The sequence below is a fragment of the Pyrus communis genome, chromosome 8 (genome assembly GCF_963583255.1).
Source record: "Pyrus communis chromosome 8, drPyrComm1.1, whole genome shotgun sequence".
In the NCBI taxonomy this organism is placed as follows: Eukaryota; Viridiplantae; Streptophyta; class Magnoliopsida; order Rosales; family Rosaceae; genus Pyrus; species Pyrus communis.
Genome location: NC_084810.1, coordinates 2,002,136 through 2,141,767, shown reverse-complemented (window position 1 = coordinate 2,141,767; position 139,632 = coordinate 2,002,136). Strand labels below are relative to the sequence as shown.

The 139,632-nt window shown below is 36.3% G+C and overlaps 20 protein-coding genes and 2 non-coding genes across 26 annotated transcripts; 15 read left to right on the top strand and 7 right to left on the bottom strand.

The window, feature by feature from the left end:
- Positions 1-9,324: 9,324 nt before the first annotated feature.
- On the bottom strand, positions 9,325-10,609 carry LOC137743929 (non-specific lipid transfer protein GPI-anchored 16-like). Its single transcript, XM_068483860.1, has 4 exons — positions 10,224-10,609; positions 10,086-10,112; positions 9,744-9,806; positions 9,325-9,635 (listed from the first exon to the last, which is right to left on the bottom strand). The coding sequence occupies exons 1-4, from the start codon at positions 10,558-10,560 to the stop codon at positions 9,421-9,423; spliced, it is 642 nt and encodes a 213-aa protein (XP_068339961.1). The 5' UTR covers positions 10,561-10,609; the 3' UTR covers positions 9,325-9,420.
- A 907-nt stretch (positions 10,610-11,516) lies between these two features.
- Positions 11,517-12,973, top strand: LOC137743851 (non-specific lipid transfer protein GPI-anchored 15-like). Of its 2 annotated transcripts, none has more exons than XM_068483785.1 (3): positions 11,517-11,909; positions 12,268-12,405; positions 12,539-12,973. In XM_068483785.1, exons 1-3 carry the CDS (start codon positions 11,594-11,596, stop codon positions 12,667-12,669), a joined length of 585 nt encoding a protein of 194 aa, XP_068339886.1. In that variant the 5' UTR covers positions 11,517-11,593; the 3' UTR covers positions 12,670-12,973. The 2 variants fall into 2 exon arrangements, with proteins under 2 accessions (XP_068339886.1, XP_068339885.1); XM_068483784.1 differs by having other exon boundaries at positions 12,241-12,405.
- A 2,164-nt stretch (positions 12,974-15,137) lies between these two features.
- Positions 15,138-16,556, top strand: LOC137741499 (non-specific lipid transfer protein GPI-anchored 5-like). The gene is made up of 2 exons (XM_068481203.1): positions 15,138-16,018; positions 16,308-16,556. Exons 1-2 carry the CDS (start codon positions 15,682-15,684, stop codon positions 16,448-16,450), a joined length of 480 nt encoding a protein of 159 aa, XP_068337304.1. The 5' UTR covers positions 15,138-15,681; the 3' UTR covers positions 16,451-16,556.
- Positions 16,557-18,889: 2,333 nt separating this feature from the next.
- Positions 18,890-22,170, top strand: LOC137742731 (F-box/kelch-repeat protein SKIP30-like). The gene is made up of 3 exons (XM_068482672.1): positions 18,890-19,153; positions 19,936-19,986; positions 20,699-22,170. Exon 3 carries the CDS (start codon positions 20,776-20,778, stop codon positions 21,811-21,813), a length of 1,038 nt encoding a protein of 345 aa, XP_068338773.1. The 5' UTR covers positions 18,890-19,153; positions 19,936-19,986; positions 20,699-20,775; the 3' UTR covers positions 21,814-22,170.
- Positions 22,171-22,971: 801 nt separating this feature from the next.
- On the top strand, positions 22,972-26,115 carry LOC137742404 (uncharacterized). The gene is made up of 10 exons (XM_068482262.1): positions 22,972-23,150; positions 23,482-23,646; positions 23,749-23,929; positions 24,077-24,133; positions 24,211-24,281; positions 24,552-24,630; positions 24,720-24,779; positions 24,924-25,024; positions 25,119-25,179; positions 25,488-26,115. The coding sequence occupies exons 1-10, from the start codon at positions 23,017-23,019 to the stop codon at positions 25,875-25,877; spliced, it is 1,299 nt and encodes a 432-aa protein (XP_068338363.1). The 5' UTR covers positions 22,972-23,016; the 3' UTR covers positions 25,878-26,115.
- A 9,969-nt stretch (positions 26,116-36,084) lies between these two features.
- Positions 36,085-38,709, top strand: LOC137742459 (protein MARD1-like). 4 transcript variants are annotated; one of them, XM_068482332.1, is made up of 4 exons: positions 36,085-36,701; positions 36,799-36,840; positions 36,948-37,681; positions 38,353-38,709. In XM_068482332.1, the coding sequence occupies exons 3-4, from the start codon at positions 36,957-36,959 to the stop codon at positions 38,453-38,455; spliced, it is 828 nt and encodes a 275-aa protein (XP_068338433.1). In that variant the 5' UTR covers positions 36,085-36,701; positions 36,799-36,840; positions 36,948-36,956; the 3' UTR covers positions 38,456-38,709. The 4 variants fall into 4 exon arrangements, with proteins under 4 accessions (XP_068338433.1, XP_068338434.1, XP_068338431.1 ...); XM_068482333.1 differs by having other exon boundaries at positions 36,934-37,681; XM_068482330.1 differs by having other exon boundaries at positions 36,922-37,681.
- A 2,920-nt stretch (positions 38,710-41,629) lies between these two features.
- On the bottom strand, positions 41,630-44,424 carry LOC137741642 (uncharacterized). Its single transcript, XM_068481333.1, has 3 exons — positions 44,276-44,424; positions 42,097-44,126; positions 41,630-41,994 (listed from the first exon to the last, which is right to left on the bottom strand). Exon 2 carries the CDS (start codon positions 43,941-43,943, stop codon positions 43,308-43,310), a length of 636 nt encoding a protein of 211 aa, XP_068337434.1. The 5' UTR covers positions 43,944-44,126; positions 44,276-44,424; the 3' UTR covers positions 41,630-41,994; positions 42,097-43,307.
- A 2,011-nt stretch (positions 44,425-46,435) lies between these two features.
- TRNAA-AGC (transfer RNA alanine (anticodon AGC)) lies at positions 46,436-46,508 on the top strand. The gene has a single exon. It is a non-coding gene; the product is annotated as a tRNA-Ala (tRNA).
- A 4,886-nt stretch (positions 46,509-51,394) lies between these two features.
- On the top strand, positions 51,395-51,467 carry TRNAA-AGC (transfer RNA alanine (anticodon AGC)). The gene has a single exon. It is a non-coding gene; the product is annotated as a tRNA-Ala (tRNA).
- A 3,316-nt stretch (positions 51,468-54,783) lies between these two features.
- LOC137741841 (uncharacterized) lies at positions 54,784-55,314 on the top strand. The gene has a single exon (XM_068481547.1). It carries the CDS (start codon positions 54,784-54,786, stop codon positions 55,312-55,314), a length of 531 nt encoding a protein of 176 aa, XP_068337648.1.
- Positions 55,315-60,024: 4,710 nt separating this feature from the next.
- On the top strand, positions 60,025-67,042 carry LOC137741534 (late embryogenesis abundant protein D-34-like). Its single transcript, XM_068481232.1, has 3 exons — positions 60,025-60,366; positions 66,496-66,774; positions 66,881-67,042. The coding sequence occupies exons 1-3, from the start codon at positions 60,025-60,027 to the stop codon at positions 67,040-67,042; spliced, it is 783 nt and encodes a 260-aa protein (XP_068337333.1).
- A 6,949-nt stretch (positions 67,043-73,991) lies between these two features.
- LOC137741288 (transcription repressor OFP12-like) lies at positions 73,992-75,138 on the top strand. The gene has a single exon (XM_068481009.1). The coding sequence runs from the start codon at positions 74,078-74,080 to the stop codon at positions 74,822-74,824; it is 747 nt and encodes a 248-aa protein (XP_068337110.1). The 5' UTR covers positions 73,992-74,077; the 3' UTR covers positions 74,825-75,138.
- A 5,044-nt stretch (positions 75,139-80,182) lies between these two features.
- Positions 80,183-82,101, bottom strand: LOC137743317 (small ribosomal subunit protein uS13z/uS13y/uS13x-like). The gene is made up of 4 exons (XM_068483184.1): positions 81,973-82,101; positions 81,702-81,862; positions 80,709-80,897; positions 80,183-80,522 (listed from the first exon to the last, which is right to left on the bottom strand). Exons 1-4 carry the CDS (start codon positions 81,973-81,975, stop codon positions 80,417-80,419), a joined length of 459 nt encoding a protein of 152 aa, XP_068339285.1. The 5' UTR covers positions 81,976-82,101; the 3' UTR covers positions 80,183-80,416.
- A 1,101-nt stretch (positions 82,102-83,202) lies between these two features.
- LOC137741839 (uncharacterized) lies at positions 83,203-90,380 on the bottom strand. The gene is made up of 8 exons (XM_068481544.1): positions 88,026-90,380; positions 87,609-87,762; positions 87,389-87,471; positions 86,699-86,955; positions 86,163-86,249; positions 85,368-85,467; positions 85,003-85,213; positions 83,203-84,899 (listed from the first exon to the last, which is right to left on the bottom strand). The coding sequence occupies exons 1-8, from the start codon at positions 90,378-90,380 to the stop codon at positions 83,710-83,712; spliced, it is 4,437 nt and encodes a 1,478-aa protein (XP_068337645.1). The 3' UTR covers positions 83,203-83,709.
- A 2,444-nt stretch (positions 90,381-92,824) lies between these two features.
- Positions 92,825-94,973, bottom strand: LOC137742414 (small ribosomal subunit protein eS24z-like). Its single transcript, XM_068482274.1, has 5 exons — positions 94,823-94,973; positions 94,657-94,698; positions 94,132-94,302; positions 93,257-93,343; positions 92,825-93,057 (listed from the first exon to the last, which is right to left on the bottom strand). Exons 1-5 carry the CDS (start codon positions 94,895-94,897, stop codon positions 93,019-93,021), a joined length of 414 nt encoding a protein of 137 aa, XP_068338375.1. The 5' UTR covers positions 94,898-94,973; the 3' UTR covers positions 92,825-93,018.
- A 1,423-nt stretch (positions 94,974-96,396) lies between these two features.
- On the top strand, positions 96,397-100,091 carry LOC137742179 (uncharacterized). Its single transcript, XM_068481966.1, has 2 exons — positions 96,397-98,043; positions 99,755-100,091. The coding sequence occupies exon 1, from the start codon at positions 96,439-96,441 to the stop codon at positions 98,035-98,037; it is 1,599 nt and encodes a 532-aa protein (XP_068338067.1). The 5' UTR covers positions 96,397-96,438; the 3' UTR covers positions 98,038-98,043; positions 99,755-100,091.
- Positions 100,092-102,994: 2,903 nt separating this feature from the next.
- Positions 102,995-104,720, top strand: LOC137741527 (uncharacterized). Its single transcript, XM_068481229.1, has 3 exons — positions 102,995-103,109; positions 103,399-104,167; positions 104,342-104,720. Exons 2-3 carry the CDS (start codon positions 103,493-103,495, stop codon positions 104,636-104,638), a joined length of 972 nt encoding a protein of 323 aa, XP_068337330.1. The 5' UTR covers positions 102,995-103,109; positions 103,399-103,492; the 3' UTR covers positions 104,639-104,720.
- Positions 104,721-107,031: 2,311 nt separating this feature from the next.
- On the top strand, positions 107,032-111,370 carry LOC137742581 (F-box protein SKIP17-like). Its single transcript, XM_068482490.1, has 13 exons — positions 107,032-107,404; positions 108,084-108,259; positions 108,470-108,664; positions 108,747-108,857; positions 108,936-109,021; positions 109,096-109,217; positions 109,428-109,492; positions 109,569-109,641; positions 109,759-109,821; positions 109,920-109,984; positions 110,109-110,183; positions 110,327-110,592; positions 110,979-111,370. The coding sequence occupies exons 1-12, from the start codon at positions 107,108-107,110 to the stop codon at positions 110,538-110,540; spliced, it is 1,542 nt and encodes a 513-aa protein (XP_068338591.1). The 5' UTR covers positions 107,032-107,107; the 3' UTR covers positions 110,541-110,592; positions 110,979-111,370.
- Positions 111,371-112,966: 1,596 nt separating this feature from the next.
- Positions 112,967-114,080, top strand: LOC137742401 (uncharacterized). Its single transcript, XM_068482260.1, has 3 exons — positions 112,967-113,256; positions 113,638-113,779; positions 113,907-114,080. The coding sequence occupies exons 1-3, from the start codon at positions 112,967-112,969 to the stop codon at positions 113,988-113,990; spliced, it is 516 nt and encodes a 171-aa protein (XP_068338361.1). The 3' UTR covers positions 113,991-114,080.
- Positions 114,070-115,887, bottom strand: LOC137742400 (uncharacterized). The gene is made up of 2 exons (XM_068482259.1): positions 114,942-115,887; positions 114,070-114,606 (listed from the first exon to the last, which is right to left on the bottom strand). The coding sequence occupies exons 1-2, from the start codon at positions 115,779-115,781 to the stop codon at positions 114,196-114,198; spliced, it is 1,251 nt and encodes a 416-aa protein (XP_068338360.1). The 5' UTR covers positions 115,782-115,887; the 3' UTR covers positions 114,070-114,195.
- A 1,617-nt stretch (positions 115,888-117,504) lies between these two features.
- LOC137743428 (N-terminal acetyltransferase B complex catalytic subunit NAA20) lies at positions 117,505-119,871 on the top strand. The gene is made up of 6 exons (XM_068483316.1): positions 117,505-117,661; positions 117,739-117,829; positions 118,513-118,645; positions 119,035-119,104; positions 119,446-119,506; positions 119,597-119,871. Exons 1-6 carry the CDS (start codon positions 117,584-117,586, stop codon positions 119,686-119,688), a joined length of 525 nt encoding a protein of 174 aa, XP_068339417.1. The 5' UTR covers positions 117,505-117,583; the 3' UTR covers positions 119,689-119,871.
- Positions 119,872-122,641: 2,770 nt separating this feature from the next.
- Positions 122,642-127,997, bottom strand: LOC137741387 (ent-copalyl diphosphate synthase 1-like). The gene is made up of 15 exons (XM_068481106.1): positions 127,870-127,997; positions 127,718-127,795; positions 127,495-127,583; positions 127,084-127,390; positions 126,776-126,959; positions 126,384-126,598; positions 126,106-126,226; positions 125,879-125,991; positions 125,518-125,744; positions 124,771-124,886; positions 124,334-124,432; positions 124,011-124,226; positions 123,435-123,558; positions 123,066-123,269; positions 122,642-122,962 (listed from the first exon to the last, which is right to left on the bottom strand). Exons 1-15 carry the CDS (start codon positions 127,952-127,954, stop codon positions 122,741-122,743), a joined length of 2,400 nt encoding a protein of 799 aa, XP_068337207.1. The 5' UTR covers positions 127,955-127,997; the 3' UTR covers positions 122,642-122,740.
- Between the last annotated feature and the right edge of the window lie 11,635 nt (positions 127,998-139,632).

The following is a 139,632-nucleotide window of genomic DNA, read 5'->3' as shown; positions in this document are numbered from 1 at the left end:
TCCTTCACGGAATATCAATGAGGAGAAATAAAATAATAAATAGGAGATGCTTTGGATAATATGAGAAATAATATCCATCTTTCATCTCCGTTTTTGCTATTTCTGATTTTATTCTTCGAGCGTTTAGATTATTTCTTTGAATTTTTATTACAAGCGATAAAACTATTTTGAATTATAGTACTAAGTGGTTGAAAAAAAATTTATTAACCAAGATACAATCCACTTTCCACATATCTCCTTGATTTATTCATGAAGAAATTTGATTAATGGAGAACATAATTATACCAGGGTTCCATTACAATTTACAAGTGGGCATGTATGTATGGAGAAAATAATCATTAATAATTAAGGAAAATTAATGAAAATGGTTTGAAAAGTTTTAGTTTTAATATAAAAAAACCATGTTATAAGTTTTGTTTAATGATTAGTACAAGGCCCATATTAAATCCAACTAAAAATAACCTAACTATAATAAATTATGATTTGTCGATTTTACCCCTAACTTTTTTAGGTTGAGTTCCAGATTTTTGTTGTTAATGGAGTTCATCGTTGTTTTGCAGACCTTCTTCTTTTTCTTTGAAACAAAAATATAGATCCTCATGCTATTTAATTTATATTTTGTATTATTTCGTTGAAACGTGATCCTCGTTATTATTCATAAAGTATTCGAGGTATTGTTTTTCAATTTTTCTTCGTTAGTGGAGTTCATCATTTGTTTCTCCAGAAAATAAATTTGAGATCTGCATGTTATTCAATAATAGCAACGGGTCACTATTTCTGGACTGTAAAAATAAACTGTTTCTGGATTTTAAGTAACACTGTTTCTAGATTTTAAGTAACACTGTTTTTGGAATCTAAGTCACTATTTCTGGAATCTAAGTTATTGTTTCTAGAATCTAAGTCACTGTTTCTTGATCCAAATGAAATAGACATATTGTTTCTTAAATGTAAGCTAGAAAAGAAATAGTGAAATTTGGATTCAAAGCAAAATAAGCATCATGTTTCTTAAATATAATCAACTGATGCATGAAATAAAGAAACAATCAAAGGTTAAAACATAGACTGTTTTTAAAATCTAAGTCACTATTTTTGGAATCTAAGTCACTGTTTTTGGAATTTAAGCCACTGTTTCTGGATTTTGGTTATTTTCTTTCCAGATACAGTGTTTATTTGTGCATAGAAAAAACAAACATTGTATCTGATTTTTTATTTTTTTTCCATAAACAGTGTTATTTTTGGGTTCTCCAGAAACGGTTTTATGTTTTGTTTCTTTTTTTTTTTTTTCCTATTTACAGACACCTAATATGTACATACATCACTGGGACTGTAGGTCCTTATTGGATTTTATTGGAATAAAATACTAACACTATAAATTGTTCGTGGTGCAGATAAGAGGATTAGGATGAGGACGATGACGAGGAAGATGAGGATAAGAGCACGAAAAAGGTCGACAATTGTTTTGGATAGTTTTTTTATTAAACTTTGAGCCCTTTTGGTTAAATAACATTTTAGGATGATTTTTTGTTAAATATTTGTTGACCCAAGCCCTTTTCATTAAAGCTCCCTAATAATTATAATTGGATTACATTTTTACCCCTACATTTAATGGCCAGACATTAATTTAAAGAAAAAAATCATTAATAGAGAAAAAAATTCACCAAATTACTTCACACAAGATAATGGATTCGCCATTGTACGTAGTATTTGATTAGCTATCACATAGACAATCACTAGCCACAAATAGTTAAACATAAAATGAACGAAGCTAACAATGTTTATCAAGCTTATATCACCCCAATCAAGACGTTATAAATTAATGATCTTATAACAGTCTTCTTACTAGATGTGCATTTGATAAACCATACAGAAAGCATATGCTAGAGAGGTATTAGTAGAACTTGAAAACCATAATTCCCAAAACTATCTGTAGGAAAGATGGTGGGGAAACATAAGATAAACAAGATGCTGATGGGTTCAGCTATGGTCGTCCCGTTCTTTGGGTACTTTTTGTTGGAGCTTCTGATTCATCTGACGGAGATGCTGGCTGCAGACCATCAGATGTTCCAGATTCTGGTGCAGGACCTGGTGCGACCCCCTTTCAAGCTGCCCATCAATTCCAATATATTAACATTCGTATTAGCCTTCAGATAAAAAAAGACTAAAAACTTTTGTTGAAATTTAAAAGAAAAATTAGGTAGTAATCAATAATTATTACCTCTTGGTGTGTCGTAATATATTTCCTTGCTTGGCCTAGCATCGTAATTAATTAAAACTTGTAATATAAATAGAATTAGCATGAAATTGCATGACTGTATAGAACGTTGAGGCCTTCAATCCTCTTGGGGCCTTGCGTGAAATTTCCGAATCCTACTTAAAATTTTCATTTCAGAAAAATCAGTTTGTTATTCATGTGGTTTCAAAAGTCCAATTTTATTTTGATCACTGACTTTTCATTGTGCTTTAACTAGAAATCAATTACGCGTTAGTTTCGTGCCACTTCTACTCAAAGAGGAAATCTATTGGACTATAAGTATGAGATAGAGAAGTTTTAGGGACCGGCTATAGGTTTAATAGTAAAGTCTTATTAATAAGAGGAATGCTAGTCCTTACTAAAGGAAGGTTTTTGCACAGCAATGAGATCAGTTTCTTATGGAACAAGGAAACAAGATTTTTAGTTTCCTATATGGATTTTAATGGAATCCTATCTGATTTGGTAAAGACTATATATGTATATTTAGTGGCCTCTCCCCTCACAGAACACACGCTCATCTTCGGACTTAATCTCTACTTACACGTGTGGAGAAAGGAGGATAACAGAGAGAGAAACGCCTAACCCTAACTCCTGCATTTTCTTTGTCTCGCTCTCCCTATCTTTCTCCTGTATCCTCTTTCTCAAACAAAGCCATGTTGGAATTCCGATATCCTATCGGATCAGGATCAGGATCCGGATCCGTCAAGGGGTGGCATGCGGTGGAACTGGCGAAGTTCAAACCGTTCGACGACCGTGAGGACAACGACCACGATATCCAGAATACTAAGGGTATGCATTTTTTTAATTTTGTCTTAGGGTTTATCTGTGATGGGGAAGGGGATCTGGAATTTGCAATTGGCTATTTCAGCCTTGAAATTCTATTCAATTGCTTCTAGATCATTTTTATTTTTTCCCTGGACTGGATTATTTGCTATACTGAGAAAATAACAAAGTTATAATTGAATTAAATTGAATTGAATCGATTCGAATTCAATTGATTGAGTTGAATTAATCGAATCAATTTGAATCGAATCGAAGGAGAAATAAGATCGAAAATAGACAAGGAATAATGACAGAAGATATAAACATCCTAACAGATTATTCTTGAACTTGAAGTAGTGCTTTTTCTGTTGCAATGCTTCGAATTAGAGAACGAAAAGTAAAGGGGCCTTTAGTTTTATGTTTGCTTACGCATTCTACTAGGAATTTGTCGTCTCAGCAGCGCTGTGTAAGTGCCTTACAGCGCTTCTATGGCCCATAAAAACATTTAAATTTTACAGCGCTTCTATGGCCAAATTAATATTCAACCATGTATACATCACTATCAGATGCAGTTTGATTGTGATCAGAGACCGTCAAACAGCAACTAGAAATTAGACATACAGAAGACATACCATCATTATGCTAGTTTATGGCACATCGATGCTCTCTTATCATTAACCTCATGGTTTGCGAGTATTCTGACTGTTGAACTTCAAATAAATTAACAGACAAAGAGGAATATATCTAAAGAGAAACAAACAAAGAGGAGGAAGATTTACAAAAAGGTGTTCGAGACTCAATGACTCGACCGACTCAACTGGAACTCAATGACAAAGAAGAAGAAGAAGAAGAAGAAGAAGAAGAAGAAGAAGAAGAAGAAGAAGAAGAAGAAGGATTCAAAGGATTTTATGTTGGCTCTGAAATTTGCTGTACAGAAGGTAACCACATGGCACTGGTAATTGTCCGTACTGGGATTTGTTCCAGCGGGCGTTACTGTGAGCAGCAAATATGATATAGGTTGTAAGTTCTGTGGTCATCTTGCTGGTTAGCACGGGGGTGAGTACGGAAAGGACTATAAAGCTCGTGTTGTTACGAAAGAATGCTACTGATGTTGGAAGCAAGGGCATTGGGATGAAGAATGCGCGGGATATATCAAGTCAGAACGCGGCGATTGGTTTTTAAAGCTGTTGGCAAAGAGATGTTCTATTCGGTTGGCAAATGTGCAGTAATAAAACATGTGAAGCGCAAATGCAAGGCAGAGTTTTTGTCTATGGGACCGGACGTGCCTCATAAAGATCAGTGGTTGAGGGATGTAGTGTCATTACTTTGACAGCCCTTCCTTTTTGTTTTTGTATATTTAATTTTGAGAAGATTACAAATTTTAACTCCATGCGGTTGTGAGACCTGGTTATTTGGAAACACTTGTTTGAGGAACTAATTCTTTCGGTCAAGTAGTAATTTTGAAGTCATAAGATGAAAGGACATGCATGTCGCTACGAGTTTGTGGCAAATTTCATGCTTTATTTTGGGAGCTCGGATGTGTCTAGCGAATCCTATCTTAGCATACATGACCATTGAATAGGGACATTGCAAATTTGATATAAACTAATTTCAAAAGCTGAACCTTAAGAGGAAAATGTCACTGAATACTATAATTCGGCGTTGTTCATCTTCATTTAGGAAAAGGTCTTATGCACAACTTTCGTGGATGACCAAGAATTCTGCTTTCCCATTTACACCCGACAAAGGGAGAGATCTGCTGCTCGTCCTAAATCATCCCCCAATATACTCACTAGCACTTGAGTCTTGGTTGTCATCAAGATAAGATGCTTATGTTGTCATAAGACTGAGTCTAGACAATTATCAAATTGTTCCTCACTTGAACGTGTAATCTGAATTCATGATTTGACGATATAAACATTATCTGACAACCTAACACGCTACCCCACATGATAATATGTTCCTATAACTTTTAAACTTACCAACACTCTCTTTGTTTCCACATTAGGTGTCACACCTAATCTCACAGAGAGTGACCGCTGGCGCTATCCGTCTCACATTCCTTCAAACAGTTGCCGAACCACTCCTTGTATTTCTTGAATTCATCGTCATAAGCCTCGGTCTTGAAAAGATGGAGTGCTGCAAGAACAACCTGTTAGGATGCCAGATGGCATCATCTATGATTAACAAATGTATGGTAGATATAAGCAATTAGTACTCGGTCAAGATAGTTAGGATTGAGATTTGTTACATATAGTAGCTTGTACAAGAAGAAAGACAGTTTATGAATGATATGAGTTTTATATGAGTATTCTCTGTGCAATCTGTGAAGACGTAGAGTAGGGTTCTAACATTGGTATCCGCCAGTTCGTTCCTCTCAATCCTTCGCTATTGTATGACACGACAAGCTTCGCTTAAAAATATGGAGTCCAGGGTTTCGAGCTTGGAAACTAAGATCGAGGAGTTCAAGATTTCGCAAGATGAGGTGAAAGCGACTCAGGAGCTGATCTTGGTGCAGTTGCAGAACCTTTTGGAGCAAGGAAATGGGGGTTCTTTGGGCGAATCATTAGAAGCAACGCTGGGTGACAATCCTTGCCCATTTCGCATGAACAATACCTACAATCACCATGATTTTGGTCCCAATTTCAATCAGTAATCACAATCTCCATTCTTGAAGTTAGAATTTTCAAGATTCAATGAAGAAGATGATCCATTAGGTTAGATATATAATGCAAAACACTATTTTGAGTTCTTTAACATTGAAGACTCCAAGAAGGTGAAATTAGCTTCCTTTCACATAGAAAGTTAAGCTTTGCAGTGGTTTCAGTGGGTGAGGTGTTTGACAAAGTACCCCAATTAGGATTATTTCACTACAATATTATGTCAAGTATTTGGTCCTTCGGAGTTGGAAGATTTTGCAAAAAGCTTGGTGAAATTGAGCTAAGTGGGTACCCTCAAAGACTATGTGTTTGAATTCAGAAAATTGACAGATCGTATAAAAGACATCAGTTCTGCATTGCTCAAATCATGCTTCGTGGGAGGGTTACGCCCTGAATTGCGACATGATGTGAAGTTGTTGAAGCCAAAAGATGTCATGGAAGCTTCTGCATTTGCTCATCAGTTGGATGTCAAAATTGTTGATCTTAAGATGAAATCTAACACTAAACCTCCCTATGTTCAATCCAATGTGCGATTTCCTTTACAGAATGTTAATTCCAATTTTGGGTTAGAGACCAAACAACATTAGGAGGTTAGCACCTAAAGAAGTGGATTATTGTAGAAAAAAATTGGGTTATGCTTTCATTGTAAAGAAAAATTTGTTAAGGGTAAAAATTTGTTAAGGGTCACATTTGTGAGAGGAAACAGCTACTGTTAATCGATGTCCAAGAAACTAAATTGTGTATTACTGAGGAAGAAGAGATTGAAGAACTTGAAATCACAGCTTGTGCATTATTTGGTACACTTGCACCTTCATCAATTCAAACAATGAAGGTTACATGCTATGTTAGGAATTGTCCTGTTACTATTGTGATCAATTCTGGAAGCTCCCATAATTTCATAGATGTGGGGCTGGTGAAAAGATTGAAAGAATGATTGGATACTAATCATGTGTTTAATGTAAAGATAGCAGATAGAGGAAAAGTTGCTGCTCAAGGCACTCTATATTAGGCTCCCATCAAACTTCAAGATTTCAAGTGTGTGTTTCATATTTATATGCTATGGCTTTGGGAGGGTGTGATGTGGTTCTTGGAGTACAATGGTTGAGAACTTTGGGTCCTATATTGTGGGATTTTGACAAATTATACATGCAGTTCACAAGCAACTCTCAGACTTATTACATTACTAGCCTAAGGTTGCCTAAAGAACAATTGCAAGACATTTCTGCTTTACAAATGCAAAAATTATTTTCACAAGATACAACAATTGGTGAATAGTAGTAAGGATGTTCAAAATATCACTGAGTTGCAACAACAACAGTTACTTACCTTGCTGCATAATTATGAAATGGTGCTTCTTATCCCATAGTCATTACCTCCTCATAGAAGTCATGACCACATAATTCCACTCATTCATGGCAGTACACCTCCAAACAGTAGACCTTATAGATATGGTCATATTCAAAAGGCTAAGATTGAGAAATGTGTTGCAGAATTGTTACAAGCTGGGTTTATAAAGATGAGCAACAGTCCATGGTCTTCTCCAGTGATATTGGTGAGAAAAAAGGAAGGTACTTGGCCCATGTGTACGGATTACAGAGGCCTCAATCAGATTACTATCAAAGATAAGTTTCCTATCCCTTTGATAGATGAATTATTTGGTGCTCAATTTTTCTCCAAGTTAGATTTAAGGGCAGGGTACCACCAAATACGTATGCATCCAAATGATGTTGAAAATACTGTATTTCGTACTCATGGTGGACATTATGAATTTTTAGTGATGCTATTTGGATTGACAAATGCCCTTGCCACTTTTCAATGCCTTATGCCATTTGGTTTTCTTATGAATCTTTAGTCATGTTGCACAGTGTAGAATGAAGGTTCAAGCAGATAAAAAGAGGTCTTAAAGAGTTTTTGAAGTTGGTGATATGGTTTATCTCATATTGGTTCCATATCAACACATGCCATTAGCTACTCACCCTTTCCATAAGCTACAACCTCAATTTTATGGTCAATTTCTTGTGCTAGCTAAAGTGGGGCCTATAGCTTATAAATTGAAGACGCATGATCACTCAAAGTTGCATCTTGTCTTCCATGTATCTTGTTTAAAGAAGCAATTAGGTGCAACAATTCAAAGTACAGTACAATTGCCTGTAATTACAAATGCAGGTATCCTCCAAGATGTACCAGTTGCCATTTTGGATCACAGAATGGTCAAAAAGAATAATTTAGTAATCACTGAAGTGTTGGTGCAATGGCAGAATCATTCTACAAATGATGCAACTTGGGAAGTTTTTCAGGATCTCAAACACAAATTTCCAGAAGTGTGAATTTTTGAAGTGGTGGCATTAGTTATCGGTTTGAATTCAAATTTTACTTGTGTATTATTTTCCTTGTAATCGTTATTAATGTTTTGTTCTGATGAACCTGTGTTTTATGGGGGGTATTGTTAGGATGCCAGATGGCATCATCTGTGATTGATAAATGTATGGTAGATATAAGCAATTAGTAGTCGATCAAGGTAGTAAGGATTAGGAGTTTGTGACATATAGTAGCTTGTACAAGAAGAAAGACAGTTTATGAATGATATGAGTTTTATATGAATATTCTATGTGCAATCTGTGAAGGTGTAGAGTAAGGTTCTAACACAACCACGAACATGAGAAACACCGCAACAAGCTTCTTGGTCATCATCTTTAATTTGTCATTATGATGCTTTCTGTTTTAATTTCCTCGATGTTTACACGTTTCTTCATGACTTGGTTGGGTAGATGGAGGAGGAGATGGATGAGAAAATAAATTGATAAGGAATTTGAGAGCTTATTTTAGACAATAACATACAAGTGATTGATATTGTTCTTGTTATGAGCACAAAGTTCCTCATCAGTGAGGGACCAAACCATGCAAAGGCTTATAAGGACTTAAGCTACTCCCCATATTGCCAATTGGTTTTATGGTGAAACCTCAACTTTCTTCATGGTATCAGAGCCAGTTTGTCCCTTGTTTGAAAACCCAAGGGCTACAGGTGCTCACACTTGTCCCTGTGTGAAAGTCTAAGGGTCACACGTGCTCACACGTGACCTAATTTGTTGTTCATGTATCGACTTGAAAATTGATCATACGTGCAAGGGCATGTTGAGAGTTGATGATGTGAGGACAGTTTGTCTCATATCCTCACACTTTCATGGGATTAGGAGTGGTGTCCGAATGCCTTATACAAAATTCACCAAGAAAACCCCTCTTAATTTCTTTGCACTCTAGTTTTTTCTCCTCCATTTTTAAATGCGGATTGACATCAACTTTTCAGGAAAATTAATATAAAAGAATACGTGGTATTGTATGGAATATTTAAGACAATTGATTATACACGAGGGCTTGATACTTGGTTGGGCGAGTTTTTGCAGTTGTCCACCTCACCACTGTTGAACATGAAATTGTCTAATTTTCCTTTTATGTTCTCCTTTAAGCATGGAACGGCAAGGTGATTGAAAAAATGCCTCAAATGTCATGCGAACTTCGTCTTAATCCCAAGAGGAAGATATACTGGATTCGCCATTGTACGTATCGTTTGACTAGCTACCACACATGATCGCTCGCCCCAAATAGTTAAACATAATATGAGCCAAGCTAACAATGTTTATCAAGTTTACACCATTCCAATCAAGACGGTATAAATTAATGATCTTATAACAATCCTCTTATTAGTTGTGGATGTGATAAACCATACAAAAAGCATGTGCTAGAGAGGTATTAGTAGGACTTGAAAACCATAATTCCCAAAATTATCAGTAGGAAAGATGGTGGGGGAACATCGGTTAAACTAGATGCTGATGGGGTCAGCTGTGGTCTTCCGACTCCTTTGGTACTTTGTGTTGGAGCTTCTGGTTCATCTGATGAAGATGCTGGCTGCAGATCATCAGATGTTCCAGATTCTGGTGCAGGACCCGCTGTAACCGCCATAGAAGCTGCCCATCAATTCCAAAAGATTAACGTTAGTATTAGCCTTCAGAAAGAGACCTAAAACTTTCTTTGCAATTTGAAAGAAAAATTAGCTAGTAATCAATAATTATTACCTCCTGGACTTAGATCAGGTGAAGAAGCTGTTGGTGCGGGTGTTGGCACTAGTAACCCAGAACCTGCCAGTTCAAGTACTAGTTAACACATTGGCACATTGCAAAATGACCCGTTTGGTGGCCGGGATTGGACTATAGAGTCTCACCCGATCCAGATGAGATGTGTTAGTCACAAATGTCGGACTGTTGCCGAATTTAATAAGTCCAGTCTTAACATGTACAAGTTAACCAAACAAAGGACACGACAAATAGGTCATTTTAATTGATTAGTCGTGTCTTGTCTCAACCACCTAACAAGGCCTAAATTTTTACGTTCTTAGAATAACATGAATTCTAACATACCTGGAGCAGGTAAAGGACTGCCAGAGGCTGCAAATTAAGAAGAAATATCGCAAAATTAGATTTCTTATACAAGTCAATTTGTCACTTAAAGTATATAACACATTATTAGAAAAATCTTAAAATTATGTGAGTACGTACCCTTGCATTGCAGTGGGACGGCTCCGATCCCACAAACTCGAGGAAGAGAAAGCGCAAGGGTTTGGTTAATGGGCAGTTGGAAAGGGACACCGCCGGTTATAAGAAGACAAGCGCAGTCCATGCCGGTGCCCATTATTGACTTTAACGAATTGCAGCATCCGGCTGTCTGTGGTGAGCCGCTGCTTGTACTCCCGGTGATGAAATTTACGCATGGAGTGATGCTGCTTATCATTGAGGCTGTGCATGGTGTACTAATCTGCCCATTAACCCATCTTAGTGAAATGATAAGGAGGGTAATTGGGATTAGACTCAATCGAAAATCCTTGAATGAGTCCATGAGTTTGTCTTCAATGAAAGGCTTTGGGAATTGAAATACGGGGATTTAGAACTTAGTTGGGTTTGGCTCAAGTTGAGGAGATAGTTTATATATAGCTGACGAAATAGAGAGGTTTTGAGTGAAAAAACAAAAAGGAGTGGTTTTGAAATGGGTTTTGGAGTTCAACAACTTTAACTAATTTGTTCATATACTTGGCGAATCCTTTAATTATAGCATAGTTCTACATAGTGAGAAGTAGTGTGTGTGACTAGGTATAAGGTTAGGTGAGACCAAAATATAAATGGATTTTACAACATTGTAAAAGACGTTTAATAAATGACGTGATCGAAAACCCCTATTGGAGTTTTTGTAGTTAACTTTTGACTTGGTTACTTAATGTAAATCCATTAACACAGTGAGGATAGAGAACCTTGGGTGCAATGGTACACTAATTTAACAGCTTGAGCTGCTTTGAGTGTAGGAATTAGTACTTTTAACAACTCAAGTTACAAGCCATTTGCCAAATGTTTGATGCTCTGCTTACATAAATTTGATTCACTTATAAGTAGGATTATGCTATTTACATACTTATTTTTACTTCTCACACACACCTCTTAATTTTCGGGCATTGGATCGAATGAATTGAAGATCAATACACAAAAATTAACAAGAGTATGTGGAAGGTAATAAAAGGGTGTGTGAATATCATTACCCCAATTATATAGGGTGACACACAAGTTACTGGGCGGGTCCAAAATCTAAAGTAGGTAATCTGATTTTAGAGCATAATTGGTTCAAATAATGACAGTTTCTTATCTTAATTTATTGAAAAGCTCTTTTTAGATGCCAACAACACCAAGTCAGTTGAAGTTTGGCCACCCAAATACACCAATCTTATTGTCTCTACAAAAAGAAAGTTCCCTATATAAATCCCATATCATCCCTTATCTTTCCTCACTCAAACCCCAAATCACAAATATACAAATTACACATCTTTTGAAAGTTTAATCACCAAGTCCATCTCCTCATTATTTTCAAACAAGTCCACTTGACCATGGCATTCAAAGGAATTGAGATGGTTCTAGCCCTGGTCCTTGGGTCCATGCTATTGAGTGGAGCCATGGCTCAGTTAAGCTGCACCAGCACAATCACAAGCCTGGCTCCATGCCTCAACTTCGTTACTGGAAGCTCAGCAAACCCTTCATCTTCTTGCTGCTCACAGCTCTCTAATGTTGTCCAGTCATCACCTCAGTGCCTTTGCTCTTTGGTCAACGGTGCAAGCTCATTGGGCATCACCATAAACCAAACACTTGCTTTGTCATTGCCCGGTGCTTGCAAAGTGCAAACTCCTCCCCCTAGCCGATGTCAAGGTAAGTTGAAATTATCATAGAGTAGTGATTTTCGCAGTTTCAGTTTATCTCATTGCAGTCGACAATGAATCTAGATAATAAATAAATATAAAATATTCAAATTGAAGTGTTAGAAGTTAAACCATGAGTGCCAAAATAGCTTATATTATTCAGGTATTGATGAACAAAGCTGAGGTTCTATCATAAATCAATTGGTAATTGAAGAGTACGATCAATTACTTATAAGCACATGCAATGGCTCTCCTCCCATAAATGTGTGTTCATTCTCAACAATTGACCCTACAATAAGGTATTTTATAGTAATAAGTTGGAACTGATTTGATTAAAGCAGGTGCCAATGGACCTTCAACTTCATCAGGTGCCAATGGACCTTCAACTTCATCATCAACTCCTCCAGCAAGTTCGCCAGCAGCTTCCTCCAATGAAACACCTTCAGAAGCTTCTACTCCTGAAGCATCCATTTCGCCATCAGCCTCGGACATTCCTTCATCTTCAGGTATAAGATATTATTCCATATCAACTACAGTGACATGCATCGTGAAATGTTGTCTTCTCAAATAGTCTAACATGTTATATTGTCACATTGTCAACTTAGACCCGAAATACTAACATGACATGTATTAATGCAGGAGGAGGTTCAAAAACAGTCCCATCCTCAAACGGTAACACATCCGACGGAAGCACCAGCAGAACACCTCTTCACTTTGTGCTCTTCCTCGTTTTTGTTATGTCATGTGCTTCTTCTCTCTCCAAATTTTGAGTCTTCTTCTCTGCAGAGGTTTGGAGCATGCGATCTAGTTCTCCAATGTTTCACTACATTTTCTTTTCATTTCATTTCATTCACTCTTCTAAAAATCCCTACCTAGGTGCTAAACGGTTGATCACCACTTCGATTAATGCCTATGTGTTTGAAAATTAAGAAAATACGCCTAGACCTGTTGAGGTGCCCGTTTAGATTGCAATTCACTTAGACAGAAAATAGATAACTTTCATTTTGCATTTTATTTTTTTCAATAAATTGTAAAAGACTTGTTGAATACTTAAATAAATACACATTATATACATGTTCCCCATGTTTTCATTATATTCCAATACTTCATAATATATATGGTATTCTATTTTGTAGTTTATAAGAAAATTATATATATTTTAACAGACACTTATTTACACGAAATATAATAGATTTACTTAAACCTGCCTAGGCGCCCGCCTAGCCACCTAGGCGCTAGGCCCCAGCTCGCCGTCTGACTAGCGCCTAGCATTTTTTAGAAACTTGATTTCATTTTATTAGTGCTCTTCTTAGAGACAAGCATTTTAATTTTTCTCTCTTGAATCTTAGACCATCTCCAATGGTGACCTAAAACCTAAAAATATTTAGCCCATAAAATTTAGGTTTTAGCCCAGTAACAGTTTTTCTGCTCCAACCATTCTGACCTAAAATTTTAGCCCGAGATTATCAAAGAATCAATTAAGGCTAATTTTTTTTTAATTAACTTTTAAAAAAAAAAATTATGTAGACTATCCTAAATTAATTATATGAACATTTTAACCTCAAAATATTTAAATTCTGATAAATTTTGAAAAATCACTAAATCAATACATGAAAATCATGATAAACCACATAAACTTAATACAAACAACATTTAATAAACCACATAAACTTAATACAAATAACAATTAATAAACCGCATAAACTTAAAAAAAAAAAAAAAAAAAAAAAAAGACAATTAATGAACCACATAAATTTAATACAATCGAAAACTCATAAACGTAATAATGATATCCACCATCTTGACTTGGTGATAAACTTGGGTGACAGTCTTGAGATGAATTGTCATCTCGAAGATGGTCTGAGAGAAGGAGATCCCTATTCGTACTTGTAGTGTGTGTTTCTCTTTATATCATTTGTTTGTACTTTTAACATTTGATAATGAATTTTTTATTTGAAGATTGCAAATAAAGGCTACAAAATTACGTTCTACATAGACCAGAATAATTTAGAATACATTTTTGTAGTAAAAAAACTGAAAAATGAAAAATGAAAATACGAAATTAAAAAGTGTAACCACACACAAAGTATTGGATCACTAATAATGTTAGATAACTAGTTGATTTAACGCTACTCAATTTGAATTTGTTGAACTTCGATTCTCTACGCAATAAATCCCAACCCTCTTCAGGGACCAAAGCTTTGATTTTGGTCACCCATTTGGGCCATTTAAAATGATATGATGTTCTAGAAGATAACTATTTATGTGCGGATTCAACAAAGTCTTATGTTTTCTCAATCAAATAATATATAAGATGCTATTCCCTTGGTCCAGTTAGCATCTGCACAGGTTCTTTGCTTTCATGGAAAATGAAATCCATTGGCTTTTTTTGCCTCCTCTCATTTCATCAAACAACGATGTGCAGGTTTAAATGTGAGTTTTCTAAACTTTCGAATATCCCATGAGAAGTAGTTTTTCGCCACAACCGCCCCTCCTTTTCTTATTCTTCTTGCCGTCGTCGACTTTGAGCTTCAGGAGGCCACATAATCCCAGAGCACACCAAACTTAATCAGGGAGGTTGGCCTGCCTTCACTGGACGGTCGCATTAACCATCATACACATGGGTTATCCAGAGACACATTTTTTATACACTTTTTTATGAGACTTACTATATAATGTATTTTAATGATCTAATCGTCTATTTATTAGGTATTCTCTCAAATATGACCTCTACCAAAATCACTTAAATCCGAAGCCGTATGTTCATTGGACTAAATTCATTGTTTTTGTGTAAAATCGTACTGGTCTATTTTTTTCACTAAACATGAATGGTTTAATGATCTTAGATTTGTTTAGATTTTTTTTTACAATAATTATCTATGAAAGATGAATTAAAATATAAACGGTTCAGATCGTTGAACCACATTACAAAACAAACCCTACAAAATGTGTGTAAAAGACGTGTGTCCCATCGTCCTTACCCCCACATACATATAGTCAAAGAAAGAAAAAAAAGCTAAGCAACGTACACGAATGATCTGATAAAAGAGTTCGGATTTTTGCCGGATTCTCTTTGTGAGGATCCCAGGGATTCATAAATCATGTTCATTCATCGTATATCGTACAGTTAAAAATCATTTTAAATATTTTTATTTAAAAATAAACATAAACAGTACTTGACAAAAACTAACCGTACGATGTACGATGAACGGACAAGATTCACGGATTCTAAGGATCCTCTGTTGGCTGATAAAATAATTAGACATGCTTTAAAATATTATAAAAGCTAAATCAAACTGGTGAAAAGAAACATTGGACTAGGTAACTCTATTAATTAAATTATCATAGTCCCAATCTTAAATTTTTTTTATTTGTTTTAAACAATGATATATATACACGAACGAAGTTGATATTTACACTTATTTTGGGCTATGGAAGTTAAGTCACACAATATGCTAGTCAATAAATTGATAACGAGTTCATCATTTGCGACAGTTGAACTTAAAGCCTCTCACTTATGGAGAAAAATAATACTACTATAGACCGGAGTTATAAATAACCCCTCCTAAATTTTTAGGTTAACTAATAATAAAACCTGTTACAAAGTAGGAAAGTTGGTGACCAAAGAAAACCCAGCTGCCTCTCTTTACTTCACAATCTCCCCCTTTATACATACAAATCCCAAAACCCCCTTCTTACACTAAACCCAGATAAACTCACCATCGAAACCCCTCTTTATTTTCTCAAATTTCACAGAAATATTTACTTAATTTCACTTGCAAATGGCATTTAGGAGGAGGGTTAATGAATTAATGGTGCTAACTTTGATCTTTTTTATGGCTTTGTGGGAAGGAGGCAGAGTTGTTGCTCAATCTTCAAGTTGCACCAATGTGATAATTAGCATGTCCCCATGCCTTGATTATGTAACAGGAAACTCATCATCCCCATCTTCCTCATGTTGCTCACAGTTTGCCAATGTAGTCAGCTCTCAGCCACAGTGCCTCTGTGAGGTTCTCAATGGAGGTGCTTCTTCACTTGGTGTGACCATCAATCAGACTCAGGCCTTGGCTCTCCCCTCTGCCTGCAATGTCCAAACTCCGCCGGTTAGCCGCTGCAACGGTATATAGAATGAAGTGTTATTGTCGATAGAAGAAAAAAATTCATTTTGCACTCCTTTGAATGTCATTTTTCTTTTGAGTACTTCAATTTAGACACACAAAACCGGCCACATTCCTCGTATGGTTCTATTAAAAAAAATGTGTCAGCAGTGTTTTCACTTTCATGCATCTAAATAACATTATTATTCTGGTTTATGTTTCTATAACACAGGAGTGCAAGATGATAAATCTTCGTACTTGTCCAGGGTTTAGGAAACTTTATTGGTTGACTTTTAATCATGAGTTTGCAGGGTCTTCCGCTCCAGCAGCTTCTCCTTCGCCATCAACAGACGTGGGGTCTTCAGATGCAAATACTAACAAGTTGGCATTTTCTCTGCTGTTCTTCTTGCTCTTCGTTGCATCATATGCCTCAACATCCACAGCCAATTTCTAAGCTCTTATGCCATGGATGTATCTAGCTAGATTACTCCTTGAACTATAGGGTGCCATATTGCTGTTCCAATTTTTGCATATTGTAAGCTTTTGGTGTTCCTTTAGGGTTACGACACATTATTATATACAACGGGATATATCCTCGATTAAGAGTACTTCTCGAGAGTTAAGGATGGGATTGGCTATCTTCATATTATAGTGACAAGTATGATAACGTGATTTCTGGTTGTGTATTGCCTTATGTCTCTCTCTTTTGTCTTAAGCTATTCCGGTTGGTAATTGACTTGGGCTTTGTAAAACTAAAATCTAATCAAATGACTGAGGAATAGAATTGGCCAGAATAATGGTATTGATATTAGTCTACTAACTTTATACAGAGAGTTCCCTATAAACAAGCAACTGATCCTGCAATACTACTATACAGGAAAGGAAGGAAATATATAAATATTAATAACTGATTACATGCCTATTCTAGGCCCTTAATTTATGATAGGGATCCTGATTGCTTTCTAACAGGCTTCGCCGTTTGGCTTGATGGCCTGTTTTGTAATCGTTTCCTTTTGGTTTTTTGAATGAAGTTCTAATACCGTTTCTGTCAAAAATTGCGGTTGTATAATTTATTGCTTCTTGTCCGAAATGATTGATTATCTTGAAGAAAGTTGAGATTCTATCATGCAAGAACTTATAAGAGGTTATGCTCCATTTTATAGTGCCAATTGGTTTATGGTGTAACCCCCAACTTTCTTGGTGGTATTAGAACAGGTTGCCCTACATGTGAAGCCTAATAGCCACACGTGTTCCACGTCATTCAATTTGTGTTGTCCACGTGTAAAGTTTGAAAATTCGCCACACGTGAACCATGCATGGTTTGGTCCCTCACCAATGTGGGACCCCTTAATTGTAGGCCCTTGCATGGTTTGGTCCCTCATCGATGTGGGACTTTGTCCTCACATTTTCACATACCCACATCACGTGTAATGAATTTTCAAGCCTACATAAACAGGTGACGTAAAGCACATGTAGCCTTTAAGCTTCACACGTGGCAAACTTGCTCTGATACCATAAAAAAAGTTGAGATTTTATTATAAAATCATTTGACAAAATAAAAAATAACTAACCTCTTATAAATCCTTACATGATTTGTTACTTCACTCACATATTATCTCCTTATTGAATTGAAATAAAACAGCCACCGAGTTTGCTACGTTTCCATGGACAATACAAACCAAGTACTGAAATAATTGCTTGTACCAAAACAACAAACAGATTAATTAACTTTGTCACCACTAAAACGGTGGTACTCCGAAGAAGCCTTGAAATGAAGTCAAATCTCGATTTCAACAATATGAACATATATAATTATGTACGATGAAGCTGAAAGAACAACCCTATCAACAACAAAATCATGAGCTTTGACCAATAAAACCGTGTTCCTTAAGTAAATTAATCAAAAATCAATATATAAAAATGTTCTTGTATAAAAGAACTTTTCGTAAAAGCACTTTTGTAGGTCTGTCAAATTGCTTCATTTACACGCAGCACACAGACCGCCACCGTGCCCCCTATGCCAAGGAAGGACGGCTCTATCTGGAGTCAAAACATCAATGCATCTAACCTTCCACACGGCAAGGTATATTGCTATTAGGTACCATTTTTTCTAATTAATATATTGGAAGAAAAGTCCTACAAATTACTCATTCTGCAGAATGTACGGAATATGCCCTCCACAAAAGATCACATAAAATTCGGAAATATTTTGGAAAGGACAGAAAAAGATGATAAATCTCAATTCAAAACAATGGACATGCCAACTAAAATATATGAAGATATATCATATTTTGTTTATTAAAAATATAACTACAATGTAACACAAATTCTTCAATATAAAAATACATAATGATAAAAAAAACTAAACTGTAAGTCATATACGATGTATTACCCGTTTAGTGTTTTTGAATTTTATGGCTATATTAAAATATGTGACCGATTTATTAGTGTATATTCGTCTTCTTTTTTAAAATGATATTTAACTTTAAAGTGATATATTTGACCCTAGTACTCTTATTTGTACATAGATATTAGCCTTTTTTTAGATATATAAAATGAACTGAAGTAGTTCTCACATTTAGTGAAATCATCATAGAGTTGAGTGGACCGACATGAAGTTCGGAGAAAACAAAAATACAAGAAACCTCATACTTTTGGACAAAGCTTGGCCCGAATAACGTAGTTATATGTCATTACCTAAATTTTTCTCATTTCGATGAGATTTTGCAAGAGTGTGTCATACACATGTCAGCCTAAGATGAACCAAAAATAACAAAAATGCCATGGCAAAGCGCGAAGGAAATCAGGAGGAGAGGAGAAGCAAAGAGGAACTAGGAATTTAAGAATATCCACAAATGTTTATTTTATTAAGTTATTAGGGTTAAGTGAAAGAGGAAAATCCCAAGAAGTTCCCCAATTTTCCAATCCGTCGCTGTAACGATCGAATTATCTCGCGTTACCTTACAAGCAAACAGCACGCACAAATAACATTGGACTTTGTAAGTCGGCGTTTTCCCTGAGCTCTTAAAAGTCATCCTCTCAGCCTAGAAAACCAAACGCTACCCTCTTTCTCTCTCTCTCTCTCTCTCTCTCTCACTAGGAATTTGAGCAGCAAAGCACAAATCTTTGTGTTCTTCACCCGGTCCCCGTATTACAGGTACATCCACTCTCTCTCTCTCTCTCTCTATCTTTCTCCCTCTCTCTCATGGGCAAGGAAAAACAAATTTTGATATGTGATTAGAGTTGTTTCAGTTGTAATTCGAAATTTTTACCATAATTTTTGGTGAATTGTGATAGATGTTTAGTTGGAGTTGAAATTATTGATTGCCCAGTTTTTGTTATGTGGAATTGGAGGTGGGTTTCGTGTTAAAGGTCAAGAATTTTAGTGTAATAGTAGGGATTGAGTTTCAAAGTCGTGTGCTTTGTGTATCAATTGGTGAACGAATTTGATTGGTTCTGTTTTTTGGGTTGAAAGTTGAAACAAAAGTTTCATGCTTTTGTTGCATAGGTATTAGCATGTGAGTTCATACCAATTTTGTTGCATGAGGCCTGGATCATGCTTAAATGGTGGAGTCTGTTGGATTTTTTTAATTACCTATTGCCTCATTTCTTGTTTGAGCATTTTAGTTTCTCATTTGGAATTGATAACAAAGGTCTCTTACAAAGTTAATGGGTTTTGAACCGATGCCTTTTCGTTTAGTGTGTCAATCCACCTTAATCCAAATAGTTATGCCATAGCTGACAGTGGTGTATGCTTGAATGCTCAAGAATTTTCGGACCGACAACTAGTTTAGTTGAAAGCTAATGTGTTAGAATGTGAGTAGTCTTGTACTGTGAGATATCTTTTATTACTTGTTAGATTTCTTGTTTTGAACATCGTTTATACAAGCTGTTATATCTCAAAGTTCAAATTTTTTAACTTTCTCTTTGTTTTTGTAGGAATTTCTGCATAGAGAAGAGAATTGTTTTGCTTACGTCGCGCTAAAACTGGTAAGTAACAGAGAGCAGTCATACTCTCATGTAGCTATTTTTTGCTATATCACAATATCAGCACGGTAACAAATCTCAGTGGCTAAGATTTCTGATGTTGGCATTCGTTTTCTTATCATGATTTGTGCAGAATTTGTTTTACCTTATATTATTTTGTTTTTCCATATCTACAACATTTAATTTACATGATAGCGTGCGTTTGAATGAAGTACATTATGTTTCGACATTTGGAAACTTAACAAACGTTTTATGGTCTTCATGCTGTCATTTATGCACTGCAGGATACAAATGTAAAGGTCCTTGAGGATGTTTTAGCAGTATCATGAGGATGATAGATGCTTTTAGTAAATGATGACATTTTTTTTTCTTTTATTTTGGGGCTCGATGATAACGTTGGTGATTGAAAATCAAACCCATTTCACTTTTGAGATTATGTTACACTGTTATTGTCTTTCGTAGCTGTACATGCACATAAGGGCGTTGAAATTTGCAACACAATTGACAAGGTGATATTCATTTTGAGGTTTTGTTAGAAGTTTTTGTTGCAATTTGTGGCATTTATTTGCGGATTACTTATGAAGTTTGATAGAAAATACAGTGACCTTTATCGTGCACCTTCTTTGATCTTAATACACTGTCATTGAAACTTTGATTTTGAAAATTCGAAATCAATATTCTCTTCTCGGCATAACCTCATATTTTGATGTTTCAGGTTGTTTTGCGGTGCTGCCCTATCGTGGCAACAGTCAGCAGTGAAGGATCAACTGAAACAGATGAACTGTGATTATTATGTCTGAACAACTGATAGAAGGTCTCCCTGACGCTGTTGCCCTTAGGTGCCTTGCATGGGTTCCCTTCTATCTCCATCCCAAGTTGGAGCTTGTTTCTCGTTCCTGGCAAGCTGCCATTCATAGCACTGAACTTTTTAGAGTTCGACAGGAAGTTGGCTCATGTGAGGATCTATTATGTGTGTCTGCTAATGAACCAGATAATCTATGGCAACTATATGACCCTCGTCGAGACCTTTGGATTACGCTTCCTGTTCTCCCCTCTAAAATAAAAAACCTTTCCAACTTCGGCACTGTCTTTACTGCTGGAAAGCTGTTTGTTCTTGGTGGTGGCAGTGATGCTGTTGACCCACAGACTGGTGACCATGGTACCTTTTCAACCAGTGAGGTTTGGTCATACGATCCTGTAGCTAGGCAATGGGCCCCACGTGCATCTATGCTTGTTCCTCGTGCAATGTTTGCATGCTGTGTTTTAGGTGGAAAGATTGTTGTTGCAGGGGGCTTAACCAGCTGCCGGAAATCAATCTCTCTAGCAGAAATGTATGACCCTAACAAAGATTTGTGGGCTCCAATTCCTGATCTGCATTTATCTCATAATTCAGTCTGCTCGGGGATAGTGATTGGAGAAAAGATGTATGTCTTGCACAGGGGTTTATCAACGGTGCAAGTCTTCGACAATGTTGGGCTTCATTGGACGGTAGAGGATTATGGTTGGCCACAGGGTCCAATGACAGTCATTATGGATGCACTCTATGTGATGAGCCATGGAGTAATCTCCAGGCAAGACAGAGAATCATCAAAGGTATTGGTTTCGGCTTCTGAGTTCGGTGGCAGAGTTGGGTTTGCAATGGCTGGACTAGGAGATGAAATTTATGTGATTGGTGGGGTGATTCTCTCTGAACATGGGACCTCGGAAATCAAGCAAATATCAGACGTTGATGTTCTCACGATCGGAGGTGAAAGGCCAACTTGGCGCCAGGCTGCTCCGATGACACGGTGCAAAGGAAGCGTTTATGGTTGTGCGCAGTTGAGAATTTAGGTTTCATTTGTTCTGGTCGCCGTTTGTTGTTGTGTTTTCGTTCCTGCTAGAAGGAATTGGTGTAATGCCAGCTGCCTTTTTGTTGTTTCATTCCTGCTAGAAGGAATTGGCCTTATGCCTGCTGCCCTTATGTTATCGTCGGTCGGCCTTGTGTCACGTTACGATCATCGGCTTGTGCTCCCCTCGGAACTCTTATATCCGAAGTTAGGCCGAAGCGCCGGCAGAAGAGGCAACAGTTCAGTGGTTCAAGAATTATATGAACGAACGATCTCATGGACCAAGCACTTGTTTTCTTCTTCCTTTAGAATCTTCTTGTATGTCTCTGCTTCTTATATAAATTTCTTTCATTCATGTTTATTTGATGGGGAAACCTATGTTGTTCAACAAGTCATTTATAGAATGTGATCTATATATTCGAAAAAAAAATCAAATCAATCCAATTTCCCAGTTTGTTTGATTATATAATTATGATACGCTGATCCAATGTGATGCCAATCGAATCAAGGATGTTAAGTTGTACTACAAAAACGAGAAAAATAGGGGTAGAGATACTTTAACCGCTTCATTAGTAGACCACCTCTTACATAAGCACGAAGGGATTGTAATTATAGGCTTGTCTGACTCCACATTGATCTCGCTTCATGTCAGGAGAGACTTTTCAGTGTATTGGGAACACAGCTTGGTATACCAAGTGTAATAATACAATTAGTTGAAAACTTGAAAAAAAAAAAGTTTTTAACCAATTGTATTTGATACTAAGTGTACTAAGGGCCGTGTTTCTGGCATACTAAAAATTTCTTCCACACCAGAGCAGTTGTCCAACTAAAGTTTCTTTTGTTGCTTTTATTATTAAAAATGTGAACATAATCAATCAAAACTTCATTTGCTTCTCTAAAACCGCTTATTAGAAATACTTTTGGTTATTAGAAAACACTTTTAACCTTTCAGAAATTATCTAATTGTGACCGTTTATTGGAATTACTTTTGGTTATTAGAAAACACTTTCAACCTTTTAGAAATAATGTAATTGTAACAAATTCATAGTTTCAATCACTACTTCAAACCCTTTATTTTAATGGGCCATTGGGCCCAAATACAGTTAGATGGGCTTTCTACAAACCCAAAAGATAAACCCCAATTTTGGTGTCAAAACTCAAAACCCTGAAGAGGACGAGCGCCAACCAGAGCCGTCTCTGAGCAACAATGGAGGACACGCCGATGGAAAACGGTGAGACCAACAAGGATTCTGAGGTGGCCCCAGCCTTAATTGCCGTCCACCCCACCCAGAGCTCCGTCGCAGTCGCAGTCGGGTCGGACCTCCGTGTCTTCGACCTCCTGTAAGCTATTTCCCCTTGTCTCTGTGCATTGTTCCGTTGGATTCTAAAAATTGGCCCCATTGAAATGCAATACGATTCAACTGTGAGCCCCTGAAGATTGAAACGGCGTTGGTCTCTTTGTATTTTCAATTGTACATGTAGAACAGAGTGTCAGTTTTGGTCAAGTTTTGAACTTTATGCTCTGTTTGGATTTGAGTAATTTGTCAGGAAAATTGGATGTTGTAAATTCAGTTTCCCGTTGTAATTTAATACTTAATTAGCTGTTTTTATGTGATTTTATGAGGAAATTAATCAATTTTAGCAAAATAACTGCTTGATGTTTGTGTGACAGTGGGGGTTGTGCGGTTTCTTTGGTAGATGATTCTGGTAGTTCCCTTCATAAGGATTCGATAAGAGCCATTCGCTACGGAGCAGACGGGAAGCTATTTGTGTCGGCTGGTGATGATAAAACCGTCAAGATATGGTCGACTGAATCTTGGCGCTGCATTACCACTGTGTAAGTTATTGAAACTCCCGTGATATTGGTACTCTTATGAGTCATTTTGAGGATCATATCATCGAAATCATTCGATATTATTTCCACTTATCTTCGATATAGGTGCTCGGAGAAAAGAGTGAGTGCAGTTGCCATAAGCAGTGACGGTTCCTATGTTTGTTTTGCTGACAAGTTTGGGGTTGTTTGGGTTGTGGATGTGGATGTGTCTGATGGAAATCAAGCTTCCGTTAATAAGAAGGCAGCACCACTGCTTTCTCACTATTGTAGCATCATAACAAGCCTGGTGATTTATTTTCTGCTGCTCGGGATTTATTTGTTTCTTACTCTCGCGTAAATACTAATGGTTCTTCTTATATTGTAGGTGGACATTGTTTCTATGACCACCAGATATTCATGAGATGAGTAGTAATTAACATTGTAATTTTGACAGGAATTTTCACCAGATGGACGGTTTTTTGTTAGTGCTGACCGGGATTTCAAAATTCGAGTAATCCAGCATTACAACCCTTTCAGTAATCTGATAGCTACATTTGCAAATAGTTTACATGATTTTTCTTCTGGCAGGTTACAGTGTTTCCCAAGAAGCCTTTAGATGGAGCTCACGAGATACAAAGTTTCTCCCTTGGTCATACAGAGTGGGTGGCTATTTATTCTGTTATAAGACAGCAGACAAACTATATAGATAATGAAGAAGCTTTATGCAAACAATTGTACTTGCTATGTTCTTAGTCAGGGATTTCCTTTTAACCTCAACGCGATATGCACAAAACCTGCGGTGAACTCAAATTTAAATAGACAGGCCTTGGTGTTTCTTATTAAGTTAGCAATTCGACATAAAACATGTTTTGGAAATCTTCTTGCAACTAAATGTTCACTTATCTTCACTTTTGTGCATCTATTGGCAGGTTTGTTTCATGCCTTGCCTTTGTTTGCACTCAGGAATGCCTCCAGGGGTTTCTTGTCTCTGGAAGTGGTGATTCGACAGTAAGTAATCATAGTAACACTTGGTCTTTGAATTTCTTCTGCATGCATCTTGTGTACAGTAGAGTAATTGATCCACGTTGAGTTTTCAGGTTCGTCTATGGGATATTTCTTCGGGATCTCTCCTAAACACTCGTGATATTAGGGAAAAGGTACTTCAATAGTTCTAAGTTTCCGGGATTCCCATTTTCCTCTTTGTTCTAAAATTTTCCTATTTCTCTAGCTGATACTTACCAGCAGTACGATAGTTCTGTAATTTTCTGTTGGCATGCTATTTACCTGATTTCATTCTGAAGGCAGGACTTTCAGAATCCAAAGGAATAGAAGAGTGCTATGGGGCCGTTACCAATTTGTGCACCATCCCAGATAGCACCCTTGTTGCAGTGGCTGTTCAAAGGCAAGTTCCTATCTGTTGGATTTTGTCTCTTTTTTCGTTGTGCGGTTGTCTGTTTATTTCATTGTCTTGATCCTCATTTGGTATTCCATTGTAGTTTGCAAGGAATAATATTGTTGAGCTGTGATCTTTCTGCCCAAACCCTCCATGTGGCCAAGGTAAGGACCTCGATTAGTCAAGTAATTTGAACTGTAAGAATGCATCCGTATAAAACTACACGTTGACCTCTTATCAAGCAGCTGTAGTTGAATTCATTCACAAAAATTTGTCTTCTTTAGACGCTTTTCGTCTTGCCTAACATTACCATTGATTTTGATCATTTGTCCTTCCTGTTAACCCCTTTATCCTAAGTCTTAATTACCTAATTAATTAGCATGAAATATAGCTCCTTGGAGCTAAATTGCTGAACATCTATATCAAGACACGCACATAAAGTAGACATTTGTATTTGGTGTGATTCGAACAGGTGGTTTCTATCGAGGGAGATGCCTTTATTCCTACAAGTTTGGGAACTAGCTCATCGTCAGGATTATTGTGGATGGTAACCGGTGCCTCTAACTTGCATGATTCTCAATACCCTTGTGTGGCCCGTGTCAAGGTTATCTCCGGCTTCAAGGAAAGCACTCCTGATTCAGTTGAGCACGGATCAATTGTTTTGAAAGACAATGAGATCCCCGGAGGTGAGAAATTGCTCGAGAAGTTGCAGGGAAGAGTGTTCTTTGACGAAAACTTTTTCTTGACAGCTGCTGAGGCTTTGAAAACATCCATGAGCAATTTGTTAATAAAAAAGCAGTACTCAACGGAGAAACGAGAGTTTAGAAAGAGAACCAGAAATGATAAGAAACTCAAGCAGTGATGGGATTCCTAAAACGTCAAAAGCTCCTCCGGAAACCGGTTTTGAGAAGCCCTAATGTGAACTACTCGTATTACTCTTTAGCTTGTAACCCTAGTGATTGTTTTTCCGTATCTTTGTAAGAAAATGATTGTTTTGTTTTGAGATATTAGAAAATCTGTACCTTTGCAAGTTGCAATCAACTTGAGTAGACAATAATTTTGAGTAGGTTTGTATTCAAGTGATTGCTTTTGCACCTTCAGGAATTGTTACTTGGTCGTGTTTTAAAGAGAATTTTCGGTAGGCTGCATTTACTCCATTTGAAACCAATGTGGATCGTAGAAACCGAACACGGGGGTTTTGTGAAAGTAAACTCACACATGATGTGATTGGGGACCCCAAAGTTTTCTTGAACAGTTCCTATGCCTTAAATTTTGTCTGCAGTACAGTAGATCCGGTGGTACAGCCTACTACCTGCAAAATACTAGAATATGGACCAACGTCAGGAAATGAACGAATTATTATCTTCATGTGTGACCTGCACGTTTCTTTACGGAAACATCATGATTTTGCACCACTACGGGGTGTCCCTTTCAAGTCTGTGTTCCACAAGGCATCTCTTGTATTTGATTCATGACGCTGGTGAATCACATGATAATGGTCAGGGAATGCTAAAATGTCTCTATGAGCCTTATCCGCCTCCAGAAAGATGGGCTAGCTTTGCGAAGGCATAAGCTGATTCTCTTTTGCAAAAAATAAAAATTTATTTTGAAGGTGATTACGATGCAAAAGAAATTAACTTTTCCGTTACGAAGTGGTGTCATAACCCTTGTATATGTCTCTATTTTGTGCGTGACATGCAAGTTTCTCTTTATAACTAGCAATTAGGTTAGTGATTATCTCTTCGGATTAGGAAATAGTCTCTTATCCTTAGACGGTTTAGTTAAGTGGTGGTGCATTTCGACACCTAATTAGGTCTTCACAATCATAATACAGAGACAAATCCGTACGGGAAATGTCTGCTTGTATCCACCGGGTGTTATGAACATTTTGTAATTATCATCTTAATAAACCCCACAAGCATATCCTTACGCAGAAAGTTGATTATCTTAATTAATCAAGGGTGATTATCCTAATGCATAACGCCATTAAAAGACAAATTTATCTTCATGTGTGACCTGCACGTTTCTTTACATAAACATCATGATTTTGCACCACTACCGGCGCCGGGGGGGGGGGGGGGGGGGGGGGTGGTTGTCCCTTTCAAGTCTGTGTTCCACAAGACATCTCTTGTATTTGATTCATGACGCTGGTAAATCACATGATAATGGTCAGGGAATGCTAAAATGCCTCTGTGAGCCTTATCCGCCTCCAGAAAGATGGGCTAGCTTTGCGAAGGCATAAGCTGATTCTCTTTTGCAAAAAATAAAAATTTATTTTGAAGGTGATTACAATGCAAAAGAAATTAACTTTTCCGTTACGAAATGGTGTCATAGCCCTTGTATATGCCTCTATTTTATGTGTGACATGCAAGTTTCTCTTTATAACTAGCAATTAGGTTAGTGATTATCTCTTCGGATTAGGAAATAGTCTCTTATCCTTAGACGGTTTAGTTAAGTGGTGGTGCATTTCGACACCTAATTAGGTCTTCACAATCATAATACAGAGACAAATCCGTACGGGAAATGTCTGCTTGTATCCACCGGGTGTTATGAACATTTTGTAATTATCATCTTAATAAACCCCACAAGCATATCCTTACGCAGAAAGTTGATTATCTTAATTAATCAAGGGTGATTATCCTAATGCATAACGCCATTAAAAGACAAATGTCACATCCCAATCTACATAGTAAGATATTGTCCGCTTTGGCCACGCCCTCACGGATTTGTTTTTGGATTTCCACCCAAAACGCATCTTACTATAAGGAGTTGGGCATGTACATATAAAGCACATCATTTCTTCTCTCCCGAACGATGTGGAATCTTACAACAAATTTGTACCCCGTTTTTCCACTTCATTGCCCTCCGTCATTTCTCACCTTCCACATGGTAACGACAAATCATCACCTAAAAACAAATGGAAGACACCAGAAGGGATCACATAATCATGTCTTAGTAAATTAATTATCTACTTAATCCAACAACTTTTTTTTTCTTTTTGCGTAACTATATTGTCCTCCTTTTAAGTTTATCAAGGTTTTAATTTTCTAGCACTGCACCGTCAGATTTTAAAATCACTCACTTCATGTCATTTGATTGTTTGATTGTCTGGTCATCGATAAATTGATACAATTCATAAATTAAAGTAATTTACATAAACGGGTTGTACATCTGTCACGTTAACAATCTCACATATGATCATACAATCAAATTATAAAAGGCAGAAATTGAAATAATTTTATAAATGCAACGATGCAATATACGAAATCTGAAACTCCATAAATTAGCTAAAGAGGTGTATTCAATTGAGATTTTGAAGGATTTTAATTCTTTTAATGAATTTAGGACTATTCAATTAGGATTTTAAAATAGTTTATTAAAATCTTTAGAAATTTGGGTGTATTCAATTAAGAATTTAAAGAAATTTATAAGATTCCAAGTGTATTCAATTATAATTTGATTTTAGAGAATTTGAAAAAGTTGAGGAATTAGAGGGAATTAGAGAGATTTCGTAGTGTAATTTAAGCATCCACAAATCTCACATCTCCTCATGAGATTTCGAGAGAATGAAATCAAAATTTTACATGAAATCGCTACAAATCAGTTAAACTCTTTAAAAATCCATGAATTTATTAATTAATTGAAATCCCTCATATTCTGAATTGAATAAGCGTGTAAAATATAATATAATATAATTGAAATCCCTCATATTCTGAATTGAAATCCCTCATATCCTTGGTGCCGACAATACAATCCTATCTTACTCAGGAAAAGAATATCATTGCCTTGAGGAATTGAGCAAAGTCAATAGATCAATTATGTATTGCATTTTTCTTTCTTTCTTTCTCTCTCTGGAACTGAGGGTTACCAAAAAAAATAAGCACCCGACTTCTCTGTCCTCCCAATTCCTATAAATTCTTATTTCCTCCTATTTTGTGCGATCACGGTTAAGTCACGTCAACATTTTATATTGATTTTTTTATAGAGATAATAAGACAAAAGGCAATAGTAATATTTAATGTTGACATGACTTAACTGTGACCGTATAAATAGGAGAGGATGAGAATGTATGAGAATTGAAAGGGCTGAGAAGCCATGTCCAAAAGATAATTGACTGACAACGTCATCTTGTTTGAAGACATGTTAGTGGGGCTTGGCAATGGTGAAAGTGACTTAAACTTGTTTGATAGCAATCGTTGTGGGATCATCTCTTCTCTCTCAAGTTTTACCCCCATCGATCAAGACATCTCAATCGGTTCGTTATCCATCACTACATTTTGGACGACGCCTCGCGTGTGCTACATTTACGTATTGCTACCTACTCCTTCCATATCATTGAACGATGGGAGTTATGCTTGGGGGAAAAAATCTATGTCAACATCTCTCATCAATTACAATCGTGTTTGAAACAATCACTATAAGCGAAAAGCAAGATTTATAGGCAAGGGCGGATGTTTGGTACGGGTTTTTTCTGTGCTTATCAAGTGTTTGATGTAATGTATACTAGTCATATTTTGATAGGTTTCATAGGCATTACTCGACAAGTTCTCTCTATATTATTCAATAGATTGCTTCAGTATATATCAATATCAGTTGACATATATGCAACATGATTTGATTGACAACAATGAGCCCACCAAGTGTTCGCCAAAATGCCTCTGTTAATAAACTGGATTAAAAAATTTGTGCACTTCGTGTTCTATTTCTATCTAAAAACTTGTATTTAACCTTGAGACACTCCAAGATTCAAATCCTAAATCCACCATTGTTTATAAGTATATATAGTTAATGACACTAGAAAAACCTTTCGTGTTTGAAGTAATCGTAGACTAAAGAGTGCTAATTCCTAACTGTTGATCTGATGTGAGACCAAAGCATTATCAACCTTATGTTTCATAAAGATGACATCTGCTTTAGAATTTTAGTAAGAAATGTGTTAACGATAAGATCTACTTTGATGCTAAGTTTTATGTCACATTTTGTAGACTAACTTATATGATGAGTCGATTATGAGACCAAAGCATTGCCAACCTTATGTTCCGTAAAGATCACATCTACTTCAAATTGTGGTAAGAGATGTGTTACACGATAAAATCTACTTTGATATTAAGTTTTACATCACGTTTTGTCAACTGACTCATACGATGGGTACTACAAACAAAAAAGATAAATAATTTCAATGATACAGTAGATTATCTCGTTTACATTTTATTCAAAAGCTATGCAATCAACAGGCAATAGGGTGACCAAGATTAACACCCGTTACTAAATATTACCTCGAGGATAAAGATGTGATGTAGTAAATAGTAAGATAGGGTAACTTTTTTGGGCATAAAGAGCATTTTCTTTGCTTTCTTATTTGTTGTGTCAACTCGGAAAAGATGTAAGCTGTTAAGAAAAGCAAAATATTAAAATCCACTCATACAAAGAATGATGATTTTGTTTCCCATTTCTTTCTTGGATATTTCATCGCTGTGGAGCCCACTTTTTTACTAAAGCCTAAAAGTTAGGCCTGAATGTTGGACCCGGCTCCAAAGTGGGGCCCACGATTTACCTGAGTGTTTTTTTTTTTTTTTTTTTTTAGTGAAATGTAGATCTTACGTCGTCTCGTATTATAATCTAACGATATTCTTAGATAATCATATACGACAATATGATCACATCCGACAAGTTTGTCTATTGCATTTATACCACTAATAAGGATGACAACGGTAACGATGCAATAGTACGGTCTAACGATATTCTTACATAATCTTCTACGACTATATGATCACATCCAACAAGTTTGCCCATTACATTTCTACCACTGATGAGAATGCAGTAGAGATGCAAATATGCGATGAGATGATTACCTCCGACCACTTTGATGCCATGATATGATAACTTCCGACAAGTTCACCTCTTCATCGCCGATGAGGATAACGGCAAGCTGAAGATTGATGAGAACGTTAGTTGGAGAGCAAGTACATAGTACAATCATTTTCACTTGTAAGCAGTAAATTTTAAATTTAACTACTATTAAAAATTATGAAATCGATACATAATTATGATTGACCTGTAGTGTGACATAGTTATTCTTGTACCGAGAACAATTGAAATTAAAAAAAAGAAAAAAATAAAGCACGACCCCACATCTTATCTTCAGTCGAAGGCCCACACAGGTTTAACGTTTACCTAACCAACGGCAAAGGAGTTAGTAGCGGTTGTACGTCGTCTCTGGTAGAACGTGCAACAGTGAAAGAAAGAATCCAAAAATTTCTTGCTACCCGTTACTCTCAGTGGGCCCCACCCACTAACTATAGCCACGTCCGTTTTTTATTTTGTTAGGCCCCACTATTCACTTATTCGAGGGCTAACAAACAAGCAAACCCCACAAGGCCTAATCACATAATTGGGCCAAACCCAAACCCCCACCCCCCCCTTTCAAATTGACGGATCGTTTTCTCTTACAAGTGATTGGCTGTGCAGATATTATGCTACACGTACGATATGTGGATTATAATTAAAGATTTTGACCATATGACTATTTCATTACATTGTTGATAACGACCTTCAAACGATTTGTCGTCGTTGAAAATATTATTTATATATGAGAAATTTTATTTAAACGCATCTAATCACTTTCTACACCCAACTTAAATTTTAAATGTTAATTTTCTATTTTACCCTATTGCATAATTACTATTAAGTACAAAATCGAATTAATAATAAAAATTAAATTTATCAATAGATCCACATACTATAATTAAGCCCTAGCATCACCCTTTGTTTATCCTATGTTCATTCCGACTAAAACCCTAATAGCTCTGATAGAGAAAAATAAGTTTTTCTATTGATGGATGGTGATTTTGAAGTTTTTAATCCTCCAACTAATGTATGACTCGATTTATGGATATTTTATTTATTTGCTTCTTCTTTGGATTAAATTTCATACTTTTATATTATATTATATTTATTTTTCTCTGTCGTCTGTATGTGCCCCAAAACACCAATGCAAAGACTTTTGATTAGTCCTTTATATATTTAGCGACTATTTCTAAATAATTATTTTGTAACAAAAAAATTTAGTTTATTTGAGAGAACTGATATGTTTACGTGGTTGTGAGCTTTGAAAAAAAAAAAGGTAAAATTATTTTGTGTTTATTTACGATATTGCCTATAACTTTTATTTTGATTATTTCTCTTTAGTTTTGTTGATAGGGTTGATTTAATTTGTTTATCTCTTTTAAAGAAGGTTTTGTTAATAGATAATTTAAGTAATAATAAAAAAATTAGTTTTCCGCAATCTAAACCTTCGTCTAATTAGTATTATCATTTAGTTGTGTTTATTTTCAATTGTAAATAAGAGTTCTTATAAATGACGAGCAGTAATTACAATACTTGATTATTATAGTTATTATATTATATCGCTTAGCCGAAATTTCCTTTTAGAGAATAACAACGTTGTTTCTTTATCTCCCACGTTAAAGAAAAAGTGCGTTAACTAAATGAGGCTAAGTAATTTATGGCCCGTCATAACTATTCAGTTTTCAACTTTGGATTTGTATTTTTTATTTGTTTAAGATTTGAGAAACTCAGAAAAGTACATAGAAAAAAAAAAGGATAGGTGAAGAAGCTAATAGGAGAAACAAAAAGAAACAAAGATGAATCAATGAAAATAAAATTTTATTTAAAATTTTCATTTTGATTTTAATTTTAATTTTGTTTTCTTCCTTATATGATTCTTCTATAGCTCCCTCATAATTCTTCATTTAAGCTTCTTCATCCATCATTTCTCTCTGTATTTCTCATCTATCGTCACGTAAAAACTAAAAACAAGATGATTATAAAACATACGCTTCTAACTTTTATTTTTTTTTAAATATTGTATTAAGAAATAGAGTGTGAAATGTAGTAAAAACAAAGTCAAGAACGTTCCAAAACTTTCATCTATAGCCTAACTAGTCATGTGGGATAGATGTACCATGTTAATTCTGGACTGACCTTTAATGTTGCGAAGACAGAAGCTCAGGCCACATGGTATGTTAGAAGTAAAAATGAGTATGTGAATATCATTATCCTTATCGAATAAAGCATACAACTGATTACATTTAAGTAGTACTGGATTTTGCATTGGTGAGGTAAAACAAGGCATTTTAGACTAAACTCAAAAGTCAAAATCCGCTAAAAATTGGATTAGTATTTCTAATCACCACATGCCATATGAGGGGTTATGAGCTATTGTTTGCAAAAAGCGAGTGCCTCGTGTTTGCAATGAGCACGCATTTAACAAACGTGTGCTACACAAATAATGTAGCAATGTGGTAAAGCTCGTTTCATCGAATGTTTAAAACAACTTCTGCTGGAAGTGTTTTAACTTTTGTTTCATGAAATGTTGGTACTCTTCCAAATTTTAACCTAATCTAGGTTAATCAAGGGGCTGAGTCGCGGAAGAGATTTTATCATACGACATATACGTCTTGTCACGAAAACCTACTAATTATCAGTGGCGGGTTCGGACCTTTTTTTTTTTTTTTCTTTGATTGGGCAAAGTATAAAGGCTTGGTGGTTCTTGTCTAGGTTATATTATTGGTAGGTAAGTCCTAGCGATCGTGCTGCTTGAGAGATCAAGAAAAAAAGTTAAAACAAAGAGATTTGAGTGAAGTGGGTGAACTTGGGCGAATCAAAATGGAAAGTAAAAGACAACAATAATTGATAGTTGGAGTAGAAAAGTGTGTTTAGATGCGATTTTGTCTTACCCAGCTATTCGATAGTAAGTCAGTCAATAACTTTTCATAAGTCAAGATTGGCGACCCTCGCTTATGATTGACACCGCCCTACCAACTACAGTTCTTTCAAGGCTTTTTAATCGTTCATAATATTTTCATAATTCATCACTTTGATCTTTTAGATTTGAAATTAGTAGAAGTGATCCCTGAGTTTGTCCACCATCAATCATTTTGATCTTTCTGTGAAAAATCTTCATTAAATAAAAATAAAATGACGAAAATATCTTAATTTTTTGTCAAATCATGTTGGTCCATTATTTATTGAATTGAGTGTATTTTTATTATTTGGTCCTTATTTAGCATAATTTTTCAAGGAATAACCAAAATGATTGATAGCGGACAAACTCAAGGACTACTTTTATTAATTTTAAATCTCAGTAACCAAAGTGATCAGTTATGCAAATTTCAAGGATCATTTTGGTTAAAAAAACCTTCTTTTAATAAAGTAACTAGAGAAATGCTAAAAGAAACTTTTTCAAAATTGAAACTCTTCGTATACTATTTGTCATCTCATGTCTTTGACATAATATCTTATAATAAAACATAAATTAACGTTAAATATGTGGTAGCAAAGAATCCATGAAAAGTCTTCATTATCATGTCTTAAATAATTATATACTCATGATTAATTGTGTTTTATCACGTAACGAGAAAGTGAAGCGACATCAATAATTTGTGCACTGTAATATCAAAATGGAAACTATATAATAACTTTGCATGCTGGATATATATATATATATATATATATATATATATATAATCAAAGAGAAACGTAGGGATGAGCTCAACACTTCCTATGAGTGCGTGCGTTTATTTGTGCATTCATAACTGCAGAGTCCGCAGAGAGAGTTTCACACAAAGTCCAAGCGAGTCACGACAAAATACTCTCACAAAGAAAAGATTTTTCAATATGATTGACACAAGAGGTGATACACCACGTGTTACTATACAAATGATAAGATATATGTGTTAAAAATTTAACAACTTAAAAAATAAAATTTCTCGTTATTAACATAAAAATACATTGTTTCATCTGCATTCCCGTCATAACAAAAAATTTCTCCTCACAAAACCTCTTTATAGAAAGACAAAATGTAATCTGTTTGAGAAAATAGAGGCCTATTGTATTATTTTATTAGAGAAAGAAAGCTATTCAATCATGTGAGAAAACTACAAAAGTAAAATATTAGAAAAAATAAAAATTCGAATTTCTGGGTTTTGTGGCGGTGTGGTCAAAACCACCATTTCACTGGCAGGAGGCTGTGTGGTCAATACTCAATACTTCTTATGAGGACCGTATACGAGCGGTGGAACACTAATATTAAAATAGGCTTATTTTCTAGTTACGTTGTCTTGAACTTGATTTGATTTCGCTTGTATTTTTTTAGCTCAAAAACATTTACTTTACTCACTAACACTCGAAATTTATTCTATTTTAATATGTGAACTGTCTCTTCTATCTAAAACTCACAAGTCGCATCTAGAATGTATGTGGAATCCACTACTCAATAAGACTATGCTTCATGTGCCAATGAATTTAATTATAGATCTCCACTATAAGTATGCATTAACAATCAATAATCGGAAAAATTAAGTTTAAAATAAATTAAAGAGATGAAAAAAATAAAAAAGAAATGGATTAGCTGGTACACCAAAATCAAACCCACATAATGGAGTTAACATGATTAAGGCAATTTGGAGCAAATTTTGCTTTTAATGGAGTAAAATGACGATTTTTGAGTTTCAGAGGCAAAATGGATGAAAATCGAGTTCCAATGGCAAAATGGAGTTAATTTTGAGTTTCAGGGAGTAAAGTAGTAACTTTTGAGTTACACACGCGCGGAGGAGAGATGGTGGAGGATAAAGTAAGATTAAAATTGAGTTTCAGGCACTGTAGCTAAAAATAAGCCATTGAAATGTAGGAAGTGTCTAAGAGTCTGAATTTCACATCGATAAATTAAGAAATTTTGCATGTACTTATAAGTTAAGTTACTCCTTTTATTGTCAATTACTCTTTAGACTAGATTGAAGATTAGACTGAAACTATAACCTAATTGTCAGTTTTATTCATGAACTACCTTTTCAGCCAATTTACTATGTTGAACTAAGATGTAATCTGCCAATTCAAGATTTTTCGTCAATTTTATAAATTACATCTAATTTATCGTAGAACCTCAACTTTTTTTCTCATCTATTTATCTATGAGAGTTGTTTTATAAATGACGTGGTTAGAATGTCCAGCTAAAAAATTTATCTTGTTTCTCACTCTTTAAAAGGAGAAAAGGCACCCCAAAACCCCACTCTTTTCACTTCCCCTTTAAAACAGAGGGCCTATTCTTTTCTCCATCTTTCGCTTTCTCTGTTGGCCAAGTTGCAAATTCCTGCCCAGAGGAAGTGAACTTGATCGATGGGATGCAAAACCCACTAGCAAAAAGTGAAATATTTTAAGAGGGGGAGAGAGAGAGAGAGGTTCATATATGAAATGGTGGGCTATTTCATTTCATAGGAAGAACCAAAAGCATTTATGCCAAAGTGGGGATATAGAACTCCTTTTGCTGCCAATGCCGGAGCTGCTCTCTTCTTATATTTCCCTGCCCTGATCACATGGCATGCATGCTGTTTGTTATGATGGGAATTTGAGCCCCAATTTGTTCCAATCCCCAAAAAATATAACCACAACTGAAAGAAAAAAAAAATAATACCACTTTTATGTTGTTTTTTTTAAGCTTTCATCTATGGAGGCCACTGAGATTTAGCGACAACCCCCTTCCATTTTTTTTTATCTTAGATTCTTCCCTTTGTTTCCTTTTTCTTCATTGAATAGGAAGAAAACCATTTAATTTACTCTACTTTTCAAGCTCATAGGAATTTTCGAGACAGACGTCTGTTTCATAGCCGAAATTACTGACCTGGTGAAAGTAAGTACTAAAGTTCTCATATATTCTTTCTTTATTGTTGCTAATCTCTCGCATGGCAATGTTGGATTAATTTTGCTCTACTTTTGATACTCAAAAGGTGGTTTTTGAGTGAAGCTTGTTTCATAGCCGGACTATTAGGGTAAGTTTCCGAATACCGCTTCTCGAATACTGTTACTGTCTCTCATGCAAATATCTGATTAATTTTTTAGCTAATTTGCAGTGATTAATTTAGATCATTTGCTATAGAGCAAAGTAATGCTGAGGAACAGATCCAGAGCAGTGACCAGCAAGCAACCTCTAATGGCGGATTCTCAACCATCCCCAACTCATAAAAACTACTCAAAAAGCCCATCCTTCTTCGACTCTCCAAGATTCAGAGGCTTCGCGATAAAGGGCAGTTTCGAAACCGATTCAAATTTGATCAGCCCAACTTCAATTCTTGACACCACCAAGCCATTCCCCTTCGGAAGAAACCCGTTTTCGGGTGACCAAATCCAACCCAAAACCCCAAAAACTCAACCCGGGAACAAACCCTTTTGGGAGAAATCTGAGGCCAAAGGGATTGGCCTTGCTCTGGTTCAAACACTCAAAGATGAAAACTTGGAAGACAAAAATTCAAAAACCAGTAACCGTAAGGTCCTGTTTGGCACTAAGCTCAGAGTTCAAATCCCCAAGACTTTGAATTCCCAGTTTTCAGAAACTGGGTCTGTTAACTCTGGCATCCAAACAGAGAACCCAAATTCGGGTTCGAATTCGGGTGGTTGTGTGAGCGAGAGAAGTGAAATGGAGCTTTCTGAGGATTATACTTGTGTGATTTCTCGTGGGCCGAAGCCGAGAACGACTCACATATTTGATAACTGCATTGTGGAAAGTTACCATACTATGTCGGATCAGTCGAGCTCCGGTTCTGAGAATTTTCTTAGCTTTTGTTACACATGCAGGAAGAATCTTGAACAGAAGATTGACATCTACATTTACAGGTTCGTTTCAATGGCCCCTTCTTCAAATGATTATTCCGAAACTGTTTTTGTAGGAAGTACATCTGTTGCTTTTGTCGTAGGTGCTCTTTTCTAGAAGAACAGGATTAGTATTCTTTCCTAGAACACACTTCTAAGACCTACAAAGTTTATAAGTTTTTATATCTAGCGTAATCAAAAGTGCTTTTTATCGTCACAAAACAATTCTAGCTCTTCTTCAAATATTTACTCTGAAATTGTTTTTGTAGGAAGTACTGTTCGTAAGGGCTTTTGTTGTAGGTGCTTTTTACTTGAAGAACAGGAGTAGTCTTCTTTCCTAGAACACACTTCTCCGACCTACATAGTTTATAAGTTTTTCTGTCTAGCGTAATCATAAGTATTTCTGATCGTCAAAAAACACTTTAAGCTTTTCTAGAAGCCGTCTGAAACACGTTCTTATTCAATTATTGGAAGTTTCAAGTTTGAAGACGAAGATATTGGATTGCATGCTTCTCTTAATAATCACTAAACAATATACATACCGTTTATTATTTGCTTATTATTGGTTTAGTATTTCTAGTTCTACTTTTGATCAAACATTTGTAGCAGTTATATGTATCCTACGCTTAAATCATTTTTTCAACATTTGTTTCTAATTAAATAACGGTTTATTGTCTGTTTAATGTCTCGTGTAGAGGTGAGAAGGCGTTTTGCAGTCAAGAATGCCGGTACCAAGAAATGCTCTTGGATGAAGTTGGGAACACAGAACTTGATGATACATTTAGGAGTTGTTCTTGAATGATTGATTTTAAAGACCAAAAAAGTTAGGTCTTCCTATTTAATTTTTGTATTTGCCTTGTTTATTTTTTCATACCCTCTCCACTGCAGATAAAGATAAGAGAGGATGAGGTATTCTAAGTTTGTAGAGTTCTGAGTTTTTTAAATTAATGACTTAATGTCCTATGATTATGATAAGTTGTTATATGTTCTACGTTTTAACTTGTTCACCTAACATTCTACGATGAACATATAATATCGTCTTTTTAACGTCATTGTTACATGTAAATTCTTCTCCTTCCCTACTTTCATAAGTTGAAAAGACTCGAACCTGCCCAACTTTTGTTTTTCTAATCAATCGTTGATAATTTTAACTGCACAAGAGGTTTTCTTTGGGTTGTGGGGAGGTCATAATTTTTTTATTTTCGGTAACATAAGAGAGTAAATCACCTCAAAGCAAACTTAATAAATGATGAAATAGTTCCAATCCTAAAAATTCTTCTACCAGATATGAACCAACTCGCAATCCGCTATGCGTACTATAAAACTGGTATTAGTTGTAGTGTGAATTAAATTAACCACTCGTATTAACAACTGCAAAACTATAGACCAAAATAAAGTATTTTAATTTCATGCAAACAATTAATGATATAAACGAAAGAAAAATCAACCACAAAATTAGTATAGAAATTTTAAACTCTCGAGAATAATTAAAAAGAGGCGACAGTTTGATCGGATAAGGGAAAAAAAGGAAGAAAGAGTCCAAATAATGGATCCAAAGTTCCATACCTATTATTTATGCATTACTCGATGGCTCGGATAATTAAATATCGGTAGCAGTTAAGAACTGTGATGCAAATTGCAGAGGCTGTCCCAACACCTGCTTGCATCACCCAACATACAATGATAAGGAGAGATTTTTTAATGTGTCGGAAATACGACTTGATACAACAAATGTCATAATACAAATAGTTGGATACTTAAAAAAAAAAAAAATATGATTTGTATTCAGACACTTAATATACCGAATCATATTTCTGACACACTAGAAAATTTCTCCATGATGGGTATCTAATCTAAACCACATATTATTAAACGCACTTTGTCAATCAGATACGCAAAAAGGATGGTATTAACCCTATATTCACTATTTCAATAGCAAAATAAAAAACTAAAGAAAAGTTCAAAAAAAACTTTAGTTTTAATGAAAATAGACAAATAAAAGTATAGTGAATAGTAAAAGGGAAAGGTAAAAAAGTGGTTTTTAGTTAAAAGTGAACAGTACTCGAAGTGTTTTATTAAAATTCCAAAAAAAAAAATGGCAATCATGTTGAGCGCATTGGATGAGAGGTATATCTTCAGTTCACAACATAATCTCTCGCGTGAATAAGCAAAACTTGTGATGGATGTATATATCAGTACAACCAAAGATATATCTCTTTGTATATCAACAAACTTACTCATGGTAGATATATGGTGGATATAAATACAATGAAGTATATCTTAGGTTACACAATAAACTATGAAGTATCTCGCATACTAGTTATCTATTAATAAAACACACTTTGTAAATCAAATAAGTGAAAGAAACGGTATTAACCCTATATTCACTATTTAATACAAAAATAGAAAGGAAAAAAAGTCATATCGTCAGTCATGTTGAGTTCATTGAATGAGAGGTGGTTCACAACATAATCTCTCGCGTGAATAAGCAAAACTTTGTGATAGATGTATTTATCAGTACGCCTAAAGATATATCCCTTTGTATATCAACAAACTTACTCATAGTAAATATATGGAGGATATGAATACAATGAAGTTATCTTAGGTTACACCTCAAAATCTCTCATATAAATAAGTAAAACTAATGATAAATGTATAAAGAAAGAGATCACAATGTATCCGAGAAAATATCTTTTTATATATATCTCTTACATCACGTGATAAAAGTGTAAAATAGAGATGTAAACACTACAGAATATGTCATCAGTTGCACATCAGAATCTGTCGCCTGATGAGGCCAACTTACGAAGAAGCCAAAAGCACTTTGAAGATGTAATGAGGGAAGAGGGAAAAAGAAGACTAGTTTAAGATAAAGGCTGCCTACAGGGATCGGACAAAAGGGAATGTTGTCCGTCAAATGTTACTTTTGAAACAAGTATCAAAGTTGGCTTTGGCATTCACCCCTTTCTCCTGTTCACGTTCCACGCCTATACCACAGTGAAAAATTGGACCGCGGCAACAAAGCAGCAATGACCGAAAGGAAAAGAACACTCGGTCGCAATAATACAGCAGCAAATTGCATAATGCTTCCACGAAATGAACAAAATTCAACACAAGTGTGTACGATGATGGAAATGGTGTGGCTATCAATCCCCTATCGAAAAACACTTGCATAAAATGACACTCTAAGGTGGCGGCACATGAAGTTGAAACACATGACAGGCTTAGATACCGCCACCTTCGCATCCCTGTTTCATGTAACTCGCTCTTCAAATCATCAAATGCTTTGGTCACAAGACAAATCAACCATGGACAGACCACCACCAAGAGCTTGGTTCGTAGGAGTGCTCAAACGAAAATCAGTTAAGAAATTCTGGTTTAACTTGAGAACATCTACAAATGCGTACGAACCGGTTTGCACATTGGAGAATTAGAGTTACGGAAAAGAGAAACCTTCTCGACTTACTTCAAATTTACCAATCTTCCATGAGAATAATCCTCAAAGATGAAACGGAAGCACCCCAAGCTGGAAAATATTCCGAGTCGCCGCGGGTGCAGCGGGTCGGAACTAGCGTTTGAAATCTTTTCGATACCGTTGATATTTTCGACATCATGTTTTGTTAATATTTCCAATATATCGAAAAAATTCTTATATTAACATTTTTTTTTAAGTTTCATTTTAAATTTTCGTAATTTCCATCCAAACCAACTGATATCGATGTCTACATTTCAATGATACAAATTTGCAATATACACCGATTTCGCAACACAAACAGCACCCAACAATCTCTCCCAAGATGGAGGTATTTCGGGTTGCAAAATTCTGTGAACAGTGTCAAGTTTCAAATTCTCATTGCGACAGAATCACCAGCAACAACTCGTAGATTCAAATCCATTAAGCTATCGAGTATCAAAGCGCATGACCCACATCTAAGCCGATCGAAAGAACATTATGCGCCATACAGCAACATCAATGGAACAGACCATATAAATCGAACAGATAAATAATGTTAACATCCATAAAATTAACGTACGAATACGAAAGATGACGATAAACAAGCTAGCATTGAAGTTTAAATTAGACGACAGAAGAACAGACTCAACATTGAAACATAAATAGAAGATATAAAAGTTCACCACAAATATGTCCGACGCTACAATGCTCCACCGGATCGATGGGAAGACAAACAGCTTTTCCATACATCATGCATTCTTCAACACAAGTGATGATGTACTGGAGCCGCATTTGCCTTCAGCAAGGAACTATTACACGCGTAAAGGACTACATCATGAACTGCTAACGAACACACCTCCGGAATACTGTACCAACTAGCACCCTGTTTCACACACATTCAAAAGAAACTAGTTACAACTGAAATAAATTATAAAAGAGTTGGCGAACACAACACCGAAAGGGAACAGGAAAACAGATGTATTACCTTGTCAATGGTGAGGCGAGATCAACAATCTCCAAGGATGAAAACGATGTGAAGACCACAACCGGCACCATTCATTTCCAAGAACAATGAACTAATAGGTACTTCCAAACTCAGGACATCATACAGGACAGAACTACAGATTGACCAACCCTAAAGACGAAAAACCAATGAAGCAGAAGTACGAAAGAACAATCAATGCCCCTTCCCTCTTTTCTTTCTCAAAAAACAGAAAAGAGAGTGAAAGGTGAGAACACCCTTTGATAAGAGTGTAGTTAAAGGGGTTAGATTGTTGTCAGAAGTAAAGAACGTTTCGTTGAGTATGAAGGCAAACGAGGCTAAAACAGGGAAGGCAAGAGTGTTCAATGAAAGAAGATTACCTAAGCAGCTATTGGGGCAACGCTGAACTAAGGAACAAAGAGACTAGCCAATGTTAGAATATTTAGAAGGACACTAACTCTGAACCGTAAGGAAACAAAAGACATAATGCAGAAGAAAAATGAAACCTATAGAAACCTACAAAGTTCTGTATGGATAGATCACTAGACATTCTACAGCATGTACAGTAACCGAATGAAGACACCTAAACCTAACTCTAAAAGGGTTAAGAATTAGCAAATTTGTGAGGGGATTACATTGGAACATTCAAGTCCAATGTAGTTTCCCTCGGATTTCATATGTATGACGGGTTGCTCAATCCCTCCCGTTCTGGAGTGCTGGCAACCATCCGCTTCAAAAGTACAATCCCTGTACCACTAGTTCCCCTCCGCTTCCTTCAAATTTCAGGTAAGTTCCATGTCGAAAATCCCATATCACACATACCATGCCAATTTTTCCCAATAAGCCATCATCTCCCCCATTCAATGGTGCAGACAACCATCCACTTCGAAAGAACAAGCCTTCAAAAGTACAAGCCTATCACAATTTCCTTCTGCTTCCTTAAAATTTCGGGTCAGGTCCATCCATGTCGAAAATCCCATACAACACATACCATGCCACTTTTTCCAGAAAAACCATTCATCCCCCTAATGCCAACTCCACATCCAACATCCGGAGGTCGTTAACCCACCATAACCATGACTTGAACTTGTAGCACCACTACAGAAAACTAAACACACTCATCACAACCCGACTACCAAGTCTACCAACCCAATTTATTCATTCTATATACAATCTAAACCTATTTACAGGAGCCTAGTGCTCCCATCCGCCCTTCATTCATCGTCAACATCGAGATTCAGAATGCGACGCAGAGTCTTGGTCGCGGAGTCAGCATTGTGAAAGAGATCTCTAGCAGAAGACCCACCATGCTCCCTAGTTGGGGATGCAGGTGTAGACTTGGCAATTGGGTGGTGCATTTCGATATCAGCGGGCGACTTGGGCAATTCGAGCGACACGGTTCTCTTGGGTCGGATTGAAAACTTGGGGATTGGCAACGAACTCGGTGGGGGAGAGTTCGAGTAAGCCGGACCGGCCCAGAGCTCAGAAAATGAAAAACTTCCATTGAAGTGCTTGCCTTTCTTCGAGTTGTTGACATTGATAGCAATTGGGGTGCTTCTAATCAATGTTCTGCTATCAGACTGTGAAACTGGACTAGATGTATGTATCTTGTTTGGACTAGGTGTAGTTAAAAACCTAGGAGGAGAACCAGAGCATGCTCCCTGTTTGGATACAGGAGTAGAGCAAGCCTTGGATGGGGTTGGGAGTATACCTGACCCGGATTGGAAAGTCCGGCAATTGATCCCTCGGAAGTCCTTGGACGGCGACGGGCCGACTCGGCCCGGCCCGTGTGGCTTCCCCTGGCCATAGTACTGGTTCTTATGCTGCGCCACAACCAGAAGAGTCTCCATTACAAAAGATTCAGTGAGTCAACGAGTACAACTCAGCCGAGTCAGTCCGATTCTCAGAGTAAACGATCTACTTCTACAACTCAGCCCCAAAATACTCAAAGATTGCAACTTTACGGTAAGAATCGCACGGAAAATCAGTCCAATCGAAGACCCAGATCCCGATCAGAAAAAGCACCTATTTCGCTGTAAATCGAAAAATCAAAACTGAAAATTAGATCCAAGAACGGCGTAAAAATGATTACCCCAAACACGAAATACACAAAACCCATGAAAATTAAACATTCAAATCGAAAACCCATGATTATTTTCTCGAGAAAGTGATGGAAAATTACCAAATCGAGCGAGAAAATTCTCACTTGGACCACACAGGCAGTAATCACCTCTCCATCTTTGCTCTGCTTCTGGTTCTCAAGCACTGATTTTTCGGGGATCGGAGTGAAACGAGGAATTGAACCCCGGAGAGGAGAGAGGGAGGGAGGGAGGGAGGGAGGGAGAGGTACAAGGAGGAGAGACGAAGAAAGCACAAATCTGAAATGGCTGTCTACAGTTGTAGTATATAACAAACGTACAGCACTACTGTGGTGTACTCCCTTCTTGCGGTGCTCCCTCAGTACTGTATCATGTAAGCATAGTTAAACAAGTGGGTCTGGCTTTCGTTATATTTACATAAGTACCATTTCATCATGGATAGTCTGGGCCCTAGCCCCATACATGGCACAGCCCAGTTGACTATTTTACCCTTTGAAATTTCCTTTTTGGACGAACAAAATCAAAGTCTACAAAATTGCTCCCTTAACGTTCAAAATTGTACAGCTAATTTACGTTCAAAGTTGTACGGCTAATTTGATTCTTTGTTAGCCACTACAGTATGAAATATTGTGCAAACATTATTGTGGTTGCACGTAAATTAGCAGTACAACTTTGAACGTTAGTTTCATTTAATTACAAAAATAATTATTACCATTTTTATGTATATCTGCAAACAATACGAGTAGTTAGTTTAGCTTGTTTTAATTATTTTATGTTAACAATCTTAACTATTAAACGATTAAAATGACTTTGAGATCCGAAAGTATACTTTCGTTTTAATCAGTTAATATTATGAAGAAAAAAAAAATATATATATATATAAATAATGCTTCTAGTTCCTTATAATCCTAATTTAGTTTATGAAATGTAATTTTTCAGGGAGGAATGAAGGTAAATATATATAAAATAAAATAAAAAAGGTATTTTTCAGCTTGTCTCTCGAACTTGTACGAAGTTGCCAATTTTTCTCTGAACTTTAATTTTAGTCTATTGACCCCCTAAACTATTATAATTAATCAATTTCCTCCTGAACTTTAATTGTACCCCTAAAATTTTATAAATAACTAATTTCTCCTACGTAGATTTTAAAATTCTTCATCCAATTTTCACCTATCCAATTTTTCATTCTTTTGCCCACATACATTTGTCATATGTTGTCTTCGTGATCAAAATGAATAAAAAATTTAAAATCTAGCATCATGAGAAAATGGGATGTTTATAAAAGTTCAAGGGATAAATGGCTCAAAGTAAAGTTTAAGGGAAAAAAATTGGCTAATAATAAAAATTTTGGAAATTAATTAACTAAAATTAAAGTTCATAAAAAAATTAACAGCTCTATATAAATTTAAGAGACAAATCGATAAATATGCCTATAAAAAACACTCATGACTGATAACTCTACTGAAAATCAAAATAAAACTTATTAGTGATGAGGGCATTTTGGGGAACCTAGATAAATATGAATCGAAAAAGTCGGACCCACGAAAGTCATCTTTACTAAAATATGTGCAAAAATATCGGCACAAAAAGATAGTGTGAAAATAAATAAATAAATGAAAAGAGTGGTTGGAGACTTTGATTAGCGACCTACACGTGTCCGCCTTTTTGGGTCGGTCGCATAATTTTGCTCTCCAACTTTAAAAAATTAAATGATTTCCCGGAGCTAATATTTTATAAAATTTTCAACTGGTATGGTGAATTTTTTTTTCTAATATTACATTTTTACTAATAAATGTAGGTTGATTTTTTAATAAGTTGAGTTCAAAAAATCAATAATTATGCTGTTCATTGTGTGATTCAATTAGTGTAAATATATTATTGCATTAAAAATAAATAATTTTAACATTTGTCTTCTTTTCTCGTTTACATTTTTGGTTTTTTTTTTTGTTTTACGTGTAACGAATTTTCTGTCATCCAATTTGTTAATGCAACACCATATGTAAAACTAAACTAAAACAGTACCTTGATAATAATTTTTTTCTATGTAACAGACAAAGATATGAATGAAAATAAAAATAAAAATAAAAATAAACAATGTTTCTCCTTTTTCCCGCAACGAATAAATCCTGAAGTGGGGATCTTTGCTTTGGTGGGTGGGCTCCAAAGGTGGAAAGATGCCCACGAATACCACAATTTCACTTTAGTGACGTTATTAACATTAAGTGGAATAAATTGCTCAAAACGGGGATGTAGCTCAGATGGTAGAGCGCTCGCTTAGCATGCGAGAGGTATGGGGATCGATACCCCACTTCTCCATCTTTTCTAATTTTTTGAAAATTTATATTCTTTGTTTTTTTTTTTTTAACAATAAATTTTGTTAGATTAGATATTAAATTAGCTATTGACAAGGTTCATACTCACGTTATCAAGTAAGGGGTCTCAACTTCTTTTCATCATTGTAGTAACGAAACACTTACCAATTGACATTCGATGAACGATATCTTTGTTATTTTTTTTTAACAATAAATTTTGTTAGATTAGATATTAAATTAGCTATTGACAAGGTTCATACTCACGTTATCAAGTAAGGGGTCTCAACTTCTTTTCATCATTGTAGTAACAAAACACTTACCAATTGACATTCGATGAACGATACCGTTTTTGGGGGTCGAAAATAAAATTAAGGGTAAATTACACTTTCATACCTCAGGTTTGGGCTCTATTTCAATTTCTTACAACATCTTTAAAGCATTTCACTTCCATACCTTAAGTACTATTTTATTTCAAAATAATACCTCCGTTACATTTTCTATCCATTGATCTGTTAAATGCTGGCATGGCTACCACATATATGCCATGTGGCTGCCAAATGTTTGCCACGTGGAAAAAATAATAATTTTAAAATAAAAAAAGTACCTGAATTTTTACAAAAAAAAAAAAAAAAAAAGAATACCCAATACCCCAGCGACCCACATCTGCAAGAACAAGAAGAAGAGGGAGGAAGAAAGAAAAAAAAAATTGAAACTTTCCCTTCCCCCCCCCCCTAACCCCCCATCCCGCGACCCACATCTATAAGAAGAAAAAGAAGAAAAAGAATAGGGAGGAAGAAGGGGGGAAAAATTTGAGCGACCCGCATCTGCAACAGGAAGAGGAAAAGGAGGAAGGAAGAAAAGAAAAAAAAAAAAAACCAACCCCCCCTGGGGCCGGAGAACCAGCTCCCCACTCTCCCCGCTGACCCTCCTCCCTCCGCGATCTGGTGATTTTCAGCGCGAGTGAATTTTGAAATTACTTTGAGTTTGAGATGATTTTTGGACTAGTCTTGTGGTAGATCCACCTAATCTTGGGTCGGATTTTCAGGGTGGGTGATGGGGGATTTTTGAGAGGGGTGGCTCGGGTGGGATTTTCTGGTATTTTCTTTCTTTCTTCCTCCAACTTCTTCTTCTTCTTCTTCTTCTTGCAAATGTGGGTCGCTGGGGTTTCAATTTTTTTTTTTTTTTTTTTTTTTTGTAAAAATTCAGGTTTAAAAAATAAAAAAAAATATTATTTTTGTCATGTGACAGACATTTGGCAGCCACGTGTCATATATGTGGCAGCTACATCAGCATTTAATAGATTAATGGATGGAAATGTAACAGAGATATTATTTTGAAATAAAATAGTACTTAAGGTAGGATAGTGAAATGTTTTAAAGATGGAGATCGATACCCCACTTCTCCATCTTTTCTAATTTTTTGAAAATTTATATTCTTTGTTATTTTTTTTTAACAATAAATTTTGTTAGATTAGATATTAAATTAGCTATTAACAAGGTTCATACTCACGTTATCAAGTAAGGGGTCTCAACTTCATTTCATCATTGTAGTAACGGAACACTTACCAATTGACATTCGATGAACGATACCGTTTTTGGGGGTCGAAAATGAAATTAAGGGTAAATTACACTTTAATACCTCAGGTTTGGGCTTTATTTCAATTTCTTACAACATCTTTAAAGCATTTCACTTACATACCTTAAGTACTATTTTATTTCAAAATAATACCTCCGTTATATTTTCTATCCATTGATCTGTTAAATGCTGACGTGACTACCACATATATGCCACGTGGCTGCCAAATGTTTGCCACGTGGCAAAAATAATAATTTTAAAATAAAAAAAAAACCTGAATTTTTACAAAAAAAATAAATAAAATAAAATAAAATAAAATACCCAATACCCCAACGACCCACATCTGCAAGAACAAGAAGAAGAGGGAGGAAGAAAGAAAAAAAAATTGAAACTATCCCTTCCCCCCCCCCCTAACCCCCCATCCCGCGACCCACATCTATAAGAAGAAAAAGAAGAAGAAGAATAGGGAGGAAGAAGGGGGAAAAAAAATTAAGCGACCCGCATCTGCAACAGGAAGAAGAAGAGGAAGAGGAGGAAGGAAGAAAAGAAAAAAAAAAAAAACCAACCCCCCCCCCCCCACCGGGGCCGAAGAACCAGCTCCCCACTCTCCCCACGTGACCCTCCTCCCTCCGCGATCTGGTGATTTTCAGTGCGAGTGAATTTTGAAATTACTTTGAGTTTGAGATGATTTTTGGACTGGTCTTGTGGTAGATCCACCTAATCTTGGGTCGGATTTTCAGGGTGGGTGATGGGGGATTTTTGAGAGGGGTGGCTCGGGTGGGATTTTCGGGTATTTTCTTTCTTTCTTCCTCCATCTTCTTCTTGCAAATGTGGGTCGCTGGGGTTTCAATTTTTTTTTTTTTTTTTTAAATTCAGGTTAAAAAATATATATATATATATATATATATTATTTTTGTCAACATTTGACAGCCACGTGTTATATATGTGGCAGCTACATCAGCATTTAATAGATTAATGGATGGAAAATGTAACAAAGATATTATTTTGAAATAAAATAGTACTTAAGGTATGATAGTGAAATATTTTAAAGATGTTGTAAAAAATTGAAATAGAATCCAAACCTAAAGTATGAAAATGTAATTTACTCTAAAATTAATTATGTCACCCTCATACAAAGACACAACTATGCTGTAATTAAGGTCAACAGGGTCATAATAGTCAAATTTTCTCTGCCTAGTACACTCAGAAACAAATACTTTAGAGTTTAGACAAATTAAATTAATTTTTTAAATTTTGGCTCCATTTTAATCAAGTGTGAACAAAAGATGGCATTATCTTTCCGTAATTCTACACTTTAATTGTAGTGGTAGGTACCAAACAAGACATGTTCCTTTTAAATATCTTGTCCTTTTTTTTTTTAAAATTGAATATATATTGTCCTTTAAGAATTAAGAGGATCTTTGGTATGATATGAAAATATATCTTTTTTATTTTGTATTACTTCAGTTTGTTGGATTTAGGCCTCTAAATATGTATTATTACTTGTCAAGTTTGAACTACCAAGCTAAGCTCAACTCTATCTCGTCGCTTGTAAAAACTTCAGAAGTTGCTTATGAGTTTTACAAGCCAAACATACCAATGTTCAAGCTTAACTTGTTTCTTAATTAAACTGAACTAGGCTTCGCTTAGTTCTTTCATGAGTCGAACTATAACGAGCAAAACATGAGTCAAACTTAATCAAACTGAACTAGCCACTACAGTATGAAATATGTGCTAACATTAGTGCGGTTCAACATAAATTAGCAATACAACTTTGAACGTTAACTTCGTTTGATTGCGAAAAATGATTATTATTATCCTTATGTGTGTCTGCAGACAATAATTGGCTCAGCTTGTTTTAGTTGCCTTATGTTAACAATCTTAACTATTAAACGATGAAAATGACTTCGAGATCCGAAAGTAAACTTTCGTTATCTTCTAGTTCATATTATGAAAAAAATATATGAAAAATGCTTCTAGTTCCTTATGATCCTAATTTAGTTTATGAAATGTAATTTTTTAGGGAGGAATGAAGGTAAATATATATAAAAAGGAGGTATTTATCATTTTGTTTCCCGAATTTGTACAAAGTTGCTAATTTTTTTTTCTAAACTTTAATTTTAGTCAATTAACTTTATGAACTATTATAATTAGTCAATTTCCTCCTGAACCTTAATTGTATCCCTTAAAATTTTATAAATAGCCAATTTTTCCTACGTAGATTTTAAAATTCTTCATCCAATTTTCACCTATCCATTTTTTCATTCTTTTGCCTACATACAGTTGTCAAATGTTGTACGCGTGATCAAAATGAATGAAAAATTTTAAAATCTAGCGTCAGGGAGGAAAATAGGTTGTTTATAAAAGTTCATGGAGTCAATGGCTAAAATTAAAGTTTAAGAGAAAATTGGCTAATTATAAAAATTCTGAAAGGTAATCAATTAAAATTAAAATTAAAAAAAAGAATTAACAGTTTTATACAAGTTTAAAAACAAAATCGACAAATAAAATATGCCTATGAAAAACACTCATAACTGATAACTCTACTGAAAATCAAAATAAAACTTATGAGTGATGAGGGCGTTTTGGGGAACCACGAAAGTCATCTTTACTAAAATATAATATTGGCACAAAAAGATAGTGTGAAAATAAATAAATAAATGAAAAGAGTTGTTGGAGACATTGACGTGTTGTGTAGTGGGTTAGCCACCTACACGTGTCCGTCTTTTTAGGTCGGCCGCATAATTTTGCTCTCCAACTTTAAAAGATTAAATGATTTCCCTTGGTTAATATTTTATAAATTTCTCAATCTACCAATAATACCGTCTAGTATACTGAATTTTTTTTTTCTAATATTACATTTTTACTAATAAATATAGGTTAAATTTTTCCGAAATTGAGTTCAAAAAATCAATAATTATGATGTTCATTATGTGATTCAATTAAATATATTGTTGCACTAAAAATAAATAATTTTAACATTTTTTCCTTTTCTCGTTTACATTTTTGTTTTACGGGTAACGAATTTGCTATCATCCAATTTGATAATGTAACACCATATGTAAAACTAAACTAAAACAGTACGTTGATAATAATTTTTTTCTATGTAAAATGGACAAAGATATGCATGAAAATAAAAATAAAAATAAACAATGTTTCTCCTTTTTCCCGCAACGAATAAATACTGAAGTGGGGATCTTTGCCTCTGCGGGTGGGCTTCAAAACTGGAGAGATGCCCACGAATACCATTCCGAATACGCCACAGTTTCACTTTAGTAACGTTATTAAAATTACGTGGAATAAGTTTATCAGAATGGGGATGTAGCTCAGATGGTAGAGCGCTCGCTTAGCATGCGAGAGGTATGGGGATCGATACCCCACTTCTCCAACTTTTCTAATTTTTTTGAAATTTTTTATTTTTTGTTAATTTTTTTGTAACGATAGATTTTATTATATTAGATATTAAATTAGTTATTTATAAGGTTCGTATCCATGCGGTCATGCATGAATTCAACTCTTTACTACCACTGTAGTAACGAAACACTTACCAATTGATATTCGTTGAATGACACTATTTTTGACGAGAAAAAAAAAAATTATGTCACCCTCATACAAAGACACAACTATGCCGTATTTTAAGGTCAACAGGGTCATAATAGTCAAATTTTCTCTGCCTACTCAGAAACAAGTACTTGGTGAGTTTAGACAAATTAAATTAATATTTTTTAATTTTGGCTCCATTTTAATCTAGTGTGAACAAAAGATGGCATAGTCTTTCCATAATTCTACACTTTAATTGTAGTGGTTGGTACCGACCAAGACATGTTCCTTTTAAATATATTGTCCTTTTTTAAAATTGAATATATATATTGTCCTTTAAGAATTAAGAGGATCTTTGGTATGATATGAAAATATATATTTTTTATTTTGTATTAATTCAGTTAGTTGGATTTAGGCCTATAAATATGTATTATTACTTGTCAAGCTTGAACTACCAAGCTGAGCTCAAGTCCATCTCAAGTCGCTTGTAAAAACTTTAGAATTTGCTTATAAGCTTTACGAGTCAAACATATCAATGTTCAAACTTAACTTGTTTCTTAATCGAACCGAACTAGGCTTTACTTAGTTCTTTCACTAGCCGACTATGACAAGACAAACATGAGTCAAACTTGGTGCGAGTCAAATTGTTTTGAGCCAACCCTAAACACTCATAAACAAATCCTTTAGGGCCTATTTGGTGGGCTATATAGGATTGTGCCTTAGGGATGAGATTTGATTGTCAAGGACTTGTAAGACTGTACTTGTAACTCGTGTATTTGGTGGGCTGAATAACCCACTATGTTATGGATCCATAACTCATTTTGTCCAGTCATGTCCATCTCACATTTTAACATAATCTATCCCATTCAACCTGCCACATGGAGTCTAAGAGTTCAGATAAATGAAATTATTTTATTTTATTTTTTTTAACTTTTAGGTCCATTTTAATCAAGTGTTCCTTATAAACATCTTGTCCTTTTTTTTTTTTTTAATTGAATATGCATTTTCCTTTAAAAGGATTTTTGTATGTATGAAAATTTTAAAATATGGTTTAGATGGTCCCTATGCTTAGTCCACTCAATTCATTCTACTTTACAAAAACTTGAAATTATTGTTTGCATATAGTTGAACACAAAACATGTACAAATACAAATTCTTCATTTGCAATGCTTTTTCTTTCCCGGTTTGAGATGTTGAGGTCCTTCGGATCTCTTCCTTTTGGAACCAGGAGATCAAACAATCACAGGTCACATATTAATCACTTTCTTTGCATTTAATGCGCCAAATACACAGATTTGGCTGATACATGGCAACGAAGTGATGCTTGTGCAGGTTCACTTGTGCCCTGCCTTGGGACAACACGGCGGAGTGTCTAAGCTCGGCCTTATGTTGGTGGGAACCTGTACTTGAACACTCTATTTATCAGCCTTTATGTCCCTTTCGTAAGCTTAAACGCTCGGCCCTGTGTTGGTGGGAACCGTACTCGAACACTTTATTTATCAGCCTCTATGCCCCTTTCATAGGGTTTTGTTCCCTCGCCTAGTCTTCATATAGCTTGGAGTTAGACGTCTGAATAAGTATGCCCTTTATTTTCCTAGAACTTCGTGCCACAATGCTGTGAGTGGCCAACTTGCCCCATAGACCATCTCTAATGGTGACCTAAAACCTAAAAATATTTAGCCCAGAAAATTTAGGTTTTAGCCCAGAAACAGCTTTTCTACTCCAACCCTTATGGCTTAAAATTTTAGCCCCAGATTATCAAAGAATGAATTAAGGCTATTTTTTTTTTAAAAATAACTTTTTAAAAAAAAAAATTTATATAGACTATCCTAAATTAATTTTATGAACATTTTAACCTAAAAATATTTAAATTCCGATAAATTTTGAAAAATCACTAAATCAATACATGAAAATCAAGATAAACCACATAAACTTAATACCAATGACATTTAATAAACCACATAAACTTACAAAATAAAAAAGACAATTAATAAACCACATAAACTTAAAAAATAAAAAAAAACAATTAATAAACTACATAAACTTAATACAATCGAAAACTCATAGACTACGTAAACTTAATAATGATATTCACCATCTTGACTTGGTGATGGACTTGGGTATTTTTTTAAAACTATTCTAGCCGTTGGATTTAAATTTGGACCGTTAGATCTTTTTTTTTACCATTATATTTAATTATATATGATCTAAGCCGTTGGATTCAATAAATACATAAATATAAAACTAAAAAAGAAAAAATTTGAACCTGGACTGTTGGATTAACCAACGGCCCGTTTAAAGTCACCATTGGATTAACCTAACGGCTACTTTTGCTTTGAAAGCTGAGGGAACAGCCCCACGTGGGGCTGTCGGCTGAGTGCAAAAAGAGGCGCGTGCGGCGCGTGCGCGTCTGGAGGAAGGGAAAGTGGGCTTCACAGCCCGTGTTTCACTCACAACAGGTAGGGCTCATAATGCCTTTTGGCCTAAAAACGGGCTGGTATTTGGCCTTCTTTTAAGTTTTGGGTTTTAGGTTTTATTTAGCACATGGGTTGGAGTGGGTTTTGAGGGGAAAAAAAAAGGGGAATTTTAGGTTATAAGCCATTGTTGGAGATGGTCTTAGTGGTCGAAAAGTACTTTTATGGGGAAGCGCTTGGCTTGATAGCTGATAAGACGCCGGGAGGCATAGGTTGTAGAGCACTCAACTTCGTCCTGCCAAGCTCATCAGGCTTGTGTTCTTCTGAGCTTGTTGGGGTCGAAGGGGCCGTGTGTTAACATCTTTAAAGTGACATTTCACCATTTTAGACAAACAAAATTTGAATGGAGAGATAACTTGTAATTAAAGTGACATTTCACCATTTTAGCCACAATTGTGTGTTTGTGTGTGTTTTTGTTTATAAAAATAATAGTGGGTGAGGAATGAGTCGATCATAAGACCTCAAATTCATGAGTAAATCCTGTCAATCACAAAATTGTAAGGTTTTTCTGTTTTTATAATAAAGCATTCAGTCTTGGGCTAAAAATTGGACCAGACATTCCATGTGGGCTTTATATTTAATCTATAACAACGTGGGGATAATTTTGGGTCCATATTCCCTCGTGTAATTTATACCCTTTGCGTTTCAGTTGCGAGAAGCAACCTGTGAACAATCAGAAACCAGAAACCCATGAAGAAAAAAGTCCACCCCTCCCCCAAAAAGCGCAACACGTTATACGACGTCGTAGCATCTTCTTCCATGCCGCCGAGGAAGCTCCGGAGACTCCCCCACGTGTTCGCCAGCGTCCTCGAGCTCCCCTTCCACTCAAACGCCGACGTTTCCGTCCAAGAAACCTCCGACTCATTCATTTTCTCAGTCGCCATGCCCGTGCATGTGACCACGCCCACCACCACCCGACAAGTTATTGGCAACCGCGTTGCTGTCCGAGCCCACACGGTAGAGATTTATCCCGGGGTGACAAAGACTGTGATAAGGAAAACGGAAGGTGGTGATTTGTGGAGGTTGGACGGAGAAGTAGTGGACGATCTTGATCTCTGGAGGTATCGGCTGCCGGCATCGGCGAGACCGGAGTTGGCCAGGGCCACGTGTACTAGGGAAGAGCTGGTTGTGACAGTTCCAAAGGACCATGTTCATGATCGTTATGATAGTAATAAGCAAGGTGTAGAAGAAGAGGTTTTGGGTGAAGAAAATGGGAGGTAAATTATTGTACAATAATTAATATTTCTCTTTCAACTTGGAATATCTTGCTAATAATGCATATGAACATTACGTGAACAATTTCAGAATTATTTGCTAGTTGCTATAACATATTGCGCATAGGAATAATGATGAAGGGGTAATATTAAGGTGACTAAATTTAGTCTACCTAGATACTCATGTTGAAATATTCATGTGTGATGAGTTTCTAAATTATCTTCATACATGCATATGGGGACATGAAACAAATCATAGTATGAATAGTAGGCTCTGTAGGAGAGATTTTTTTTCTAATTGTATAATAACATATAGCTTACTGTCCCGTGTTTCAAGTAAATAGAAAAATCTCTCACTCTATGGGGGCATTTGTCCCATGTTGGAAATTTCGTGAAGTTAGATCTTTTTCATGATAATTTGATTGAGGCCTTTTGTATATACATTACACATTGAGTTACTACATCAGCGGTTAAGTTGGGAGATATTAATGTCGATATATCAATTGGTAGTGAACCAGTGAATTGTCTGTAAAATTTTTACTGTCTCATAAAATTACGTAGCATTAAATACACAAGCATTAGATGATTTGAATGTATGGGATTACAAAAGAAAATGATATGGACAACAAGGGAACTGTTACAATAGAAAATAATCTTCAGGTTGAGAACTAATGTACTACTTGATTGGAACAACTATGCTCCTCTGGGCAACGGCACAATAGAAATAAGGGTGAAGTGTTGATTTAGTCCTTGAACTATCACCACCTGAATTATTATTTTTTTCGGTAAAATAAGTCCCCTAAATTCATTAAAATTGCTAATTTCATCTCTACTATTATATTCAAAGCTATTTTATTCAATTTTTCGTCAACTTAAGTAACTTGACATACTTTAGAGTGTAATACCATCATTTTCTCACATATAAGCCCTTAATATTTCATATAGGTTGCGAATCTAATTAACCTTCAAAATTAACTCCATACACTATTTCTTTATGAAAAATTATCAATCTACCATTCAATGTCTATCACATGTAAGTAAGATACTTAAATGGACGGAAAATTGAATATCGTAGTTTCAAATCTAATATTAGGGATGTAATTGGCAAATTTTTATAATGCAATGACTGATTTTTCTGAAAAAAAAAAAAAAAGTTTATGGACTTAATTTTCACTTAGGTGATAATTTATGAACTAAATTGATAGTTCATCCTAAAAATAATAATTCAAACAAATCTAGATCATCCATTTCTCATAACACTTAATGTTCCATAGCATGAAAGAACTTTCTCGTCACCTACGCAAGAATGCAAAAATAGACAATATGGGCAAAGTAGAGACTACATCAATATTTAAAGGAATTGTTATTGGCACTCCAAATCTCATTCTACAGTCCAAACTTTTTATATTTAGAAATAAAAATACGCTTGTGAAGAGTGTAGAATGAGATTTTCGAATAGCCAATAATATTTCTCTATTTAAATTGTCGCTTTATTATCAATGAAGGTGATCGATCACATACGCAAACTTAGCAAAACAAATGTGGTCAGGTTACAGTAGGAGTAATATTATTTTGAGTAAGTATACAAAATCAACACGATTTACCAACACACTCTTTGATGCAGTTATAGATCCACATCTTCTAACAGTATCAATTTTTTGTATCTAAATAGTTTAACGTATTATTAAAAAGGTATATTTGCCTGTATATGTCCCATGGCCACCTTCCTCCTTATCTTTCGTTTCGCTTTTCTTTGGATCGATGCCGATGGATCGAATTTTAAAAAGGTATATCATCCAAAAGGTTTGTATTTTTCTTACATATAGAATATGGATTTGATTGCTATGAAAGTTGTGGACCTGAATTTGTCTTCCTCACATCCAGCTTGTGCATGCCACGCCCTTCGAAATGACACATCCTTTCTTGTTGAATTGACAAGGAATAACAAATGTGGGCATTACCTTTTCTTAAATAGAGGTAAATTGTCTGTTTTCCTCTTTAATGCTTTTTTTATTTTTTCTTATTTTGTGCGATCGATTAAGTTACGTAAATATTTTATATTAATTTTTTTTATAAAGATAATAAGATAAAAAATAATAAGAATATAAAATATTAAAATAACTTAATTGTGATCATATAAATAAGAGAAGATGAGAAGAACACTCCAAACAAGAGACAGGCAATCAGCTTCCTTCTCAAGTAGGCCAGGCTAAGTAGAATAGACTTCCACTTTCATGATTTCATATATATTTAACAAAATTCTCTCTTCTCCATCACATTTTAACTTTATTTTTGGATGCCGATGAAGTTAGTGGAACTTTGTATCATTCAATTTCATGATTTCATATAGATTTAATAAAATTCTTTCTTCTCCATCACATTTTTACTTTATTTTTGGATGCCGATGAAGTTAGTGGAACTTTGTATCATTCAACACTTTTACTGGAGGTCCTGGAAATATTTGTTTGCAAAACCCAAATTCCAAATCCAAAATTTTATACTCTAAATAATTAAGATTCGGTCAAGAGCCAAATTTCATATTGAAACAAGTTAAATATTTCTTAGAATTGGCAATCAAATTGTTACGTCGTATTATAAATTCACTCGTAATATATAAATTTTGCTGTTTCTTACTATTTGGCCACGTTTACTAATATGAAATCCAACTAAGATGAAATTAGAATGAGAAATATTCAGATTATGAAGGAATCAAAATGAGCATGAAATGGAATAAGGCACTCTTATTGTACTGTTTACTAGCTAGGAATCATAATAGAAATTAGTTTGATTACTGAAATCTTTTTGGACAAAGTAAAATATTTTACCTACTCAATAATTTTTATTCCTTGATGCAAGTAACCAAACGAAGAAAAGGAAGTTCTGTACATTAGACGTTGAGTATGAAAATAATATTGTAATAATATCGTCAACTTATATTATGACATGTTTATTATTAACAACACATGGTGTATGAAGGTCAAGCTAAAACATTCAAAACAAAAAGTTACTAGCGTTAGCCTGGTAGTGAAGTAATAAATAGGAGTAAGTTAGAGACCCAAAATGCTAAACTCTGTTTGCATCAAAAATGAAAATACATTCAAACCAAATACACTCCTACTGGGATGTGATTGTGTCCATCTCAAGAAAAAAACTTTCAAATCGGTGGCAAACGTGAGATCAGTCACATGGTGCAACTAGGCAGTGTCCACCATTGTGTAGAACTCCCCTTGCGACGCGGTTTTACCGGGATCTTGTGCTGTTTTGGGGCTCAATGCAAATGGAAGACCAACTTACAGTTTATCTTAGCTGTGGTGTTTTGGTTTCTAATTCATTGTCAATGTCATTTGTGACGTTTTTTTTTTTTGGTTCATCTCCATTGTGACGTTTTGGTTCCGAGTTCATTTATGTGGAGGAGAAAAGGAAATTACACAATGTATAACTAAACCAGAATGCATGTATTTTATTTTCACTCACTCGATTTTATAGTAACACTCCAACTTGTTTAAGAGCTGCCCTAATCGACTCTACCCAAGAAGATATTTTTTTTTAAGGGGCTTTTAGATCCAGGTCTAAAAACATAGATGGTTTTTAGGAGTAAGTCCAATTACCTAATTATATGTATTTATTTTTTTAATGCTCATTTTATATTTTCTAAAAATATTAAAAATCAATTAAAATCTTCTAATATTATGAATTTTCAACCCCAAAAAATATAATTAATATCTTATAACAAAAAAAATATATATATATTGACATAAATCTATCTGCAAATCATTATACCCTAACTCAAGTAACAAATATATGAATGTATATCATACCTATAAGTAAGATATGAAACTTAACTAAAAGGTAGAAAAAAACATAATATATCTACAAGCAAGACACATGAATCTTACTTGATTATAAAAAAGAATCTATCATATAGGTTGATAAATATAATTAACATGTGACATAGGTTGATTATAAAAATAAAAAATAAAATCTATAAATGGGGTTTAAAACGGGATAAAGAACAAGAAAGAACTAAAAAAAATAAATAATCAAAGAGATAATTAGGAAGAAATTTTTTTTTAATAATAAATCTTATCATTTAATAGATAATTATTGATAATAAAATAATAAGATTTAAGGAATTGGACTTATTTTAATAAATTGGACTATTCCTACTATTGGCTCAAAAAATTGGACCTATATTAAGTTTCCCCTTTTTTTAATATGTCCGGAATTCTGAGTGATACGTCATTAAAAATTCTCTCCTACCCAAGGCCAACAATAACACGCGTCAAAGTTCTAGTAGTTTAACGCTGAACACCGATCGAAGTCCAAGTGTCGCCGCATATCATGTCCAACTTTAAACATAGCGTCCACCTGTGAGCTTCCTCGTTCTCCATCCACCACTTGTAAATTTGAACCTTGCGGTCCAATTCTCACTTGGGGTGTGCTATCCACACACTCCATTTTACTTCTCACACACCCCTCAATAATTTCTGTTCGTTTATCTTCTTCAATTCATCTGATCCGAAGGCCGAAAATCAAGAAGGTGTGTGAGAAGTAAAATGGGATGTGTGGATATCACATCCCTTCTCACTTTATCCCATCCTCTAACAAATTTCATATATATTTAGTCAAATATTTTGCTTAATTTGGACCGTACGTATACTTTCACTACTGTTAAAAACATTCTACCCTAATCTGTACAATATTCAAGCCCAAAAACATGAGCCAGGAACAGCCACAAAGACACCGACCGGACCAGTCCACGGTTGAGGAACCCATCAAATACGGAGAAGTCTTCAATGTCTCCGGCGAATTAGCCGACAGGCCCGTCGCACCCCGCCACGCTGCCACTGCCCAAGCTGCTGAAAACCTAGTGCTTGGAGAGAATATGAGGGGTGGACCAGCTGCTGTCATGCAGTCGGCAGCTAGACACAACGAGCGCTTTGGCCTTGTTGGCCACCGCGACGCCACTAAAGTCGCCCGAGAGAAAGGCGTCGCCGTTACTGATGAAACAATTAATCCCGACGGCAACCGGGTTGTCACTGAAAAAGTTGCTGGACAGGTATATATTTTTTCTAGCCGAGCTTGGTTACATATAGAAAGTGAGGTTTGATGATAAATTAAAAGGAAAACTAATGAAAATGGTTTGAAAATTATGAATTTTCAAAATGACCAAAAAGTGTTGTAAGTAAATAGTAATATGAGTGATTTTTTAAAGTAAAATGTAATTTTTTGTTAAAATGAATAGTATCGAGAATATTTCGTTAAAATTTCTTAAATTAAATACGATACGAAGTAGTGCTATTCCTTACAAGCTCATGTCTCTTAATTCTATGATTTGAGATTCATTCTCAACAAGTAGTTATATTTGAGGTCATATGACATTACATATTGAGATTCCAATAACATTGTACTGAGATCTCAATATGTGGGTCGTTAAGCTTAACGTACTATTTTCGTGTTTATCGCTCAACTCTTTATAAACACACTTAACAAGCACATGTTATGTTTTATAATCAGGGGATTCACTCGTAGCATATAATTTGTAACTTTTAGGGTTCTTTAAATATAGACCATTGCAACACTTATTTCCTAGACAAAAATCCACCTAGTTATAAACATCCAAACAAAACTCAAATTTAAAAATGACTGCCAAGTATAGAAGTAATTGACCTATTATTACAAAATATTTACAATTTGTACCACATGATATTCAAAATAAAATCAATAAATGTTATTACTCCCCTTAATTACAATAAAAAAATATAATTATTGCACATATTATTACCCCTAACACACACATATATACTTTGAATATATATGTTACTACCATAAGCTCAATATATATATGTACACATACATAGTTTACCTATATGAACGTATAGTAGTACTATATATATATATAGTTTACCTATATATATAATACTACTATATGTTCTCACACACACACACACACGCACAGTACTACATATATGATCAAACATATTAAACTAATTAATCCACCTGTATTTAAATTTATGATGAGCAAATAAAATATATTTTGTAGGTAAATTAATATTGAATCAAATAACATTATTTTATTTTGTAGGTAATTTATTTTCCATGTATTATTACATATATTTGGCACATTTTATTATTATAAGATATATGTACAAATAATATGTAAATTAATCTTGAATAAAATACAATTGCTTTATTTTGCAAGTAAATTAATTTTGAATCAAATAACATTTTTTCATTATGTAGGTATTTTATTTTGTATGTATCGTCATATATATTGCGCACATTTTATTATTACATGTACAAATAATAGGTAAACTAGTAATGAATAAAATAATAACATTTTTTTTATACAGGTATATTATTTTGCATATATTTGGGTTTGCTTTATTATGTAGGTAAATTATTTTGCATGAATTTTTATGTATATCATGCATGTTTTTTGTTGTTGTTATGTGTGTGTGTGAAATAATTTACCTACATGTATATGTAAAATATAATTTTATTGACTTAACTAAGCATGTATTACCACATTTATCAGGCATGTTTTATTGTTATTATATATTATGCAAAGAATGTATTATTTTTTTATTTTTGTAAAATCATTAATTCTCCCTTACAATTTGTATGGAATTAATTGTGTAAATCAAACATTCAAATTGACACACCCCGACCGAGATCAGGGCGTGCTGGCCGTCACGCGGAGGTGACATAACCATGTGCACAGTGCGGAAGCTAATAAAACAATAATGGAAGTAGTAATACAAATAGTGCGAATAACTAAAAACTAGCATACATAAGGTGATAAAAATAAATGCTAGCGTAAGTGAGACACAAGTTCAGAGCAATAAGCCTACAGCAGTCCAAAAGAAAAACGATGCGACAACAGTACACCCGAAGGTGACCCTACGCTGGTGATCGTCTGTCAGAAATGCCGGGAAAGCCCTCTGGGAAACCACCAAACCTGCTAGACGACTAGAACCTGGAGGGGCGCAAAACAAAAGCGTGAGTGGGCAAAAACAAAGCTTTTCGAAAACCGTTTAACAAATAAGTTCTAACCCCTCGCCGTAAAACCTGTATACTTCCCAGAAAATAAACATATGTACGTATAAATAGATATGCCAACAATGCTCAAGAATATGGCATGTCGAAACCTCAGAATGAAATGCAAGTGCTCGGGTATAAATCATATCAATAACATATAGTCTGGCAGCCGGAGTCACCTAACGTGACCTGTACAGCTGCATATAGAGCTCAAATCTCAAACTCAATACTAAACCTGCCCACGAGTCGGAACCACCTAAAGTGGTCTGTACGACAGGCCTGGGTGTAATACATATAAACGCTCTAGTGCTACGATCACGTGAAGGCTGTGCGAATAATCGCGGGTCACCTACGAGTCGGAACCACCTAATGTGGTCTGTACGACAGGACTGTGCACCTAACTTGGATCCAAGCTGAGCGTGTGGTGCGGGAGGTGAACATCACGTAAAGGACTGTGCCCTACTCTGGGAGGGAGCACTAACACTGGGGGTGCAGGTTATGAGCTCTCTAAGCATCTCAAATCGCTACTGAACGTAAACATGAATAACACTTACCTGTGCGTCCACAACACCCAATATGCATATGTATATATATATATATGCAACTAATAATGCGACTAGTGATGCACAAACAACGATAATATAATGCATGGCATATGGCAAATAACAATTCAAATCTATTTCTGGGAAAATATAAGTATATAGGTATATACGGAAAACCAAAAGCCCACTCACTGGTATGTGGAAGGGTCGTAGCCCCCCTGTCTCGAGTGACCACGCTCGTCCTCGGGATAGGTATCACCTATATGCGAAACAACTACAAAAACGTTAATTTTAAAGCACATAACCAACCTTTTGAAATAACTTCTCATACAATGCTCAAATGGGGTGTATGAATACACCAACGTGATCTACTTAACCTCAGGAACATCCCCATATTTTTAGAAAAATTTTCCACCGCCGCACGCGCCGGCCACGCGCAGGCACGTGCCTGGCATGCTGACGGCGTCAACTGACGCCGTAGGGAATATTCCGTCAGTTCTAACGGATTCTGTCAACGGCGTCAGGAATATTCCGTCATCTTCTCCGGCGCCGGAAAATCGAGAATTTTTCAAACGTTGATATCTTCTTCGTTTTTCACCCAAATTTCACAAAATTGGTACCAAAATGAAGCTTAGAACTAGAGTAACACAATTATACCACTTTTAAGGGTTAAAAACCACGAAATCTCACCTGTAAAAACAACCCAACTCCGGCCAACTTTGAATCTAGTGATCCCGACGTCCAAATCCTTCAAACGAACCACCCCGAGCCTCCTAGGGACCTCACCAAGCTACCTACAAGCTTGAAATTTCCTAAAACGTGAGAAATCACGTGTGCATGAACAGTACTCAAAATCGGACATTGTGGATTCGACGTGAAAACGATGATGTTCTTACCTGAAAATGGCATGGTTGGACTCCTACAAGCTTCACGAGTTCGAATATGGTCTTGGTTTCCTCGATCTGTAAAGGTTTGATAGGTTTTGGGTGTGTGTCCGTACGTTTTCAAAGGAAATAGAAGGAATGAGGACTCGGGACAGTGCAGGAAACAGGAGGAAAAAGGCTGTGGTGTGTGGGAAGGTGTGTGTGGCTCCAAACATGCCAACAAAACCCCAAAACAAACAATAAACGTAAAGAAATCGAACTAGGGGCAATTTCGTCTTTTCACACGTACGTTGTAATATTTATGGGACGGGCTGTCACACAAATGGGGGTATTTTGGGCATCAAAAAATTTTAAATGTGTAAAGTCAAATATAATTAATGAATTTGCTGATATGGAATCTAGTCAATGAGTTTTATTCCAGTAAAAAACTTATGTCGGGTTTTATGTGGAAAAAAAATAAGTTTCAAGGACTAAAGTCATATTTTCAGTAACTTTTATAAAATTTGTACATATACTTCCAGTTATATTATATATTTGACATGTTATGTTTTGCGCCCATCAATCGAACACCATATTCTTTAAAATATAATAATCGAAACATGTGACAGCCCGTCCCAAAATATATTTTCGATAATGTGAAATGATGATGTTGCCCTTGGAAGTTTGGCTGTGAGTGTGTGAAATGGGCTAAGGAATTAACCAATTGAAATTTAAGTTTTTCTTTTAATTGTTTGGTTGCCTAAACCTAGATCACACACACACACACACACACACACACACACAATCCCTTTCCTGTTGACTCTTTCTCTCTTCCCTCTCGAATTTCATCTATTTTTCGTACAACTATACGGTCAACTCGTGAATCACTCTTTTCATGCTCGGATCGAGTTTGCAAACACCATCATCACTTTTCTTGTAACCATACGAACCCATTTATACTTTTGGTTGGACGTGAGGAAGTCGGGAACTCGAGAACCAAGAAGTTCCGATGAGGTGCACTGTTCACTCATCGTGATCGTGAAGGTTTCAGGTAATTTTAAGACTTAAGAAGGTTCTATTCTTGCTTTTCTAGCATTTTGGACCAAATCTAGAGTAATTTTGACGTTGGGATGCTCGGGTTTAGTGAGTTGCAGGGTGGCCGGATTATTGTGGATTTTTCCGACGAATTTTCGTTGGATTTAGGACCTAAAAGTGGCAAGGATGTGTTCCTCTAGTCCTAAGCTTCATTTTGACATAAATTTCATGGATTTTGGTGCAAAAATAAGTGAGAAATGAAGTTTAGAAGTTTTTCCAGAAACTGGCGACGCAACGGTGATCGGCGCCGGACTCCGGTGAACAAAGGAAGGAGAAGGAGAATATTCCGTCAACTTTGACAGAATATCCCTAACGGCAGTTAACGGCGTCAGGTGAGACATATCCTCAGGACGAGCGCAGTCAATCGAGGCTTGAGGGCTACGACCCTTTCACATACCAGTGAGTGATCTTTTGTTTTCAGTATATATATGTGTGCTTGGTATTTTTCCTAGAAAATGCATTTAAATGGAATTATGTTTTGAAATGCCATGCCTCATGATTTATACTTAGATTATGAGTTACTATAGTATGCATATTGTGATTTGACGTTGTGGACGCTTAGGTAAGTACCAGGTGAGTTGTAGATTGCTTATGTTAATTGATGATTATGTGAGATGTGTTGAGAGCTCATAAACCTGCACCCCGGTGTTAGTGCTCCCGTCCAGAGTTAGGGCACAATCCTTCACGTGATGTTCACCTCCCGCACCATACACTTATCTTGGATCCAAGTTAGGTGCACAGTCCTGTCATACAGACCACTATAGGTGGTTTCGACTCGTAGGTGACCCGCGATTATTCGCACAGTCTTCACGTGATCGTAGCACTTGAGCGTATTTATTTACACACAGTCTTGTCGTACAGACCACTTTAGGTGGTTCAGACTCGTGTGCAGGTATATTTGTTGAGATGTGGATTTGAGCCATATAGGTCACGTTAGGTGACTTTGGCTAGATGGATGAGCTCTAGATTCAGCCGTACAGGTCACGTTAGGTGACTCCGGCTGACATATAATTGGCATTGATTTTTATCACCTGGCTTACATATATTTTTATGCTGAGATATTTGACATGGCATATTGGTGAATTTTGCTATTCTCAGCATGGTTGTGATATATATATTTATATGTTCTATTTTCTGAGAAATTATACAAGTTTTACGGCGAGGTGTTAGAACTTTTGAGAAATGAAATGATTTTGAAAAACTTTGTTTTTGCCCACTCACACTTTCTGTTTTGCGCCCCTCCAGGTTCTAGTTAGGAGTGCTTTTGGTGGCTTGCGAGGAATCCACGGCAGATCTAACAGATTATCACCATTGTATGGTCACCTTTGGGTGTTGTGTAATTAGTACTGTCCTGTTGGACCGCACTTAGGCTACTTATGCTCTGGTTGTGTTATCACACTTAATCTCGCACTAGCATTTTTTTAATGAGTACTTTTAGTAGTCTGGGTTTTATTTATTCGTATTTCTCTATATCATTTTTGCTTCCGCACTGTGCACATGGTTACGTCACTCTCACGTGACGGCCAGCACGCTTTGATTAGGTCGGGGTGTGTCAAAACATCTAAATTGATAATGAACTAAAACAATGATAGTCAGCGTTTTATGTATATTTATGTGACTGTATATATTGGTTACCTTCTTTTGAAGGTTGTGGCACAATATGTTGAGCCACCGGTGCCAGTGGCATCTCCAGGAGAAGCGCTTGATCGAAATGCAATTACAATTGGTGAAGCGCTGGAGGCCAGTGCTCTGTCAGCAGGAGACAAACCGATTGAACAAAGTCACGCCGCTGCAATACAGACGGCTGAAATGAAAGCCACTGGATGCAACGAGATAGCACTCGGCGGTGTGGCGGCTGTAGCTCAGTATGCAGCTTCTGTTAACCTGCGCGACGTCAATACAACGAAACTTGGTGATGTGTTAGAGGTACAGATTATGTTAACATTTAATATAATACATCAATAACTATGTTTAACATTCTAGGGTTTTTAATTCTTTTAATTGTTTTTTTTTTTTCCTGAAAATATTGCAGGATGCAACTCAGAAGTTGCCTGCGGACAAACCTGTGACTAGAGAGGATGCAAGGGCGATGATAGGAGTGGAGATACGGAACAGTCCGAATATGGCCACTACTCCAGGCGGAGTTGCTGAATCGCTCGCGGCAACGGCTAGGCTTAACCAGAACTGGGAATAAACGTATGAAGACTATTTCAATATGTACATATATGCATGCATGTTAGAATTTGGGCACAAGAATATGGGTTGAAAATTTTTGGGCACAAGAATATGGGTTGAAAGTTTTTGTGTGGATAAGTCGTGTTACTTTTGTTGTAATACTAAGTTTCTACATAGACATAAAAAATCCCATGTAACGTAAATATCTTGTTTAGTGTCAACATGTTTCCCTCGTTTTGTTAATTTCTAACTTTATGTTGTTTGGTGGTAAAATGCAAAACTAGTGTCTTTCTTGTTGACCTTAAAGACTACCATTCCTATGTGACGTGCAGGTCGAGTAACTAATGAGCTAACTATGTCTTTCAGTTGTGTGCAGGGCGTGCCAACTCGACGATCGAGTTCGGCCGAGGAGTAAAATATATTGATGTCGCATTGATCGCGCTGCTGACTTATTGATCTTACGACTATTGCTGAGGAAGGAACACGTCTCGACCTTCAGGTTCTATATCCTGAAGACAAGGCTGCTAGTTCTACGAAGTTCAATATCAAATTCGGTTTTCAATGTGCCGAATGTAGTAACCTAGTAATACCTCACTTTGCCAAGAATGCTAATGAGATGACCTCTACCAGCAAGGACTCAAATATCCTTGTCGACCGAGACTTGGATAAATAACCAGTCGGTCTCAAAGCAGTGTTGTTTATCCAAATTGAAGGTGCTCATTGATTGGTTGATTCTATAGCTCCAGTGTTGTTTATCCAAACTAAAGATGTCGCCGATTGCCTTTACAGTGCTATTTATCCAAATTGAAGATGGCTCCAGTGCTGTTTATCCAAACTGAAAATGTCGCTAGTTGTCTTTACAGTGCTGTTTATCTAAACTGAAGATGTGTTGAAGGAAAAAAAAGGAAGAAAGATAAAATTCTCAAGATTGTTGAAAAGTTTTACGCAAGATAATTTATGTGTTAAATTGGAGGGGCTGTGAATTATGCAGAATGCCATGTATTTATAGAAAACTCGCTTGATGTGTCGTACTATCATAGGATCTGACTCATGGAATACTATCCTGATGCCAAACATATCAAAAGCACTGACCTTCTCCTGTACGTTGCTAATATGCAAGTATTTGAAATTATCCTTGAGATTATTCTCATGCACAGATGCATTTAATCTTCCACGTGGAAGTCATAGAATGCTCCCTTATTGTTTGTCTCATCAGTGCAAACCCACTACAGCCAAAAATGTAATCATTATCTTCCATCAATTTATCAAAAAATGTAATCATTATTCTCCATCACATTTATATCCGTGCATGCATTCTTCATTATCTGATTAGTCTTTGAACTTGATAATCATCCTGCCATACTCTGACTCCATCCATGATAGTCATGCTATCTTTCTACAAAATTGTAGCAATGTTAAACCACACGATATTGTATCCAATTACCGTGACTTTATTATCCAACTATGCTTTAGATAATTTAATATATTATTAAGAAATCATTATTATGTAAAAATCATAATATTATTTCTCAATAATAATTAAAAATTATTTCAACTACTTTGTCGTTCAACGATCTAAAATGCTGTTTATTCAATGATCTTGATTACTCGAACTAATAGTATAAAATCGGGTTCAAACACGTCTACATTGCATAATGCCAGTTTCCTTAGGGTACACGGACGTTTATACTCTTATTCATGTTGGTATATCTGACGATTAAGTATATTATTTTAGTTAACTTGACTATTTAGGTTTAAGACGTGATTTTTGTTGGTAAGGATATTGTTCTAGTCAACATCACTGTCCACTTTCACGTTGATTCGACCTGGACATAGAGAAGTCGAAGTGGATTCGAAGTACGGACAGCTAGATCCCCTAGAAGTTGGCCCAATATATAGTGGTGTACCGTGCCAATTATTCCCAGAGAAAAAGGAAACAAAAGAAAAAGGAAAATTTGTAATGCACAGAGGTGGATACACTTCAGCTAAAGACACAGAGCCAAGTTCAGCACTAATGGCTGAAGATTGATTCATCCTGTAGGTGTGGCAGCAAATAGTAGTGATTCTGATATTGAATCTTTTATTATAAACCAAATAATTTCGGAGGATAATGTAATACAGATAATTTGCAACTAATTGTACTTTTGGTTGAGGAACTTTCTCTTGCTGTTGCCTGTTACATATGGCTTGGTTGGCTGGTGGTATTTGGCTACGCAAACCTGATCCAGCAGACATCCATGGTACAACTAAGATCTCAAGATCTTGTATGCTTAAAGAGCCTCCTATGAAATTGCATGACTTCTAATCTTCTTGTGTTTCCCTCCTTGCCCTCCACAATCCATAGTTAGTGGAAGGAGATGAACTTTATAGTAAAGGTATACTGATATTGTACGTCTTGTCTTAATAATGAAAGAAGATAAACTTTATGACACTAATAACAATATAATGTACCAACCAAAATTGAAAAATACGATTACAATGTACATACATATATATTTATATTTCTTGTCAGATAGCTTGCTCATAATAACAAAATTCTAAATGCGTATAAATTATTGAATGCCTCGTGTCAAATAGGCTTAGTATATTATTTATTCTAGCTTAGTTACAAGTTGCAAGTACATTATTAAGAAATAATATCCTAATGACCACAACGGATGGGGATTCTCTTATCTTCCCTTTTATCTCCGCTCCTCTTGCAATTTTTTATTTCTTCTTTCTCTTTTCACAAAATAAAATCTTAAGCCTCCAAATAGAAAAAACAAAAAAAGTAGGAGAGATACCTTGTCCGACGGAAATAGATTATCTTCGGTTTTCTTTCATCAAATTTATCAATTTCAATTTTGAAAATTTGATCTAACAAATAAAAATATAAATTTTTTTTAAAATTATAATAATTTTAGTAGTTAGATCAAATTTTAAAAATTTAAATTAATAAATTTAGTAAACTTGATGGAAAGAATCAAAGAGGATCCCTTTCCTTGTCCGACCACACCACCTCCATACGGTCAGAATACAGAAAGGAAAGACAGTTTGTTTCAATCTATCGAGTTTCAAGAGAAAGAGGGGTTCATATCAATTAATTTGACTTGACAGATAATAAATTATATTTATAACCTAATTGGTCTGACAGAAGTAAGACAAGTGTGTACGTTATTTGATGGAAATTAACCACGGTTAAATCTAACGTACATTAGGTAAAATAGGGTAAATTCTTGGAGGCAAAATACACGTGTGGCAAGTCCTGCTAGACTCACTTTAGGAGCGACTCTGGCTGGCAAATCTCTATCAATGAACCCTTCCCGGAACTCTCTGAAAATAAACACATGAGACCGAAGAAATTTAAGCATGTGTTCAGTTGTCCTAATTGTAGAAGGTAAGCCATTTATGAGATTTATTAAACAAAAAGAATGCCAAATATTAACATTCGTGCAAAATAATTAACTAAACTAAAAAAAGGTAACCATTATATAAGAGATAAAACAGTTTTCTATCGTATAATTTTTACGATAAAGATACATTATAAATAAGTTGAGAAATACACTCAAGCATTGTCCCCAGTAATATAAGACTAGTAATTAACTTTAGCCTCCTGTGATGTTGATCTTTCAGTACAATACACTGGTAGTTTTGTTCTCTAGCAGTGTAATGTCCCCCTCTTGCACGAAAAATAGTAAAAGTAGATATATATTCTTTTTAGACACAACTTTTCTGTGTTGCATGCATCAATTATCGTGGATCTTCATGCGCTGGCCACGTATAGATTTGCACTTTGCACCCACCCACGAAACAGAAGCTAATAATTCAGTTTGGATCGGATTCATGCGGTATCGATTTGACAAGAGGAAATAGCTAGCCAGTTTCTTCTGGTTCGTAGAAAGGGGGTTGAATAAAATGTAGATTTCTACCAGAAAAATGGGGATAGGGTTTTGAAACACAAATTGAAGCAAAACGTTAGTTGGCTCTGTGACTAAATGGGTCACCCACCACCCTACCATGTGCGATATGCATGATGTCTGCCCTATTTTGAGATTTGGTTTGGAATTGGACCATTCTTTACACCCATATGTAAGTCCGCACCTACCGATTTCCCTCCTCAAAATCCTCACCTTCGCTCAATATTTTTCTTCAAACTTAGCATCAAAACTAGATAATTAATTATAACATTATAACAGCTGAACATCACGACTCATTTCTTAACTGGAATTCCGATCTCTTGTAGCAAAAACGAGATAAACAAGACCTTGTAGGGATCTTGTATTTATCGTATGGGACCTCCACATTTTAAGACAAAAAGGAGAGAAACAATGGAATATATAGAGTGGTATTATCTACATATTTATTTTTACTTCTTACACATCCCTCTCAATTTTCGATTGTCAGATCGAATAAATTGAAGAATATCAATTAACAAAAATTAATAAGGATGTGTGGGAAGTAAAAATAGTAATGTGAATAACACTACCCAATACATAAGGTCTTGTAGGATGAATACATGATCCTTACAATGATCTTATACTTATCTCGTTTTTGCTACAGTTAAGCAGAATTCCTACAGACAAGTTGCTCCTATGACAACATGTATTGTTGATATTAATTCATTTATGCGACTACAAAAGATATGCACGAGTTAAACAGGTTTGCCCAAATAATGCAGTTCCGCTTGCAAAGAAAGTTTGAATGTCGTCGTTTAAACTAAAGCGGTTTAATACATGTGAAAATTGTATATAAACTCAAACTATACATATCGCACATGACATATTTACATCGAAAGAACATTACTACGTGATAATGCAGCAGAAAAAGAAAATAGAAAGAAAAAAAATGAGGCGTTGTTGCAGGAAATTGCTGCATAAATGGGACCCCGTAGTGTGAGATGTCCTAATTGGAAGATCAAAAAAGTGCTAAGGAAATCCAAGCGTTGCTGATCAATCTCTTTCTTCATCAATCTTTAATGGTGACAGTTCAGAAATATTGTAATTGCGCACGGACGAAGAAGCAGAGGCATGTAGGTAATCCGAGTTATCTCAACTTGAAACAGATTATTTCTCCCATCCCATGATTTGAAAGCTCCATCTAGTTTCAGTACATGCAGCCTACTCCTCCTCCATCCTCCTTAAATACCTCTATCATAATTTCACGCTGTTTACATAACTACTTCGTACGAATTACAATATCAATGGATGGACGGTAATGCTAAAAACATTGTATTTGTATACTAAATTTTAGAAATTAAAAGGTATAAAAGTTAATCATTGATTTATTATTTAAATGTTGATAAATGTGTTCATTCTTATTGGTGATATATAATTTAATTTGCAAATTTAGTCTCCCTAACATAGAGATGACAATTCAAACCGTTAAACTCAATAACCATGAATAACCGTCCGAATGGAGCGGATTTGGGTATGAAAAATTGGGTGTATTATGGATATGGGGTAAACTGTGAACTTTTATCGGTTATGATTTTGGATATGATTATAAGAGTCTGAAATCCGTATCCTCCCACGAATCTGAACCGAATAATATATAATATAATAGTTATGTAATATATATATTGGGAACCAGATCCCATCTGGACCCAATAAAACAGAGCCTTATGAGTAAGGGATCTGGGCCGTTGAAATTTGATCCAACAACTACAAACAGGAGGCCCTCCAAAAGTTATAATAATTGTAGCCGTTAGATCAAATTTCAACGGCTCGGATCCCTTGCTCAGCAGACTCAATATATTTGGGTCCAGAGGGGATCCGGTTCCTATATATTGTATTTGAGTGAAGTTATACCGTCATTACTATATTCATTATTTACCGCATAATGTATTTAGTATATAATATAATTGTATTTCTCTCAAAAAATATAATAGTATTCGATGAACTCTATACCATATTCCTTATGCATCAAACGCTATACTATATTCATTATGCATCAAACATAATGCTTATGGGAGATATCAACGGACCACATCATCAATGTTTTATTCAATGCTCTTATTTTTATACTCTACAAAATTCATTTATTGTTATGTTTTTTATTTTTATTATTAGACGTGACTATTTAATAACGAAATTAGTATTCACTAAATTATTGTGCGTCAATTGGATGAATATAATTTTTTGTTTTTCATGAAGATGAATATAACCTTTAATTGATAGGAAATTTGTTACCCGGTGACTATGGTTCTAGATAATCTCCGATGGTTATTTTACAGTTATAAATATGGTTAATTTTCGTAGTTATAGGGATGAATATAATATTTCCGTCCCAAAAACCGAACCGTTACTATCCCTACCCTAACATTACTTATAGACGAAATGATTGATGTTTCATCTGTCTATATTAACAATTAGACATATTATAACGTGAAATGTTACATGATAATATCATGGTCACGCAAAATATTTACTCCATTTTCAATGCAAGAAAACACCAAACTACTAAAATGTACTTAATAAACGGAATGGGAAAGTATGATTATTATCTAAGGTTTTACATTTAACTCTCTAAGAAATTACTGAACATTCGTACTCTTGACCGTTTTAACAGATGATTGGAGTTTAATATGAATCTAAAGGTTAGGCACATATTAAACGTGGCATAAGTTATAAAAATTTGTGTTCCGAGTTACAATTGAGTTCACTTTACAAGAAGTTTTTAATGTACTCGGAACACAATACGTAATTTACTAACATGTTGCGGACACATGAAAAAATATCCGAAGTTTACAGTCTCCTTACGGCTTTCCGGTTGTCGTTTTCAAACCAAACTACGAGAAATTTTTAATTGTAACGAGAACACGAGTGGTACATCACGTGTTTTTATACAAGTGGTGGAAATTTTTATTTTTTAAGTTATTAATTTTTAACACACATATCCCACTATTTATAAAACAACATGTAATGTAACATAATATATAACGGTCTCACTAAAAAATATCTCACAAACTACAAGTTACATCGCCACCAAGACATTCTATATAGAAATACTGACTTCGCACATCTCCCTCTCTCTCTCTCTCTCTCTGCAGTCGCTGCTTCTAATTTGTGAGAAAAAAATGGCGAACACATTGGGAAGAAACCTAAATCTCTGCTTCACAAAGATCCGACGGCCACCAATGGGTACAACCCTAGATGACGACGCTCACAGCCGTCCATTACCAACCGCCACCGCATCCACATCCACATCCACATCCACGTCACCAACGTCCATGATTAAAAACTTTAACTCCCTCTACGACGACCAGTCCACGTTGTTCGACTCCACCAACACCACCTCAAAATCCCTCAGCTCCTCCCTCCTCTCCACCTCCGACGACTACACGGACACAGACTCCCCCACCCCCGACTTTGCCACTGCCTTCGCCTCCCGACGCTTCTTCTTCTCCTCTCCCGGCCGATCCAACTCCATCGTTGACCAATCGTCATTCGCCGCCACGTCATCCTTGTCCAAAACATCAGCCTCCGAGCCCGAAGACCGCACGCTCTTCATCAACCACAGCGTGGCGATCCCCACATTCTCCCCGGATCCCTACCGCGACTTCCGTCGGTCCATGCAGGAGATGGTGGAGGCGCGTGAGAGAACGCCAGACTCGGAGGACGTGAAGAAGAAATCCAACTGGGAGTTTTTGCATGAGCTCCTCCTGTGCTATCTTGCACTGAACCCTAAGAGCACCCACAAGTTTATTATCGGCGCTTTCGCTGATCTTCTTGTCAGCCTCATGCCGTCTCCCGCCGGAGGCTCCCGCATTGAATTAGAACCGGAGTTCACGGCCGGCGTTTGTGAGATTTCACGGTGCATCTAGTTAGTAATCAAACGTTATAATATTGACGTCAATATTTTTCAATATTAAGTAGTAGAAATTAAAAAATATCTGAATTCGTTCATATGTATGTATGTATAATATTTAATTAAGTCGATCGGTCCATCTTTTTGTTTTTGTTTTCAATCACATCGACAAATCTTATGGTATCTTGTCTCTCATCTTCTTCTCTAGTATCTGGGCCTTGTCCTTGTTTCGTGGCTTAGCTGTTTTTCAGCTCTATATACATGACTAGTTGTAAAATTTTAATCAAAAATAGAACTGAAGCTGTGTAGTGGTGGATGAATGAAATATTATATGGGGTAAGTAAGAATTCAATACGTATAGCAAAATCTTTTTTTTTTTTTTTTTTTTTGACAGAAATAGCATGCAAATTGTCATTTCTTCGAGTTTTGATAGGCTTGAAGTCATTGGCAAGTGTATATTGCATACCTGTTAAAGTCTTATTTATGAGGTAACTAACATGTTCCAAGACTGCTTCTGTATGAATCCTTAACAAAGGAACACGTTTATTTTGAGCACATTAACAAATTAATTGATATTATTGCATCTCATGTTTGTCTAAGAATGGGGATACTTTGTTAGTTGTGATTGTTCTCTGTGATTACCATTTTATTCATTTGCATTTTTGGACAGTCTTTTTACTTGTTCTTTTTTTTCTTTGTAATCGCAACCAATAAACAAATTAGAGATAAACAATATTAAGACTAGACTAAACTAAAATTTTTGACCAACTCAAATTATAAAGTAGTACAAAAATAATAATAATAATAGGAGATGAAAGGTGCTGCGCGCAAAAGATCCCCTATGCTATGCCCAAATCCAAGCATGCCTTGCTGCCCAACAGTCTAGGCTCCTCTCCCAAAGCATTTTATCAAGCACATAGAAGGCATACAAGGAGGGCAACTTCAAGCATCAAAGGGGTTGTACCCAAGTTATCTAGGGAGATTAACCAGAGTATGTAAGGGTCACCTGACCTCTTTGCTTCTAAGTTAGTCCACCCCTAGAGCTGTGACTCTAATTACAATAATTTACTGTTCTTTATTTACAATAACTGGCTCAGTGGAAAAGTGCAAACAACTTTCTAAAGAAAAAAATAAAAGGTCTTGGATTTGATATTTTGTAAGTTGTTAATGTGTTTGATCATAGCTACGGATAAGGTGCAATTTCTAATTACCCTTTTCCAGACCCGAAAAATGATAGATAACCATAGTTCATCATTAATTATCTAAAAAAAAAAAAATTAATAACAATTTACCATCCTCTAAAGTGTGTAGTAATTAAGTTATTATAGTTAGCACATTGGTGAAGACACCTGTAGTTATAACTTATAATAAATTGTTCAACTTTTAATTGTATCAATGTTATTTTTTTTTTCAATAAAACTTCACGGATATTAAATTTTACATATTCAGTTGGGATAGTTGGTGTGATGTAACCAAAAAATTTGTATATTTCCATTTAAAGTTTGAAACTAGTTTGTTGCATCTGTATACTTTCCTAGTTGGGAAAGTAAGTTTTGACCATTGCCTAACTTTCTCACCAACAATACAAACGAAAGTCCAGCAGCTGTTACTATGTAGTATATAGGTACCTCTTGCTCAGGTAGAAGTGTACAAATATACAGGGAAATTATTTGACGACATACATTTTCGTAACACTTAATCTTACCTACTATTGAAAATTTGCATTCTATACGCTAATGGTTATTTTCATTTTTTTTTTTTTTTTTTTTGCTTAAATCACATTTCATATGTGTGGTTTAATCATACTAACAGTACACCTCATTAGGTTTATTGAGTTTTTACAAAATACCCTCATGTTTGAAACATTACACTAACACCTCCTTAGGTTTTAATTCCCTTTCATATATCCCCTCATATTTTAGTTCTCTTTCATATAACCCCTAAGGGGTGTAAGTGTAATGTCTTAAAACGTGAGAGAGTTTTATGAAAACTCGATAAAATTTAATGAGGTGTTAATGTAATTAACCCGTATTATTACTGCATCCAATTATTGTTCATGATAAAGTTCAACTTCTTGGGAAATGTGGATCATGGTCTAACTTAAACATGTGAACATGGGTACTTTTACTCCTGTATACAGAATTACAGTGGTACTCACTACTCACCAAATTAAACATCTTACACACTTCGGGTAATTGATAACGAGAGTTCAAGTGTTCAACCTAAAAAGCCTGCGAGCCTGCTTCCAGTACCTCTTGGCTAGCTATGGCTATTAGGTTAAATTGGTCTCTCTGTGTATGTAGGAGCAAGTTAATAGAAAATAGCAATGCACTTAACTTGGATAGATAGAAAAGCATGTGCTGAGGGGGCCGACTGCTCTTTTCACCTTTTGTGATATGCATAGCTACAACCATGCATGTTCACGTTCAACTACTTGTTGCTCCATGCTACATCCTTGTTATTGGATTTTTGTTTATTGAATCCTTAACCGCTCGTCCAACTCTATGTTTTCTTGGTGTTATGTCATACATTGAAGTATATTACTTTCGTACTAATGTCCTTAAGCGTGAGTTGTACTACAAAACATTGTATGCGCTCACTTGTACTTAAAGTTTGATAAAAAACAGTTCTAGACAAAGCAGTTTCGGAATTGTCTTTCAATCCAAAGCATAACTTGTATCCAAATTCACCTACAGTTCGCTCCAAAAAATACAGTCATCCCTACCCTCACGTCCCTTTCTTGACTTGGCTTGTGTGCATTATACCTACACCCTTTTGAAAGAATTTCATTTCAATTTCAACAAAGCAAAGAAACGAAAGCACAACTCTTCGCTTATTGTCCTCTTACTCTTCTAGCCTGCCTTGTGGGGGTTATTGGGTGTCTACGGCAGATTCAATCGGTCCGTGGTGAAGAGAAATCTTTTCCGATCTTCCACTAAGAAATAAGAAAGGTATCTTCACGACAACTACATTTGCTCAGGAAACTACTCCGTGGATCCCCGTGGCTAGTAAAAAGGAGGGGAGATTTTATCTTCGTTTGGGGGGTCATTTCGAAACATTTTGTTAAAAGACAAACAAAGATGTTAATGCTATTATATATGCTTGTTTGGGACAAGCATGTGGTAGTTAATTACGTAATTTTGAAGGAAAAGCATCTGTATTATAAAATATGTAAACATTTGTCGATTGGTGGAAGGTTCCCGAGTAGAGAATAGAGACAAGTGTGATCCAAGTTTAGTCCCCATCACCTTATGTAACTGTTGGGTAACATTTCTTGATCATGATATGCTTTGATGTCGACTCACACACTTCCTTGTACACTAATGTTCTTGTTTGGATGTGTTTTTAAAATAACTGAAAGTGCTTTTGGTGAAAATATTTTTGGAAGCAATCCTTAGTAAAAATGCAAGTAAATTTTGGAAAAGCACTTTAAGTGCTTTTGGAACCAAAAAATATTTTCTCTAAAAACGCTTTCAGTCATTTTAAAAGCACATCCAAACGATATTTGAACTGAACAAATAACGAAAAATCAAGAGACAAAAGCAAGAGAAAAAGTGTGAGAAGAGAAAACGCATTTAAAAAACACTACTTACTTCGATGATAGAAACTAACAAGTGATTTAGCACATGAGAAATGCTAAAAGGACTTTCTTGAAAGTGGAACTCTCTGACACCTCACAGTTTAATGTCAACTTTGGCGTCATCATTATAAAACATTTTCCAAAAGCATAAGATGTCAAAGAATCTATAAAGAATCTCAATTTTAAAGAGTCTTCTTAGCATTTCTCTTAACCAATTCATCCAACACTTCCCTTTTAGCTTCCTTAATTTTTTTTTTTTTTTTTTTTTTTTTTTTTGGAAACTTTTAGCTTCCTTAATTAAGAATCCAACACAAATCACAAAAGGAGGTCCGCTCTTGAACTTCTGAACTTTCAACGAGCAAATCATCTGTGCGCCCTTTGTTTCACACTCAATCACAAGCTAATCCACAATTAGGAACAATATAAAACTCTAATTGCGAAGTCTAGTTAATTGGCAGTACATGATGCTAGTTTTTTTTTGGCGGGGGCGCGGGTGGGGGTGATGAATTCATTAATTAAACAATGCGAGACAAATTATGAACTTGTTTGGATGTACTTTTAAAATGACTTAAATCGTTGTTAGTGAAATTGGTTTTGGATTCCAAAAGCACTTATAGGATGATTAATAATATGAACGATTCTGATTATAAACACGAAGTTCTATAAATTGACAACGAACAATTTTGAGTATGAGTTTCTACTCATATTTAAGTAATTAAATATTATGTTTTTTTTTTTTTTTTTTTTTTTTAAAAAAAATTTTGTTAACCTCAATGTTTCTGCCCAAATGTGTTTGTTTATGCTTTAACTTGAACCTGATGAGGGCAGATTGGAGGTCCAACGTATTATTATTATACTTTTATAAACATGGAATCTCGATCTCTTGGTTATTGGGCAATTACGATTTTATGATAATTTATCTTTGGGTTTGATAGTAAGGGTTGAGATTAAGGAAGTAAGATTCTCTCCCATCCTATTATCATCACCTTCTTTCTTCCTCTCATACTTTTCTTTTTGTTTTTATAAAAAAAAAACAAAAAGTGTTATTGACACTTCAAAAATCTCATTCTACACTCCTCACAAGTGTATTTTTCTTCCTAATATAGAATGTTTGGAGTGTAGAATGAGATTTTTGAAGTATTAATAACAATTTCTATAAAAAAATCAATATAAGATGTTAACATGGTATAATCGCAACCATTCAAATAGGAGAAGAGAGGAGAAAAGTCATTAGAAGGGAATAGAATCTTCCTTTGTGATTAAGACATTACATCCATTTACTCTTCACCTTTGATATCTAATCAAAAGCTGAGTGACCAGCATTCCTCAGTCGTATCGTCTTCCACCGTTGCACTTACCACCCCCTTCCTAAAATATGATTGTTCTTAACCAACAGAGTTTGTAGCTCAATTGATCCCCTATAACCGATGTCTCGAGTTTTCCTTATCCAATATTGCTCGTGTAAGAAAAAAAAATGACATCCATTGACCAACCATCGAACAAAACGCAGCTTACAAGTCCCAATTCTGTATGGGAGGGATCTCTATAGGATTGGATTGGAGAAGACTCCATTCTGATGGGAGGTTACTGCATTGGATTCGACTGGATAACTCACTCTCAATCCCATCTAAACGAAATGGGTAGTTCACTTTTCAAATACGTGACAAACATCTATTGAGCAAGTAACGACATTAGAACTACATCTTAGTTGCAAGGGAGATTCTATCCGTCTAGACAGCGACCACCAAATGAACATAGTAATGAAAACTTTTAGGGCACTTAACAATACTGATATATGCTGGAACACATTCACTATGGAAAATTAGTGCACTTACAATTAACGAAAATATGCCTCGGGTTAAAAAAAAAAAAAAAAAAAAAAAATAGAAATTAAATCCCCGAAACAATCCAAAAACGTGTATTTCAGCGTTCAAAAACATTCTCAGATATACTAAAGAAGCAAAATTTCTCAAGCTAACATGTAAACATCCAGCAACGAGCTCAAGAAATGGAAAATGAGTAAGCAGACTATCGCTTCTTGGAGACACCAACAGTCTTTCCTCTGCGACCGGTGGTCTTGGTGTGCTGCCCACGCACCCGGAGACCCCAGTAGTGACGGAGACCACGGTGGTTCCTGTCACATTACACACACTCACCAACTCAATCGTATATGATAAACGGCTAAAGAGAGCAAACAGTCTCACAAATACAAGAAAACCCAATCAAAGGCATTGTGAAATCCATGTTAAGAAGGCATTGTGAAATACAGCACACAAATGACACGTATCAAAGGAACAACTACTAATAGTCGATAGCAAACCTGATCTTCTTCAAGCGTTCGAGGTCGTCCCTCAGCTTCATGTCCAATGCATTCGAAACAACTTGAGAGTACCTCCCGTCCTTGTAATCTTTCTTCCTGTTTAAAAACCAGTCTGGAATTTTGAATTGGCGAGGATTCGCAACAATCGTCATGAGGGTATCAAGCTCCGCGGCAGACAGTTCACCAGCCCTACAATGAATCATCCACATCAAACCCAAAATTTCCGACAACAAACTGGTTTCTCTTTATGCACTACCACTACTACAATTAACTCAGCCAGCACAACATATACAATGCATTCAAAATGAATCATTAAAAGGGAAAATTTAAGCATAGACTGTGCCAGAAGATAACAATCAATAGCAAAAATGAAACAAACCAAAACGAGTATGGTGATATGATCACAATTCAACCACAAACATATGCATAATCAAACTTTCACTTCATCTAAAAGTCTGTTTTAAGAGGACTAACATGGAACGGGTTCACCGTCATGTGGCCTCCTTTGTCCAATAATGAATTGCCATGTGCAAGTTTTTCTTCACATGGCAATGTATTATTGGGTTGGGACGCCACAAGGTGGTGATCCCGTTCCATGAATGTTGCTCTCCTGTTTGCAACTTCTGTCCTAAAAGTGGTTTCTGACAACAAAAGGAGCTTCTACCTATGTTCGGCTGAAAAGTGTAAATGTGCTTGTGTGTCATAGAAGCCCTTCCTGTAGAAGCAACTGCCATATGCTTCTTCAAGAATCACTTCTAAGTGCTTCTCCAGAACGCACTTCTAGTGCTTCTCGAGGAAGCACATCCTATGTGCTTCCTATTTTTAATAAAAATTGCCGTGCGTTACAATAAAATCACTTCTAACAGAAGTGCTTAAGACTTTACAAACAGAAGCGCTTCCTACAGATGCAGTCCAAAGCAAAAGCAATTGGATTTCAAATATTCATACAAAATCAGATGAAATTGGAAAAGGGGAGTCGAAGAGAAGGGGCACCTCTTGTTCATGTCGACGTCAGCCTTCTTGCAGACAATGTTGGCGAAACGACGTCCGATACCTTTGATGGAGGTTAGGGCAAACATAATCTTCTGCTTCCCGTCCACATTGGTGTTCAGCACACGCAGAATGTGCTGAAACTCTTCGTTCGCTACCAGAGACTGCAGCAGATTCCAATTCACACACACATAAATTAACTTCATACATTAACAGACATTTGACATATATATTAGTACGCAAGGAGAGAGAAAGTAGAGAGAGAGAGAGTGACCATGGCTAGCTAGGGTTTTGGATCTTGAAGCTTTTGGAGCAGCTCTGCGCCTGTGTGTGCCGTGAAGACGGAAGTGAAGCAAACAGAAACCCTAGAAATAGCCGTCGCGGCCTTTGTGACTGATTTTATATACCCACCCAATGGGGTATGGCCCAATATAAATGAAATAGCCCAATATTTCGTTTAGTTCTTTTCTTTTCAAGCCCGGTCGATAAAATGACCAACAACATCAAGTATGGCCCGGGCTCGAAGTAGATGTGAGTTACGTTAGTTAGTTAAGGTGTTGTGTCTATCATTTTGATTACGAGAGAAACTTAGATAGATTCATAGATTGGGTACACGGTCACGGTGCTTCCCAGCCTATTAACACAATGTCACATGTTAATCTCACTTCACATGGCTTTGTGTTGAAAGACAAAAATGACACCGTGATGGTGATCGTTCGATTAAGTCTTTCTCCTTGATCACAAGTTCAAATTTCATTTCCAAGTTAAAGTAGTTTAAAATATTGCTTTGTTTAAAAGATGCTTGTTCTATAAGGCATTTTACAATAGTTTGAGTGACAATGATATCTATATATAAGAATCATGCAACTTGATTTTGATACTTATAACACTACTACTACACTAGCGTGGGTTCAATATTGGCATCACATTCAAATTTTCGGTCGAATGTAGGAGTGTTATTCTTGTACGAGTTTAATATATTGGTATCACACTCACTTTTTCCGAGCTACTATGGAAGGCCCAAGGGGTTTTATTAATGATTTTTTTTTTCCTTCAGTATATTTCATAAACTAACCTTGATTATAAGAGTAGAGATTCAAACTCGGATGTACGAGAGACATCAACTTTGGCTAATCTACTCCACGTGATTTTTAGTTACTTTGTCTTGCACCTATAAATAAAGAAAAATGAGAAAGCGGGGGAAGGAGAAAGAAAAAAATACGTAGGAATATGAGGTTTTTGAATGCCAATAAAACCTTTTTAAATAAAAAGGTAAATGATGAAACGTATTACGAAGAAAATTTTACCTTATCATAGATTGAACACAATCATGGGTCTTATTGCACGAACAGTTTATATACAAAAAAATGACCGTACACTACCGGTGATGCTTAAGAATCTCTCTTTACTACGAGTTTTTAGTGATATCTCCATCACGGTGACAGAACAAAAAAAAACACTTTCAACAATTAATAGCAAGAGATCTATACAAAAATGATAGGCTTTTTTTTTTCATAGTTGAAGCAAATGAATCGTTTGATAATACAATGAGCACCAGGAGGCCAAAACTTGCTAACCCACCAAAGCCATAAAATGCTATAAAGTCTGGTAATTCTAACTTCTGTACTTTGCGACCCCAAAAATGGGAGTGATTTACGCACACCCTTTCCAACTTCTGCACTCTTCTTAAATCGGGCCATTGATTTTCCATTGATTTGTTTAATCCAGCGGCTAGAAAAATAGAGGCGTGCGGAAGGCGAAAAGAATAGCATGCACGAATCATTCCCCGGAAAAAAAACTATACATTTACTCCCCAGTTTCCAACAATGGGAGAATCATGGCTTGAAGCTCCAAGTCTTAAGGAACCAAAAACTGTATTGCTTTCTAACAAGCGATAAGATCAGTTTTCAACCCTTTGCCAAAACACTTCTACTGCTCTTTCGCCGTTGGAGACTCTGCTGTTACGGAAAAGCCTCCAGCTTTTACTTCGTCAGTATATCGACATATGTCATCACCTAGCCTGGTTTGATAGAATAACCGCCTCTGAAGTACCCCCAACGGATGCGCAGTGAAGAGCCACAGCAGGGGTATTGCTCGAGTTGCACTGTGTGGGACTTGTATTATCAACCTGAGAATTGAGTTCTGATTGCTTCACGGATATTGTGTTCTGATACTCTTCCGGGGTTAAGTTCAAATCAGTAACCTCCAGGGAGTTGGCATGTCCACATGTAAGATGAGAATCTCTGTCAGCTGGAGCAGATTCAACTTTATAAGTGTCAATCCCGTTGCCTTCAAACCCATCTGCAACTTCATGAGTGTCGAGCCCATTGCCTTCAAACTCATCTGCTTTCGGGTGAGACAACAGGGGAGTCGGGTTTAGTACATCTCTGGCAACCTTGCTAGGTTCAGTCAGAATTTCAGAGCCATAACACTCGATAGATTCTGGATGCACCTCAACAATCACTGCAGGTGTATGCTGAGCACCAGTACGGTTATATTCCGGTGCACAAGTTTCAGGCATCTTTCCATCTGGGCAGGAAATAGATCCTGAAACCTGCAAATTTTGAGAATCCTGATGCTTAAGGTCGCTTGCCTCTTGAGATGCCCGAGTTGTAGTTTTTGAATCATGGCAGACAGTAGTTTCATCAGGAACTTTTGCTTCATGTACCATGCTCTGCAGCTCAGTGGCATTTTCAGTAGAGCGGCAAATAGATCCTTCGTCATGAGCATCGTGATTCTCAAACGTGTCATCTTCTATTCTGACCTCACAATCAATTTTTTCAGTGACCTCCCTGGAAGCAGAAAGAATCATTACACAAGAGTCAGTGGCATCAGAATCACTACGATGTGACGTCAAAGATTTGCTTTCGACTTCAGGCATGATATGCTGGCCTTGTTGGGTCTCCACTTCCACTGTGGCTACATCAGGAACTGAAGCAGAACTCTGATATTCATCAACCTCCTCAGTTTGTTCATGAACATCACAAGTTGATTGAGGAGGAATGCTTTTCTCCTCCAGATTATCCTGAGAAACACCACAGATATGCTGTGTATTGGATTCAAAATCAGCAAGTTCATCAGTTGCCTCGTTTCCACAGGGTGCTGATGCTTCACTTCCAGACGCAGCCAAACGTTTGTCATTAGTATCACATAAAACGTCTTGCTTGAGTTGCTGATCCTCAAGTTCGGTGGACCTCACACCTACAAGAGCAAATACAACGTAAGTCATACAACAAGAAGATACAATTGACAGAAACAATGTGCTAAATCAACACATGCTCGTTTCTGCTGATTTCCTAAATACCTTCAGCAAGAATCATATTTGCTTCTGGTAAGTGCTTCGACAATGGCTTCTCTAATATATCTACACCAGGGAAAACCAATACATTCATGTTTTTCATCCTCTGCTTGCTTGATCCTTCAAGGGGCTTAAAACCAAAAACAGAAGTCCATGTTTCTCTGAGTTCCAAGATCGCAGGTATAACCAATCTTTCAACATTCAATGAGCTGAGAGCCTAATCGTGGATCAGAAAAACGGCACAAAAGAAATAGAAAGTTAGGGATCAGTACACAGTGAGGACACAAAAAGATTCTTCTTAAAGTTATGAAAGTGTAAGGACAAGGAAAAAAAAAAGAAGCAAAGGCGTTTGAACTGAACAATGACCATACAGATTCGATTCCAGTTAGAAGCCGACGGCACATTCCTTGACGCCTATACATATAGCGGGTCCCAATAAATGGCATCTCTGCTAAATAGTTCCCATGAATCCTGATCGACCAAGCAGCAACGTAGTGTCAGAACATAATTGCATACAACACAAACTCATAAAAGCCATTCTACTTGCTTAGAATTACAGCTATGTATAACCCAATGCAAGAGAGGAATTACGAATAAATAATAAAGAAAGAAAGGGGAGCGGGTTTTAAAGAATGATCACAACCATTATTTTAACAGTAAATCTTCTAGCCATGAGAAGGTGAAATGTAAGTTTGAATTCTTCTGATTTTTTGCTTCCAAGTTAATTGGGTAGGGAGAGATGGAGCAGCAGAAAATAAATTCCAATCAAACTCATTGGTTCCAGAATTTCCTTTATTCAGCAATAGAAGTCCCTATCGGCATTGAGCAACTAGAATTCTGAACCAGGCTAATCTGCTAATTACTAAAGTTATGGTTGGAAAGAAAGACTCGAAGCGACATCCCAAGTTTTGGCATCATTTACAAGAAATATAGCTACAAAATCGATACAAGGCAATTCAGAAAATGAACAATAACTGGGTAATTGGAAAGGCAACCTTTACAGCTCAATGTTTTTTTTATTTTTTATTATTTATTATTGTTCATTTGGCTGAAATTTTCTACAAGACTTAGTTTGCAGTCCGTGTTAAAACTATTTGTCAGAATAACTGGCCCAGAACTAGTAGAAATTGCATTGATTAACTGTGATGTAGGAGGCAGTAACATACCGGATGGATGCTGCTGAAATGATCTCATCACCTCTCTCTAGAATTGCAGTTAAGAAACCACTATAATTCAGTCTGCTAAAATTTGACCTGGATAATTGAAAATTATAAAATCATTAATAAAAGTATATATTTCTACACGTTAAAAAGTGGTGAAGAGATAATTTGCAATATATGGAATGAAATATTCTTTCAAACTTGTTTGAATGCAAACTATACCCACATAGAAGATAAAAGGACAAAGTAAATTATGTAGAGCTCTCTACATAAAATTAGAAAAACATGATTAGAAACACAAATTTATTTTCATATGGTCAAGCACCAAAACTTTACCTAGGTACATAATTCTAACATCCACCACCTTGAACTCGAAACATATTTATATTATTATGACCATCAAACATGTTCGCAGTGAGATACTGCACACCATCGTACTTATTCCAAGACAAAGACATTATACTAGTCCAAACCAATTAAAAGTAGTTTGGTATCCACATAGACATACACGCACACAAAACTGAGGATTAAAGTATGCTTACCCACGATTATACAGAATATTATGGATCAAATTGACTCCACTTCTGTGGTCAACCATAGGCAAAAAACACTCGTCCATTATTAAAAATGCAACAGCCAGCTTGGAGTTGCATTCAATTAGCTTTGAATCACAATCATCCGTCTGTGGTGTGTCACAAATAGAAATTGAGCTGATATCAGATCGGCGAATCAGAGTCAATGAAAATCCTTCTTCAATTTCTTGCCTCACTCCAAGAAGCATCTGAAGACTCACAAATAGCTGCCATGACAAAAACATTATGAATTACATACAAATGGCGACAATAGATAATGGATAGACAAATTGATCAAAAGAATTTCTCTGAGATCTCGTTAGAATTAAAACTGAAAAGTGAAAACAACTCAAATTCATAAAACATTTAAATCTGCATGCATTGTTAATAATTCCTATATACATAGATAACGCTTTGTAAGCATCTCTTTAAAACTAGTGTAAGCAATCTTCCTACAACTGAAGCATTAAGAAAAACTGTCAAATCTTTTAGCCCCTGTTGCATGCAGATCCCGAATGTGTGCAGCACAATATCATTTTACTACTACAAATAGTACATGAAACTACGGATGCATGCACCAAAGCCCACACAAATATTGCAATCCCAAGCTAATGTTACAACAATAGATCAAAAATGTAGTATAGATCAAAAATGTAGTACCTCTTGACAATTCTTCCCACAGAAGGATGGACCATTAAAATCATCATTTACAGCATCCTTTGCCTGAATACAGGATTGGTGAACTAAAAAGAAAAGGTTTTTTTTATTAGATTTTGCCAAATGTACTGAATTTGGGTAACGCAGATCAAATACTAATAACATTAAGGGAAAACCAAATCTAGCACGGAAAACGAAAAAGGATAGAATGTAGAGTTAATACATTTTTCCTCACACACATGGCAGGTAACTAATGCTGACGCTGCTAAATTGTCAGTGTCAGTGTCAATGCCATTGCTTTCGCATATATTACTGCCAAACTTCCCACAAAATTTGCATGAACAATATACACAATGCCAATCACCTGAGGGGAACTTCTGCAAAATATAAGAATAGAGTTCTCATCTGCTTCAAAACAAACCAGAGGTATAAACGATCTCCAGTTTCTAGGCATATCAAAATGCTTCCAGTTAATTCTCAGGACATCCCAGATTCCCACTATGCAATTAGTTAAAGTGATACCCCAAGGGCACTATATATTTACAACAGTCTTAGAGGGCAGAATGGGCAATGATAAAATGGCGATATAAATGTTTCTTCATGTAGTTAGAACAATTTATAATTGGCTCTACAAAAGTACCTTTATCTCTAAACAATTTTGGTGGAATGTTGATGGACAGCCATCACAACAAATCAAGTCCCCACCATCTCCACAGATTCCACACGTATCATCATTTGGGTCTTCCCAGTTAACACCCACGAAATGAAATCCCCGACGTTCATATTCATCCTGTTTATTCCATGAGTCAAGCAGGCATTGCAAAAGAGTAGACCCTGAGTCTACATATATATGTTTAAACGGCTCAGAGTAATCACTTTTGGCGTGGGATACAAACTTCGAAATTGAGATTGTTTCTCCACAGCAACCACAATGAATTCCATCTCTTGTAATGTTACCCTCAAGAAGCACCTGTGTCTTTCTCCTGTTCATGTACTTCACCTTCGAATTAAGTGATAGGGTTCCCAAATCAATCATCCAGGCAAGTACTGTTCTTTTCCCGTCATATGGTACATGGCCATCATTATCTGAATCCGCATTCTCAGAGTTCCGAACCAACAGACCACATCGCCTTCTATTTTTTGTCTTACGTAAACTTCGCCTTCCCTTGCATGCTGCACCTGCTGAATCATCCTTCTCAATAAGTAAACGTTTCCCTTTGAATGGCCTACCCAATTTCTTTTTCTTTTTCTCTCCAATAACTCCATCCACTGCATTCCCGGCCTTTTTCTTCTTTTGCTTTTCACTAATCCCGCCCTCCATTCCATTTTTCCCCTTCTTCCCTTTCTTTTTCCCCACCCTTTTCACAATTTGTATCCTTGCTAACATGTCAATTTCCTCCGGTGGTATCGGAGTAAATTTGAAGCTAGGCTTACAAAATTCGGAATTATTTTCACAATTTTCACAATTCATTTTTAGGGTTGTGTAAGCCTTGGTGACTGACCAGTGAGTCTGTCCTGCTGGAGTTACATACACTGCATCCTTGTAATCTCTGCCATTCCTAGGCCTATATTGAATGGTCCAACCTGCACGCATAATTAGATCCACTATTTTATCTCTCACTAACTGTTTTTGCTTACTTCTGGCGCAATCTCGATCCTGACCCTTCCGCTTTTTTTTCCGTTCTTTATTTCCCTTCTGTTTCTGTTTCCATTCATTATTTCCTTCTCCATTCTCACTGTCCTCATTCTCCAAATCATTTCCTTTTTTATCCCTTTTAGCTGGAGAAAAGGCCTTCACATCAAACTCTTTCCCAATATTCCTCCTTACCAGATATGAACCGTTAATTGTCATATTCACTTTAATTCTTTCTCGTGATCTCAAAACCATATTACCTTCCTTAGCAAGCTTTCCTTTCAAACCCACATTAGTCTTTTGCACCTTAAGTGGTCTCTTGTGCTCCAATTTTGACTTCTTTCTCAACGGACCAACCGACAGATCACTCTCTTCCGTTTGCACCTTCTTAGGTCTCCCGCGCTTACGTTTCTGTAGCACGGCACCCGAACCATCACTTTCTTCCTTTTCCACCTTGAGTAGGCCCCCTCTCTTTCCTTCCAACTTCTTTGCAAAACGTTCAAGCAACTGATCACCCCCTTCGTTTTTAACCTTGGAAGATTTCTTGCGAGACCCATCACTCCCTGCCTTATCACACACCCCATTTACCACAACTCGTGACCGCAGAATCCTAACTGTAGTTAGCACATCTTCCTTGACCTTTTTCTTCTCAAGAGCATCATTATCAATTTCTTCACCATTATCAACCCGCCTCCTTTTCTTCCCAGTCTCACCTACTCCCACATTTTCACTCTGACCCAACAGATCAACCCCTTCATCTTTTACCTCATTACATTGCTTGTCAGACCCATCACTTTCTCTACTTTCGGCATCCAGAACACTATCACTCACAACCTTATCACACCCTCCATTCACCGCTGACTGTGACCACAGAACTCGACCAACAACTTGCACTTTACCATCCACCTCCATTTCCTTCCTCCTTTCATTGTTTACCTCACTACATTGTTTCTGAGACCCGTCATTTTCTCTACTTTCCGCAACCAGTTCCCCATTGCTCACCTCCTTATCACCCCCTCCATCTGCCGCTAACTGTGATCGGAAAACCAGCCCAAAAATTCGCACTTCACCATCTGCCTCTTTTTCCTTCACCCACTTTATCTCAACACCCTCATCACCAATTTCTTCACCATTACCAACACACCTCTTCTTCCCACTCTCAGCGGCTCCACCATTTTCAGTCCCACCCTCCTCGCCACCCTCCCCCACAAATTCTTTCTCGGGTTCCTCCGCCCCGCCCAAAACCAAATGCCGGGTTTTCTCCCCGCCAGAATCCAAACCGCCCTGTTTCAACTCATCCCCTTTCTTCTGAACACCAATTTGCTTATCCCTCTCACCCCTTACCTTCCCAGATCTCAGCATCTCTCGCGATACACCCTAATCACAGAAAACCCACTTCAGTTTTGAACTTAATTACACAAAACCAACAGCTAAAAAGCTCTTCTCTCAAGAATTAACCCTACCCTGTAACCAAAAAAGTAAAGAAAATATTTACATAAAAATATATACTATATATGGAAATCAGTGAAATGTTTTGAGCGTGTACGGACTGACCAGATCACCAGCCGCGACAATGGGTTGACGAAGGTCCCAGTCAATGCAAAGTCACGGGGGGAAATTCTGACGCCTCTCTCACGAGCGCGTGCGCGGCACGTGACCCAAAAGCTTCAGTGGTTCAGCCATGGCGCTTTGTGAAATTGGGGAAGAAATTGAAGGGGAGAGAGATTCTTGATAGAGACAAGGAAGCCTTTGGGGATTTGCAAGCTTTCCCTTTGCTTTTTTATTTTTTATTTTTTCGGGGGTGATTTTGTGGTTTTCCCTCCATAAATTACAACAAATTGGAAATTTCTGTTTTAATTTAAATTTTTTTTTTTTTTGGTGAGGTGGATGGTAATTTTTTGTCACATGGGGCATAAGTCCTTTTCTCACGGGACCTTTTTCTATTAATTAATTGATATCTTGTTTTGAACGATTAACTATTGGAAACTTTAACGAAAATTTTTTGATACTATTTATTTTAATGAATAATTACATTTTTATACTAAAAAATTAATCTTGATACTATTTAATCTACTTTTTATTTTGTCTTTATCGTTAAAGCTTAAATTTTCAAGCATTTTTTTATTAGTTTTCCTTTAATTAATTGATATCTAAATTGTACATATTTATTTATTTTAATATTTGACTCTTCAACTTACCATATTATCTCAATTTACAACGCTTAATTTTTCTTTTGTTGTTAATAAAAAGTTTACGATAGTCACTTAGTGTTATGATTTATAGGTATTCATCTTTGAGTGAGAGATTTTAGTTTTGATTTTCGTCAAAAGTGAATTTTATGAAGGTTCATTGAAGACTACGCCACCTTCTCTTAGTGTAGATAATATCGTTTATTAAAAAAAAAATTACAATGCTTAATTAGTTTTGATAATTATCTTTATTTTGGGTTTTACTTCATTGTATTGAAGGTTTGAAGTAACGTCTGGGATCTTATTAATTGGTGAAATTATATTAAATAGATTTTGATATGTTATTAACTTAGGGATCGTTTAAAAATGTTTTTAAAATAACTAAAAATATTTTTTTGTGAGGTGGAGTAATGACTCGTTTGAATATACTTTTAAAATAACTAAAAGCAATTTTAGAGAATATGTTTCTGGGTTCCAAAAGCACTTAAAGTGCTTTCTGCAAAAAGCATCAGTTATGTGCTTCTTCCAGAAAGTACTTTAAATGTTTTTTTAAGATTTACTTGCATATTTACTAAAGATTGATTCTAAAAATATTTTCACTAAAAGTGTTTTCAGTCATTTTAAAAATACATTTAAACGAGATGTAAGTCATTCTAAGTCCGAACGGAATCGAGGACATTGAAAACTTGTGTTCCTAAATTGACCGAAAGACTTGTGAGTTTGTTTATGATAAGGTCGACAATGAGTCACAAAAAACAGTTGGATCCTGTCTTGTAATGTGCGACCAATGGATTCTGTCACCCACCAACCAACGAGCCTAATAGGGGCAAAGCTTAATTAGCAAATTAATCCTACAAGCGTTGCGTAAATTAAAGACGTTCACATCATGGTTAAGGTAAGTAATCCGTTTTGTTTGGCCGGATATGGTAAGTAATCTTATGAAATTAAGATAAAATGGCAAGCATTTCTATGAAATAATCATGCCTTTAAGGACATAGCGAATGAATAAACGAATGTACTGTGGATAGAAACATAGCGACAAATTGATATTTTTACTTACTTGAAAACAAAACGTTAAAAATGGAAAATATAATAATTGAGAATGTGATCGACTACTCCTTAATCAATCGAATTCATCATGGTTCATGCATGCAATACAAAATGCATTTTGAGACTTTTCAAATTTTCTTTATTTCATGCATCGGAGAGTGCTTGACTCTCGAGCTGATCATGCACTCTCCGAAAGAAACAAGCCCCATTGTATTTGAGTATCATTCAAGCTCGTGTGAGCACAACTCTCAATAACCGGTTAAGCACTCTCACAAAGAAGCAATTCATGCGTCGAAGAGTGCTTAACTCTCGAGCTGATCATGCACTCTCTGAAAGAAACAAGCCCCATTGTATTTGAGTATCATTCAAGCTCGTGTGAGCACAACTTTCAATAACCGGTTAGGCACTCTCAGAAAGAAGCAACTAGCTAGTTAGACACTCTCATAAAGAAACATGCCCGAGAGTTGCAAAGGAAAGGAAATCTTGGATGTTAAGGTAACATCCGAGATTTCCTTTCCTTTGAATGGTTGGTTAGGTAAGTGCTAAGTAAATAAACATGCGAATTGATGGTTTAAATTTCGTTACCGAAAAGTTAGAACATACATAACATTCCACGACTCATTAAACATCATAACATTTTTGATGAAATTAAAACATCCCAAAATTTCATGCTCGCTAACAAAAGAAAATAACAAGATGCAGCTAGGCTGATGACACAGAACCCTACTGCGAACACATACGATCCCAAAACATGCAGAAGCTCATTTCTTCTTCGCCTTGGCAGCATCACCGGCCTTTGTCTGCACATGTAACATTTGAAAATGTTAAACCAGCTCAAGAAAACATCAGGGTAAAACTTTAAGCTGAAAACATTGAAAAGGTTCGATAACCAGTGTTTCCAATTCCAGGGCGTACCCACTGCTTAAGGTAATACATTCCCTACCGTACCGTCACATTTTACTAGCACTAACCAGGACAAAACAATAACAATAGCGTTACCTTCTTAACTCCACGAATCTTCTTGGCTCTGTTCTTCCTTTCCTTGAGTTGTTTCCTTGATTTTTCAACCTTTGTATCCAGTCCATTCTGCACAAGTAGCCAAGTGTGAGAGATGACAACAGACAAATATATATATATATATATATATATATATATATATATATACACATATATATTTATGTGTGTGTGTGTGTGCGCGCGCGTACAGAGTATATATGAGTATGTAGAGAGAGAGAGAGAGAGATCTCAAAATTTATAAGGTCAAAGAGACATGCTTTGAGAGCCATATGCATTTCATGCCAAACAAACGACAGATTCTTTGACTGAAAGAAGCCTACAGACTGTGAAACCACATACAAATCAGCAAAAGGAATTGCAAAACCCGCTTTTGTAACATTTCAAGCAATTGTTCAGATCAGCACCCCAATAATGGAAGAATATAAATATACAGGGAGCAGCGAAAAGAAACATTATACTCAACGATATTAAAGTAAGAACCCACTCTAAAAGCATGAATCAAATACTAACTAAATGAGCGAACTTAAATAGACAGATGAACCTCCTCCAACAGTTAATCAACAACCTCACAGAAATTTTGTATCAAGCTCATTCCAGAGAAGTGTTATTTTTAAGATCCTCTCTCTCTCTCTCTCTCTCTCTCTCTCTCTCTCTCTCTCTTAGTCTCATTTCTGCCAGTTCAACCCCAATACGCATTGGATTTGTTCAAATCCAACACCGTACAAGGGAACCGGCCATACCATATAAATATAAAGATACATTTAACGCACATTTTGAATCACTACAGAGGTTAAAAACAGATATTTGCCAATATGCAAGTACCACATAACAAGATGGGAGCGAATAAGATAAGTTACCCTGATCAGCCTGTACTTGGGCTCGTACTTCTTGGCATTCTCTACAGAATCATAGATCAAACCGAAACCAGTAGACTTCCCCCCTCCAAAATGGGTGCGGAACTTGAATACGAAGATGGCATTTGGGTCCCTCACCTCGTACAACCTCGCAAGTTTCTCCTTCAACTCCGCCTTCATTACAAAAACAAACAGAAACCCATTTCAATCAACATTTCTTTGCCCCATTATTACAATTGTACTTCTCCCATCTCTATAACAAAACCAAAAAAACCATAAAATAAATAGATCTAGCAGTAAAACAGTCCTAAAAGAATTGACACGTAACCGAGTGCAATCTCGTTCTAGGATTCATATAGCCGATCCCACTTAGGGGGAAAATGCTTTGTTGTTGTTGTTGTAGTAAAACAGTCCTAAAAATTTGGACAAACCAATGATTTTAAATTATATCTTTTCAAAACCAACATCAAATATACAGAAACAATTCCCCATTGAAAGAAACAAGAAGCTCGAAGAAAGAAACCAAACCTTTGAGACATTGGGTCGGCCAGGATGCAGAACATCGATGACCTACACATCGAAACCAAAAAATCACATAGTAAAATCAGCCGACCAGGTAAAAAAACACATCTGGGTAATTTTCTATGTCCTTTTTCCTGCATTTTCTAGTTGACCAAACAGGGAAAGTACTCACGAATTGCTTTCTGGAGAGAAGGCGATTGGTCATGAACTTCCTCGTACGGATCGTCACTGCCTTGGTATCCGCCATGGCTCTCTCTCTGCGCCTCCGCTCTGTGTTCGGTTGGGGACTGTGTGTACGAGAGGTTTGCGCGTTTGAGAAGGAGGGGGTGATAGGAGGTTTTTAGGGTTTCGAATTGGACTATGCATGTTTTATAGAGCGGTAAAGCCCATTTTCTGAAATGTTTGGGCCGATCGAAATCGTATTGGTAACTCCGGCCCAACCTTTTTTTAGGACATTTTTCTTTTCTTTTTGCAAACATAATCTCCAATATAAGATTTTATCTAATCGAAATTGTTTTTATTTTTAATTATTTAAAAATGAAACTAGCCGGTGGCTTCGCTCATGATAGTTCACCTTTTCGAAGGTCAGGAAAATTTGTAAAGACATTTTAATCTTCCATGGCCACCCTCATACGATTCACTAGCATAAGGAATCGAACCCAAAACGTACCGTATGGATTACGGACCTGAAATTTGTTACCAACCACAAACCATCTCGTGGTGATTATCTAATCAAAATTGTTGGATCATAACAAGAGTGATGAAAATTGTTGATGTTGCAAACTTTGAAGAAAATAAATTTTGAGATGTTTATATTGTGCATAGGCTATTGATTGAGATTCGAAAATTACTTTTGTGACAGTTATATTTTTCAAATAAGGTTGAATATGGATTATCGGTCTTAAGAAATGTTTACCAACATTACAGAAATGAGAAAATCATATAAGGTTGAATATGCGTTTGGGCACATGTCCAACACATGGGCTGATAAGCTTGATCGTGGGCAATTATTTTTACACTACTCCAATTGGTTGGTCGTCTTTTATAGTTAGAGAACTTCAACGAAAAGTTTTTGGTATTGTTTATTTTAACGAAAAATCATATTTTTACACTAAAAAATCAATAATAGTACTATTCACTTTACCCTTTATTTTGTCCTTATCGTTAAAACTCAAAGTTTTTAATCCCTTTTTATTAATTTTCCTTTATAATTAATGGTTTCGACACATCAGAAATGAGTTTGAGTGATCGTTGGATGTAGACACGCACTTTTCAATCTGTATGCATTCCATGTTAAAGGCGCTCTAAGAGAATATGAACTTAAATCTCATATATGACAATTGTTGAAGAAAAAATAATTTTCCGTTGAGTTTATCAAACAGGAAAAGAATCCTCGCTGAATCATTTTCTTAGGGATCCCGTAATCGTGACCGTTTATCGTATATCGTGAGATTAGAAATCATTTTAAAATTTAAATTTTAAAATTAAATATAAATAATACATAATGAAAGCTGATCGTAATATTTATGATGAACGGTCACGATTACTGGATTTCTAGGATCCCTAGAAAGGATCATCGCCGGATCATTTTTCATCAAACGGAGGTCGATGGAACAATGACGTGGAAAGTACTTGTTGGGCCAGAGCATTATTTAGGCCCATAAACTTTGGAAGACAAAGAAAAGCCCAGCCCAAGTATTTTTACTAATATTAGACTTTAGTACCAGAAGCGAGTTTTTGGTTTCCAAAACAGAAATTTCATCACCGACTCTCTTCCAATTTTCTCTGATGGGGAGGCCATCATCCACCATCCACATACCGGAGAGACGACACCGTTCCGATCACGAGAACGGCCGGTACCCACCGCACTCCGACTCATCCGGCGACAACCGATACCAGCGTCGCAGCCCCAGCTACGAAAACTACGACCGCTACGACAACCGCCGCCACCGAAACCCCTCGGGAACGCCCCCTAGACGAAACCCTAGGGGCAACGGAGGAGGCCCGGAATCCTTGGCTCGGCGTCGCAGCCCCAGCTATGAGGACTACGAGCGGCACGACAACCGCCGCTACCGAAATCGCTCGGGCTCGCCCGATTACCCGAACCCTAGACGAAGCCCTAGGGCTAATGGGGGGCCGGACTCTCTGCCGAAGAAATTCGGGCGTGGCGGGAACCGTCTGGACCGGAATGGAGGACGGGTGGAATCGGAGGAGTCCGACGAGGAGCTGAAGGGGCTGAGTTTCGAGGAGTACAGGAGGCTCAAGAGGCAGAAGCTGAGGAAATCGGGGAAGTTTTGTATTTGGGAATTGACGCCCAGCCCGCCTAGGGTTGAGAACGATGAGTTCGAATTCGTGGGTAAGGCTGATGTGATTTCGGAGCGGTATGGCGAGGAGGAGAATATTGAATCGCAGGACAAGAAGAAAGAGAAGGAGAAGTCCGAGTCTGAATCCAAATCCGATTCTGAATCGGAGGATTTGAGGTCGAGGAAAAGGAAGAAGAGTTCGGGTTCGAAGCGCAGGAGTAGGAAATCGAGATATAGTGATAGTGAATCGGAGAGTGAGAGCGAAAGTGATGATGAATCGGATGAAGAGGAGGATCGTAGAACGAGAAAGAAGTCGAAAAGTAGGAGTAAGAGAAGCAGGAGCAGAAGAGAAAGGAGAAGAAAGAGGAAGAGCAGGCGTAGTAGCAGTAGCGAGTCGGATGAGAGCGAAGACAGTGATAGTGAGGTTTCAGATTCGAAGAAGAAGAAGAAGAAACAGCGAAAGTCTCTCAGTCGGAGTAAGAAGAAAGAGTCGGAAACTGAAATGGAGAGTGAGAAATCGGACTCGGAGAAGGGTTTGGATTCTGAGGTTGATGCCATGGCTGCTACTTTAGTGGAAGAGGAGATGATGAAGGATGAGAGTAATGCGGAGGCATTGAAGTTTAAGGAGATTTTCGAGGCTCAGAAGAAGCTGTCATTGGACGATGAACCAGTGGTTGGGCCAATGCCCTTGCCTAGAGCTGAAGGGCATATTAGTTATGGTGGGGCTCTGAGGCCTGGTGAAGGTGATGCCATTGCACAATATGTTCAGCAAGGGAAGCGTATTCCGCGGAGAGGAGAAGTGGGTCTTTCGGCTGATGAGATTCAGAAGTTTGAGAACCTTGGGTATGTAATGAGTGGTAGTAGGCACCAGAGAATGAATGCCATTCGTATTAGGAAGGAAAACCAGGTTTACAGTGCTGAGGACAAGCGGGCTTTGGCCATGTTCAACTACGAGGAGAAAGCTAAGCGCGAGCACAAGGTCATGGCAGATTTGCAGCGGCTGGTTCAGCGCCATATTGGGCAGGATGTCGGACCTACTCATGACCCTTTTTCCGGGAAGGAAAAAGAGATTGCTGATGCTTAGTTTCATGTATGTTTACTTTTATCTGAAATGTCGATTTCTTTTCTCTTTCATGAATTATGTCATGTATGTTACTAGTTGATTTTGAGCAGTATTGAATTGGATGCATTGGTTTGTTAACATCTAGTATTGTGGTGCTTAAAGATATTAGCTTTTTATCATAGTAGATATCAAATTGTGGAAACAACAAAGCTAGTGATTGCATTCTCAGTTCTCAATTCATGCAATCTCCGGTGTTCACTACTGCAAGAAGTTGAATCTCAAGATTCTAGCAGTCACTTTTGTGGTTGATGTATTTGAGCTTCGGAATGTTTATTCGTTTTCTTTCCCTTCATCTTGTTGGAGTTTATTAGATCTAATGTATATAGAAACTGATGACTACTTGCCACATCTTGTTGGAGTTCTGTATAGATTTTCGGTGATGGCAGACACTTTAAATGTTTAGGAAGGAGCTTGTACTTATTTTGAATTTGACAAGTCATGCATGAGGAATATTTGAACTGGGGGGATTTCAGTACTAAATATGTGATGGCTGAACTATGAGTATCTGTTTAAATTTTTGTTTCCTTGGTGAATGAGACAGAGGCAACCAAAAAAGCTGAAAAAATCAGGCGTAGATAGGTACTTACAATTACACGTCACAGACGTGTAATTGGTATATCGAATAATATGTGGTTGATGTAGGACAGAGTCGGGCAGCAGAATTTAATAGCTCAGCAGAAATGAAAACACTGACAGCATAAACTAAAGCAATAATAAAGGATAACTGGAATCACTCCAGGGGCCTCTCACCAAGAATTTTGGCATCTCTCAAAATAATTCCATCGCAGGATAAGAGTTCCAGTCTTTGGAAAACCAAACTTTTCTATTTATCAACTCTTCATTCCTTTTGAATACTGAATTACAAGGATATTTATAATGCCTTTAAACCGAAAGAATGCAGGAAAGTAAACTTATTATAGGATCTAATCCAAGATAGAATAGGAAATCTGAAGACTAAAACCCTAAATATTAGAATCCTAAAACACCCATTGATTTAGGAAAGCCACCACTTCTGTTCCGCATCGATAGTCGGTCATATGTTTAAGTACCTCCGATTAGCAGCCAAGTACGGGTACTTTCAATCATGGACATTTTATAGGTATATCAGAATATTTGTAGCTGGTCATACAATCACTTATTCACAACCTCCTGTGGGGCTAATAGTTTTCATTTCCCATCTCATGGAAAACTGTATAGACTTCTAACTAGGGACATGTAATAGTTATAGTGTTTAAGTACTTTGTCTATGAGTTCTTGTTTTTCGTGTGTCTTTCTGCTCGATGCTATGGTTTGAGTTCATAATTTCATGGAGCTTACTATGGTTTCTATGCTTTTCTTTCATATAACTTTGGCTTTCCAGTCTTTGAATCTTCTTTATCTTTCCCCTTTTTGTTTGTAGAGTTGAGGTGGAAAGGTAGGTTGGTTTTGACGATTATGCTGTTTACCTCGTGTCTTTATTTATGTACTTTGTTCAAATGAAAAAAAAAAAAAAAAAAAAATCATATCATATCATATCTCCTTGAAATTTCTCGCTCTATCAAGAACTCATGTTGATTTGAACTCTTTTTTCAAAGAATACTCCGAACCAGAATTCTTGACGTATTTTTTACGTCCGATGCTATCTTTTTCTTGACCAATATGTAATATGTGTTCACTCGTTTATCTCAATTGTATGCAGTTGGAAGTTATGGTCTGCTTATGATACTGGAAGGTCTGGCCAATACCAAACCTATCTGAAGTTGGGATCGCCCACAGAATACAAAAGCCGGGAGCTCGCTATTGGATCACAAGTTTCTTGCGCAACAAGCACCACCCCAATAGCGTCAGCGTCAGGCAGAGTGAGTTCGAGCATGCTAACTGGGACTTCGATGATAGGACAAAACAAACACTTTGGTGGAGATTATGAATTGAAGCTTTCAATCTTATTGCACAATACGAGTAATCACCGTGCCTCGATAGCAATTAAAGCTTAATGTAACAATCTCGAAATGAGCAAATTCGGAAACATCACCGCTGTATTTGACGACGGTGGAGACTTTTAAGAATACAGAAGAGATGGAGTCGGATTTCTTTGACGGTTTGTACTCCTTATTTTCGTGTTGAATCGAAGGTGACCAAGAGTTTCATGTGTGTAATTTTGCTGATCATGTATGTAACGATGCTTGCTTGGTATCATGACATATATTGTCTCGGTTACTTTTTTCATGGAGGATTTCGAACTCTGAACCTAGCCTATTCCTATCCGTCATTTACCCACCGTCACCGTTGGGGTTACATTTCTTCTCCTTCCCTCCCTCGTTCACCTACTCTACATCACCACCCTTGCATTATATTCTAATCGCAGAATGCGGTGCCTGGGATTTCAGAACCCGGCCGATTGATTTTCCGGTTTGATTCCGAAACCCTCCGACCTGAAACCAGCTAGCCGGCGTCCACTTCCCTAGTCCCGAATCATCAAATCCGGCTACCCGTCTCGAGCGTCGGAACTCGATGCACGGAGCCGGGACCTCCGAAGTGGATGCACATTCATCGTACCGGTAAAGGTAAAAAAAGGTAGTAAATTGCCTTTGATTACATACAGTAATTCGTTAATCCCTTTCCATCGCGCATGCTCTATGGAAAGAAAATGAGGAGAGAGAAAGAGAGAGAGAGGGGGAATGATAACTTTTTTTCATAAAAATTGCTGCTCTCTTAAGTAAGATGGAAAAATGATTGCAGACAAGACAACATCTTAATTAATTTTCTGGTAAGATTGAAATGGTCTCTCATTTTTTTACCAACTCTTTTGTAGGTCCATCCCTTAATCTAGCATATCTTGACTAGGTTAGTTCAATCAGTTTGTTCAAGGTGGGGCAAACCCTTCACCAAGTCGTCAAGAAACCCTCTCATTTTCATATTTATGACCAAAAAAAACGACATTTCAGTATCGTCATCGCCTCAATATGAGTTGAATATGACATCTCCTTCAATTAAGCAAAAACTGAATATCTTTAGAGTTTAAACTTATTGGTCAAGTGACGTGTTGTGAACACCATATCAATATCATGTTATCGGCTCATCTTTTAGTAGAACATTTGTTATGTCTAAAGAAAGAGAGTCGAGCCTAAAATATCAAGTGTATAAGTGTATACTTTAACCGCTTAAGCTACAACCTGTTATGCTAAACGCAAATTAATCACTTCCCCAACATCCATAATTATGATGATAATGGATTCTACTGTTCCTACCAACCAAAATGCCTACAAAAAGAGGAACATATAGTGGAGTGGAGTATGTAATCCTTGGCTTAAATTTCTACCCAAAAAGCAAGAGAAAAGTATGGGTCTAAATTAAAATAGGCAGTTTTGGCACAACATTTGGGAAGGCATGGTCCCCTGTGACAGCGGACAAGCGGTTTTGGTCAAGGGCAATCTTGCCTACAAGTTCATTTCCATGCCCCATCCTAGACCCTTCATTGTCCTCTCCCTAGGGCTCTTAAGTAGGCATTACGTATTCTTACTAATGACTCGTTGGGAACTGCCTTTCAAATAGCTAAAGGTGTTTTTTGTGAAAATATTTTTGGAACCAACTTTAGTAGATAAGTCTATACGCGAGGCATTAAAAGAATCTTATGCACAATCAAAAATAAAAATAGATTGTAAAACTAAAATAAAATAGTATATGATTATGCTTTGAGATGTGATATACACACATCCCATTTTACTTCTCACACATCTTTTGAATTTTCGACCATCAAATCGGCACACCCCTTATGCTTTTTACTATTAGAAATCATGGATGGTGACAACAAATTGAAACCAAAGAATTAAAATGTTGGCATAACAAATGCATCACATCAATTAAACGCGCATTGCCATAAGCATGTAAATTTAACATTATGTTGTCTCTTCCTTTTTTTTTTTCACTTTAACAAAACAACTTTTGATTTTTGTTGTATTTGCTAAAGAAACATTCTTTGTCTCACTTGACAAGGTGAGTAGGTGACAACAAATTATGGATAAAGTACCCAAAAAAGGGGGAAGTTCTCGCAATGCCCTCGAACTTTCAATTTGGTAATTGAGTTCCACCAATCTTTTGAAAATATCGTCAAGTCTGTTAACTTTTTCGTCAAATTAAGGGTTATTTTCATCTGTTTGAATGGAGAAAGCAGAAAAAGCATGATGTTTCTTATTATAAACGGCAGGTTGACGCATACTTTTAAAGATTATGAGACAAGTAACCAAATCGAAAGTTGTGAAGGCAAACTAAAACAAAATCATAAGTTGTGAGGCATTGTTGAAACAAAATCATAAGTTTGTGAGGCGTTGCTGAATTTTTCTGTAAAAGATTCATGCTGAGGAAAATTTCAAATGTTGGTGTGTTTTTTATTTAAACTTGAGTACAACAAAATGAATATACTGCTTTAGTCACGTTAAAGTTTCAAATATACGTTGTTTGTATTTTCAGCTCCAAAAATGCAATGCATGTGTAATATCAATTATGACGTTTTTATTGTGTCCGAAATACGATGCGATATGTCTTATGTTAATATACAAGTAGAATGAATTTTTTTTAAGCATTTTTTTTTACTCATACAATAACATATAATATATATGTCTGTATTTCGAGCATATTGAAAAATCTTTTGTCGGTTAAAAGGAAGGAGGGGAGGTGGGGTCCCATTTATGATTCTTTCGGTTATGGACAAAGAACGAAAGAGTGCCCAATTGGCCATGAATGAGGGAGGACTTTTTTGTTTTTGGTCATTTGTGTAACGTAATATGTAAACCCAACCTTTTCCCAGCAAAATCCAAACCCTTTTGCAATTTTAAGCCCCCCCTTTCCTTTTCAGTTTATTCTCTCTCGAATCTCTCCCCATGTGACTTCATCTCTCTCTGTCAATTCAGTTTTTCAATTTCTTATCAAAATTCTGGTTCTTTTTCTGGACCTCAAAAGGCAAAATCCCAGATAAAGAATGAACAACTTTGAAGCTGCAGGTTGGAAAATCTGAATGATGGGCGCTTAGGCTCGTATCAAATTTTGAATTTTTGAAGGTAGGTGTTCTTTTCTCTTTGGAACCCATTTTTCTGCTGCCCGCATTCTTTCATTTCACCTCAAATTGCATGCATTCGGACTGGCGGACACACTGTTCTAGCTAACTAGCGTAATTGGTCATCTATGTTGATTGGTGGAGTCATTTTCTCTGTGTAACCCATTTTTCTGCTGCGTGCATGCTTTCTTTCTCACCTGGAGTTCTTGGCAAAACTCGAAACAACCTGAAAGAAATTAGCCATCTTTGTTTTCTTGATAAAAGACGATATTCTAAACAGCTCTAATCTACAGGGAGGGAATTTATACTTTGGTGCAAGAGGACGGACACGCTACCTAGTCAATTGGCATAACTCACGTTTGCAAGTTGTTATCTTTTTGTTGATCGATGCTTATGATGAGGGACTTCCCTTCTTGTTTTGGTGAAAATGGTGTTCAAGTTGCAGATTTTTCATCATCATCTTCTTCCTCAAGAGCCACAAAAGCTGCCCAGAACTTGGTTTCCTGCGTCTACCAGTGCAAATTAAAGGGCAGATTGTGTTTGATCACTGTGACATGGACCAAGAATCTGATGGGGCAAGGCCTTGCCATTGAAATCGACGATGCAGCCAGTCATTGCCTCTGCAGAGTTGAGATTAAGCCATGGATTTTCTCCAAGAGAAAAGGGTTGAAGAATTTGGAGGTGGACTCTACGAAAATTGACATCTTTTGGGATTTAACAAATGCCAAGTTTGGTTCAGGACCTGAACCATTGGAGAAGTTTTATCTAGCTCTTATGTTTGATCAAGAAATTGTTCTGTTTCTTGGGGATTTGAAGAGGGAGGATTTCAAAAGCCCTGCTGGGTCCAATTCCAAGTCCAAATCCAAATCCAATTCCAAATCCAAATCCACAGCCGAATTCGTTGCGAAAAGAGAGCACATTTGTGGGAAAAAAATTTATGGAGCAAAGGCACAGTTTTGTGATTTGGGCAAAACCCATGATGTGAAAATTGAGTGTGAAACTGCAGGTGGCCTCCATGAGGCATATCTTGTGATCTGCATTGACAGCAAGACTGTATTGCAGGTATATTTTCGAAATTAGGATTCAGTCAATCAATATTTTGTGCGTTACAAATAAGTTAATGGGTGCCTACCTAAGTCGTAAGTGGGGCATTGACCTAAGTTGAAAAACAAGGTATCCACTCACGAAACCAGAAATATGAAATTATTTTATTGACCTAAACATTTCGTGATGCAGGTGAAGAGGTTGAATTGGAAGTTCAGAGGCAACCACACAATTGTGGTAGATGGGATGAGAGTTGAAGTGTTTTGGGATGTGCACAATTGGCTGTTTGGGAATTCAATGGGAGATGCAGTTTTCATGTTCCAAACTTGCCTCAATGTTGCTGCAGATGAAAGCAAGAAGTTATGGACTGGTTTGCCAGTTCTGGATCCTTCTGTGTTCACTTGGTCTTCTTCCTCTGAGCAGTTGAGAGAGAACCAGTTGCAGGATTTTGGGTTCTCACTGGTTTTGCATGCTTGGAAGAATGAATAGAAGTAGAAAAGCAAGAAGTTATGTTTTCAGTTTTTGGGGTTTTACAAATACTTAGGCGCCAAAATCGAGGGTAGTAGCGTTCTCGGATTCATACAGTCAACCTCACTTAGTGGAGTAAGGTTTTGTTGTTGTTGTTGTTATTGTCGGGGTTTCACAAATACTTGAAATGAAATTTATGTTTTTGGCTTGGAAAATAACCTTATATATACACAAACTATGAGTCTTTACTCTCTTGTTTTATATCAACATAATTGAAGGATATTGAATTTCGCTTCCGTTTCTCTTTTTCTCGACTCTTCTCTTTATTTTCGTTATTGATTCTCCTTTAGCAATTTCATATCAATGGTATAAACAAAGAGAGAATGCAAGGGGAGAAAAGGTGAGTGCAGGAACTCACTTTTCTTTAAAGGTGTACGCAAATTTGATTGAATGCGAATGACAAAGTATCACCACTTTTATATCATTTATTATCATTGTTCACGCTCCATTGAAAAAGAAAAGAGAGTGCAAATACAACATGTAGCTAGAGTGGTTAAAAATTATGTGTAGATATATGCATTATTCAGTGGTTAGGACAAATTTTAGAGTTTAACTATCGAATCACGTAGTTATGCAGTTACACACATAGAAAAAGCTCAGATATATTGCCCTTTCTCCCGTCTCCACCCATGATCCCACCAAATTCTCTTTAAATCGGTCTGCGGTTGAAGAAAAAGAGTAATTGGTTTGGTTCAGTCTCTTAGTTTAATCATGAAACTTGACTTTGATGGAGAAAACTTGAATGGTTTGCGTGTTTGATGTGTTCTATGGACATTGAACAATTACGGTTTCTAGTAACATGTTATATTTGTGTTAAATTCAATATTTAAGACCATCTCTGGTCCATTTAGAGTAAAATATAGATGTATAAAAGTAATCAGTACTATTTTAGATCAAATTAAAACATTTTTTTTAGTACATCGATATTTTTACATTATAAGGAGGGAGAGTTCGGTTAAATCACATAATAGACAGCCTAATTTGGTATGCGGTTGAAGAAAAAGGGTAATTGGTTTGGTTCAGTCTCTTAGTTTAATCATGAAACTTGACTTTGATGGAGAAAACTTGAATGGTTTGAGTGTTTGATGTGTTCTATGAACATTAAACAATTAAGGTTTCTAGTAACATGCTATATTTGTGTTAAATTCAATATTTAAGACCACCTCCGGTCCATGTAGAGTAAAATATTGATTTATAAAAGTAATTAGTACTATTTTAGATCAAATTAAAACATTTTCTTTAGTACATCGATATTTTTATATTATAGGGAGGAAGAGTTTGGCTAAATCACACAATAGACAGCATAATTTGGTACCAAATTCGCCATCCACAAGATTCAAGCCTAAGACTTCTAATTTTCAAGTGAAAATGAATATCACTAGACCGTAGTACTGAGTAGCAATTAAAACATATTTAATTCTGTAATATTATGAATTGAGATAGTGAAGTTGGGCTTACTTATGTTGCAATTGCTCCTTTTAATTATTTTGGGCCTTATGGCATGTGATATCCTCTAAACCTTGGGCCTCTAGCTCACATATAAATTGTCAGTTCAAACTAAAAAATTTGTCCCCATGACTAAAATACTAATGGCATGTTTATTTAAATGTGTATCAAAACTATTTAGAGTTTTTTCTTCTACTCTTTTGCTATTATTTCAAGTTGGTGAGTTGTTCTGATGATCAAGATTTTTAATTCACTATTATGTTCTATATTTAAACCTTTCTATTTTCTTTGACGTAAATTAATGTAGAATATTGCTTATAATAAAAAAATTTATAAGTGTTTAAATATAAACTGTTATTAGCATTTTAAAAATTTTAGTTTACACTCCTTATAAGTATATTTTTCTTTACATATTGGAGTGCAAATTGAGAATTTTTTAGTGTCAATAACAATTCTCGTTGCAATTACTACAATTCTTACTTCAAGAGTTTAGTTTATCTTATTCATCTTCGTTCATATCTTTTTTTTTATTCAAAACTTTTCACCATTCCAAAAATGTAAACATGCCATGAATCATTTTTACCTATTATGGTAGATGCATTATGACAACGAGATAAATGCTAAAGAGACTCTATAAAAAGTGATACACTTTATGGACTATTTGCCATTTCACGTTTTTGGCATATAATGTTGACACAGAAATCAACGTTAAATTGTAAAGTGACATATAGTTTATAGAGAATTTCACTTTTGAAATAATTCCTTTAATATTTTTCATGACAACAATATCTTAAATCAATTATGCATTCGTATATTTAACATTATTCGTATGATAATGTGCAATCGACTTGACGTAAAATGATGACGTAAGAATGAATGATGCTATGGAATCTAGTAATGGTTGGAAGCAGAAAAGTAAAAGAAGAAAAGCATTTGATGCAGTGATAACGGGGCTCCGATACCGTGCTGCACAGCCCGTCATCCATGGCGAAGCGACCCTGCCCCTCCCAAAACCCTAGAGCCCCGAACCTCAACCAGCTCGATCGCGACCACCTCCTCGACACATTTCTCGAGTTCTCAGATTCGCCGCCCTTCACCATCGACCTCTCCTTCGAGCGCCTCCTCGAGTCCCGGGCCTCCGACGCCGATCAGACCAAGCTCATCGATCGCGCCCTCCAGTTGGGTTCCGTCCTCCTCGAGGCCGCCAAACGCTCCGCCAGGAAGCGGGACTCCAAGCACAACTCACTCGCCTGGGTTCTCCCTCCCGACCTCACTATCAAGGTACGCAGAATCGAAATCGAACTGAATTGAATGCGAATCCGGCGGGTTGATTGTGTAATTTGTTCGGATTTTGGGGATCGATTTGAATAGAAATGTTGATTTTCGTTTTTGGGGCATGTGAAACTGAAGATTTGATAGTTGCATTTTGGTTGATTTGTGTTTGTGGGTTGTGTTTAATTGCCTGATCACTGATATTTCTGCTGCATAATGATTTGATTCAACAATTCATATGTGATTCTTTGTGATTACTGATTAGTTTACCCCATCAAATCGAAACCGTAAGTATGATTGGCATTGGCGTGAGGCTGGTATTTTCTCATGTATTCTGTGGACATATCAATCCGTGGGTAATTTTCCGGCGAGGGGTTTGCAAATACCAAGGATTTAAGCTCAATTAGTTAGAAATGCACTACGAAATATTAGAAATGCACTATGAAAGGAGACATGTTCAAATCCCTTCCTTATGTATTTGTAATGATCATGTAAAGCATTTCAAATCCGCTATCTAATGTTTTCTAGTTCATTTCTAACTGATTTGGCCCAAGTACAGTGGCACTTGCTAAACCCTCATCCAAAACTAGTTTTAGGGTCAAACTTTTTTGCATGCCAGAAGTACTTTATTTCTCGGAATTTAGATAGGAAATACATGCATTATCTGAGTACATGTGCTGATATGCAGGTCTTTTCCATGCTTGATACACAAAGCCTATGCTATGCTGCAGCTACTTGTTCAATGTTTTATAAATGTACCATGGATCCCTCTTGTTATGCCAATATTGACTTGACAACAGTTGTCCCAAAAGTTAACAATGCGGTAGTTTCCACAATGATCCACCGAGCTGGGAAATCTCTCCGGTAAGAGTTTTCAACCCAACAAAAACTTCAATTTTAACAGTCTGCTCATGCATTTGTGTCAAGTGAAAGCTTTGATGCATCTCTGTAGTTTACAGTTCTAATCTCATACTTTATGCTTCCTTATTTTAACGCTAATTTGATGTTGCATTAGCATATGATAGTCTCATTTTCATAACATTTTCCTGTCTATGTGTCCGTCTTAATATTCAGGTCTCTTAAGCTTGGGGTAGTTCCAGGCCCAACTACACCAATTGGATCTTGCCAACCGTTAGTTTATACCATCAGGAATTCTGTAGACGTGTCCAACTTTTCATGGAATGATAAGAGATCTCGACAAGGGAAGGAGTCATCCATTCTTTCTAGATCCTGTTTAAGCCCTTTATGTGGGAACATTGATACTCCAGGGTATGCTTGAATTGTAAGACTTTGAAAATTTTGTTTTTGCTACTTACTTGTTTATCTTATACTTTCTTTTGCTTGTTGTAAGGACTCTTCTGAGGAGGTTGCACCTTTACAATATTGAAAGAATGGATACTATGTCACTCTGTGGAGCACTAATGGCTTGCCCATTTCTCATTGATTTGGAGATTGTTGGCCTGTGAGTTCAGTTCTTAACATTATGTAATCTTGTTTGTTGTATTACACTACGGGATTTTTGATTTTGTGCAATCTTCAGTCATGTTGAATTGAGGCAAACATTGCTGTCAGTGAGTGCAAACTGTCAATCAATAGAGCGTCTGTTCTTTGAATCTTCAAAATCAGGTATTGCACTTCTTCATGAGGAACCCACCTTATGTTCTCAGAATTTATTCTTACACATGTTTGACAAATCCCAGGTAGAGATGACAGTTTGAAATCACCAACTTGCGTTGATCTGGTGAACAATTGCCCTCATCTAACATCATTGGCCTTCAGAGGGTTTAAGTTGCATGATTATAAAGTTCGTATACTTCTTAAGGTATGTCTTGGGAAATCCAAGAAACATTACCCCTGAGTATCATATTATTTTGTGTTATAGTAGAATCCTAACAATATGTAGATAGAATTGCTACATGAGTTATTACGTATTGAGTAAAGGTCTGGGAGCAGTAATACATTTGACAACAATTTTTTGGTGAAATAACTGCGTTTTGTCAGACTGGAAATCTAATGTCTGGTACTTGTTCAGGGACTTAAGAAATTAAAGTACGTTGATTTTTCAACTTCCTACTCGATCACTGGATCATTTTTAAGGTCAGTTATCTTTGATAGAGGAGATTTTTTATTAAGTTTCTGTATCATAGATTTATTGAAACTTCATAATTTTCAGGAACCTTGGAAGCAGCACAGGTGGGAATCTGCTGGAAGTCTTGATTCTACGGGATTGCATGCATCTCAAAATGGTGAGCATTTTTTTTTATCAATTGTTTTTTTTAACAAGTTGAGCACTTCGGACTGTGCCTCTACAATTGTGCCTCTCCTCTCTTTCTCTATCTGAAGCCTAAATTGTAATTTTGAAGGTGGAGGCAACTCGGTTTTTGACAGCTATTCTTGCTGGGGATTTCAAGTTCCTTAGACATCTTGTAGGTGTATAAAATATCATCATATTCTTGTTGTGTAAGCATGCATGTAAAGTTCTAGGGCTCAAAGTGGTGTTTACTTTTCCTATTGCCTCAAACAGGATATATCTAACAGAGAAGGCTTGGCGTCTGAGGATGACTGGATTCAGAGATGCCACACCTTAAGGTAATGGACTAGAGCTTTCCCATCTCTTAAACCACCACCTTACTGAAAGTGGGATTTGATCTTCGGTTCCTATTGTGTCACACACAGATTTTAACAGTGAATTGTTTTGTCAATTTTGTTGCAGCACCATTCCCTCGAAGCGGGTGTTAGAAGAAAGGCCCAATCTCTGTCTGCTGGCTGAGTTTCCACCAGAAGGAAGGTTTGCTTACTCTTCAACTGTTGTATTTCAATGGAACTTCAGCTTTGTTGTTCTATTTTAGTTTTCTTTTTCCAAATATAGAATTAATAGGTCTTTGAAAATTGGATTATCATAGTTGTCTCTGGTTCTGAATGTGTTTGCAGTTACCCAGACATGGACCCAATGTTTGACAGTGAGCCATATAGTGATCTCAGTCTGCCTTCGGCATCACAGATGAGCAGTCCTTTATCTGATGGTTCAATGTTCGTGAGTTTTTCTGAGAGCAGTTACAATAGTGATCATGGTAGTGGCAACGAGGATGCTCGTTATGTAATTTATGATGAAAGCTCAGACGAGGTAGACTATGTGGCCGTGTAGGAGAAAACCAAGCATGGCAAGGATTGGAATCTGTGGCCGCCAAATGGATCATGTACCCCTCTCTCTCTCCCTCACCCTCTCACACACACACACACATGCAAATTAATAAGTTGCAGAGTGATCTTTTTTGTGATTATTTTACATATTATTGCATGAGCTCATGCACTCATGCAAGACGAAAGTTCTGCAAATGAGAGTAGGCTAACATGCTCGAGGTGTGCATATCACACATAAGCATACATCTTGCAACAATGTCGGTTGTTCGTATGTTGTTTTGAACTATCTCATCTCCCAATGAAGCGTGGGATTTTAAATGATTTGTAGCGATAAATTAATCATCAGCTCTATTTATCTTGCACTTAATATTATCTTCATTGCACGACAATCTGGTATTGATTTGCATTACTGATAGTTCTTTCTTTGTGATTCCTCTAACAGAGTGCCTTTTTGTGCCTACGAAGTGTAAGATTTGAAGCCCTATACGAGATGTAGCTTTAACTATGATCGAAAAATAAGACTCGTGGACACTAGGTGTACTGCCATCACCCTCCTTGTCCATCTAACAACCTTATGTGGCCGAACCAAGGCTCGTATGGGAAGCTTCCTGGTGGACTTGTTCTTTTCTCGTCCGCGTATCTTCCAGTATACAGAGTAACATGGTCCTCGAAGTATACTGTTTCTATCATTTCTTTGATGTCAACGTATTTGTTAGCCTATCCGTTGAGCATGAGTTCGTTTTGTACGTAATTATTAAGATCTCTCAACTATTCACCGAAAGAAAAATCTCTTGAAACTGATTTTATTGTATCTGATGAATTTAGTTATCTTTCTTCATGCTCGCATTTACTGTTTACCAGAAATGTATCTCGGTCACCCGATGATCAAGAAATTCATGGTCACGCGCCCTTTGATTTGATATCAACTTTTGAAATCAAAATCATTGATGGGCGACCAAAAAAGCAGGATCGTGAGAATTTCTTATACATTGAGGGGAAATTGTGCCAAAAATTACCAATTACCCAATATTCTGGTGTGGGACGTATTTCAAACGGCGTGTCTTGAGTTTGATTTTTGGCATTAGTGAATAACAAAATAGTGGTTAGAAAAGATTGAAATGACTTCGTAAGTCTTTTCGGTTTCAGAAAGAATAGATTATTGATGAAGCCAATAGCTATATCCTTTTTTTTTTTTTTTTGAAGAAAAAAAAAATAAGTCTGGTGTTGGGTGTATCCGCGGGAAAAATTTAGTGGGTGAAATTATCGTACCAAATAACGTAGTGTGTGTTTAGTGTGAATGTAAAGCAGATCAGAGAAGCGATGGCAAGCAGTGGCAGTGACCAACCATCGCCACCCTACAGGCCGTACCGCCACCTCAGGATCCTCCCCGGTCACGAAAGCGCCATGTCGTGCGCCAAATTCCGACGCCAGCCTTCTGGCCTCGGCGTCGCTCGACAAGACCGTTATCCTCTAGTCCGCCTCCTCCCTAACCCTCCTTCGTCGCCTCTTCGGCCACTCCGAAGGCATCTCCGACCTCGCCTGGTTATCCAACGACCGCACCCTTCACATCTGGGACGCCCGTTTCCCCGTCGGTGAGTGCGTTAAGACCCTCCGTAGCCATTCCGATTGCATCTTCTGCGTCAATTTCAACCCCATTCTCGAGTGCATGATAGAATTTTCGTGGTCTTTTGCCTACTAAAGGACAGAAATCTATTCACCGGTGCATTGTAGAATTTTTGTAGCTTTTGGCTACTAAATTTCATACTCACTAGCGAACTAAGCAGAGAACTGCATGTGCGAGTGAGGCTAATTTACCGTAGCATGTTCGTCCCTTTATATCCAGATTCGTATTTCAATTTTTTTTTTTTTAAATAATATCAAAGTAGTAAAAAGAAAGAACAATATTTGGCTACTCAAAGATGAGTATGAACTCATACTCAAAACTCTTAATGTTTTAATTACAGAGTTTTGTGCTTATGATCAGAATTGTTCATACGATGAATTACACTGTAAAGATCATATTTGCAAAAAATAAATTAAAACTAAGGTCGTTTAATCAATCTATCGTAGCAAATACATAGACAGTTTTTAATGCTTTTACCAATACCGTTCATTTGTTTTTAAACAATTTGATAACAAAAACAATCTTAGTTTTAGTTTTAATTGATTCTTTGCAGATGCGATTTTTATAGAATAATTTATAATATGAATGGTTCTAATTATAATTTATAATATGAATAGTTCTAATTATAAACACAATGTTTTATAAATTGACAACGAAGATAAATTTTGAAAAATTTTAAGTAGAAATTTCTACTCATTTTTTAGTACTAAAGTATTGTTAAAAAAGAAAAGGGAAAAAATAGAGTAACAAGCAAAGCATTATTATATAGCAAACAGATATTTTGCTTATCATGACAATATGACAAAATGGGAACTCTATCTCTCTCCCCTCTTCTCTCCCTCCATTCTCCACCACGACCCCGTCTCGCCTCTGCACAAACCCATCTCTGCAACCCCGTCTCCGGCCCACACATCTCCGTAACTTATCCGAAGCCGACGAGATTTCGCAGCGAAAATGTCGTCGTCTTTGGCAACAATTCAATCGACCCGAAAGAGTCTCAGTTCTTGGACGAAGACGGAGTTGTGGATGACATGGATGGCTACATGAACTACCTTTCTCTTGAATACGACTCCGTTTGGGACACCAAGCCATCCTGGTGAGCCCTTCACCCTCTCCTCGCTCTTCCCTAATTTCCTGTTGCTTGTTCTAAATAAGGTTTTTTTCGTATTGTTTTGGACCCGTTTGGTTCGGTTCGGTTTTTATTGTGTTCGTCTTAGCTTGGGGACACTGTTGGAATTGAATTTCAGGTTACCCAGTTAAGGGTCTGTTCCGGAATGCTAATCTAGAAAGCACTTTTGCTCATAAGAGCATTAGTTAAAAGCACGTCACTTCTTTGGAAAAACACTACTTCCAAGTGCTTTTATACAAGTGATATCAGAAGCGCTTTTGGTTATTTGAAAAACGCTTATAAGTCATTTTAAACGTACTTCCAAACAGACCCGAAAGAGAAATAACAAGGTTCTCTGGTTAATCTCAGGTGTCAGCCATGGACAATTACACTGACTGGAGTGGTAGTGATTGGTGGTAGCTGGCTGATTCTGCACTCAGGAGTAGTGACAATCTTGGCAACCTTACTAATTAGCACTTGGTGGTACATCTTTCTCTATTCTTACCCTAAGGTATGTGGGCATCATTCCCTCTATTATTTGTTTTCTTGTTTTCTCTTCTCAGTGGGCAAATACGCTACCCTAGTCAACTGGCATAACCCACGTATACATCTAAAGTTACTGTCATTTTCGTTTCCAGGCGTACGCGGATATGATTGCCGAGCGGCGGAGCAAGGTGAACAATGGTGTTGAAGACACTTTTGGTTTTGGGAAGAGCCAATAATCTCTGTTCTCTCTGTCCCTCTCCATGCATTCACAATGACTGTAAAACAATCTTAATTTTAAGGAATAGAACTACGAGATGTTAAATCCAGATGAATATGGATTAACGATTTCGATTGAATTAAAGATGCGAGCTATCTTCATAACGAAGTTTCAGTTTGATTGTGCACTGAAAAAATTCACACAAATATACATGACTAGATTTTCTATGAAGCCGGCAGTATCAGAAGTCTTTCCTCCGAAACCTGATTTCCGCTAGAGGCTGCCCTCTCCTCCGATGCTAGCAGAGACTGCAAGTCGCTACCATTAGCCAAGCTGTTGAACTCCACAGCTTTTGAAGGCATGGCTGGGTAGCGTCGTTGGCAAAAGGTCATCAATCTCTTGATTGACTGCAAGTACTTCCGAGTTGTCTCGTCATTCATGATATGAGCCACACTGTTGGTGTAAATCTTCTCACGGGCAGAACGTTCGTGGATACCAACCATAGTGACACCAATTGGCCACGGGGCGTTCCCAATAGCCAGCTTGATGTACTGGTCCATTGCAGCTAGGTAGTCTCGCTTCATGCAGCACCGAACCACCACCATCAACGCTATGCGAATATCATCTTGAAGGATCTGCAAATCGAATACAACAATTCAATGCTCCATATCCAAAAATCAAATGAACTAAAACTATACAATCCAAAGAGAACTACAACAATAAAAAAAGCACAGGGTTTTGACATTCTACGCTCAATTGTGAGAAAAATGTACACCTAAGAGCATACCTTCGAGTTCTTTTCCTAACTTGTTATTAAGTCGATATGATTCTCACACCTAAAAGGTAGTCTTCGTTGTCTATTTCCGAGTTCTTTTCGCGCAATGTATATAAGTTGAGCACGATGCGATTGATCATTGAGCTAAATATAATCGAAACAGAATGAAAACACAGAAAGCAATAATCCATTTACCTTCTTCCTGCAGAACTTGAACAGAGGATGCAAGTAGCGGGCACATTGCTTGAATGTAGCAACCATGGACTTCCCCTTAGCAGTTCTCCTCTCCGCATCCGGCATCTCGCGCAGCTCCTGGTTCCATTCATTCAACAGCTTCTTGAAGAACACCAAGATCTTATCTTCATCACACAGCTCCTCGAAATTCGTCTTCATTCGCTTCAAATCCTTATCAGCATCGACGCCGCTCGAGCACCCATCTGCGCTCAAATCGTCTTCCCGGACCCCGCCCTCACCATCTTCCACGCCACCATCAACCTCCGTCTTCTGCCGCTTGCTCACAAGCCCCGACTTCTGCCGCTTCCTCAGCTCCGCAATGTCGCGAAGGAAATCGTTCGTCTGCCCCTCCGTCATGTCGCTGTCGACCTCGAACAGACCAGTCTTCAACACGTACTTAAGCCGGTCGAGCCGGGCGTCATCATCCTCGCCGAAGAGAGTGATCGGCTGCTTGAGGAACCGGAGCCGGCGGACGACCTCCTGTTTCGGAAGGTTCATCTTGTCGATGTTCTGCTCATCGGTTAACGACTTCGACGCGGTGGCATTGGAGGATGCATTGGCGGAGGAAGAAGCTGCGGCGGAATTGGAATTCGAATTAGCGTCGGAAGAGTAGTTTGCGGAGGCGGTGTTGGACGCGGCGGCTTGGCGCTGGGCTTTGGCTTCTAATTCGCGCTTCTCTTGCTCCCGAAGCTTCTGGGTTTGCTTCTGCTCGATCTCGGAGCGCTTAAAGAATCGCTTGCCGCCGGTGTCTTCTTTGAGCCTCTGCCGTTTCTTGGCGATTTCTTCCTTCAGCAGGTCCATCTAGGGTTTTGAATGGGATTTCGGATTTGGGGAAGAAGACGATGATTTGATTTTCCTGAATTAAATAGATCGAGAAAGCGATAAATACTTTTTGGTGTGGGGTAGTAAACGGAGCGCAATTTAGGTTTTCGGTTCGGGTCTAAAATAACCTAATGAGAAAATTGCATGAATGGCACTTGAACAAAATCCTTTTATGAATGAACCACCCAAATTTCACATTATTTTACAATTGGCACCCATACTTAAGGGCATTCTCGTCATTTTGTACACTGGGTCACTTGAAGTTGGATCTATTTATGGAATGTTCTTCATCTACTAATTATGATAGGTGAAATGTTCTTCATCTACAACCACGAGCTGGTGGTCTAGTAGTAAATAGCAGATTGTGAGGATTCCTTCAAACTAGAGGTCTTGGGTTCGAAATCCACTGCTAGTGTGGAAGCCAGACGTGTGGCTAGGGAGGTTGAAATGCCTATGTGAGTTTTCTCAATCCCCAAAAAGGGTGGATAATCGTGGCTTGCCACTAGTTGTCCTTCTTTTAAAAAAAAATGGTCTTCATCTACATAGATTTTAATGTAAAACAACACTATTTTAATTTATAGATATATATATATATATATGCCCTTTATGCAAAAGGGATCCTCATTTTTTGAAAAAAAAAATAGGAATTAGGTGTGGGGCTCACTCCACATCGAATTTCAACTATCTGAACTGTCTATTTTGTTAGTCTCGATTCATATATTATCCTTGCAAAAATTCAATTTAATCCGAAACCATTTGCCTATTTAATTATCAAGATCAAATTTCATTGTTTATTATATAACAAAGTATTCGTTCATTTCTTTGAACCCAATTAGATGTGTTAAATATTTCTGATTTGGCTAATATTTTGCAAGAATGATCTATGAGGTACAACTTAAAAAATAGACGGTTCAGATCGTTAAAGTTCGATGTGGTGTGGACCCCACAACTAATCCCTATTTTTATAATGGCGTAATGGCCATATTTGCCACACTTGTGGCAATTTCCTTTTTGTTTTGGGTTTTTGGAATGGATTTTTCCGGAGAGTATCCTCTTCCACTTGTTGGTTTTGGGTTTTTCATAAAACCTATTAGTATCAAGATGTTTATTTTTGGATTTGTATTTACTATATTTGGGATAAGATTTACCTGAGTACTTGTTAGAGTACTTATGATAAACCTGAGATTTTTTCTTTTTGTTTAAAGGAGCAATAGGAGGTAATCCGTATTGTTCACAAAACGTTCCTAGCTCATACTTGGCGATGGATTTATCTTTGTTAACTTGTTTTGAAATTTTCATATCGATACACATTATATATATATATATATATATATATATATATCAGTAAACACATAAAAAATTAGTAACTAAAATACAAAACTTTAATTCTCATAATTTATTAATTCATGAAAATAAAAAATAAAAATAATTTCAACGTATTAAAATCAAAACTCAAAACATTTTACCTCTATGTTGTGCCTAGTTTAGCAGCAAAAATGACGAGAATGCTCTTTGAAAAAGGCGCACGTTTTTGACGCGTGCCATTGTTTAATAGAAAAGTGGATTTAAATGGATGACGGTGGCAAATTGCAAACAATATGAAGAATGAGCACTTAACTGTTAATTTGTATAGTTAAGGCGCTGACTGGGAAAATATTAAGGAGCCACTGATGCAAATTCCCCAAACCTCATTGTCCTATTTGTCCAGCGGTAAAACCGACCCGAAATACCGGTCGAACTCATTCAACTATTCAAGCATCCCAGGAGAGAGAGGGAGAGAGATGACGACGATACGCAGATTCTGCTGCAATGATCTTCTTCGATTCAGCTCTGTGAATCTCGACCACCTCACTGAAACCGTAAAGTTCTCTCCTTTTTCTTCTCCAATTTCCTGAAATTGTTGTGCAAATTTCTAATAAATCTGGTGATTTTGCAGTTCAATATGTCGTTTTACATGACGTATTTGGCGAGATGGCCCGACTACTTTCACGTTGCCGAAGCACCTGGACACCGAATCATGGGTTACAGTAAGCACACCAAATCTCTCTCAAATTCGCTTTCGCCCCTGCAAATTTACATTTGTTTTATTTTCCGTAATTACAAATTCTATCTTGCAATCCCGTTTGTAACTGGTCGAAATTTTTGAATTTTAAGTATAAAAAAAAATGGAGGGTTAATGACTGAATAAGAAGTTGGGAACGTAGGAGTAAGCCTTTTCTTCTATGCTAGATTTGGGTGAAAAGAACATTGTATTTTAATTAGCACTTCACTTGGTATACAAGTTCCGTTTCGTTTCTCTGTCGTAAAATTACTAAGTTTGTTGTATCGATGTTGGTATAAAGTTGTTTACTTGGTTGGACCAACTACCAAGGTTGTGGGAGTAGAGGTTTCAGATTAAGAAATGGGTCCTTGTTGTTTAGGGTACGGGGTGTGCTAAGAATCAAATTTTGCGCAGCATTTTATTGAGCATCTAGGATAGGTTTGTATGACCGATTGTTCTAAAAAGCGGTGTTATGAGCCGTGTGAGATGTTCACTCATTTATTCATTCAGGTTAGGTAAAAATAGAGGTTGGATGTTGCCACTGGGCGACCGTTTGTTGGCTTTCTTCTCGAGCTAATGTGATTAGCTTCTCTTTCTCTTTTCCTTCTAAGCTTTGTTTTTAGTTTTGATAGGTGTATAAATAGCTATCTGGTTTTGATTTGATTGCAGTTATGGGAAAGGTTGAGGGGCAAGGTGAGTCATGGCATGGTCATGTAACTGCGGTAACCGTTTCTCCAGAATATCGCAGGCAGCAACTGGCCAAGAAGCTCATGAACTTGCTTGAAGAATTCAGCGATAAGATGTAAGAGGGGCATACCTTGATTAAGATTAACTTTCAATTCATATATCAATAGTTTTCTTTGTATGGAGTAGAAACTTGGGCATCTTCTTGCACAAATCATTATTTTGCAAATTGCAATAATGGAAAACCTGATCATAGTTTTTCTTAACACGCTCAGACATGTTGATAGGTGAAATGATCCTATGACTATTATGACGTCTGTTTTTTTTATGTTGTTCTATCTTATCGAAGTGAGCATTGAATTCTCCACCATCTTTTGAGTCTCGTAGCATTTCATCTTCTGAATCAGTTTTTAGGTTGAGAACAATATGAAGTGTTACCGGGTTGTGTAATTTTTCAGTCTTTTTCATATATGCATCAGCTCTTTAACGAGAAGTTTCTTTTGGCAGTGATAAGGGATACTTTGTTGATCTTTTTGTGAGAGCATCAAACACCCCTGCCATAAAGATGTATGAAAAGGTAATGTTTCATTAACTGTAGAGATGGTTTGCATTGTATTGTCCACCAAAATTGAAATGAGCGGAAAGTAGGTTCCCTGTATTTCTAGCGTACTTTCCATTTTTACGATTTCGTTAGGAGGATCTTGTTTGTTGTACAGATATGAAAATAATTCCTTGAACATCAATATAAGAATGGGAACCTTTTGAGAACTCCATGTGGAACATAAGTATATGATTCGGGGGTTCTATGTGAGTTTTGTGGGAGCCAGACATGGATTGACTTGGATATTTCTGGAATTTCCATTGGGACAAGTGATGCTCATTATCTATCTTGTTTTCTGCTTTTATTTTTTCCCACAGCTTGGTTATGTAATCTATAGACGAGTGCTACGGTACTATTCAGGGGATGAAGATGGGTTAGGTGAGTCGCCCCCATCCAAATTACAATGCTCGTAACATCTTTATGTTAAACTGTGTGGCCTCTCACCTATTGTGATTGTGCCTGTTTCAGATATGAGGAAAGCATTATCTCGGGACGTTGAAAAGAAGTCAATCATTCCCCTCAAACGGCCAGTTACTCCTGACGAATTAGAGTATGACTAAATCTGTTTTCTCCTGCTAAGTGTTACGATGATGATGCGTTACATTGTGCTTATGGCTTTTTGTGAAACTGAGGATCCCAGTGTGTGATTTGGATGAATATTACACTAAAACGTAGCGGATTTGTTACAATTTTGTTTGGGTGATTGCACCGTGTGGCCTCCCTACTGAAGATTATCTCATGTATTAGCGGTTTCAAAACCTCTGAAGCATCTCATTTAAAATAAATTTTTCTCCAAATTTAACTTAGAAAAGAGAAGAGAAGGGGAAAAAAAATCTCCAAATTTGGGTTCGATGTATACAAAATTGATTTCATTTGATTAGGCGGAAGTCCATCGAGATGATTGGGAAGTGGGTTGCTGCAACTGAAATGTTGAGATCCAGTCCAAATGAGTTGCCCGTAAATCTTGTTTATTTGGCACTTTTTACCTTTTAGGAAATCTAGCCTAAGCGAAATGGGCTAAATGTTTATGTCTCCTACGGTCCTACCAAAACGCCTAGAATCCCTTTTCATTTGACTTTCATGGAAGAAAAAGAAGATGAAATTGCTTGTGATAGAAATCCAGGTAGGAACAAGTTGATAGGATCCCCATTTTACGTGCTCATGGACCTTTTGCGGAGAAATTCTTTGGTTTGGCAGGTGGAACATGTATATGTCTGGCCATACACACAAATAGAGAGACCACTGTATTTTTATAGTAACATGTAGTGTACAAATAGAGAGACCGTTATATCTTATCAATTGTATAGTGACACGTAGTGTATCATCTCGTGTGCTGGTTACATTGAAAAATCTCTCCATACACACAAATAGAGAGCCCGCTCTACATTGAGGTCCTAATAGCCTCTATGTTGGTCCCACTCTTGATGCAAGGGGTATTGTTGAGTGGCCGGACAGGTCACGCGTCCCACTCTTGATGCAAGAGGTATTGTTGAGTGGCCGGACAGGTCACGCGGTCCACGCGTCAGACCCATGAATACCATATCTCCCTCTCGTGGGGGGCCTAAAAAAGGAAGAGGGAAATGGGATTTCTTTTTATTGTCATATTTGGCTAAGGGTGTGCAGTGCACCCACCATGTTGCGGGAGGTGGGCGGAAATGACATGTTTGCCGCTTGCGCAACAAAGTAGCAACTGAAGATATGCCTCACGTGCCCTCGTCATGATCCAAAATGAACCAACCATCAAAAGCCACAAAGCAAGATATGGGGGATTTTTGGGGTGGTGAAGCACTTTTGCCGAACTGGGTTAATCTCCAAAAGCATGGTCATATTGCTTTTGGCGTCTCATGCTTCTGATACTCAAAATCTTCCTCCTGCTTTTTTTTCCCATTCAAAGCTCTTATAGCCCATTGTCATTGTCTGTCGTGGCCCTCAGATCAGATCACACTTCCACGGTTCCACCACATGCAGACCCACCATCCAATCTCGTCAAGTGCTTTTTTGGATTAAGATAAAAAAAAAAAAAGAAGGGAGTACTTTTTAAGGACTCCATTCCATGATTGAACTCAACCACGGAGGGACATCATGATGCCAACCATCGATCTATGCTCTCTCTATACCTTATGTCTTTGCTTTGGTAGACCCTTCTTGCCTTTACATTCATGGGACCTCACTTCTTGATGTGATACGACTGCCATTTAGGAGAGATTATACCCTACAATCGGAATTGGGGATACGTAGCCTTGCGTTATAAGATGTTATTTAGCAGAGAATTTGCTTTACACATATGTCTACAACACTCGTTATGTGCATTACCTCTTTAGATAATAGATCTTAAGATGTGAGAGGTGGGGATTCCGTGAATTTCCACCTTTGGGTGAAGGCCAATCCAGGAACTGTTTCATGGGTTATGTATGCAAATATTGTCCGCCATTGTTAATATGCTTACACGTAGTAGGAAACCATTAAACCAAGGGAGTTTTAACGAAAATCCCATGGTACTGTTTACTTTAACGAAAAACCACATTTTTACACTAAAAAGTCGATCATGTTACTATTCACTTTACCCTTTATTTTGTCCTTATCATTAAAACTCAAAGTTTTCAAGCTATTTTCATTAGTTTTTTTTTAAACCAACAGGTATGAAAGATATCAAACTCCTTACAGAACTAAACTATTTGTCCAGTAACCACATTTGTGCAAACCACCGTATATACGATCCTCACTGAGATTGGCTGCTTCGAAAAATATCAGCTTTAGGTATTCATGCTAACAATATATGTTGAAAATTCTTCAGTTCTTTTTCCGTGTTTGGATTCGACTTGAGTTGACGTTTTCCTGGAGAGTGTGAGAATGTTTGTCTTGGCTATTTTTGCTTTGGTATTAATGTGCTAGTTAAGCTCGTAATTAACAGTTTGTTTACTCACTAATCATGGTTGCTTTTACCACAGTTTTATTAATTTGGTTGAAATTGATGAACTCATTTTTTTATGATAATTTTCATTTGGTTTGCCGCAGGGGTTTGATGGACAGACAACAATGTCTATCTCATTCGATGTGTCCATCACCTTTTGTGTTTTGTGTTTCTGCCCTTACTTGTTTATATTTATTCTATAATTTGTAATTATTGATCTTGCTGCATGCATGGTGCATTATTTTGCTTCTCATTTTAATCCCATCATGCAAGTCTTCATTCCTTGGACAGTTGAATTAGCTCTAATAATTTTTTTTGCTTTAACTCCCGTGACAACTGTTAATATTAGTGAGACTTCAAGATCAAATTCTATAATAAATCCTGAAACAACGTCGGGTAAACAACATCGGGTGTAATAATAGTCGAGGCTAAGGATTGTTCTCTTTTAAGTTTGAAGTGTTTTTTACTGTGAAACCCTAAAACCGTGTTTAAAGTGTTATCGTGAAAGGGAACAACCCTAATTTTTCCTTCTTCACTTTCATTGTTTCTCCCCCGTTGTGATTGAGTAACACATCAGATACCACACAAAAACAAAGAACATGCGCAATGACTTGCTTTTACTTCCCTTTCTGGGTTGAACTGAGTACAAATGCAATGACTAAATGAGGCATTGCTCTGGGGCCTAATCTTATACACAACAATCAGAATACTCTCTCGAACAGTACTTTGGTAAGGTGGCCATTGATTGTTCCAGGATCCGAGCATGCAGAGTAGTAAAAGCTCCTTGCAACCGTGAAAAAGGTTTGCTTGATCGAAGATTCTATGGCACCATTTAAAGGCTTTTGCAGCACTATTTGCGCAAGCTGCTGCATCTCCGGTTCGATTTCCTGAGTTGTCTTGATGTAGCTGCCGTTTTCATTCACCTGAGAAAATAAAAGAGAAAAAAAATATATAAAAACAGCCTGATAACATAAAACGTGGAGAAAGGAGCTAACCCTAATGCAGAAATAGGTTTAATTTTCTGACCTTATGGTTTTGGTTTTGGTAGCAGCGAAGTTTGTTACAAACTGTGTTGGTGATCTTGAAAAGTTGCTCATGCTCTGGACTGGACAACAACAGCCCATCTGAAGGCAAAAGGCCGGCGGTTTGATTTATCATTTCGACCAGCAACTCGGCTTCATCTTGGTGCACATCTCCTTTCTCTTGCCACTTCAGAAGCCACTTTTCCCACTGCATTTTGATTAAAAAGGAAAAAACAGAAGAAAAAAAAAATCAAAATTAAAGTTTTAGCTAGGGATCAGTAGAAATGTTTAATTTCTGTAGTTGGGTAATGCACATAGAGATTTGCCCGTCAAACAAAGCCTAAAAAAAGTGGATGTTTTGCTAGAAACTCACAGCTTGGCGTAGAGGGTGGCTGATGTCTTGGCCATGCGCCACCATGGCGTCCAACGAGAGGCAGTGTAGGGTTGTCAGCAACATCTCAATGAGTCCCTGCCCTTTCTTGTTGGTATTCATCTTCCTGTAACACAAGCCACATGTAAATCTGCCTCATCCAAAATGCCTAAAACTCTTCCGCAACAACGGAAAATACAAGGGTCGTTATTCTATGTACGCAATTATTCCTTCTAGACAAATAACAATTTAATACGCAAAAATAGCGAAGTAGTGTTTCTCGACAACAACCATAGTGGGTATCAGTAGCTTCCATCATGTGATGCAGAAAGTAATAATTGGTAACATGGATGGTGTGCATTATTACCTAGATCTAAATCTTGGGACTTCCACTTTTGCGTAGATTATTTGGTGCTTTGTATGACACTATTATCTGGTCAAAGATTTGTCTGTGTTTGCCTAGTAGCCTTTTGTTGGGTACCCTAGCAATGAACCCTACTTTTGGAATTGGCACAAATGTGTCTGACCGATGAATAAGACACCAAGAGACCGAACAACGATTGTATAACATTTACTTACCTAGTTTTGAATTCATGTACAAAGGCCTTCCTTTGCTGAGAAGTTCCTTCTCTGAAATGAGACCCAATTGTCTCAGTTAACGACGTCGTTTTAGCCCATGCAAGTCGTTCGTTGGCTCTTTCCGGCTCGAAAATACTCGATGCCGCAACAAAATAAGCCATGAGGAGGCTTCTTGTGCTCAATCCATAGTTTTCAAGTTTACATTCAGCGTACCACCTGCATATATATGTCGTAATTTAATATCGTATACATGGAAAAAAATCAAGTTCCAAACATTAATAATAAATTTCTATTCATAAATATAATATTATTAGGTTTTATACTTTTGAATGTTGTCCCATTCGATCAGATGCAGTGCTTGGCAATTGTTGTAATCCAGTTTTGCCAGGTCGAGATACAAATTGTTGTTTACGTAAGGCATCCTAGAACCAAACAAGTCGTTAGATTCCAAGTTCAAAATTATTAGAAAATATCAAATAATTAATTGAAATAATTAGTTAATAATTAACTATTCATTCGGGTAGTCCTATATGCTGTCCCCTTACGGGGGCAGATCATCTGTTTGATTTTTTTTTTTTTTTTGAGTATATGGATATTTTTTACACTAAGAAGTGAAAGTTTGACTAAACCACAGCCTAATTTGGTATTGAATTTGATATCCACGACATTCGAACATATGACCTCTCACTTCTAAATGAAGAGAAATATCATCAGACCGTAGTACTGAGTGACATATGTTTGATTAATTAAATAAAAATACCTGTAGAGAGTCTTGCCAATCCAGACGTCATCACGGCCACCGTACTGTTGGATGTAGAATCTGGTCTCCAGCCGAGGTAAGCTCGCATACCATGGAACATCTAGTGCGTACCCAACCTGTTTGATTTGCCCTCTCTATTTAGAATATTCTTATTATATTTTTGGAGAGTACAATAAGACACGTATAAATCTTAATAAAAAGACAAATCGCAGTTGTAAGTTGCTTTACACATCGCAACGGGACGTTATTATTTTTCGGGTATATTTTCATATTCTAATATGAGTAAGACGACAATCTTAATGTAACTAGAGTATAATATCAACTTCTTTTTTTTTTCTGACCCTTTCTCTTTAGAATACTCTTATTTATTTTTGGAAAGTAGGATATATGGAACTTACGTATATGTAAACTCTTTCGCGATCTTTAAAGGAAGTTTGTGATAGCAATATGTGACATTACAAATTTTATATTATAATATAAACAGACAACAAGTTTAATATTTACTGTCAGTAATGTAACTAGAGTATAACATGAATAAAAAGTTTTGTGTTATAACACGAGTAAATTGGTAGCATATACCGCATAAAAATATGACCTTAACGGAAAATTGCTTGGCATCTTACTGATTTCTTTCACTGAAAAGTAAATTTGGAATTCGACCCGAAATTGAAATGAAAAGACTGAAACGCCCCTCTATTGCTCTCATTAAAAATGAACTAATTTGGAAAATTGATGTTTTATATATACCTCGCCGGGCAAGTCCTTCGTGATGATCCATTTGTCCAGCAGCTCATTAGAAGCTTGTTTTTCCCTCAGAAATTTGGTTGAAAAGTCCTTAGCTTCCTCAAGGATTGTCTCTCCCGGGAACATCACCTGACTAGCCCTAAGCAAGTTGTACATTCCAGTCACAGCTTGTGTGGATTGCCCAACAAAGCAGATGAATTCATTGCCCTTCTTGAAATGCTTAAACACATCTGTCCTCATTACCAAATTAGGTTGATTAACAAGATTTGTTAACTAAACCAACGAAAGTAGAAACATATATACCTTTACCTATGCATGCAGATTGTTACAGTAATATTACTACACATGGCGTAACAAAACTTACCAGGAGACACTTGGTGGCCATGCAACCTGAGTAGTCTGAATGCCATGGCTGTGTCATCAATATCCTGAACCTCCGAATTTCTTGCCCAACAAATTCCTTTCTCAGTCCAATATCTATAACAGAAAATATATTTGTTAATTTTATTTATACGCTACGCGACAATGAGACAGTCAAGCTGAAAAACTAGTCAAAAAACTAGTCAAATTAATGTAAGTTGTCGAGCGCACCTGCTTACGTAATTAATACATTCCTTAAGCTGCGGCTCGAAATACCTAGAGATTCCCAAGCGCTGCAGACGATCCACAACCCATACGTGTTCGAACAAGTCAACTGGGTATACATTAGGAACTGAAATAAAATAGAAGAAGGTAATTAGGGTCATCATTCGGCTCGAGAGGCCAACTTTGGTCAGCGAAGTCACAAATGGCATGCATGCTGTTAAACTGTTAAACAGATTTTTGGATAATACTATTTATTTACACGCAAAACTGACACACTTGCTTACCTCCGCCGTTGAACTTGCGAACAGCTTTGGACAAATAATTCATGCAGTTGGGGTTTTTGGTTTGCATGAGTGCATAGGCAGTGGAGGCTGGGGAGAACAAGAAAGAGCCGTCATGGGACTGCAGTTTTAGAAGTTTTTCCCAGTCCAAACCTGCCATTCCTTCCAAGCTGTGGAGAAGTGTTGTGGGCACTTTGTGCATTATTTCCCTCGGTATCCTATTCCCCATACACGCGCACACCCAGGATTAGTAATTACACCATGTACAAAAGTTCACAGACACCCAGCAGACCAAATTATAATATATCCACAGTGGATAAGGTTTCTTTATAATTAATTTGAAAAATAACAAACTTAAAAATTCCAAAAGTTTATGAGACTTGTGTGCTATGTACCTTGTGAGCTTTAGATCTCTCATGGCGTAAATCTCATGCAACACAGGACAATCATCAGGCACGTCCAGGTTTAAACTCCTAGCCATTTCGAGAACCGAAGGAAAAGCTACTTCGAACCCGATCGGCATGTGTTCGGCATTCTCGTTGCCAAGCTTGCTTATGTTCTTCTTGAAATACGTCATTCCTACGTGTACATCGGCCAAAAAAAAAAAAAAGGATCACAGTAGATGACCCAAAAATGACCGGATAAGATTCCAAACTAGTCGTTAGCGCTGTATTGACTTATTGACCGGTTAGTTAGCGGTTACCTTTTTCGCACTTGTCAGGATGAACGTTCCATGATTTGAGTGCGACAACGCAAGCTATGGTGTTGATGATGCGATCATGAGCAGTGAAGATCTCACTATCTCCCCAAGAACCATCTGGGAGTTGGTTGTTGGCAATCCACTGGAGGCTGGATGGGAACTGTGGCAAGCCACTTCTTTCGACATCCTCCACTAACGCCACCCAAGCGGTGTCGTACGCCGAAATAGTAATCTCTCCGTCATCCATCGACTCCACCATCGATTTGATGGTCTCCACATGTTGCTTGATCTTATTAATTTGTCCAAAATCCTTTCTCAAAACAAAAAGGAAAAATCAGAAAAATAGAAGAAAAAAATTGAAGTTGAAAGAAAGGTAAAATATTGTTGAAAGTAGAAATGTAGTTTTGTTAGTACCTCAGGCGCTTCGTCTCCTTCTATGTCATCCTCCACAATCTCATGCCACTTTATCACTGGCAGACCATTTTGCAACACGTCTGCATATTCTGATCGTACATAGATAAGGATATATAAAACTGTATGTATATATTTACGAAGCAACCACAGTAAAAAGTGAAAAATAAATGTAAAAAAAGGAAAGAAATAATAGAAGTATAAAAGAATACTATAGCATGATCACCTTGAGTGCGGGATTTGGAAACCGCACTGCATTTGGATCGAAAATCTCTTTTGTCATTAGCGCCAAATAGCCAAACACCTGTAAGGAAAGGTGGTGAAAATTTAATTACTGTAACGGAAATAACATTAATTGGATAAATGAAATTTAATTACTGTGACGTAAATCACGTAAATGGGACAAAGGCAAAGGTCTAATGCAAAGAAACGGTCGCAGAGAGTATGTGGCAGTTGCTTGCATGGTGAAATATACGAGGTTTTGCCAAATACAGAGGAGAATCCAAGACAGCGCACACCTCATGGAAGTTCAAGAAAAAGAAGACACAGAAAAGAAGAAGACAGCTTCTAGCTATCTCTAAAGAGAAGATCGTATTCAAGAACAGAGTCTAATACAACAAAATAATATATGAGAGAAGTTCATAACTACAATTAGCAAGATTTTTTGTGATAAAACACCAAACTATTAAAACTCAAAAAATGATCGGAATTTGAGAAGATCTTCCTCTGCATGCAAACCGTGAAACAAAGAAAGTTCAACCAGTTTTTTCTTGAATTTTCTGGGGAACCAAACATACATGCAAGAAAATGGGAAGGAAAATGAAAAGAAAATGATGAGAAAACAAGATCGATCGGAACAACCAGAGATCGACAATCTTGTAGATGTTTAAATAAAACCCAGTAGGGAATTTAAAAGAAAACAAGGTAAAAGTGATCATATGGCTGAGAGAAAGGGTAGAAAATAGAAAAGGTCTGGAAGTATTTTTCTATCTTTTTTTTTTTCTCTGTAGGGAAAAAAGAAAGCAAAGATGTGTGGGTCGGAGAGAAACTTAAAAAAACAATAAAATAGATTATGCAAAAAATGAAAAGTTTTGGGAACTCACCCGATAAATATTTTGGTTGATTAAAGGCAGAGAAGGATGAGGTGGTGGGTCGAAGAGTTAGAGGAAGTGCAGAGAGAAAAAGTTGGGTGGAATGAGAAGACATGATGATGGTGGGGAAATTGTGGTTTGCTGCGTGGAGGAAGTAGAAGTAGCGAAAATATGATAGAGAGAGAGAGAGAGAGAGAGAGAGAGAGGACAGGAAGGGACTTCCCAAGAGATTCCTGCTAGGAGGAAGGTATCATCCACATCCAAGAGAAATATGGAATTGAGGGCAGTACTGCCCTTTTATTTTATTTAGGGTTGGTGATCGTTTCAAATTTAGAAAAATGTTTGGTCACATAAAACTTCATATGGGGGAGATTTTTTTAAACGGGAATGTATCATATAGTTTGTATTTTTTGTGGAAATTAATACCTGAAATTTCCAATTAGCTCAATGAATATTATCCACCATTAATTCATGAACAGTCACATTTGGATGAATATACCGGAAAATTGCATAGATTCCAAAGATTCATTTTACCTGGTCAATTTTAAACAGTATCTAATTCATATATATATATATATATATATATATATCTATATATATATAAGGCTAAAAAGTGAAGCTTTCATAATATTCAAATTGCTCTTCTCTTATTAAAATTTCATTAAAAAAAAACAATATAAAAAAACTATGGAGAATGGTTAATAAATTTATTATTATTTTAAATTATATTTTAGTAAAAATAATAATATCAAAGATAATAAGAAAAAAAATTAAAACAAGAAAAGTAAAAAATAAAAACGAGCGAGTGTGTGGCAATTAAGGCTATAAAAAACATTGTATAATGCCTAGTCGATTTTAAATAGTATCTAATTAATCATAAATAACGTATATGGTATATCTCGTATGACCCAAGAAAAAAAAACATTGTAACTACTCTAATGCTGTTTTATATATTTTCTCGTAAATATGGCAACATAATTTGCATAACCACATGAAGAGCATGGACCAACCTTTTTTTAGTCTCATATGAAAAATGTGAAACATAAAGAAACATTATTAATACGCAATCATATATAGTATATATAGATACACAAACCTTACTCCACGATGTTAAAGATTAAGAGAAAACTAGAAGGAGATAAGATATCGGATATGGGAATTGGCATGAATGAATGAAAAAAAAATGGATATGGGCTTGTCCATCTTTCCCTTTCATGGCTCCTAATTGCAAAAGCATATCATGGAAAGAAATTTTGTTTTCAATGTTATACGGAGATCTTGTTATTCCAATTTTATAATAATTAGTAGCCATATTTAATTTTTCAATTTTGTAACCCTTATAAAATCAAAACAAAAGAAATCAAAATACCTACCATATGAAGTGCATATATTATATATGCAGCTAAGATATTATTGTTTGTTTGAATTTCGAATGAGGCAGAAAAATATGTGGATGGGGTATTATAGGAAAAGAAAAGAACCATAAAACCTTATAAAAACAAATAAAATATGAGGTGGAATATGCATGCTGACATGGACATGAGGTTAAGGGATTGAATTTAATTTTTAATCTAAAAAGTTGGCCCACTTAATTAGCATTTTTTATTTATTTGTGTTCTGTTAGGTCCCACCATCCTCATTTAACTAAGGATGAAATTTTTTATCAAATTATCGCACTAACCGAATTACCAACTGTATCATACTAAATGTGTACCGAAATTTTATATCAATTGGTAATGATACTGTATTTGTACCAAACTGTACATTTTCAGTTTGATAATAATGTTTACAACCATTAACGATCGTATACCATACCGCACGGGTATTATATAATATTAGTAGATATTTAAAATTCATATATATATATATATATATATATATATTTTTTTTTTTTGGAAACTTAGAATTCATATGTTTTGTACTTGTTATTAACTAAATTTTGCAAAACCAAAATAAATTCCATTTTTTCTTTCTCGTCTATTTGGTTTTTTTTTTTTTATAACCAAAAGTTACTTTACTTTAAAATAAGCAATAAAAAGTGTTTGGTAAAAATAAAATATTTTGATTATTTTTTAAAGCAATGACTTCTAGACAACAACTTTTAAAAGTAGCATGTATATTGTTTTTAAAAGATTCTTTTGTAAAATCGGCATTGAGCCTTCAATAAGTATTTAACTCATGTATACCCTCATTAATTTTTAAAAATGACATCATTTATCATTCTACATGTACTTGTCCTCCTTTGGAGAATAAAGTGATTACCACCACCTACTACTCCATCACTAACCTTACATCATCATTATCATTACCACCACCACCACAGTTACCACCGCCGCCCCCACCACAAGTCACCACAACCACCACCACAACTGTCATTACCACCACCACCGCCAGTCATTACCATCGCCATAATTGTGAATTGGAGCTTTTTGGACGTGAATTGTTTACCACATGGATGCATAGAGAGTTGGATAACTAATACTTGTGGGTACTGACTAGCCTCGTAACCTTATTTTGTTTTGAGTGCATTATCCAGGTATACACCTTTCTTTAGTGCAAATAACGTTATAATTGATATGTCTTGCACACAAGGTTTATATAAATAAATAGAACATTGTATTATAAGTTATAACTTAAAAAGATTGATAGCACTACAAATCACACCCAAAACTTAATTCAATCTTAGACCTAGTTGAGAATGCGACGTGGGTTCGAGATATGCTTGACCAAACTCGAGCTGTAAGCACTAAGCAGGAGGTTTCTTTCAACTTGTACTTGTCATGTTTTCTAAAGTCATATGGTTGTAGCCAATGCATGTCAATCAGAGTAGTAAGTCTTGGCCCCATGGAGTGGGGTGTAAAATCATACCTTCCGACAGGTTAAGTTCCAAAAGGCAATAAATCCTTCTACACAGAACCAACAATGTATCTATTCTTGGTACCTCAACTCACGAAAAATTATTGTTGTTTCCAACTTTTTTTATTTGTTAATATTATAGTAGGTATAGAATAATTATCTAAATTCACTATATAATTTAGGGATTGTTTAGAAGGGTTTTTAAAATGACTAAAAATGATTTTGATGAAAATGTGTTTAGAATCAATCCTTAGTAAAAGAGGCAAGTGAATCCTGAAAAGCACTTGAAGTGCTTTTGGAACCAAAAAACATTTTCTCTAAAACGCTTTCAGTCATTTTAAAAGCACTTCCAAATTAGTCATGAATAGTGGATTATACTTCTCTCATTTCTTTATAGGGTAAATGTTGGGGAGGCATGTGTTTAAAGGCTGCAGATCTGCTGTCCCTTTTTACATGTCTCTTTTGTGTCTCGTTTACTAATATTTCGACACATGTTCTCTAACTTAACTAAGAAATAACTCTGTTACACTATGTTTGAACGAGGGAAATAAACTTGGAACTTGGACAAAAGTCGGAATTTATAAATTGACATGCACCAATTCCATTGTTTGGATTCATAAACATAGAAATTTAGAATTTCCGCGTTAAAAAAAAATTGGAATTTGAGACGTCCAATTCTCAAGTTTAAATTCCATATAAATAGATGTCATTTCCCAATTTCTATGATTGAGAGTTTAAAAATAATAAATTCGGTATTCAATTCTATTGTTTTTTTAAGATTAACCAAATAAAAAAATTTATAGATTCTAGAAAATAAAATCCCGTTATTTCAATTTCCTCCATTTAAAAATTCCTAAGTAATTCAATGAGCCCAATTGAGCACAAGGCGAAAGCAACCCATCAAGACCCATTATACATCTTCAATGGCTCATGGTGAAGAACCTTTTGGCAGTAACACCTGATCATAGAATTCCAAGACCAAGTCTCTCTCAGTCGTATTATCAAACACCTTCTGCACTCTCAATCACCCATCTCCGCCATCAAAAATCAATCGCATTTCCCTTCCTCTTTCTTTCCGTTTCCGCTTCAACCGAATTCGATTTGTCGCCGTCTTCGTTTTCACTCTCATTAACTCGGCCTATCAGGGTTTGAGAAGAAAAATATGAGTTTCGCAGATGGCATCCAAGCGGATCTTCGTTCTCTCTCAGTAACTCGGCCTATCGTCGTCTTTATTTCACAGCTGCTTATTCTCACAGCACAGCAGAAGCATCTTTTTTTTCAAAACACAGCAATACCAAACAAGCTCTTAGTGTGATATTATTTAACTGTACAAACGTCATAGTCGAAATATTAATTATCTTTATTATTTAATATTATATAAAATTATCATTAAAAAATATTCTATTTAAAGATCATTTATCTATCCAATATAAGTATCAAACAAATAGATGATTATGTAATTAGTATCATCCTTATGATGAATTTTCAATTATTATTTTTTATTTATTAGAATGATTAAACGGCATCTAAACCGATGAACTATTCTAAAAATATCTTCAGATGATGATAAAGAGAATATCATTTTCGATTATAATATTTTTACGGTGAAATAATGTCATGTTATGAAAGTGAGAAAATATTGTAATTATTAGATACATTAAGGCATTGTCTTTTTATGAGAGATGCATTAAGCTTTGTTTAAGGACGTCTAATTAGTCAGTAACATAAATGAATAATTGATCACTTCCTTTGGGCGAGGTCAGATCCAGGGAGGAAAGAATTCAAAGCTTCGCAAGACAGGCAGCAAGTAGATCACAAGATTTGACTTATGTCAAATGAGAAGTGAAAGATTATTATGTTTTGTTTTATATGTTTGTTTCCTGCATAGAATCCCATTCGTTTCTGAGGATGAATATGCTTTTTTTCCTCTTCTTTATTAATTTTCTTAAAAAAACAAACACAAACAACAAAAGAATTTTAACTTAGGAACGAAGTATGACTAAATAAGTGTATACTCGTATTAAAATATAGTTACTAAAGAAGGTGCGTTCTACCATAAAATTAATTGGTAAAATGAAGAGTAGTGTTATCACTTGTAAGCACATGATGTGCTACATATGCAATGTTCTTTCTTTTCCCGATGTCGGATTGATACTCTCAATACATCACCTCACGTGTGGCGAATTTTCAAGTTTAGGACGTGGACAACAAAAATCAAGTAACGTGGGACACGTGTGACAGTTGGGCTTAACACGAGGGACAACCTGACTTAATACCATAAAAGAAGTTGGGGTTCCATTATAAAATCAATTAGCAATATAGAAAGTAGTCTAATTACTTCAAGCACATGTTTTGAGAATGAATCCCACATTGATGAGAAAATGGACTTGCATGAGATTATAAGTATATTAGGCTACTCCCCATATCTTTAATTGGTTTTATTGTGGAACTTCAACTTTTTTCATGGTATCAGAGCAAATTGTCTCACGTGTGAAGCCAAACTGTCACACACGCTCCACGTAACCCCGTTGTGTTGTCCACGTGTTAGGCTTGAAAATTCCTCACATGTGAAAGGGTGTTTGAGAATGAATCCTACATTGATGGGAGAAGGGACCTTGCATGGACTTATAAGTAAGTTTGCTATTCTTCATATTAACAATTGATTTTATGGTGGAGCTTCAACATTCTTCAACATGCAAAGTCCCTACTTTCCTCGATGTAGGTTGATACTCTCAACAATTACGTCCTTAAGAACTTAAATGGTGTAACATTCCTTTTCTCAATGTAAAATTGATACTTTCAACAGTTACGTCGTTAAGAACTTAAGTGGTTGAGCTTTCATTTTTGTCTAATTGTATTTTTAAGAAAACAAACATAAAGAATTCCAACGCGTTTTTATCAATCTTTGTAATTTATTTAGGTTCATTTCCTTAATGCGTCGAAAATGAACAAATCGTTGGCCTCCGCTTCATGGCAAACATTAAAATTTGAGATCATTGAAACGAAAAATAAAAAAACAATGGAAAAAAGTTGTCACGTAGCAATAAGTCTTTTGTCATAGCATCAAGAAAAGATTACAATTTAGAAAAAAAATGCTAAAAATGCTCTGACATAATATTGCTAATATAGTTGGTGTTCTCAAAAACATTATTATTAGTGATGAAAAATTGTCACGTTATACCATCAGTAGCAAATAATTATTAATCATATTATATGTTGCTAATATTTTCGATTATATGCAGTGTTACTTAAGAACATGTGTTACGTAAGATCATTTTTGAAATAATTTGAGAGATTGTGTGGATACCATTTGATTCCTCAAAGTGTAGGAATATATGCCTTATTATGCTGCTTGTAATTGGCATATCTGTTTTTGTACTTTACTCCACGAGTTTATGCTTAATGCTTGCATTTTTCATGGGAAATATATCTGTCTCACCTACGATTAACGCTTTTTTATTGTCTGAACATAATTTTCAGAATTATTTATTCTTTTCATAATTATATAAGGATCATATATGCAAAATCATTTAATTTAGAGATTGTTTAGTCATCCGTACATGTTAAACCAATTAATAATTTTGATAACAAGTAGCATTTTTAGAATGTACCGTTCATTTGTTTATGCATAGTAACTAAACAATCTTCAAATGCTTAAACAGTAAAAATTTGTTAATTGTAAACAGTAGATAAATAAGTCTCCTAGGAGGGACACACGCATTATCATATAATATGTAGGATGGAACTCAGATAAAATTAATATTCTAATTGCTTGCTATTGCGTCGTATGCATGACTAATGTGCTTGCTTATTAAAAACATAAAAGCTACAAACATGCTTCAAAAGGTAATTAACTTAACGTTAAACTAATATTTTAATCGTAAAAGGTTGCAGTCGTTTCCTCAATTAATAACCCTGTCAATGAAAAAACAAAAAAAAAAGAGAAAATTTGAATCCTCTACAATTTTTCTATATCATTTAAATTAAACATCTTTGCATTTTTAAGATTGATTAAAGTGCTTTGATCAATAGTCATCTCAGCATTCTTTTGTGATTTTTTTTTTTTTTGCTGTTTTTTATGTGTAGTTATTGATGACTTATTATTAGGTACAATACATTATCTATTTTTTTATCTCGGGTACGTTTAAATTTGTAAAAATCATCGATTGGTACGTTGTTTTGCAATTTTGGTACGTTTGATTTAATACTTATTGTTGAGATTAGTACAATATTTTTATTTTGGTATGTTCGATTTCGTACACATTGTGTATTGGTACGTTTATGTTGTTCTCAATCCTATTTTCTCTCAATGTACTAAAAGAAAAACTTATTTTGGTACATTTGATTTTGTGGGATATAAAAATATTTTAGACTGTTTTGGAGAAGAAAATTTTCTTAAATCATAGATAATTATTGCTAATTGTAGCATTATTGTGAAAATAAATTAAATCTAACCAACTTTTTTGCACTCTAAAAAAAAGTTACTTTTTTAACAATTATCTCTAATGGAGGAGATCAAAAGGCTAGATTATAGGAAATTTGTTTCAATATGATGTGGCGTCAGATTTTAGTAAAGATGGGTAGTGACATGTCATGCAATTTTGATAAAGAAAATGATTAATTCTAATATATATAGCACCAAAATTATGACAAAAAAAAAAAGTTTAATCAAATGACTAAAAGGCGTGGATGTTTAATTTAGAATATTCAAAACTGAGACGTCTATATCAAAAGATCCCTAAAAAAAAGTAAAACTCTTTTTATTTTTTGTCAAGCCACTAATTTCATTAAAAATAAAGCACACTAATACAAAGTGAGGTAAGTTCAAGAACAATCCAAAACCCTAAAGTAATATTGCACCCCACTATAAAAGTAAAACAAGGAAACAAGCCCCCAATTGAGCCCATAACAATGCCTAAGCCAAAGATTCTAGATCTGAAAACGAAAACCAGCCTCCTCCACCAAAATAGCTACACCATCATAGCCAAGTTGTCGCCATCAGGAAGAAGAACCAACAAACTGAAAGGATGGACAAATAGGAATGGATAAGCCACCTGCACTAGAAGCCATAATCTTACTAAATAATTGCACTTTAGCAGCCACTGAAACCCAAAGCAAGCCTCGAACCAAAGTCCATGGAGGAAGAAGTCGAGAAGCTGAATAGCCGAACTAAGTGGGCAGTAGCTCGCAGCTAAAAATAACAATTTGGAAACAAAAGGCATAAAACTTTGATCAGCAACAGGATTTGCCAACAATTGAGACAAAGGTCAAGGAAATTTGGTAAAACTACCATAAATCAAGGCTAAAAAGAAGAAGAAGAAGAAGATAGGGTTAGGAAAGAAGGAGAAAGGGATTCGAGAAGAAGAATATGGGGTTGCAACCGACCTCACCCAAGAGGAAGGGTTGGCGGCTGAATGTAAGATTTGATTTAGGGGTTCTTGACTTTAGGAGAGAAAGAGCGGTGCTTCTTTTCAACTACAAGTAATATTGCTACTCTAAACACAATGAACTGAAGAATAACGCTCTTTTTACTATGGCAACCAATAATTCTAAAAGTAAAACCTATACTTAATTTGGTGACAATTTGCATGTCTTTTCTTTTTGGGTAATTAGCAAAGATAATCACTTTTTGACATTTGGTTGCATAAATGATTAGTGTTTATTATGTCGTCATCATATTATTGTTGTGTGGTTGTTAATGCATCGTTGAGATATCAATATATGATCAATATGTTGTTTTTACTAAAAATTGATCATTCTACAACTAAATGTCAAAAAATGCTCATTTTTACTAATTGGATTTTCTTTTTTAATTTTTTTTACAATTTGATGTTTTGTTGGAGCAAATGAACATACAATGTTTTTGGGTAAATTACAAAAAACTACCTCAACTATTGGTCTCACAATACTATCATACCTTATCTTTTAAAATTGACAATGTCATACCTCATCTTTAGAATTTGGTCCAATGTTATACTTTCGGTTATTTGGTTATGTATTTTTCAGTTAAATGCTGACGTGACTTGATTCGAGGCCCACTTTCCATTAAAAAATTATTAAAAACTAAAAAAAATATTTTAATATTTTTAAATATTAAAATAATTAAAAAGAGTAAAAAAAAAAAATTCTTCTTCTTTTCTCTCTCTTCTTCTTCTTCTTCTTCTTCTTCTTCTTCTTCTTCTTCTTCTTCTTCTTCTTCAGGCTAGGTGAGGGGGAGGGATGAACGAACTGGGTTTTTTTTTTTTTTTACCCTTTCTTCTTCTTCATCTTCTTCTTCTTCTTCATCTTCTTCTTCTTTCTTTGTTGCAGGTTGGCTTTGGGGGGCGAGGGACGAACTGGATTTCCTTTTTTTTTCTTTGTTTTTTTGTTCTCTCTCTCTCTCTCTCTCTCTCTCTCTCTCTCTCTCTCTTTTATTCTTCTTCTTCTTCTTCTTCTGGTTAGGGGGGAGGGGATACGGACGAACTAGGTTTCCTTCTTCTTCTTCTTCTTTTTTTTTTTTTTTTCTTTCTTCTTCTTCTTCTTCTTCTTCTCTCTCTCTCTTCTTCTTCTTTCTTTTTTTTTCCTTTCTCTCTCTCTCTCTCTTTCTCTTCTTCTTCCTTCTTTTTTTTTCTTTCTCTCTCTCTCTCTCTCTTTCTCTTCTTCTTCCTTTTTTTTTTTTTTTTTTTTTTAATTCCTTCTCTCTCTCTCTCTTCTTTTTCTTCTTCTTCTTCTTCTGCAAGTTGGGGGGTGGTGGATTTGGGTTGCAGGTGTGGGAGGGATCGGGGTTTTGGGAAAGGGTGGAGGTTGGTGGGATGATGGGATCTTGGGATCTGGGGGGGGGGGGGGGGTGTTGGTGCGGTGATGATATTTTTGGGGGGTGTGACAGGATCTGGGCGGAGGGGTTCAAGTATGGGGTTCTCAGGGGAGGGGGGGTTGATGGGTTTTCAAATTTTTTTTTTTTTTTTTGGTTGAAGATTAAGCAAGTAGGGGACGATGAAGGGGGAGAAGAGAGAGAGAGGGGGAAGGGACAAACTGAGGGTTTTTTTATTTATTACTTTTCTGTATTATTTTAATATTAAAAAAAATAAAATAAAATTTTTTAGTTTTTAATAATATTTTATTAAATTTTTAATAGAAAGTGGATCCCGAATCAAGCCTCGTCAGCATTTAACTGAAAAATTCACGGCCAAGTAACGGAAGGTATAATATCGGACCAAATTCTAAAGATGATGTATGACATTGTCCATTTTAAAAGATGATATAATAGTATCGTGAGACCAATAGTTGATGTAGTTTTTTGTCATTTACCCAATGTTTTTTTATATATTAATCTTTTGGAGTTGGCGAGTAACTACCCCTTCTCATAAAGGACAAGCCGGCCATAGATATAGCAAGGGTGGATAGGTTTATTACTACTCCAATTATAATACTCGTGAAGATAGAGTCGTAACAAATGTAAAGAAGAGGGATTTTTCACCTAATAACAAAGGGTTTGAACAAAGATTTCAGATGAATGGGGTAGAATATTAGTACATCTGATGCATAATTTAAATATGAGAATGTCCTCTAAAAAAGGAAAATTGAATGAATTAATTGTCAATTATAAGATTTTACGATTTCGTAAATTATTAGAAAACAACCTATCGAATTCACAAGTGTTTGATATCTCATTTTTCATTAAAAGCTACTTCATTTTAAAGATAAGTAATAAAATAAAGAGTGTTGATAAATAAAGAGTGCGGCTTTAATCAATTACGCAATAACATCCTTAGTTTTCGAAAAGATAAATTTATCCTTATAGACGCATTTTGTCCCTTTAAGAACAAAATGATCACCACCACCTACCACTATAAACCCTAACCACAACCATAATTGCCACAATTGTTACCACCACCAGAAGCAGCTTATCAAACATTGCTTTATTTTTACAGTTTATCAAACATTGCTTTATTTTTACAGTTTATCAAACGCTAAACCGTTTTATTTTACAGTTGATTATTAGTAAAACATATCAAACACAGTTTTTTTTTAAACCACAACAATCCTAAATTGACGCTAGGACCTTTTGTTTTCTTTTAGTTTCTTCTGTTGTTCTCTCAATTCTGTTTGTGCTGACCTGTTCTTTCCTGTAAAGGTCCAATAACATTTGCTGACAGAAAACCCATAAATAAAATGGACTCAAAACCCAAGCCCATAATACTGCACATCCGCTGGG

Coding starts and splice junctions, on each gene's coding strand:
- LOC137743929 (XM_068483860.1), bottom strand. CDS start 10,560: ATGGACTCATTCAAGGATTTTCGATTGAGTCTAATCCCAATTACCCTC. Junction 9,807..10,085: donor CAGTCCTTTACCTGCTCCAG/GTATGTTAGAAT, acceptor TTGAACTGGCAG/GTTCTGGGTTACTAGTGCCA. Junction 9,636..9,743: donor ACCTGATCTAAGTCCAGGAG/GTAATAATTATT, acceptor ATTGATGGGCAG/CTTCTATGGCGGTTACAGCG.
- LOC137743851 (XM_068483784.1), top strand. CDS start 11,594: ATGGCATTCAAAGGAATTGAGATGGTTCTAGCCCTGGTCCTTGGGTCC. Junction 11,910..12,240: donor TCCCCCTAGCCGATGTCAAG/GTAAGTTGAAAT, acceptor TGATTAAAGCAG/GTGCCAATGGACCTTCAACT. Junction 12,406..12,538: donor GGACATTCCTTCATCTTCAG/GTATAAGATATT, acceptor GTATTAATGCAG/GAGGAGGTTCAAAAACAGTC.
- LOC137741499 (XM_068481203.1), top strand. CDS start 15,682: ATGGCATTTAGGAGGAGGGTTAATGAATTAATGGTGCTAACTTTGATC. Junction 16,019..16,307: donor GCCGGTTAGCCGCTGCAACG/GTATATAGAATG, acceptor ATGAGTTTGCAG/GGTCTTCCGCTCCAGCAGCT.
- LOC137742731 (XM_068482672.1), top strand. CDS start 20,776: ATGTCTGAACAACTGATAGAAGGTCTCCCTGACGCTGTTGCCCTTAGG.
- LOC137742404 (XM_068482262.1), top strand. CDS start 23,017: ATGGAGGACACGCCGATGGAAAACGGTGAGACCAACAAGGATTCTGAG. Junction 23,647..23,748: donor TGGCGCTGCATTACCACTGT/GTAAGTTATTGA, acceptor TCTTCGATATAG/GTGCTCGGAGAAAAGAGTGA. Junction 23,930..24,076: donor GTAGCATCATAACAAGCCTG/GTGATTTATTTT, acceptor TAATTTTGACAG/GAATTTTCACCAGATGGACG.
- LOC137742459 (XM_068482332.1), top strand. CDS start 36,957: ATGCTGAGGAACAGATCCAGAGCAGTGACCAGCAAGCAACCTCTAATG. Junction 37,682..38,352: donor ATTGACATCTACATTTACAG/GTTCGTTTCAAT, acceptor TGTCTCGTGTAG/AGGTGAGAAGGCGTTTTGCA.
- LOC137741642 (XM_068481333.1), bottom strand. CDS start 43,943: ATGGAGACTCTTCTGGTTGTGGCGCAGCATAAGAACCAGTACTATGGC.
- LOC137741841 (XM_068481547.1), top strand. CDS start 54,784: ATGAAGAAAAAAGTCCACCCCTCCCCCAAAAAGCGCAACACGTTATAC.
- LOC137741534 (XM_068481232.1), top strand. CDS start 60,025: ATGAGCCAGGAACAGCCACAAAGACACCGACCGGACCAGTCCACGGTT. Junction 60,367..66,495: donor CTGAAAAAGTTGCTGGACAG/GTATATATTTTT, acceptor CTTCTTTTGAAG/GTTGTGGCACAATATGTTGA. Junction 66,775..66,880: donor AACTTGGTGATGTGTTAGAG/GTACAGATTATG, acceptor AAAATATTGCAG/GATGCAACTCAGAAGTTGCC.
- LOC137741288 (XM_068481009.1), top strand. CDS start 74,078: ATGGCGAACACATTGGGAAGAAACCTAAATCTCTGCTTCACAAAGATC.
- LOC137743317 (XM_068483184.1), bottom strand. Junction 80,898..81,701: donor GACGTCGACATGAACAAGAG/GTGCCCCTTCTC, acceptor GATTCATTGTAG/GGCTGGTGAACTGTCTGCCG. Junction 80,523..80,708: donor GAACGCTTGAAGAAGATCAG/GTTTGCTATCGA, acceptor GTAATGTGACAG/GAACCACCGTGGTCTCCGTC.
- LOC137741839 (XM_068481544.1), bottom strand. CDS start 90,380: ATGCTGAGATCTGGGAAGGTAAGGGGTGAGAGGGATAAGCAAATTGGT. Junction 86,956..87,388: donor GTGGGAAGAATTGTCAAGAG/GTACTACATTTT, acceptor TTGTCATGGCAG/CTATTTGTGAGTCTTCAGAT. Junction 85,214..85,367: donor TTCTAACTGGAATCGAATCT/GTATGGTCATTG, acceptor ATCCACGATTAG/GCTCTCAGCTCATTGAATGT.
- LOC137742414 (XM_068482274.1), bottom strand. CDS start 94,897: ATGGCGGATACCAAGGCAGTGACGATCCGTACGAGGAAGTTCATGACC. Junction 94,699..94,822: donor TTCTCTCCAGAAAGCAATTC/GTGAGTACTTTC, acceptor TTCGATGTGTAG/GTCATCGATGTTCTGCATCC. Junction 93,344..94,131: donor CCAAGTACAGGCTGATCAGG/GTAACTTATCTT, acceptor CTACTTGTGCAG/AATGGACTGGATACAAAGGT.
- LOC137742179 (XM_068481966.1), top strand. CDS start 96,439: ATGGGGAGGCCATCATCCACCATCCACATACCGGAGAGACGACACCGT.
- LOC137741527 (XM_068481229.1), top strand. CDS start 103,493: ATGCTTATGATGAGGGACTTCCCTTCTTGTTTTGGTGAAAATGGTGTT. Junction 104,168..104,341: donor ACAGCAAGACTGTATTGCAG/GTATATTTTCGA, acceptor TTCGTGATGCAG/GTGAAGAGGTTGAATTGGAA.
- LOC137742581 (XM_068482490.1), top strand. CDS start 107,108: ATGGCGAAGCGACCCTGCCCCTCCCAAAACCCTAGAGCCCCGAACCTC. Junction 108,665..108,746: donor GGGAACATTGATACTCCAGG/GTATGCTTGAAT, acceptor GCTTGTTGTAAG/GACTCTTCTGAGGAGGTTGC. Junction 109,022..109,095: donor CTTTGAATCTTCAAAATCAG/GTATTGCACTTC, acceptor GACAAATCCCAG/GTAGAGATGACAGTTTGAAA.
- LOC137742401 (XM_068482260.1), top strand. CDS start 112,967: ATGGGAACTCTATCTCTCTCCCCTCTTCTCTCCCTCCATTCTCCACCA. Junction 113,257..113,637: donor TGGGACACCAAGCCATCCTG/GTGAGCCCTTCA, acceptor GGTTAATCTCAG/GTGTCAGCCATGGACAATTA. Junction 113,780..113,906: donor TTCTCTATTCTTACCCTAAG/GTATGTGGGCAT, acceptor TTTCGTTTCCAG/GCGTACGCGGATATGATTGC.
- LOC137742400 (XM_068482259.1), bottom strand. CDS start 115,781: ATGGACCTGCTGAAGGAAGAAATCGCCAAGAAACGGCAGAGGCTCAAA. Junction 114,607..114,941: donor TCAAGTTCTGCAGGAAGAAG/GTAAATGGATTA, acceptor TTCGATTTGCAG/ATCCTTCAAGATGATATTCG.
- LOC137743428 (XM_068483316.1), top strand. CDS start 117,584: ATGACGACGATACGCAGATTCTGCTGCAATGATCTTCTTCGATTCAGC. Junction 117,662..117,738: donor TCGACCACCTCACTGAAACC/GTAAAGTTCTCT, acceptor GTGATTTTGCAG/TTCAATATGTCGTTTTACAT. Junction 118,646..119,034: donor GAAGAATTCAGCGATAAGAT/GTAAGAGGGGCA, acceptor TTCTTTTGGCAG/TGATAAGGGATACTTTGTTG.
- LOC137741387 (XM_068481106.1), bottom strand. CDS start 127,954: ATGCAAGCAACTGCCACATACTCTCTGCGACCGTTTCTTTGCATTAGA. Junction 126,227..126,383: donor TCGCAAGTTCAACGGCGGAG/GTAAGCAAGTGT, acceptor ATTTTATTTCAG/TTCCTAATGTATACCCAGTT. Junction 124,887..125,517: donor CGAAGGACTTGCCCGGCGAG/GTATATATAAAA, acceptor CAAATCAAACAG/GTTGGGTACGCACTAGATGT.